The sequence below is a fragment of the Aspergillus chevalieri genome, chromosome 1 (assembly GCF_016861735.1).
Source record: "Aspergillus chevalieri M1 DNA, chromosome 1, nearly complete sequence".
Classification (NCBI taxonomy): domain Eukaryota; kingdom Fungi; phylum Ascomycota; class Eurotiomycetes; order Eurotiales; family Aspergillaceae; genus Aspergillus; species Aspergillus chevalieri.
The window spans coordinates 2,101,347-2,210,126 of record NC_057362.1 but is presented as its reverse complement, the minus strand read 5'-3'; the positions used below and the strand labels follow the sequence as shown (position 1 = coordinate 2,210,126).

At 49.4% G+C, this 108,780-nt stretch overlaps 52 protein-coding genes and 1 non-coding gene across 53 annotated transcripts; 27 read left to right on the top strand and 26 right to left on the bottom strand.

The window, feature by feature from the left end:
* Positions 1 to 282: 282 nt before the first annotated feature.
* Positions 283 to 1,344, top strand: TSC13 (trans-2-enoyl-CoA reductase (NADPH) TSC13; the record flags this gene model as incomplete). The annotated part of the gene is made up of 3 exons (XM_043283409.1): positions 283 to 316; positions 374 to 589; positions 662 to 1,344. The coding sequence occupies 3 exons, from the start codon at positions 283 to 285 to the stop codon at positions 1,342 to 1,344; spliced, it is 933 nt and encodes a 310-aa protein (XP_043131930.1).
* Positions 1,345 to 1,715: 371 nt separating this feature from the next.
* Positions 1,716 to 2,810, bottom strand: ACHE_10809S (putative alpha-1,6-mannosyltransferase subunit; the record flags this gene model as incomplete). The annotated part of the gene is made up of 3 exons (XM_043283397.1): positions 1,716 to 1,946; positions 2,022 to 2,455; positions 2,519 to 2,810. 3 exons carry the CDS (start codon positions 2,808 to 2,810, stop codon positions 1,716 to 1,718), a joined length of 957 nt encoding a protein of 318 aa, XP_043131929.1.
* A 1,048-nt stretch (positions 2,811 to 3,858) lies between these two features.
* On the top strand, positions 3,859 to 4,385 carry ACHE_10808A (uncharacterized protein; the record flags this gene model as incomplete). The annotated part of the gene is made up of 2 exons (XM_043283386.1): positions 3,859 to 4,001; positions 4,064 to 4,385. The coding sequence occupies 2 exons, from the start codon at positions 3,859 to 3,861 to the stop codon at positions 4,383 to 4,385; spliced, it is 465 nt and encodes a 154-aa protein (XP_043131928.1).
* A 526-nt stretch (positions 4,386 to 4,911) lies between these two features.
* On the bottom strand, positions 4,912 to 5,550 carry MRPL24 (mitochondrial 54S ribosomal protein bL28m; the record flags this gene model as incomplete). The annotated part of the gene is made up of 1 exon (XM_043283375.1): positions 4,912 to 5,550. One exon carries the CDS (start codon positions 5,548 to 5,550, stop codon positions 4,912 to 4,914), a length of 639 nt encoding a protein of 212 aa, XP_043131927.1.
* A 371-nt stretch (positions 5,551 to 5,921) lies between these two features.
* Positions 5,922 to 7,480, top strand: rvb1 (RuvB family ATP-dependent DNA helicase pontin; the record flags this gene model as incomplete). Its single annotated transcript, XM_043283364.1, has 4 exons — positions 5,922 to 6,065; positions 6,137 to 6,356; positions 6,412 to 6,959; positions 7,019 to 7,480. 4 exons carry the CDS (start codon positions 5,922 to 5,924, stop codon positions 7,478 to 7,480), a joined length of 1,374 nt encoding a protein of 457 aa, XP_043131926.1.
* Positions 7,481 to 7,719: 239 nt separating this feature from the next.
* ACHE_10805S (uncharacterized protein) lies at positions 7,720 to 9,308 on the bottom strand (the record flags this gene model as incomplete). Its single annotated transcript, XM_043283353.1, has 3 exons — positions 7,720 to 8,253; positions 8,304 to 9,040; positions 9,095 to 9,308. The coding sequence occupies 3 exons, from the start codon at positions 9,306 to 9,308 to the stop codon at positions 7,720 to 7,722; spliced, it is 1,485 nt and encodes a 494-aa protein (XP_043131925.1).
* Positions 9,309 to 10,369: 1,061 nt separating this feature from the next.
* Positions 10,370 to 10,960, top strand: ACHE_10804A (v-SNARE protein VTI1; the record flags this gene model as incomplete). Its single annotated transcript, XM_043283342.1, has 1 exon — positions 10,370 to 10,960. The coding sequence occupies one exon, from the start codon at positions 10,370 to 10,372 to the stop codon at positions 10,958 to 10,960; it is 591 nt and encodes a 196-aa protein (XP_043131924.1).
* Positions 10,961 to 11,331: 371 nt separating this feature from the next.
* Positions 11,332 to 12,294, bottom strand: ACHE_10803S (DSC3 family protein; the record flags this gene model as incomplete). The annotated part of the gene is made up of 1 exon (XM_043283331.1): positions 11,332 to 12,294. The coding sequence occupies one exon, from the start codon at positions 12,292 to 12,294 to the stop codon at positions 11,332 to 11,334; it is 963 nt and encodes a 320-aa protein (XP_043131923.1).
* Positions 12,295 to 13,114: 820 nt separating this feature from the next.
* isa1 (Fe-binding Fe/S cluster assembly protein ISA1) lies at positions 13,115 to 13,882 on the bottom strand (the record flags this gene model as incomplete). Its single annotated transcript, XM_043283320.1, has 2 exons — positions 13,115 to 13,152; positions 13,210 to 13,882. The coding sequence occupies 2 exons, from the start codon at positions 13,880 to 13,882 to the stop codon at positions 13,115 to 13,117; spliced, it is 711 nt and encodes a 236-aa protein (XP_043131922.1).
* A 1,008-nt stretch (positions 13,883 to 14,890) lies between these two features.
* ACHE_10801A (ARMH3 family protein) lies at positions 14,891 to 17,228 on the top strand (the record flags this gene model as incomplete). Its single annotated transcript, XM_043283309.1, has 8 exons — positions 14,891 to 14,974; positions 15,033 to 15,155; positions 15,213 to 15,293; positions 15,354 to 15,507; positions 15,566 to 15,678; positions 15,726 to 16,060; positions 16,107 to 16,517; positions 16,574 to 17,228. The coding sequence occupies 8 exons, from the start codon at positions 14,891 to 14,893 to the stop codon at positions 17,226 to 17,228; spliced, it is 1,956 nt and encodes a 651-aa protein (XP_043131921.1).
* A 337-nt stretch (positions 17,229 to 17,565) lies between these two features.
* Positions 17,566 to 18,900, bottom strand: EAF3 (Esa1p-associated factor; the record flags this gene model as incomplete). The annotated part of the gene is made up of 4 exons (XM_043283298.1): positions 17,566 to 17,777; positions 17,830 to 18,214; positions 18,293 to 18,530; positions 18,740 to 18,900. 4 exons carry the CDS (start codon positions 18,898 to 18,900, stop codon positions 17,566 to 17,568), a joined length of 996 nt encoding a protein of 331 aa, XP_043131920.1.
* An 830-nt stretch (positions 18,901 to 19,730) lies between these two features.
* Positions 19,731 to 20,321, top strand: ACHE_10799A (Cnl2/NKP2 family protein; the record flags this gene model as incomplete). Its single annotated transcript, XM_043283285.1, has 1 exon — positions 19,731 to 20,321. The coding sequence occupies one exon, from the start codon at positions 19,731 to 19,733 to the stop codon at positions 20,319 to 20,321; it is 591 nt and encodes a 196-aa protein (XP_043131919.1).
* Positions 20,322 to 20,487: 166 nt separating this feature from the next.
* On the bottom strand, positions 20,488 to 21,090 carry ACHE_10798S (uncharacterized protein; the record flags this gene model as incomplete). Its single annotated transcript, XM_043283274.1, has 1 exon — positions 20,488 to 21,090. The coding sequence occupies one exon, from the start codon at positions 21,088 to 21,090 to the stop codon at positions 20,488 to 20,490; it is 603 nt and encodes a 200-aa protein (XP_043131918.1).
* Positions 21,091 to 21,865: 775 nt separating this feature from the next.
* ACHE_10797A (Ctf8 family protein) lies at positions 21,866 to 22,339 on the top strand (the record flags this gene model as incomplete). The annotated part of the gene is made up of 1 exon (XM_043283263.1): positions 21,866 to 22,339. The coding sequence occupies one exon, from the start codon at positions 21,866 to 21,868 to the stop codon at positions 22,337 to 22,339; it is 474 nt and encodes a 157-aa protein (XP_043131917.1).
* An 855-nt stretch (positions 22,340 to 23,194) lies between these two features.
* ACHE_10796A (Dabb family protein) lies at positions 23,195 to 23,572 on the top strand (the record flags this gene model as incomplete). Its single annotated transcript, XM_043283252.1, has 2 exons — positions 23,195 to 23,296; positions 23,360 to 23,572. 2 exons carry the CDS (start codon positions 23,195 to 23,197, stop codon positions 23,570 to 23,572), a joined length of 315 nt encoding a protein of 104 aa, XP_043131916.1.
* A 448-nt stretch (positions 23,573 to 24,020) lies between these two features.
* On the bottom strand, positions 24,021 to 26,842 carry GYP5 (putative GTPase activating protein (Gyp5); the record flags this gene model as incomplete). The annotated part of the gene is made up of 4 exons (XM_043283241.1): positions 24,021 to 24,083; positions 24,139 to 25,080; positions 25,151 to 26,743; positions 26,804 to 26,842. 4 exons carry the CDS (start codon positions 26,840 to 26,842, stop codon positions 24,021 to 24,023), a joined length of 2,637 nt encoding a protein of 878 aa, XP_043131915.1.
* Positions 26,843 to 27,579: 737 nt separating this feature from the next.
* Positions 27,580 to 28,843, bottom strand: ACHE_10794S (Rab geranylgeranyltransferase BET4; the record flags this gene model as incomplete). Its single annotated transcript, XM_043283230.1, has 4 exons — positions 27,580 to 27,971; positions 28,028 to 28,616; positions 28,670 to 28,780; positions 28,835 to 28,843. The coding sequence occupies 4 exons, from the start codon at positions 28,841 to 28,843 to the stop codon at positions 27,580 to 27,582; spliced, it is 1,101 nt and encodes a 366-aa protein (XP_043131914.1).
* A 356-nt stretch (positions 28,844 to 29,199) lies between these two features.
* ACHE_10793A (WD40 repeat domain-containing protein) lies at positions 29,200 to 32,114 on the top strand (the record flags this gene model as incomplete). Its single annotated transcript, XM_043283219.1, has 2 exons — positions 29,200 to 30,223; positions 30,469 to 32,114. 2 exons carry the CDS (start codon positions 29,200 to 29,202, stop codon positions 32,112 to 32,114), a joined length of 2,670 nt encoding a protein of 889 aa, XP_043131913.1.
* Positions 32,115 to 32,564: 450 nt separating this feature from the next.
* On the top strand, positions 32,565 to 33,169 carry ACHE_10792A (uncharacterized protein; the record flags this gene model as incomplete). Its single annotated transcript, XM_043283208.1, has 2 exons — positions 32,565 to 32,848; positions 32,920 to 33,169. The coding sequence occupies 2 exons, from the start codon at positions 32,565 to 32,567 to the stop codon at positions 33,167 to 33,169; spliced, it is 534 nt and encodes a 177-aa protein (XP_043131912.1).
* Positions 33,170 to 33,358: 189 nt separating this feature from the next.
* Positions 33,359 to 34,381, bottom strand: ACHE_10791S (ankyrin repeat domain-containing protein; the record flags this gene model as incomplete). Its single annotated transcript, XM_043283197.1, has 1 exon — positions 33,359 to 34,381. One exon carries the CDS (start codon positions 34,379 to 34,381, stop codon positions 33,359 to 33,361), a length of 1,023 nt encoding a protein of 340 aa, XP_043131911.1.
* A 226-nt stretch (positions 34,382 to 34,607) lies between these two features.
* Positions 34,608 to 34,952, bottom strand: ACHE_10790S (uncharacterized protein; the record flags this gene model as incomplete). The annotated part of the gene is made up of 2 exons (XM_043283186.1): positions 34,608 to 34,786; positions 34,838 to 34,952. The coding sequence occupies 2 exons, from the start codon at positions 34,950 to 34,952 to the stop codon at positions 34,608 to 34,610; spliced, it is 294 nt and encodes a 97-aa protein (XP_043131910.1).
* A 395-nt stretch (positions 34,953 to 35,347) lies between these two features.
* Positions 35,348 to 37,935, bottom strand: UTP5 (Utp12 domain-containing protein; the record flags this gene model as incomplete). Its single annotated transcript, XM_043283174.1, has 2 exons — positions 35,348 to 37,322; positions 37,379 to 37,935. The coding sequence occupies 2 exons, from the start codon at positions 37,933 to 37,935 to the stop codon at positions 35,348 to 35,350; spliced, it is 2,532 nt and encodes an 843-aa protein (XP_043131909.1).
* Positions 37,936 to 40,365: 2,430 nt separating this feature from the next.
* ACHE_10788A (putative transcription regulator BDF1) lies at positions 40,366 to 42,991 on the top strand (the record flags this gene model as incomplete). Its single annotated transcript, XM_043283163.1, has 3 exons — positions 40,366 to 40,466; positions 40,533 to 42,588; positions 42,656 to 42,991. 3 exons carry the CDS (start codon positions 40,366 to 40,368, stop codon positions 42,989 to 42,991), a joined length of 2,493 nt encoding a protein of 830 aa, XP_043131908.1.
* An 822-nt stretch (positions 42,992 to 43,813) lies between these two features.
* ACHE_10787A (uncharacterized protein) lies at positions 43,814 to 45,051 on the top strand (the record flags this gene model as incomplete). Its single annotated transcript, XM_043283152.1, has 4 exons — positions 43,814 to 43,957; positions 44,026 to 44,124; positions 44,202 to 44,752; positions 44,811 to 45,051. The coding sequence occupies 4 exons, from the start codon at positions 43,814 to 43,816 to the stop codon at positions 45,049 to 45,051; spliced, it is 1,035 nt and encodes a 344-aa protein (XP_043131907.1).
* Positions 45,052 to 45,288: 237 nt separating this feature from the next.
* On the top strand, positions 45,289 to 45,567 carry dph3 (CSL family zinc fnger-containing protein; the record flags this gene model as incomplete). Its single annotated transcript, XM_043283141.1, has 2 exons — positions 45,289 to 45,483; positions 45,550 to 45,567. The coding sequence occupies 2 exons, from the start codon at positions 45,289 to 45,291 to the stop codon at positions 45,565 to 45,567; spliced, it is 213 nt and encodes a 70-aa protein (XP_043131906.1).
* A 526-nt stretch (positions 45,568 to 46,093) lies between these two features.
* On the bottom strand, positions 46,094 to 46,786 carry FRR4 (frataxin family protein; the record flags this gene model as incomplete). Its single annotated transcript, XM_043283130.1, has 2 exons — positions 46,094 to 46,369; positions 46,427 to 46,786. The coding sequence occupies 2 exons, from the start codon at positions 46,784 to 46,786 to the stop codon at positions 46,094 to 46,096; spliced, it is 636 nt and encodes a 211-aa protein (XP_043131905.1).
* A 250-nt stretch (positions 46,787 to 47,036) lies between these two features.
* ACHE_10784A (uncharacterized protein) lies at positions 47,037 to 48,686 on the top strand (the record flags this gene model as incomplete). The annotated part of the gene is made up of 1 exon (XM_043283119.1): positions 47,037 to 48,686. The coding sequence occupies one exon, from the start codon at positions 47,037 to 47,039 to the stop codon at positions 48,684 to 48,686; it is 1,650 nt and encodes a 549-aa protein (XP_043131904.1).
* Positions 48,687 to 48,913: 227 nt separating this feature from the next.
* SEC6 (SNARE-binding exocyst subunit SEC6) lies at positions 48,914 to 51,193 on the bottom strand (the record flags this gene model as incomplete). The annotated part of the gene is made up of 1 exon (XM_043283108.1): positions 48,914 to 51,193. The coding sequence occupies one exon, from the start codon at positions 51,191 to 51,193 to the stop codon at positions 48,914 to 48,916; it is 2,280 nt and encodes a 759-aa protein (XP_043131903.1).
* Positions 51,194 to 52,001: 808 nt separating this feature from the next.
* On the top strand, positions 52,002 to 52,286 carry MRPL33 (mitochondrial 54S ribosomal protein uL30m; the record flags this gene model as incomplete). The annotated part of the gene is made up of 1 exon (XM_043283097.1): positions 52,002 to 52,286. The coding sequence occupies one exon, from the start codon at positions 52,002 to 52,004 to the stop codon at positions 52,284 to 52,286; it is 285 nt and encodes a 94-aa protein (XP_043131902.1).
* Positions 52,287 to 52,718: 432 nt separating this feature from the next.
* Positions 52,719 to 54,619, bottom strand: ACHE_10781S (sphinganine-1-phosphate aldolase DPL1; the record flags this gene model as incomplete). Its single annotated transcript, XM_043283086.1, has 4 exons — positions 52,719 to 53,730; positions 53,786 to 53,919; positions 53,984 to 54,461; positions 54,531 to 54,619. 4 exons carry the CDS (start codon positions 54,617 to 54,619, stop codon positions 52,719 to 52,721), a joined length of 1,713 nt encoding a protein of 570 aa, XP_043131901.1.
* Positions 54,620 to 55,081: 462 nt separating this feature from the next.
* On the bottom strand, positions 55,082 to 55,426 carry ACHE_10780S (uncharacterized protein; the record flags this gene model as incomplete). The annotated part of the gene is made up of 1 exon (XM_043283075.1): positions 55,082 to 55,426. One exon carries the CDS (start codon positions 55,424 to 55,426, stop codon positions 55,082 to 55,084), a length of 345 nt encoding a protein of 114 aa, XP_043131900.1.
* Positions 55,427 to 55,555: 129 nt separating this feature from the next.
* ACHE_10779S (uncharacterized protein) lies at positions 55,556 to 55,972 on the bottom strand (the record flags this gene model as incomplete). The annotated part of the gene is made up of 1 exon (XM_043283063.1): positions 55,556 to 55,972. One exon carries the CDS (start codon positions 55,970 to 55,972, stop codon positions 55,556 to 55,558), a length of 417 nt encoding a protein of 138 aa, XP_043131899.1.
* A 1,025-nt stretch (positions 55,973 to 56,997) lies between these two features.
* On the bottom strand, positions 56,998 to 58,684 carry hcsA (homocitrate synthase; the record flags this gene model as incomplete). Its single annotated transcript, XM_043283052.1, has 5 exons — positions 56,998 to 57,952; positions 58,004 to 58,071; positions 58,131 to 58,211; positions 58,292 to 58,527; positions 58,594 to 58,684. The coding sequence occupies 5 exons, from the start codon at positions 58,682 to 58,684 to the stop codon at positions 56,998 to 57,000; spliced, it is 1,431 nt and encodes a 476-aa protein (XP_043131898.1).
* A 1,169-nt stretch (positions 58,685 to 59,853) lies between these two features.
* Positions 59,854 to 60,836, bottom strand: ACHE_10777S (DUF4448 domain-containing protein; the record flags this gene model as incomplete). Its single annotated transcript, XM_043283041.1, has 2 exons — positions 59,854 to 60,656; positions 60,716 to 60,836. The coding sequence occupies 2 exons, from the start codon at positions 60,834 to 60,836 to the stop codon at positions 59,854 to 59,856; spliced, it is 924 nt and encodes a 307-aa protein (XP_043131897.1).
* A 742-nt stretch (positions 60,837 to 61,578) lies between these two features.
* ACHE_t10011A lies at positions 61,579 to 61,651 on the top strand. The gene has a single exon. It is a non-coding gene; the product is annotated as a tRNA-Val (tRNA).
* An 815-nt stretch (positions 61,652 to 62,466) lies between these two features.
* ACHE_10776A (uncharacterized protein) lies at positions 62,467 to 63,347 on the top strand (the record flags this gene model as incomplete). Its single annotated transcript, XM_043283030.1, has 3 exons — positions 62,467 to 62,775; positions 62,841 to 63,238; positions 63,293 to 63,347. 3 exons carry the CDS (start codon positions 62,467 to 62,469, stop codon positions 63,345 to 63,347), a joined length of 762 nt encoding a protein of 253 aa, XP_043131896.1.
* A 398-nt stretch (positions 63,348 to 63,745) lies between these two features.
* Positions 63,746 to 64,430, top strand: ACHE_10775A (aminoacyl-tRNA hydrolase PTH2; the record flags this gene model as incomplete). The annotated part of the gene is made up of 2 exons (XM_043283019.1): positions 63,746 to 64,058; positions 64,126 to 64,430. 2 exons carry the CDS (start codon positions 63,746 to 63,748, stop codon positions 64,428 to 64,430), a joined length of 618 nt encoding a protein of 205 aa, XP_043131895.1.
* Positions 64,431 to 65,248: 818 nt separating this feature from the next.
* On the top strand, positions 65,249 to 67,300 carry ACHE_10774A (U4/U6-U5 snRNP complex subunit SNU66; the record flags this gene model as incomplete). Its single annotated transcript, XM_043283008.1, has 1 exon — positions 65,249 to 67,300. One exon carries the CDS (start codon positions 65,249 to 65,251, stop codon positions 67,298 to 67,300), a length of 2,052 nt encoding a protein of 683 aa, XP_043131894.1.
* Positions 67,301 to 68,009: 709 nt separating this feature from the next.
* Positions 68,010 to 69,602, top strand: GOT2 (putative aspartate aminotransferase; the record flags this gene model as incomplete). The annotated part of the gene is made up of 5 exons (XM_043282997.1): positions 68,010 to 68,126; positions 68,204 to 68,282; positions 68,412 to 69,340; positions 69,391 to 69,450; positions 69,501 to 69,602. 5 exons carry the CDS (start codon positions 68,010 to 68,012, stop codon positions 69,600 to 69,602), a joined length of 1,287 nt encoding a protein of 428 aa, XP_043131893.1.
* A 924-nt stretch (positions 69,603 to 70,526) lies between these two features.
* On the bottom strand, positions 70,527 to 73,190 carry ACHE_10772S (uncharacterized protein; the record flags this gene model as incomplete). The annotated part of the gene is made up of 4 exons (XM_043282986.1): positions 70,527 to 70,640; positions 70,700 to 70,804; positions 70,866 to 72,611; positions 72,669 to 73,190. 4 exons carry the CDS (start codon positions 73,188 to 73,190, stop codon positions 70,527 to 70,529), a joined length of 2,487 nt encoding a protein of 828 aa, XP_043131892.1.
* Positions 73,191 to 73,461: 271 nt separating this feature from the next.
* Positions 73,462 to 75,073, bottom strand: ACHE_10771S (cation diffusion facilitator family transporter; the record flags this gene model as incomplete). The annotated part of the gene is made up of 9 exons (XM_043282975.1): positions 73,462 to 73,776; positions 73,841 to 73,920; positions 73,969 to 74,200; positions 74,267 to 74,367; positions 74,424 to 74,504; positions 74,566 to 74,713; positions 74,769 to 74,813; positions 74,883 to 74,932; positions 74,992 to 75,073. 9 exons carry the CDS (start codon positions 75,071 to 75,073, stop codon positions 73,462 to 73,464), a joined length of 1,134 nt encoding a protein of 377 aa, XP_043131891.1.
* An 896-nt stretch (positions 75,074 to 75,969) lies between these two features.
* On the bottom strand, positions 75,970 to 77,916 carry ACHE_10770S (putative acyl-CoA dehydrogenase; the record flags this gene model as incomplete). Its single annotated transcript, XM_043282964.1, has 1 exon — positions 75,970 to 77,916. The coding sequence occupies one exon, from the start codon at positions 77,914 to 77,916 to the stop codon at positions 75,970 to 75,972; it is 1,947 nt and encodes a 648-aa protein (XP_043131890.1).
* A 418-nt stretch (positions 77,917 to 78,334) lies between these two features.
* Positions 78,335 to 78,736, bottom strand: ACHE_10769S (DUF4396 domain-containing protein; the record flags this gene model as incomplete). Its single annotated transcript, XM_043282952.1, has 2 exons — positions 78,335 to 78,627; positions 78,676 to 78,736. The coding sequence occupies 2 exons, from the start codon at positions 78,734 to 78,736 to the stop codon at positions 78,335 to 78,337; spliced, it is 354 nt and encodes a 117-aa protein (XP_043131889.1).
* Positions 78,737 to 79,569: 833 nt separating this feature from the next.
* On the top strand, positions 79,570 to 80,544 carry ACHE_10768A (uncharacterized protein; the record flags this gene model as incomplete). Its single annotated transcript, XM_043282941.1, has 1 exon — positions 79,570 to 80,544. One exon carries the CDS (start codon positions 79,570 to 79,572, stop codon positions 80,542 to 80,544), a length of 975 nt encoding a protein of 324 aa, XP_043131888.1.
* Positions 80,545 to 80,620: 76 nt separating this feature from the next.
* On the top strand, positions 80,621 to 81,085 carry ACHE_10767A (uncharacterized protein; the record flags this gene model as incomplete). Its single annotated transcript, XM_043282930.1, has 1 exon — positions 80,621 to 81,085. One exon carries the CDS (start codon positions 80,621 to 80,623, stop codon positions 81,083 to 81,085), a length of 465 nt encoding a protein of 154 aa, XP_043131887.1.
* A 160-nt stretch (positions 81,086 to 81,245) lies between these two features.
* ACHE_10766A (uncharacterized protein) lies at positions 81,246 to 82,355 on the top strand (the record flags this gene model as incomplete). Its single annotated transcript, XM_043282919.1, has 1 exon — positions 81,246 to 82,355. One exon carries the CDS (start codon positions 81,246 to 81,248, stop codon positions 82,353 to 82,355), a length of 1,110 nt encoding a protein of 369 aa, XP_043131886.1.
* Positions 82,356 to 82,464: 109 nt separating this feature from the next.
* ACHE_10765A (uncharacterized protein) lies at positions 82,465 to 82,905 on the top strand (the record flags this gene model as incomplete). Its single annotated transcript, XM_043282908.1, has 1 exon — positions 82,465 to 82,905. The coding sequence occupies one exon, from the start codon at positions 82,465 to 82,467 to the stop codon at positions 82,903 to 82,905; it is 441 nt and encodes a 146-aa protein (XP_043131885.1).
* A 1,379-nt stretch (positions 82,906 to 84,284) lies between these two features.
* Positions 84,285 to 84,671, bottom strand: ACHE_10764S (uncharacterized protein; the record flags this gene model as incomplete). Its single annotated transcript, XM_043282897.1, has 2 exons — positions 84,285 to 84,562; positions 84,632 to 84,671. The coding sequence occupies 2 exons, from the start codon at positions 84,669 to 84,671 to the stop codon at positions 84,285 to 84,287; spliced, it is 318 nt and encodes a 105-aa protein (XP_043131884.1).
* A 2,142-nt stretch (positions 84,672 to 86,813) lies between these two features.
* On the top strand, positions 86,814 to 88,979 carry ACHE_10763A (uncharacterized protein; the record flags this gene model as incomplete). Its single annotated transcript, XM_043282886.1, has 1 exon — positions 86,814 to 88,979. The coding sequence occupies one exon, from the start codon at positions 86,814 to 86,816 to the stop codon at positions 88,977 to 88,979; it is 2,166 nt and encodes a 721-aa protein (XP_043131883.1).
* A 1,055-nt stretch (positions 88,980 to 90,034) lies between these two features.
* On the top strand, positions 90,035 to 92,297 carry ACHE_10762A (RMD1 family protein; the record flags this gene model as incomplete). Its single annotated transcript, XM_043282875.1, has 3 exons — positions 90,035 to 90,088; positions 90,176 to 91,976; positions 92,062 to 92,297. The coding sequence occupies 3 exons, from the start codon at positions 90,035 to 90,037 to the stop codon at positions 92,295 to 92,297; spliced, it is 2,091 nt and encodes a 696-aa protein (XP_043131882.1).
* An 825-nt stretch (positions 92,298 to 93,122) lies between these two features.
* On the bottom strand, positions 93,123 to 94,562 carry ACHE_10761S (putative C2H2 finger domain protein; the record flags this gene model as incomplete). The annotated part of the gene is made up of 3 exons (XM_043282864.1): positions 93,123 to 93,893; positions 93,954 to 94,093; positions 94,145 to 94,562. 3 exons carry the CDS (start codon positions 94,560 to 94,562, stop codon positions 93,123 to 93,125), a joined length of 1,329 nt encoding a protein of 442 aa, XP_043131881.1.
* An 8,983-nt stretch (positions 94,563 to 103,545) lies between these two features.
* COQ3 (3-demethylubiquinone-9 3-methyltransferase) lies at positions 103,546 to 104,535 on the top strand (the record flags this gene model as incomplete). Its single annotated transcript, XM_043282853.1, has 1 exon — positions 103,546 to 104,535. The coding sequence occupies one exon, from the start codon at positions 103,546 to 103,548 to the stop codon at positions 104,533 to 104,535; it is 990 nt and encodes a 329-aa protein (XP_043131880.1).
* Positions 104,536 to 104,650: 115 nt separating this feature from the next.
* Positions 104,651 to 106,858, bottom strand: ACHE_10759S (putative RING and UBP finger domain protein; the record flags this gene model as incomplete). Its single annotated transcript, XM_043282841.1, has 2 exons — positions 104,651 to 105,874; positions 105,923 to 106,858. The coding sequence occupies 2 exons, from the start codon at positions 106,856 to 106,858 to the stop codon at positions 104,651 to 104,653; spliced, it is 2,160 nt and encodes a 719-aa protein (XP_043131879.1).
* Positions 106,859 to 108,780: the final 1,922 nt, after the last annotated feature.

Here is a 108,780-nt window from a genome sequence, read left to right as displayed (position 1 = left end):
ATTGGCCTATGAACATATCTCAATGGAAAAAAGAAACGATCTGGCATGACAGGAATGGTTGCCTTGCTCTCTTGACTGCAACAACGTTGAAGGAGTGCGTTCTCCGTACATATTGCTATTGTTTCGGCCTGAGGCAAATATATCACGTGGCTCGTTCGGGACCGAGGTGCCTGAGTTAGTCGGTGATGGAACGCCCACGGTGTTGTTTTCATTCGTAGGACGCACCTGGCACGCGGCATTGCTCAATCTGCATCAAGGTGTTAATTTGAGTTCCTATTCCAAATGGCGTCGGTCACACTAAAGGTTGAATCACGGGGTATGAGACCAATTACCTGCACAGTGATCAGAAATTGGGAGTACTAACACCTGGTAGGAAAACCCATCAAGGCGCTGCCCAAGGAAATTCAGGTCAGCCCTGATGCCTTTGCCCAGGAAGTTTATAGCCGGCTCGCGACTGCATCCAAATTTGATATCCATCGTTTGAGAATCACCAAGTCAAGCGACCGTGGTGTGGTGCCCAATGCGAAGGACACTACAGTCAACGATGCCGGACTGCAGGACCAGAGCGTGATCCAGGTCAAAGACCTAGGTACGTGAAATATCGGGACCGGACCCAATGCTCTCCAATGCTTGTTCTAACGATCTCTCTTTCTCCGCACAGGCCCTCAGATCGGGTGGCGGACCGTATTCATCATTGAATATCTCGGTCCTCTTTTGATCCCCGCCCTTTTCCTCTTCCCTCTGCGGCAGAACATCTACTACAACTTCGATCAGCCTCTTCCTAACCCCTCCGATTCCCAGCTCCTGGTCTGCGCCCTTCTGAGTGTCCACTTCTTGAAACGCGAATTTGAAACGATCTTCATCCACCGCTTCAGCAATGCCACCATGCCGGCCCGCAATATTTTCAAGAACAGTGCTCACTACTGGCTCCTGGCAGGCTTCAACATCGCCTACTGGGTCTTCCGTCCGGATGCGGCTGCGGCAACCGACAGCCCCAACGAGAATCTCGTGTATGCGGGCCTGGGTCTCTTTGTCTTTTCGGAGCTGGCCAACTTGAACGCCCACCTGGTCCTGCGCAACCTGCGCCGCGCAGGTACCACCGAGCGGGGTATCCCGTCCGGCTTCGGATTTGGTCTGGTCACTTGCCCTAACTACCTGTTTGAGATCCTCGCGTGGGTTGGTGTCTACCTGGTCAGTGGCTTGAGCTGGAGTGTTCTGTTCTTCATTGCTGTGGGCGGTGGACAAATGGCTATCTGGGCTGCCAAGAAGGAACGCCGCTACCGCAAGGAATTCGGTGACAAGTACAAGCGCAAGAGCTTTGTCATGGTCCCTGGAATCTTTTAAACGTGGAGCAAGTAGGGCGCGATAGCGAAACGTTCCCATCTTTGCGAAACTACCTATATCTTCGTGATCTGACCAGCAGGATGATATTTGAATTCCCCCATTTTTCAGCTCTTGTTGGATTGGGGATTGGCCAAGGGGTTCCAAGGCTGTACGAATGTGATTACTACAGAAAAGACTTATGATATCTAGATATAATTAATGAATGCTGTACTATTTGAAGCTGATAATCAGTCCAATATGTTAAGCTAAGTGCAAATCCCAATGAAACTCCAACGCCCAAGCGCCTGGGATGTCGAAATAAATAAGCAATAACGCGTTATACCCCCGTCCCTTTTCAATGCAAATTCTGGTCTGCCAGATAGCAAAGTCATCTAATCGCCGTCTACTTTCTTTTCCCATAAATCATAGTACAGCTCCATTTCTTTATCACAGCTTCGTGAAGGATCGCTTTCGCATGCGTGAAATCGAATGACAAAGTCCCCATCCCTATAGATTCCATCTGCAGTGACATCAGGGGAATCTTCGCTGTAGGCATTGATAATCCGTTGGGGAACCAACGCCAACCTAGCCAGGATTGTTGGGTGCCACTGAACGATATGGTCCTGTTGGAAACGAGCAATGGGTCAACAATGCATACAGACAAGCATGTCAAGGAAGATTGTCCAAGTGGCACATACCAAGGCGTGCGTCTCTGCCTTTACAAAGTTATAGTTCCGATACAATGGATCGGACCAGACATCGAGGAAGAAATCCGCGAACTCTCCTTGTCGAATCACAAAGCTCCCAGTGCTCAAATCCGCGTCATCAACTGTGAAGACAAGCTCTATATCCTTCGAAGTGAGGTGCGGGAGGGTCTTGACGACGCTGTTTGGCGGCACGACAGGGACGTTCTTGAGCATTAACGACTCGAGGCGGTTTTTACCCAAGAGATGCGACTCCAGTGACTTGGATTGGTCCATGATCAAGGCATGAGGACCCAGGTGGTAGAAGTACGCTGAATGGGGGTAAAGCGTCATGGCATGACGAAGGGCAGGAACCATGGCCCAGCTTCGCGGGGCATTGTCAAGCGTAGATTCGTAGTCAGAGACATCCGCGAAGAAATTCGTATAGCCTATTCGTGAAGCGCATTGTGAGTTAATGGAAGTGCTACAGTATTTGAATGTCAATAGCTTACCGTGTTGTTTGGCATAGTCTTCCCTGTTCTTCTTAATCCGGTGGATGTACTTCTCGCTCAACGCCGCGCGATCCAAAACTGTCACAATAACGATCCCTGAGGTTCCTGCAGGTATGGTCGATATTATACTCGAGGAATGGAGATAAGAGAAGAGAAAAAATAATGAAATGACTGCGAAACCTAATATTGCGGCCACCTTTAGCTGTCTCCGGCGCTGATACGAGAGTCGAGAACGGCCGCTACTTGTATGTAGCGGAAGAGCGCCACCCCGAGGAGGTAACGCGAACTGCATGGCGCAAGATCAATCCCCAGCGATTTGATTCGGGGTGACTGCAAAGATAATTGGAGAATTTTGTTATCTGGCATGGTAATTTGATGCTTCAGGATTGATGTCTGGTGTCGCATCCGAATCGGGCAATGAGCGACGGATTAGAGTCGGCCCGGTTGTGCTCTATGGCATTGTGTGGCTACGCAAGTTGGACATCTCATCTTGAAAATGATCTATACTAAAGAGCGCTACTGAACACAATATTATGGTTTTCAATTGCTGGAAAAGCTTGGGGCTATCAGCTTTGCTATGGAGAAAATGGTGCACCAGCAATTCATTCGGTCTGGAGTATATATATTGAAGTGCCTGGGGTGCTTGATTTTCTTTCATTTAAACATTTTACAGAACATGGCTTCATGGATGAGAACATGTCTCATACTTTCCCAAAATCATAATAACATCAACATGCTTCTCTGGCAACAATAAAAAAGAAAAAAAGACTACAATATGACCCTGAACCGTTCTTTCTTTGACACAGTGCATGCAGCTGATTGGAGAAACCATAGACTATACTCCATTGACATGTCCTTGAGGTTTTGGGCCTTTGTCAGTGGAAGTTAAGTCTCCATTATCCTGCATATATGTTTCATTCAGCTGTGGGGTTTCTGTCACTCCCTGGAAGCTCTAATATAGATATTGACGTTTCTTCAAGTACCATGATGCTCCAAAATGCACGTCTCTGCAACCAAATAGAAGTATGATAACATGGCACAGGAGATCTTACATCAATGAACCCAGCTGAAAACAATAGCGTGTCTCAAGCCTACGCTGAGCTCCCTTGATAGGCTTTCTACGCGATAAGTGGAGAAGAAACTGCATTGCGTCTTCAGATGGGCCATGTCGTGACAGAAGCCGACGCCGAAGAACACTCATCTACACAGCTCTTTTCAGTTGAAAAAGGTTGGACCGTTGAATTTGGCAGCATCCTCACACCGTTTAACGCTGCCAGTCTTGGATCGATCATGAAACAAGTCAAGAATGAATGGGGACACGAAAAGCCGGAATTATCGTCATGAATATCATCACCATGGCGAGTGTTGCCCTGCAGGTGGCAGTGAACATTATTCAGATTGCGCTGATTGGATTTGGCGTTGAGAGTGCCTCGGGAGTCGAGCTTGCTGTCGCCATCGTTGGGATTGTCATGACCGTTCTCGAGTATGCTGTAGACTGCCTGTCTCTGTCCCTGCATCTGGCTAACCATGCTGTTGTTAAATGAGTCATCTTACATACCCTCCGTCCGAGGACTACATGAACAGCAAAGTCAAGACAATGACCAAGGATTTGAACGTGCGACCTCCGGCGCTCCTAACATACGAAGTATACGAAGTCAGTCCCAACATTGCGCTCAATTTCAACTTCTCGCGGATTGAAATCACCATCAGCAGCAAGGCCGAATTCTCCCTCAAGTTCAAGTCTCTCAATGTCCGTCTGGAGGTTGGTGATACTGCGACAGCCATGTTCAAGAAACCCCAAGTTGGCGATGACAAGTCACGGCGAACAAGATCGACTATGTTGCACCGAAGGACAGATTCAACATGAAAGGAGACCCGGCTATCGTCGATTCCAATAATCGAATTTTACCCCAGACGTACATCTCTGGCGACGAAAAGTCCTTGGCGGTTAACGATTCGTTCACGATTACCATCAGCGGTACTACCAATTCAACGGCCGGTTCGGCCGGCGTGCGATTGGACTACCCAGATCGGACATCATGCGATGTTTCTGGGACCTGGAAAGTGACGAGGTCCTGAGAGCTTGGATCCTTTCCTTCCCTTCTACTGCTTGTGATTATGGCCGTATGTCATGGATAAGAACTTCATGGAGATCCAGAAATACCATTGAGAATATAAATACATACATCAAAGGGTCTAATAACATGTAAACCCAAGCAAATTTAACAAATTCCGAGTAAATTTTTTTCACCCTATCCTGCAAAAGCCCAAACACGCTTCATATGGTCGTGGACAGCATTTGTCGAAATAGTAATACAGACGCCCATCCGATTGTCGTCGGAATTCTGAGAACCGTTCGATCATTCACGTTATGACTCCGCCAAGAGAGCCGATTAGTACAGCTTCTCGTTGTAGATTGGCTGTGTTTCGCCCTTGATGTTGGTCTTGTCCTCGCCCTTCGCTTGAGCCTCAGCCTCCTTCTGCTTCACGAACTCCTCAAATGACAGAGGCTCTGGTAGCCCCAGCCGTTTCCTCTCCTCCCGGAATTGTTCTTGGATCTTCGGAGTCTGCATCAACTGCCATCTCAATTGCCATCCAAAAATACCCATCTCCCTCACACGGCCCGGCCGGTCGTCTAGAAGGTAGTTGTCGAGCCCGCCAGACTTTCTGATCGTCCGTAATGCTTTCCGTGTAATCTTTATAAACACGAAATCCTCAAGCGCATCGCTCCAAAGCTTCTTTCGCCGGACGTTCGGTTTCCACATGCGTCGGGTCTTGCCCTCATTTCGCCCTTGCGAGATTTTGTTTCCGAACTGGATCATCGCACCCCCATACAACCCCGTGTTAGATTGCTTGTAGACATAGTTCGGGCCGTAGGGATAAGGAGGAATGTAGTCGGGGAGTGTCTTCGTCTTTTGTGCAGCGGTAGTCGTGGAGAATGAGCGAGTGGAGGATGTTAACGAGATGTTGCGGAAAGCCGCAGAGAGCGAGAATGGGAGGGACATGGTGGGCCGGGTCTGTAATCCTGCCATTATATCGGGTCAACAGCTATGGCATGACAGGAAGCCCAAAGAAACCGGAGAAGGTCGTTCAATTGACGGAGGGAGAGTGGTGGGTTCCGATTATGGCTTGTTCGGGAAAGAATTTGGGTGGGCTCACCGCCTAAAAAATGATGTTATTTGATTCGCCGATCCCGGTTTGCGCGCCGTGAATTTCGGCCAGCAGCATATTGCATTATCACTTTCTCTTAAGCTCGTTGTCTTCTGTTTTGCTCATCTTCTCTTTTCTTTACGGGGTTATATCTCTATCTTGCTCCTCCGCGTCTCTGCTCTCCTACTCTTTTTGTGAACCCTAACCTACGTACCTCTTAGTGGCTCGAGAGCTAGGCCGCAATCCTTTCACAATGGTCCAGATCAGTGAGGTGAAGGGCAATTCGCGCGAGAACCGGACAGCAGCCCATACGCACATCAAGGGTCTTGGGCTACGTTCGGATGGTACACCAGAGCAGTCCGGTGACGGATTCATTGGACAGGCCGCTGCTCGTGAAGTTCGCAACACCGCTCCCTTGAGCTCTGCTCTTCAGGACGATTTCAGCTAACTGGGGATGCTTCCATCTAGGCATGCGGTGTCGTGGTAGACTTGATCAAGGCAAAGAAGATGGCTGGTCGAGCTGTTCTTCTTGCAGGTGGACCTGGAACCGGAAAGACAGCGCTTGCTCTCGCCGTGTCGCAGGAGCTGGGAACCAAGGTCCCGTTTTGTCCGATCGTTGGCAGTGAGATCTATTCTGCTGAGGTCAAGAAGACCGAAGCACTCATGGAGAACTTCCGGAGGGCTATTGGTATGAGTGATAATCAGAACCCGTCGTTTGGGCGGAAAGATTAACGTATCTCTAGGTCTGCGAGTGCGCGAAACCAAGGAAGTATACGAAGGCGAAGTCACAGAACTAACACCCGAGGAAACCGAGAACCCACTTGGAGGATATGGACGGACCATCAGTCATTTGATTATTGGGTTGAAGTCGGCTAAGGGTACCAAAAAACTGCGTCTCGACCCTAGTATCTATGAAGCGATCCAGAAGGAGCGAGTCACCGTTGGAGACGTCATTTACATCGAGGCCAACACCGGAGCTTGCAAGCGAGTTGGGCGATCGGATGCCTATGCGACTGAGTTCGACCTTGAGGCGGAGGAATACGTGCCCGTGCCGAAGGGAGAAGTCCACAAGAAGAAGGAAATCGTACAGGATGTGACGCTACATGACCTGGATATGGCCAACGCTCGGCCACAGGGTGGACAGGATGTTATGAGTATGATGGGTCAGCTTATGAAACCGAAGAAGACGGAGATTACGGACAAACTGCGCCAGGAGATCAACAAGGTGGTCAACCGCTATATCGATCAGGGTGTTGCTGAGCTTGTTCCTGGTGTTCTGTTCATTGATGAGGTATGTGACATGATACCATCCGTGATATGTATCCTTTCTAACGACCATGATCTCTCCAGGTCCACATGCTTGACATCGAATGCTTCACTTACCTGAACCGGGCTCTCGAATCTTCCATCTCCCCCATCGTTATCCTCGCCTCCAACCGTGGAAACACCGTCATCCGTGGCACCGACGACATTACCGCGGCGCACGGCATTCCTCCCGACCTCCTTGCCCGACTCCTCATCGTCCCCACTCAGTCTTACACCCCCGAAGAAATCAAGACCATCATCCGCTTGCGTGCAAAGATCGAAGGCCTCAACATCACCGATCCTGCACTGGATAAGGTTGCAGAGCATGGCAGCAAGGTCAGCATGCGGTATGCTTTACAATTGTTGACCCCTGCTAGCATCCTTGCGCGGGTAAACGGACGGCCAGGAGGAATCGAGGAGGCCGATGTGGCAGAGTGTGAGGATCTGTTCCTTGACGCTAAGCGGAGTGCTTCGATTGTGAACAGGGACAGTGGGAGTTTCCTGTAATTTCGGTGTTGGAAAGTTGTGATGGAAAGCAAATTTGAATCAGTTGTATACCACGTTTGATACGCGAGTTCATTTCAGGGACTGGAAAAGGCGAAGGTTTCGTTAATCTTAGGAGACAGGTTTACGTTAATGTCAGTTATTGTACGGAGTTTCAGCTTTAATATCTTGATATCAGCATAAAATCATATAAATCCTGCTCACTTTTCCAAACATCTATTCTATCTATCTTTCTTACAACTTCAATCTTTCGTAATCCAAACCCAAAAGAGTTCCAGAAGAATCAACGCCAACTCGAAAATCCTCACATACACTCTTAACAGCCCCAAAACAGTAAGAATCAAATGATCTCTAAACCCCATGGCCAACCCAGCCCCCAACCCCTTTCCTTCGCGCAAATCAACCTCAAACGGCACATCTGCGCCTAAATGCTCCACAGCAACCCTCAGACCACCCGTAACTGCATCTTCAAGAAAACCACGTCCTGTCCAAGTACTGCAGTAGCTTAACCCACTTTTGTTCTGGATAGATGGTAGACGACGGAAGGCGTGAAGGCTCGTAGTGCTGATTTCGGTATCGGCGAATTCCCAGACAGCCTGGACAAGGGTCGGATGAGGAGGGTTGAAGGGATTTATGGTAATGGAGATGGGGCCAGCGAGACTGGTGGGTATATTTTGAAGTGTGTTTATGTTGTAGGTAAGACAAGCCATTGGTGGTAGGTGGTTAGGGTTGTGGTCGGGGGATATAATATAGTTATAGGGAGCGTTGGATGTTGACTGTGGAAATCAGCAAAAGTAAGATTGACACTAGGGTCTTCTTTACTTACGGAAGGATTGGAATGCAAAACAGCAATGTTATTGGTCATCCGTATATCTTGCAAGATCTCCCTCTCTTCAGCGTTCTTTGTCGGCTGGAGCAGCCGGAGGATTTCGTCGCTGTCAACAGCGAAAATGACATGATCAAAGTCCATCTCCTCGCCGTCTAAAGCAAAGAGACCGTATTTCCCTTCCCCAGTTCTCTTTACTTGTTGAACCTTCGCCCCAAAATGGACCTTATCAGCAGGAAAGTTGCCTGCCATGCGTTGGACAAACTGACTGGCAGTTACATCCATACGTCGCCAAGGAATTGAGAACTTTTGAATGCAAAGCAGATCACGGTCATGCAGGAACTGGACTAAATCTTTAATCGAGAGACGTGGGAGAAATCGACCAGCGTTTGTACCCCATAGTGTTGAGAGCAGAGGAGTCAGGTACCTATCCCGGAAACTGGATGAGAACCCTTCATTCGATAGATAATTATAAGCATCTGAAGTATGTCGTGAGCGGTGTTGTGAGCTAAACAAATCTCTGTCTATCAGTACGCCCAGAACCAAGTATTTAAGCCAGATGATATCAAACAGGATCCGATAGGTCTCTAAGCTGCAGAGGCACCAGGGACGCAGGAGCACGTTTTCCAAGATGCTGTATCCCCATTGGTATGTATCGAGGCTATCGGACGCACTAAATCTGAGAGAGATCGGGGAAGTAGATATCCAAAGAGACCGTAGAAGCGAAACGAGATTGGCTATACTTTGGTCAGTTGGATTTAAGAGACCCAGTCAAACGGAACAACACTGACGAGATGTCTCTGAATTAAAGCAGGGGGATTCTGTATTCACATTGACTCGAGTCTCGCCGTCCTCAAAGGGCACAGTCTTGATGCGTCTTCCCAATTCTGAAGAAGCCTCGAAGAGATGGACATCATGGACTGAATGTTGCAAAGCCCAAAAGGAGGTAACACCGGCGCAACTGCCTCCTATAACCGCGACCCGCTTAGGCTGAGATTGTGACATGGGAGGTTCTTATTTAAACAGAGTTCGAGAGTATCAATTGGAACTCGTCTAATTGTATACCACCGAGTTAAGCGGGGAAGTCAATAGCCACGAATGTATGTGAATTGGGTTCAAGCTCATGAATCGGGGTTTATTGTATATATAATTCGATCTGAGTAGTTGAATAATCCCCCACCCCCCAAAGAAAAAACAAAAAAAAGGGAAAACTGCTTTATGAAATTGTAGGTCTTGGAATAATGAGTCGAGTGCTCATCGAACCTGTACCGAGGGACTTGGAAGACAACCGCGCTCTTTCATGCCCTCAGTCGACCGAGGTAGAGACTAGAGACACTACAATAATGTGAGTCGAATATTCCAATGTCTCCCAGAATGTACTAAGTACCATCACGAGTTGTCAACTTGCCTCGTGGAAATGATGTCAGGTGACATCCTGAGTAAGCATGGCAGATTAAGTTAACATATGGGGTTAGTTAGCAGTTGTTAGTTCAGGAGCTTCTATATCCATTACAAGCTTCAGGAAAGGGGGGAATGGCCTAGATTATGGAGTGCTAGGGCCTCAGGGTCTATTGATTATTCGGGAATTTCTTCCAAGCACGCCGTACTGGTATACTTGAATAGCAGCTGCACACGCATCTGACATCTGTCTACACTGCATACAATGGTCAGAATCCTGTAATCCTCATAGGACACGACACATAAAATCTTCATAGGACCTTGTTCCACTGAAGTCGGATAGAAAAGACAATCTTCACGATACGACCCCAGAAATCACGTGCCCAATAACTCCATTATCGCCGGTCGGTCTGGGAATCCGCCGGCCTCCTTCCTCTCCTTTTCTACGCTTCCACAACTGATGAATCATTTCAGGGTCTCCTGTTGATATCATCCTTTATCCTACAGTCTGACAGCTGTGATTTTGATGCTGAACCTTTCCTGCATTCTCCGGGATAGACAAACTGCCCGCCCCAGATCGAGTACATAGACCGGCTTATCAGGACCATACTAATCAACCATTTACCTCGAGATCGAATCCAACATCCACCCACAGATAAACCACCAAGATGTCCAACCCACTAGACACCGATGCGGGCTCTGAGCTCTTCAGCAGCTACGAAACCGAACTCAAACTCCTCCAAGCGGACCTAAATCAGAAACTCGACCAGATTGCAGAGGCAAGCGGGGAACAAAGGAAGTCTGCGATCAGCCAAGCCGAGCGCGCAATGGACGAAGCTACAGAACTCCTCGACCAGATGCGAATGGAGAAGCAGAATATCCCCTCCGCCTCGCGCTCAAAAGTCAACATGCGGTTCCGCAACTACGCCACCGAGCTGGACGAGTCGAAGCGCAAGCTCAAGTCGCTGTCGGATGATCGTAAGGCGCTGTTTGGGGATCGGTACACGGATGATCCGCAGGATGAGCATTTGGAGCAGAGACAGCAGTTATTGAGTGGGACGGAGCGGTTGGAGCGCAGTTCGGCGCGGTTGCAGAACAGTCAGCGGCTTGCGTTGGAGACGGAGGATATTGGGCGGAGTACGTTGGCGGATTTGAATCAGCAGCGGGAGATGATTGAGCATACGCGGTCGGGGTTGCAGCAGAGTGAGGGCTATGTTGATACTAGTATCAAGACGTTGAGGGGAATGGCCCGTAGGTAATGATCCCTTTGCTATATATGGAGCTTGCAGGAACTGATCTGCTAACCTGGGTTTAGGATGGCTACAAATCGGCTGATTACGATTGCGATCATCACCGTTCTGGTTCTTTTGATTTTTGCCGTTATCTACAGCAAATTCCATTAGCGTTGGGTCTTTTAAGGCGTTAATACAGTTTCCTTTTTATCGCTCGTGTTATGTGAATCACACTCCGTCCATCTTGTCTGAATTGCAGGCACTCTACGAATCGACTTGTATGATAGCGTTTATCAGCTTAATACTCCGATAATTGCAGTTGAATGGCATTGCTTTATCAATCATTCATCTCTCAACGTAAGAAGGGGTATCATTGCGCAAAGATAATCTAAAGAAATTTAATTCATAATCCTCATAGCCCCAAATGCAGCATTAACAACCACCCCCACAAACACTGCCAACCCCTTCCTCCAACTCCAAACCCCCTCCTCCCTCCTCAACCACATCGCACACCCCATAGGCCAAAAGAATCCCATAACCGCACCCCAGAGCATATCATCAATAGCTCCTCGCGAGCCAGTTCCAAAGCTCCCATCGTCATCCCCATCAACCCCAGTACCGCCATCGCCGCCAACCCCAGGCCCCACAGTGGATCCAGCAGTCGTCCCTTCATCTAGCCATCGATCCTCAAGCTCGCGGAGCTCCGCACCACTAGGCATCGTATCCGGTGTGCGTGATACGGATTGAACGGCCATGAACTGCGAGCGGAGGGCAGTGACTTCCGCTGCGGTGAAGCCCGCTGTGAGCAGACGGTCGAAGCCACGGGGCGCGGGCGTTGTTGTCGAAGCCTGCTGTTTCTGCTTTTCCTGTTGTTGCTTCGCTTCATACTCGTCATCAGAACCATCTGGCCCCTCCCGTAGAAGTGTCGATGCGGCAGCCGCTTCTTCCGCTAGGTCCGTGTCTGAGAGGATGATATCCCCGATCGAGCAGTGTATATATACCCGCGGCTGTTCACGGACTGGCTCCTTGCCCTTATCCTTCTTATCCTTCTTTGCGCTCTCATCTTTATTAGCCTGTGCGGGTGGTGGCGGTGGTAATCTCAATGATATTTTCAGCGCGGTGGCATCTTCGAGACCGCGTCCGGAGTAGATGAGACGGAGGCGATGCGTGGAGAGATCGGAGGGTAGATGTGTGCGAATTAATTGCTTGAGGCCTGCGGCTGTGGTGGTTTCGGGGGCTGGGATGTCGAGGTAGAGGTCTGGGATCGAGGCTGAGAAGCGGATTGTGAGAAGGAGGCTTGTGTTTGTATTTGGTTCGGATTCGGATTCAGTAGTTAGAATATCATATGGGGTGAAGGACATGATTGTTCCCCAGAGTTATATCTGGTCATAGAACCGTTGATGGTTGATGTTATCGCCATTTATCGACGCGGCTAATTACAGCAACAAGTCATGAATGATGACTCAGCTCGTTGAGAGGACTGACTACTGCAGCAACACAGGAACTTTGAACGTTATGCTAAGTCATGCCAAGCGAATGGCTTGCTATTCGTCTTCAGTCATTGTTATTGTCTTCTACGGAGGATGCGATTTTGGCGGGACTTGACGGCCAAAATCTTTAGTTTCAACGCAAAAAGCATTGAAGAACCCAGTGGCATAGTAATTTGGTATCATTCTTCTATATGACTGGTATGCCAATCTTCGTAATGATTAATTTATACAAAGGAAACCGCATAGTCCCGAGGTAAACGCGGCTGTTGCGGAAAGACGACCCGCACATGAACAGACCGACGGTTTTCCTCGGAAAACCCCATGATATCACAAACCACGGGAATTCAGATCCACAATCTCACTACCCAGCAAATCCAACAAATTAAACACGTAAATAATCATGTTTCGTTGGTCTGCGTCTGCACTGGAAATGCGCCATCAATTGTAGGGCATTGCCACTGAGGCCAAGCAACTGACGTAGAATCCGACATGCGGGGGCATGGGGGTGAAGTCAACGAAGGTATATCGCAGAACGGGGAATTGTGCACTCCCAAAATCAATGTGGTATATCGAACAATGTACAGAGAAATATGTAACCCAAAAGGCCTTGCCGTAGAACGCCGTCCGATGCATCCGAAAATGAAAAGATCAAATCAAAAGAAAGCCATCGAGTTGTGTTCCCCCCCCCGGGTTATACCATGAAGGATTCACCACATCCGCATGATTCCTCTGTTATGAGATGTTAGTTATTGTTGGTTAAAACTCCACATTGAAGTAGAGACTTACTGATGTTGGGGTTGCGGAAAACAAATCTCTGGCTCAGTTTATCCTGGTGCCAGTCCATCTCGCTTCCGATTATACTGAACAGCGCCTTACTGTCAATAAGGACCTTGATACCGTCCTGTTCCACAACCTCGTCAAAGGTACCGGGCTTCTCCACATATTCGAGATGGTATGCGAGACCCGAGCAGCCCTTGTTCTTGACGCCGACTCGGATAAATTTGGGATCGGGTTGGGCAACTAGTTTGCGTAGTTGTTCAATCGCTGTGGGCGTGACCTTCATAGCAGCCTTTCGAGGCCGCAACTTTCTCCGAGGCTTCTCGGCGGGCTTCTTAGCGGACGACTCCATAGGCTTAGGTTGCTGTGCCTCCTTCTCTCTCAGGCTCACGTTGGGCGACATGGCTGATTGTTGCTTCTGTTGTGTCATGTTCTCGAGGTTGGGGGGGTAATCGGCTGAGATCGAAGTGTCGGGAACGCCAGCGTTTCGGGGGAAGGGGAATGAAGTCGGTAGCGAGTGAGGACGGTAGGCTGTAGCGGTTTGCATATCACGCTTTGACGAGGTGTATAGGCGTCCACACGACGAGAAAGCCCGAAGACTCTGGTTAGATGGCTTGTTGATGTATTTGAACATGGTGGCGGATGATGTCACCGGAGGGTGAATAGCTCTGCAGAATGACATGGTGTGGGATGGAAAATATATAAAAGTAGCGAAGTAGTGATAAAATGTGTCTTTCAATTGTCAGAATCAAAGAATTATCTTCATAAGAGCGTCGTGGGAGTGTTGATGTAGTGAGTAAGAAGAGAGTTGTTAGGAGATGGAGCCGGACGGACGTTTGAGTCGACGTCCGGTAAAATGTTTTGTAAGGCGGGAGAACGGACGGATGATCAGCCAATCAGCATCGAGGTGTTTCTACACAGGTCTGTGGCGCCACCCCTGCAGGAATGCAATTACTCAAAGATGACCAATTAATGCTGGATATTTCTGTTATTGGATTCAATACAAAATTACAGGAAGAACAGCTCGTCAGTGGGAAGCAGATCGCATGCAGGAGTGGCATCGCTGACAATCATCCAATGCACGCTTCCACGAGATTCTGTCCGGTTATTCCCACCGCAATCACGTGTGCATGACTGCTGAATACACTTTATATGGGCATTGGCCTTACAAGTTACGGGTTTCTTTGGGTTCACATATGATTATCAGAGAATAATCCAGAAAGAGACATATCAATGAAGATTCGCTGCTGTTCGCGTTAGCGCTGCCTTATTCTACAGCGTCTCTTTACTCCGGGAGTATGTATGTGAGTCGAACCCGCGTATGACCGCCTTGCTCCGATAGAAAGATATAGCCCATGACTCAATTTCAACATGCCTATCCTCACATGTACAACTAGTACAGCGCCTACTGACTGTTGGGAGTAAAAGTAATAGTAAGATGTACTCTGAGTAGTGATACATTGTACCTCTGCACGTGCCGTGGCTAGTATGTGTGGCTGAAACGGCATAGCATTACCTAAGGCGCCAACTGTGGCAGTTCCAAAAAAAGAACCCAACTGGAAAGAAGAGAACAGCAATCGTCCAATCTCAACGGAAGAATCCTAAGGAGTCCCTGCTATCCTGATGAAGAGGAGATTATTCTTGTCGCTGTTTAGGAATCTGTAATAAAGGGACTTCATGTTCGCCCAAGATGGAGGCCTCCCCCTTAACCCAACAATATAGACCCGACACCTTCAAGCCCAAGATCGTGCAACTATACGAGGATCTCTTCCGAGTAAGTTAGATAGCGGCGCAACCAACAATGACATATTCGAATACTAACTAATTTGCAGATAGAAGACTATGCTGAACCATCCGAAGGTTTTTGGAGGGAATTCTTCCTGCTTGCGCCAGATCGAGCGCAGCTTCACTCAATCTTGGATCAGCTTGGCCCTGATGACATCCTGAACCTACAGGTACTTGACTTCCTATGAGACAGCCATATGGACCAGCCTTCCTAATTATACAAGCAGGCGCAAACCCAGCAGGTTTTTTCTCGTGCCATCCGGCAGGCTGCCTCTGGAGTCAGTCCCACCGATGCCTTTGCGTTAGAGGTGAGTCGTGATTGACTGTCCAACTTGCGCTTTTTTTCATGCTCTAAAACTCTTAATTAGACCTTGACGGTCTTTCTTGCCTGTGTCTTGAAAAAGAAGTATACCAACCCCAGTTCGGATGTCATTACCGTGCTTGCGGGGCTCGATGAGGTCGACCATGTCATCTCGGAGTTTGTATCTATGTTGGATGGCATTATTCGCAAAGGGAGCAACTGTATGTGCTTGGATGAGACGCTACTTATTACCAGCGCTCTATCTAATCTGTCATCTAGTCGACGTCCGGGCGAAAGCCATTCGAACTGCCATTGCAATGGTTAGTGGGGCATACAAAACAAGTCTCGTATCGTACTTTGCCCATCGTGACCTATTTCCTTCGCTTATGAAGGTCAGGACACCCTGCTTACCTAGTTTGGCCAATACTAACTCGAACAGTTTGTTCATGATTCTGATACCCCGACTCAAGTGTTTGAACCGTTTGTCCTTCTTGGGTTGCTGGCGAACTATAACAAATTCGAATTCCAAAATCCATATCAACTGCGACTCGACGATTTTGTCAACGAGTCGAGCATCCAAAAAATTGTCAAGGGTGTCGGCACTTCGTGCGCTGCCCTACGAAACGGCTATGTAGCTGTCCAAGACGATGCTCCTGAAGGCTGGTCTTTGATCAGCTCTCTGATATACCTTGGTCTGGGAACTCTGAAGCCCGGTTCGAAGGATAAGAAGACTCCTCCAACCGCAGAAGAAGCTAAAGACTTATTCGCGAACCTGTAAGAAACTCACAATCTCCGTTCGTTCCCAAGCTAACGATACCAGACCTGCGCAACAGGCGGCGATCTTCCTATCAACCTATGACTTTACCAACGCCAACAAACTCTTTGCCGTTCATCTAATCAGCGCTGCACCGGAAAGCAGCAACGAGGAGTCACCATTTGCAACCTTTTTGTCTGTAACATCGTACCTATTGCAACATGCGTATCGGTCCGCGAGAGTGTCACACTATGCGGAGCTCAATCTCTTTATTCTCCGCATCCTCACCGAGGATTCCACTCTATGCAAGCTCCTCTGCAGTGAGGACACAAAGAGAACGGTTCGCCTGTGTCGCCAAAGACAACCATATCTCCCATTGGTCGTTGGCGATCGAGTTCTTGTTACGGTCATCTTTGACGTGATGGTCGACGCCATTTCTCACAACCTCCGACGACGCCTCGATACAAAACTGTACAGGTACAGCCACCCCTTCTTATATGCCATTCGCGAAGCTCTGAAGCTAACTAGAACAGTCACACAACCGCAATCCTCCTCCGCCTCCTAACCTACCTCTCCATGAACAAAATCCGCCTAACCTACCACTGGTCCGAACTCTGGCGCACCCTCCTCTCCCTAATGCGCTTTCTAACCACTTACGCATCCGACCTCACCACAAACCCCCATATTACCACCCTCAGTACTTCTCTCGTGGACCTAGTTGCCTTCTGCGTCTCCGCAGGTGACACCTTCCTTCCCGACCCTGCCTCCTACGACGACCTCTTCTACAAACTCGTCGAAACAGGTCCCATAATCTCTAAATTCCGAGACGTCTACTCCCTCAAACCAAGCAACAAGAAATCAGCCGATAAAGACATCCACGTCGGCGCTACTGATACCCTGATCGCTGTGTCTACGCATTTCTACGCCCTACTTTTCCACGAGGATAAGGAGAAGTCAGCCGTTGCAGAAGGGGAGGGTGAGTCTGCGGCACCGATCCCAGCATCTCGGAAGAAAAATTTGAGTCCGAGGGAGGTTCATCGGATTATTTCGCAGGGGTATGATACGTTGAGTATTCAGCCGCCGGAGGGCTTGAGTGCGTGGACGAGGTGGAGAGAGGCAGATTGGAAGACGGAATTGAAGAGGGCGGCGAGGTGTGCAGTTGAGGATGCTAGGGTGTTGGTCGCATAGACTTTATTTCTTTTGCTTCTATCTTTCCCTAGTTCGATTATTGTGAGTGGGATTGCACCTGATGGCCCAGGTTGGTTGATTAGGTGTCCATGTTTACTTTTCTATTATCTTTTAGAACGTGAATAAGATAAGAAATGGATGCATTTTTCCCAGTAAAATAATCTAATGTTACAAAGACAGTTGTATGTGTGAACATCATTAAACTGTTGCTGAATCTTGAACCGTATACAACAACATTATTAGAACCAACACAAATCATACGATATCAAAAATAACCGAAACATCCTCCACAAGTCAAACTCCCATTGCGCAACTCCAACAATAAAAAGAGACCGTCTTAAAGCAAACGCGACGTTGCCGTCCCCGGATTCGGGTTGGGAACGCCTCGCGTCTTTTCAATGTACTCATTGCTCGCGGTCATGTACTTGGTCGCGAAATACTTGTCTGAACTCTTGCTCAGCCAGATTGTGAGCTTGGAGAGCTCTTCCCGTAATCTGTTAGTGGACTGGAGGTCCATGTTCGTTTGTGCCAGGAGCTCTGGCATAGTAGCTGGTTACTGTCAGTGCAATGATTCGAGTGAAACAAGGACAAAGGAACTCACCAAAAAGGCGCGTCAAATGCTCTGCACCGTAAATATCTAGAGGGCCCTTATCGGCAAAGTTGCCCGACCCATTCTCCCACTTACTGCGGAGAGAACGATACTGTTCACGCTCGAATCTGTAGAGCAGGATCTTGTCGAGAGATTTATCGAAGTACTCCCTGATACCCGTGATGACTTCCTCGAGGACGTCCAGATCAGCCGAGGTAGCCCGTTTCGGCTTCTCTTCATTGAAATAATCGTCAAGGATCTGGTTGACTGAGGCCTTGGCTGGCAATGCAACCACTTGCTGATTCTTGGTCACATTTTCCCAGTCATCCACAAGGAGAGACTTGAGGTTATCTGGCATGACAATCCTCACTGAAGGCCGACTATAGAAACTGTCCTCCTGTTTCGGTGTCAGTAAAAATGTACATTCTTCAAACCACAGACCCCTACAATCGCGGGTCAAAAGAAAAATACACACTTTTTCAATCTCATTCTCTCGCCCCCTCTTGGTCCCGCGGGCAGGAACAGACATCTGCCGTTCTTCGCTCCCCCGGGCGGAGCTGCGGTCGGAACCTCCACGTCTCTTGGAAGAGGCAGGCTTTGCGTTTCTCTGACGGAAGGCCGACTCCGCTTCACGACGAAGAGTCGTGGCTAATTCCCTATTCTCGTCTGTGAATTTTCGGAGACGATCTTGGGGTACCCAGTCATCCCATCTACTTGCAAAACCGATTAGCTCGAGCTCAAGAGCACCGCCACGATGGCAAAATTTTGCTTCCAATTCATGGGAGGAAAAAGAGGAATAAACAATGCAAATGGAGTAGTTCCAAGTTCGAATTCACGCCAATAAAGCCCAAAAGAATATCAAGCATAGGGGAATAAAGAACAGTCTGGCATAAGGAGAACTTGCAAGGACCATAATACTTACGTGCTCTTCCAGCCCTTATAGTGCACTGCGTACTCCAGCGGGCTCTTCTTGTCCTCTGGATCAGTGTGCCTAATATCTAGGATCTTGGCCTCGTATAGTATCTCGTGGTGAAAACACAGAACTTTCTCGTCTTTGTGGTAAACCAGTTGGGCTGGAGCCATTATGATTTTGAGAAAGAGATACTCTATATGTAATCAACAAGAGGTCCTTGCTTTTTTCAACAGCTCTGAATGCTGATTTGATGATGAAGCCGGGTGGCAACGGTTTGCGAGATCAAACGCTGAAGTTGGAAAGCAGGGGATGCCGGAGTGTCCAGCTGCTCACCACGGCAAGAAAACAGTAATCGCCAGTAGGGGATCACAACAAGCAAAAATGTTGAGATACAAGGCGCTTAAATGAGCCAAACAAGCAGAAAGAGAATAGCTGGTTATTCTCTTACTCGACGTGCTCTGTTATCAGACGGGTACGCCCTTGATACCGGAAGAGACACGGAGCAATGGAAGTCGATAATAGTAGATGTTGTAATGAACTCGAATAGCACAAGCAGACGATATCAGACAATGTAAATATTTATTCCGATATTACTTCTGTGAATCAGCACCGAGGTCGTAGAGATGAAGCCGAAGAAGAGGAAAGAAGTGGTGATGGCGGTGGAACAAGATTTCTACTTTCGGAGGGCAGAAAAAGACGCGTCGTCTCCTATTCCAGTCATGCTTCATTGCTTCTTCCCCAACACAATAATAAGATCAACATTTCAGAGTTCTTCTTGTGCTAGTCAATTGATATTTGTTTCATTGAAATACATCTGTTCATACACTTGAGCACGTCTATCTCCATCAGTCCGTTCGAAATCTTGCCCCACACTCGTGCTCATTGGTGGCGAATATCTATCAATCTACTTGAAGAAGAAAAAGCAAAGGACATCTGCTTGTTGCATAGCGTCCATTCCGTCATCTCTATTTGGCGCGTCGGGAACGGAATACACCCTACCATGGCTCCTTCAGAAGCATACATTTTGAGCAGTTTCCTTCTGTCTCCCGGTTCCTTACCGACGGTCATCTCGTTGCAGCAGTTTACGGAATTATTCCCCAAAAGACTGCGCTCTCACCCGCATGTCAAAACGCTCTATCGAGAACTGCAGGAGATCCGAGACCAGGATCTGAACGTAGTCAACGGGAACATTGACCAAGAAACCAAGAATGGCGAGAAGCAAAAAGAGGAACTTCGAAAGGCCATCGTGAAGACCGGCATCGAGGACATGAACGAGCATGACCGACGAGAAATGGATATGGATGTTCAACTGTTCGGACAGAAGACAGATTTTGCGTCTTCCTCTGAGGAATATCATTCCGTGTCGAGCCTTTTGTCGGAAATGGAATTGGCTTGTACGAACATTGAGCATGACATTTCTAGAATTGACCAGGACGCAGTTGCGATTACGTCCGAACTCAACACGACCGTGAGTGATTTGAGTGACCTGCGATACGGCAAAATGCAAGGTCCCGGTAGTGCAGATCATGTCGTGGACCAGGCAATACAGGGCCTTGCTAACTTGGAAGATGCCTGTTATCGCACGGCGTGATGATAAATTACGATGGACACGAAGATGACTTTGATGACAAGAAACGGCATATTATTATTAGCAAAGCTCTTCCCATCATGAGAGATACCAGTTGCCAGCAACATAACACTCTCCCGCCAGAACCCTTTTCTTTTCTATCTTCCCTCTCTTTCTGCCACCGAGCCACTTAACATTCCAGTTCCTTAAGCAAAAAGTTGCCAACGAGAAGAAGCATGTTCTCATCGGTCTCATGCTCAGAACTGCCCTCTTCCTCCTCCGCATTGAGATGACCAACTTCGTCAAACTGGAAAGGCACAATAGGAGAGCACTGTTTCCAATTTGATGTGATTTCTCCCGGAGTACGAGGCAAGGGAAGGAAACGGCAATACCCCGACTTGCCCCTCTGGTTTCCTTCGTGCTTCATCTCGTCGTGAGTCGGCCACGGAGCCTGTTCCCTATCCGGAGGAGCAGTGTATGAAGGAAGCCAAATGGACTCCCGGGCCAGCACCGATGAGAGATGGTCTTCGAACGTCTTATCCGCAAACGGAGGCTGATATTCCTCGATGGTTTCCTGAATCCTGCTCACCAGCGTCTTAATTGCCAAACGTCGCAGCTCTTGAGATTGCGCTTCTTCTTGGATCAACAGACGGTGTTTGATCCACTCGGGCCAGGTGCGGGGAACGACTGGTGAGAGCGGCGCGATGTGGGTATAGTTGCAGCGAGCTCGTGCGAATGCTTCGTATTCCTTGGATTGGTCCGAACGCCACATCCTGGAGGTCGTGTAGGACATTTTCGACGGATGTGTTGGTCTTCTTCCCGCGGATCGTGGTCTGTCGACGCCTGGTGCCATATGGTCAGCTTCTTCGGATCCCTGATAACTGCGAAAGTTCGTCTATCGAAACCTTTGCAGTGATGCAGATAACACGACGGGATTTGGCACGTATAGGGTCGAAATTGATATCAGGTCACTATATACAAGATTATGGGAGAGTTCGGATACAGATTAATAGGAGAGATGGATGACTATGTAAAGGAGGGGCTGGAGGAAGATGCCAGACTACTAAGGGCAGTGAATGATGGGGTTTGGTTGTTTTTCATGATTTGCATTCACGGCTGAGTGTTGAGCGCTGGTCATTTTACCAGGACAAGTCTATCTTTTATCTACATCAATCAAAGCTCTCTTCCTAAGTCGCCAAATGCCAAGGAGAATCCCATGGTTATACTTCGTTGTTTGGTGGCCAAGAAATCCGTTTGTTTCTGGTATCTCCAAAAAGAGAGAACGGAGAATGTGTACGGTTAATCCAAAATGCGCGGAATCGGCTTAGACATTCTACCGAGCAAAAAGAATAAATATTTTAGAATTACATGTAGAGGTAAGAAAAATTTCCCAAACAGACTTCATACTGGGAGCCGATATCTTATCAATCCTTATCACCGCCGACGCGATGCGACGCGTTTCTTTTTCCATCTTCCCCATCTTCCACGTCGCAAAGGCTCTCAGAACCGACCTCCCCCTACGTTCTCATATCTCCCTCGATATAACAAGAAGCGAATATCGAACCAAAATGCCATCCATCCCCCTCCACCCACGCGCAATCTCTCCCTCAAAACCCCACGACAACCCCCTCCCAAACACCCTCCAAACACCCTCCGGTCTAGCCCTCCTCGAACTCCAAGGCACAATCAACTTCCCATCGACAGAAGAACAGCAACCAGACAAGCAACAATCCCAGGACCAAGACCAAGCCGAAAATGGAGCTGCTCCTACCGCTACAGACACCACCTACGAAACGCCCCTCGGCAAGCTGATGTTTCCCGATTACTCACCGCAAACTACAAGCAATGACGACACCAGTTGGATGAAACGGGTTTATTTGTACGTTGGACGGTATCAGAGGATGACGGGGGAAGTCAAGAAACTACCGCAGCCGATTGCAGTTGTGCAGCGGCGAGGTGAAACGGATGAGTTGGAGATTCTGGAGGTTGTGAAGTTTAAGATGATATTCAAGAGTCGTCCGGAGCCGGTGAATGATAGCTGAGTTGCTTGTTCGCTCTACTTGGGCCTGGGTGTGAAGGTTCGGTTCTAGGAGCAATTACTTCGCGGGCCTAACTCCGAGGAACACTGACTACCATCACACATGTACCCCTGGGGTACGCTTGGAAATAAACGGACGGTCACCGGTGACGAAATATATGAGCAGCAAGGCTATGAAATCAGAACGACGACCTTTGCAGCTACGCAGACAACAGCTCAACTCAACCTAAATTTCCTCAGCATGTGCTCCCACCTGATGCTCATTCCTAGCATCAATCAGTTCCAGCTTAGGATCCTTCAACGATCACGAATGGCACTCTGCGGCGACCAATGGCGATAACGCGGCAGAATGTGAGATGTCAATGCCAGCACCTACGCAGTCGACCAGGAGCGGGTGATTTTGTACTCCGTATTGCACGGATGCTTCATCTAGGGCATCTCATATTCTGCCATTGACACGACGTGCTGATCAAGTGCCTCTCAACATTCCGCGACAAAAGAACTACCCGCGCGGAATTTTGCGCATCCGTGAGCACTTGTTCCGCACTCCAATACAGCCTCGAGATGACGCCTGCTGGAATACGAGGGAAGAACAAAGCGCGATACCCGTATAAATAGACAAATAAATGACAATTCCCACTATCAATCCTCTAGTTCTCTACCCTTACATTCATAATCGAATTGTTGCGTCGTGACTTCCGAGACAAACCGCCGGACGAACATCCGGCCTCCGTCGGAATTAAATTTATAGAGTACTCCACGGGGTGGTACATATAAGAGCTCCCCCGCAGTTTACAGTTTACAGAGCACAATAAACCCCCTTTTCAATTCCAGGAAAATACTTATAACCAAATTCAAAATGGCCCCTATCGAACGAATCACCCTCTTCAAAATTCCCGACGAAGATGACCTAAACCGCGTCCTCGAACAATACAAAACCCTCGCAAAGACTGCTGTCAAGGTACCCCTCCCCTCCGTCTTACTCTTCATCTTACTTGAAATCGATGGTTCTGACATAATGCAGGACGGCAAGCCATATATCCTCAGCAGCGCCGTTGGCAAGTCGTTTCCCGATCCTCGGAATAAGGGATTCAACCTTTCGGTTAAGGCGACATTCGCCTCGTTGGATGATATGAAGTACTACGATTCGGAGTGTGAGGCACACAAGGCACTCAAGGCTGTTGCTGGGCCTGTGAGGGAGGATTTCCTTATGACTTATTATGAGAGCGTACTGTGAATATCGGGCATGTTTGGAGATATGTGACATAACAATTCTATTTCATCTCATGATGTACATTTGCATACCGCAGGTATGCTCGTTTCACTCGTCCAGGTAACTAAATAACATCCCGTAACGAAACATTGACAACAGTGCTCGCAAAACGAAAAAAAAAAAAATAACATGACAGACATGACAATAAACTCCCCGTGTGTCGTCCAAAAAAAAAAGAGAGGCAAAAGGTGATACAATACATGATACCAGCACATGCATGAGCTATCATAATCGAAATAAAAGAATTCAGGACCAAGAGGAAGCTAAATACCGAGTGGTACCGGTAGTACTAATGAGCTCCAAGAAATATGTTAATAGCAGGTCGTCAGGTTTTAGATGTACATGGGAAGGAACGGAAGTCGTAACAGAAGGGCGACAATAGGGAGAAGAGACGAGCAGCCTGGGTAACCCGTTAATCGAGGGCTTTGCGGAGGTCACTCCACTTCTGCTTCAGGCTTTCATGGTTCTCATGGATCTAGAGAGCAACGCATTAGATCGTATCGTGCGTCGCTTGAGACGCTTTGACTTACCTCGGCATATTTCATCTTCGCCTCCACGAGTTCCTTCTCCATCTCTGCCATCTGTTCAACCATAGATCGGTTCTCGTTCTGGACCTCGAGGTTACGTTTCATAATGCGGTCCATCTCAGTCTGAAGCTTCTCCTCAACCTCAGACGGCTGCTTGTCAAGCACAACCTTGAGCTCGCCAACTTGCATCTTCAAGGCATCAGTCAAGTCGCTCAGCTCCTCGTTCTCTACCTTGACATGAACAAGCTCCGACGCCAGTTGCACATGCTCCTTGTCAGACGTCTCAGCTTGTTCTTCGAGCACTCGGATTCGAGCGCTCTGGATGGAGACGGTGTGCTTTAGTCCTTCGAGCTCCGCTTCACGCTCCTTTTCAGTTTGAACCTTTTCTTCCCATTCGGCCGTGTATTCTTTGATCATTTCGGACGTGAGTGGTACATCGCAGGCATCCTGGACGAGGATATCTGCGCGATAAACCTCTTTGTCGGCGGCACCGGAGCTTCCAAAAAAACCAGATTCCAATATCGAGGTTGCTGAAGGCTGCTTGTCAATGTACACATCAAACAATCGTTCTTTCAAGAAGAGCGACAAGGAGCTCATGTCCTTCTGTTCAAGAAGACTGGGGGCATTTCGACGCATGATGGCGACACCAAACTTCAGGATCGTGGTTTCAAGCCCTTCTTCAAAAATAAGGTCATAGATTCGCAAAACTAGTTGCAATGGGAAACGATAGGCAAAAAGCGTCAAAAACCATTGCGTCGCGTAGAGCTGCGGAGGGACACCACGCCTGCGTAGGTGACAGTAAACAGCCGGCTCCACATCCTCTAGCAGACGCTCGTACAGGAAAAGGCTGCGATGGAGACCTGGCATGTCATGAATGAACATCTCTCGCAAACCGTACTTGTTCATAAGTTTGACGAGTAGCGAAAATGCATCAACCTCGTCCATCTGTGGTACTTGCTTAGCTTCCTTTGAAAGTCAAAGATGACTTGGTGGCACAACGCTTGCGAGAACTTACATTGAATAACAATGGCATGGCAATAAAATTCATCCCTTGAGCGTATCCAACTTGGTCATCATATAGGGCATACGCCTTGCAAAGACCAAACAACCCCTCCTGGTTTCCTTGGGAGACGAAGTACCGGGAATAGCTGGTACGCGCACCAAGGTCTCTTCGAATAGTCTTCTCCAACTTCTGGAGAGCAAGAGCATCATCCTTTGCTTTCTTCTTCTTGGCAGCGTCAATGACTGCTTGGTCCTTGACCTGCTTCTCAGCATCGGGGTCATGGGTGGGACTGGACGACGATCCGTTATTGGAATGAGCGCCTGACGCGGAGTTGTCTGATCGGACAGAAGAACGCGACGAGGATAGAGATTCCTTCTCGCCGTTGACCTGACCGTTGGAGTTACGATGGCGCTCCTTTTCTTTTTCAGTTCCCCGGGCGACAAGATCTTTGTATACTTCCTCAAGTTCAGGATTCTTGCTGTCAGCCAGAACTTGCCAGATCACCCCTCGGATGGTCTGTGGGATACCACGCTTAATAGCAGCATTCAGCGCCTCAGAGCTACTTAATGCCTGTGGCCCATGGTTCACCAGCTGTTGCCATAACTCCCAGTCGACTGGGGCAGACGCATCACTAGCGGAGGCAGAGTATCCCGAGACTGTTCCTGGAGCGAGGTTGGGGTTTACTGTGGGCGGCACATTTGGCGGGGTTGTAGCAGGCGCCGCTGACTGTGGTGAAGTGATGGCGTCGTTTTCGCTCTGTTCTGGGATGCTGGGAGGACCATCAGATTGCCCCGAGGTGCCGTTCATCTCCCCATTCTCCGAAACGGCAGCGGCTTCCTCTCGCAATCTTAGCAATCTGAATTGGTCTTTCAGGCTGTTGCTTCTAGGTTTTGAAGCACGCGTATCATCCCATTCTCCGAATCGGCCGGCCAGTTCCGGGTTACTGTTGACAGTAGACACCGAGGCAGCGGTGTTCCTGCGGCTGCCATCCGTGGACTGCGGGGGAGACTTGGTTTCTTTTGACGTGGAGCTCCGCGAAAGCCATGCGAATGGACTGGTTAACTTTCTAGTCGGAGGCGGCGGCGGCACAGCAGCAGCAGCGGGAGGAGGGTTCTTATTGACTGGAGGAGGTCCCCAAGGGACCGACGGGAGAGTTCCAGACAAGCCCTGAAGACGCGAGCCCTGGACTGGGGAGTCTGTCGACTTCTCAGGCGGAGAGTTCGCCTTGGATTCCTGGCTCATTCCGTCAACCATGGCCTCGTCCTCTTTGTTACCGGTCAAGTTCACATCGTCGAGGGAGGTAGTAGATAGGCGATGTGCGGTCAACAAGGGGGATTTCTGGGACTTTTTCTTCCGAGGGGTTTCCTCCGAATCTGATACCGCATTTCCTAAACCCGTCTCATCCATGTTTTCATCGCTTGTTTTATCGTCGACCTCGTTCTGATGGGGAGCCGGCGGGAAAGAAGGGGCTTCGCTGAATTGCGGTGTTGCTCCCGTTCCACTCGGAGGGCTATCTGTCAAGGAACGTGTCGAATTAGATTGAGGAATGGTAACCGTGAGTTCATTTTGAGGGTGATGTGAATCCGGAGCGTCATCGTAGGATTCCTGAAGGATGAGAAAGTTATAAGCTTTTCCATTTCCCAGTATTTCTCGCTTAGCGCTTACCCCTTCATATTCCCTGCTGTTGCGTCTGGATGAAGACATGCTGAACCCGACCAGCTGGAGCAGCGGAGATCTCAATCAAACGACGACAGAAGAAAGTGTGATGAGTTCAATTCCAGAGACCGAATAATGCCTACGTATCGCAACAGTCATCCATAGGAAGGGGGACCAGGGGAAACCCCGGAGAACGAAGGAACAAACCCGGCGGAAGCAGCAACTCCGCAGGGGGAGGGAAGAAGAAAATAACTGAGAAAATGGCACCGGTCGCAACAAGGGATGGAAATATCAAACAATCCAATACTTCGGCGACACACACAAAACAATTCGGATGACTCGAATCGATTGAAGGGATCGGTTTATTGTTGTGATTGTTTTTATGGTCGGCGGTTGTCGTTTTGTTTCATGGCGGACCATGGAGGACGGCAGAAACGGGAATTATGCATGTTGATTGGACGGGATGGGCCCACCGCCCACTTCAACAGCGGTTCAGGGACAAGCTTACTTTACGGTCTACACTTATCGGTGTGCAGAGGGGATACTAGGGACAAAGGGAATTAAGAGATTTAGAGAGAGGATACAGTACAAAAAGAACCAATTGGCTCATGCGAGAGTCTCCATGTCCAGGAATCACCATAACCATTGTATCCCGCCACTTAACGGATCCTTGAAAGAATTTCCCATATGCATGGAGCCTGCAGCACATGTACAGGATACGGCGTCAATGTGCGACCGTCCTGCATTCCATTCCTAATTAAATGATTGAGAGGGGGGGGGCTGCATTAAGTGCCTTTGCTGGTCTCTTCCTCCAGTGACTTTTCGAAATCCAGCCATCGTCCTTGCCGTAGTGGATCCAACTTTTTCAGTTCCGAGAGCCAGCTCAGAATATCCTTCTTTTGCTCTCCACTAGGCAAAGTCCCTTGGATCTTGCATACCAGTAGGGTACAATCAATCAACGCCTGGTAAATGTATTTGCAGTCCTCCGCTCCGTCTGACAGCTCTTGGATTTCGTCGATCTCCCGCTGCACATATTCTAGTCGCTCCGAGTTGCTTAAGTTGGGCGCCATGGTCGATCCCGCTAGCGACGGATCAAAAGTACACATTAGGTTCTGGTGATAGAACCAAAGAGACTGGTCGTATGGGTCGCATAAAGCGCGATGAATTAGGTCCAACTCTGTCGCCATGATATTAGCATATAGAAAAACTTCTTTCGAGAAACGATTAACAAACCATCGTTGAGCATCTTTTTCCGCTCCTCTTCATTGGCAGAGTTCTCATTCAGAAGCCGTTGGATCAGCTTCGTCCGATAGTGCCATGCCGAAAAGTTAGAGAGATTAGTACTTATCATCTTCTTTGCGTATTCAAATTCCTCTGACACCATGGTCTTCTTTGTCGTTCCATCTGAGGGCAGCGTCTCCAATGTTTCGACCACGAAGCGCCTATACCCCCAACCGTGAAAATTTCTGCTGTCTAGGTTCAGCATCTTACCAACAAGCGCCAACTCTTCTTGCCATAACCTCCGTGCGAGCGGGAGAGGGAGAAGACGCTTGGCTTCATCCAGTAGCCATAAACGATAGTTCCAGATCCAATAACACTTGGGAAAACTGCGAAGAAGGGGGATCAGAAACAGCAAATCGCTCTTAATGAGATCCGCTATTCGATCAACGCCAGCGTTTTCTGAGCCAGGTGATGCTGCTTGCGAGAATTCATGTCGCAGAACTTGGCGTCGATAGTTCCATACGCTATAATACTCAGGGTTGCTGCTCAGCAATTCGGAGATGTTTTGAAGGGTTTCTGGTGTATACTGGTGCTGATCAATCTGGTCACGAAATTAGTACCTCTGTAAGACCACGTAAAAACAAACTCAGTTACCTTTTCATGGACTAACCGGTCCAGCTCCTGATATTTTTCGATCTTGCAAATCTCTTGCTGACGGGCTTCTTGGGATCGCTCTTCTACGGAGCGTTGGCGGGGAATACCATGCTGCCGCAACAATCGTTAAGTCCGGAAACACAACAAGGATATGTGAGTCCTTACACTAGTCATCGTGATTTGATATTCTGTATATTCTCCGGGGAAACAACACGGGTTTTTCTCTGGTCCTTCTATGACATGGAAGAGTTGCCGAGACGAGGGACGTGACTGCCTTCCCCCGCGGTCACGTGTCTTCTGTCTACAACGCTTTCCTATTTAGGCTATCTTCCTTTTCTTTTCCATCCCACGGTCTTTCTGAGAGTCTGCAGGGGGGTCTTCTATTCTCTCTACGCTCGCAACTTTATAGCATTCTTTTCATGGCCCGGAGTGCTGCCGATTAGCCCAGTTAACGCTCTTTTTTCCATTGCTCAGGGCTTTTGCCGGCTGTTACTACATAGTACTATCCCGTCTATCTACAGCAAACTCCAATGCCTTCCTTTGCGGGAGCAAGACACTCGAGAGATTATTCCTGGGAAGATCTTGCTTTCGATACGCCAATCAGTCCCTCAACTCCTCCCGAGCTTACATTTGACAGCTCAAGCGACGATGAATCCGGGCCTGCGACCCCGATACCCGAAGCAGGGCTCTCTCGTCCAGTTGGCAGCGTGTACTCGTGTCGACCATTCTGGAAGGCACATGTGGATACTGGGGACGTCTTTGAGACGCCGCTGAGCAAAAACAACAGACGCCAAACGGGTCGCATCCCTAGCAATCTACCGTCGATAGAGCACGTGCTGCGCGACGCAGGTATTCCCAAAGGTAGAGGTCGCCGCAAAATAAGACGCTATCCAAATGCACACCCTGCAAAGCAGTCGAGAAGCCCAACGTCCCTAGACCGGTTCATTCCCCAACGAGAATTCACAAACCCTCCTTCGACTTCGTTTCGGGTGTCTAAGAATCCTCGCGAGCTATCACCAGACGAAAAGCTTTTACGACGACGCTCAAAAAGGGTAGATCCATTCCGACCTACTCGCACAGTGAGATCCATAAGCCCGAGACGAGGCGCTCAGCACATACGCAGCCCTCACTACAGTCCTCATCTGGTTAATGACTCGGCCATCGCAGGGTCGATCAATATACAAGGGACAAGGGGTGCTGGTAGACAAGTCAGCTTCGGGGCTGTCTGGAACGTTGGGGGCAGATCAGCAGCGCAGGGTAACCAACCAACTGTGGCAGTACCTGATGGCAATGGTGGCCTCCTTAGCAGTGGGACGACAGCTCCTATGCATATTGCCGAATTCTTCTCGAGACCTACATCACCCGAAGTGCCTGAGAGACACGAGTCACGTCTAGCCGTTGCGCTTGAAATTGACCCTGCATCTCGACTGCTGAACACATGCAACTTGAGCCCGCCATCCGAGTCCACATCAAGCCCATCCTCCCCTGGCCACGACCAATTTTCACCTTCTGTTTGGAAAGACGGTGCTTGGATAAGAACAGATGGAGATCAGGGTAAGTTTGAATATTCCACTTCTGCCCAGCATCGTAAACAATGGTATCTACGTGAAGAGCACCACAATCTGCAACTTAGCAAAACGGCTTACCTGGGAGGGGAGCCTGTGATTATGTCCTGCTATACATTTGCATTGAGACCTGGGTAAGAAGGTGTTGGTGGCGGAGAAAGAAACATGATGTCTTGCTTTATTATCTATGTTGCAGCGCAAACTCAAATAACTGACCATTATTGAAACGCATAGGATCAAAGGCAGCAACAAGAGATCACAGTGAGAAAGCCGTACCGACTCAGCCTTTCCGGATATTAGATGCTCCTGATCTTCGCGATGATTTTTATTGCTCACTCTTGGCATATTCAGCCACCACAGGATACCTAGCAGTCGGCCTTGGTCATCATGTCTTTCTTTGGAACGAAGCTCTGGCAAAGCTGCGTGCACCACTCCGAGAACAACACCCCTCGAATCATGTGACATCTCTGTCCTTTTCCTCCGAAGATGGTGAGAAAAGCATCTTGGCTGTTGGCAGACGAGGAGGCACATTGACCTTGTGGAGTCCATTGGACACTGCCAACGTGCGGTTTGAAATCGAGCATCGGTACCCGATTACGTGTGTATCTTTCAAATCAACCCATTCGCGCAGGTCTTCTCAGAAATTTGACTTCGAGGTTGATGTCGAGGATCTTGTTGTTGGTGACGAGTTCGGTAATGTTTGGTACTACTCGGTGGAATGGCCGGATAATAGCGTACGGGACAGATACTACTGGAACGGAGCCTTGACCTTGCTTGCTAAGATATCTGCCCATACTCAGTCGATCTGTGGTTTTTCGTGGTCTCCCGACGACATCTATCTTGCGACTGGTGGAAACGACAACTCCTGCTTGCTCTTTGACCTCCGCGAGATTATCCCATCACAGGAACCTCAGGAAGTCCGATGTGAATCACGGTCTTCCTACCATTCCCAGTTGTCTCATGGTACGACGCGATGCCAGAGTGCTTTGTCTTGTGACAGTTCGCAAACCACTGTGCGACATATATTCAGCGGACGGCACCTCATCAGTCATTTGATTCCCTCCTGGATTCAAGCTCGATTCAGTCCCTTAGCATCACCCATTCTCAACTATACCACTAACGTAATTTCGGGAGACCAAACGGCTTTTGTGCCGCTTAACAGCCACAAACGTCGATTCTTTCATTCTGCAGCAGTCAAGGCCATCGCATTTGCTCCCTGGCAGCCATCTCTCCTCGCGACGGGAGGTGGTACGAATGATCGAACAATTCGTTTCTTCCACACGCCGTCTGGGTCCTGCTTGGCCACGATCGATGTTCACTCTCAAGTGACCAGTTTAATTTGGAGCAATACCCACCGAGAGATTGTTGCGACCTTTGGCTTTGCACGACCCGAACATCCAATCCGAATTGCTGTCTTCGCGTGGCCCAGCTGTGAGCAAATTGCAGCAATACCATGGGGCCCCGGCGGGACTAGTTGGGACGGCGTGACGAACAATGAATTTGTTGAATGCGGACGGGCCCTCTATGCGATTCGTTACCCCGGGTGCCCGCGATATTTAACAACGGAGGAACAAGAGAGGTGCTCGCTCGACACTTCGAGACCAGTTACTCCGAACGTGATGAGCCGAGATGGGTCGACTGTGCTTTGTCCACGTCTCAGAACACCGGTAGAACCGAAGGCCAAAGAGGGAGGGTTATGGTGTTCACGGACATTGAAGGAGGGCTGCATTATCGTCGCATCTACCGATAAAACGGTCAAATTTCACGAGGTATGGGGTGCAACCGGCAAGACGACAGATGATTCTAGCCCTCTTGGAGGGAGTCCGCTTCTGGAAGAGTTTGAGGGTGTTGAAACGCTTGGAGACGAGGTTATTCACTGATTGGATGCACCGATAAATGTTTTGTTTTCCTCTCCTTTTCCTAATGTTCTTCCCGTGCATGTACAAAGACATTGATCGATTATCGATAGATATTTTTCCAGATACCCAACAGTTTATCATTAACAATGCAATTAAATTAATCTTGTACAGTATAACTTTCGTTGTCATGCTTTGTAGTAGCGAACCGTGGTTCATGCCAGGGAATATCGATCGCCCAGTTGATGGATCTCGCGCCGATCAAAACAAGCTTTGCAGAATCCTGAATACGGCTCGGATATCCAATCGAGACTCCCTCAACAATAATACCGAGTGTCGTACTAGTGATTTAGTACATAGCTCAGCTAGCTAAATATTCCATAGACCCTCCAGCTCGTCCTCCTTCCTTACGGACACTTCCATCACATTTCTACTACTCAATACCACTGGCACTACAACACATACACACACAAAATGATCTCACTCAAACTCCTCACAACCCTCCTCACAAGTACCGCAGCCATAGCTGCAACCGCAACAGCACCAGACCTTAACACCCTCAACGTGACCGTCATCGGCGCGCGCAACAACAAATCCATCCTGGAATGCTGGGCCCTGGACCCCGGTTTCACCGAGTCCTCCCAAGCCGGCACCGCAGGCTCTGAAATACTAAATCTGGGCTCCGTGAGCGGAAATGCATCGTATTCAGTCATTCCTGCGAAGTTTGATGGTGGGAGACATAATGCCCCTGCTATGCAGTACGCGCCCCCCCCCCCCCTCCCCTCCCTAAACCTCCTATCGTGGTATTCGGGGTTAACAATAGATTTAGATGGGTAGTCTTTCTCTCCGGCCTGGCGCACATCAGCCTCCCGCACTCTGATAAAGAGGCCTGGATCCGGGGTGGTAAAGGGGGCGCGATTCTGGCGCTGGATACGGCCAAGGTTAGTGGCGATGGGCACGTTACCAAGTATCCGTCGGATGAAGTTACAGTTGCGCTCCAGGTGCCGCTGAAGGAGAAGGTGCCGGGGCATCATGTTTTGCATGGCGGTGCGTGTGAGGGGAAGGAGGTTTCCTTGTAGATGGGTTCTGATGGGAATATGGGTCGTGCGTATATAGGCGGGGTTTATTGGAGAATCCCTCTCAGGATTTTCCCTTTCTTTATCTAAACAGTAGCCTGTTAGCTCATGTCCAGACACAATGGAAGTGTTGTTCATCTTACTATTTCCTTATTCAATTGAGATGGCAGGCTCTAGGGACAAGGAGGAGAATCAAGCTTTATATGGTAAGGGGCATGTCGATAATGGCTTGGGCTCAGCAGGAAACTCGCCATTCCTGAAACCATCTGCTATGCAGGTATCAAGCGGGTTTATGTCCTTGACTCCGATGCTCAACAGATATTCTACCACCTTGTTTTGGCTCCACGCCTTTGCGACGATAATCGGGGGTGGGAATTCAAACCGTGAGTACAGTGAGCCATCATCTAGATCGACTCCATACTCACGCAAAATTCGCAGGCACTCCACATGACCGTGCCCGGCAGCATATATCACTACTTCAGCAAGGTTTTTCTCTGCCTCGACTGGGTCCTCGTCAAGGTGGTGGATATCAATCAATCCGTTCTCTTGAAAAAAGCGTAGGAATTCCGCTGCCTCCGGCTTCATGCTGCACATTGCCCTAGTGAGCAATCCATATGCATCGATTTGTGCGTTAGAGAGTCCAGCATCAATAAGTATCCTTGCGGCATTTATTTGACCACCCCATGCTGCTGCGAATATGCTTTTGCTCCCATGGGACTTGACATCTGCTCCACGCTCAATTAAAAGATGCATGACCTCTTTCTGGCCAGTCCACGCAGCCTGGACAAGAGGCGGCACATGTGGACTTGCACCTTCATAGGCTTTAGTCACATCTGGGTCGCCTCCGTTGTCAAGTAATCGATTCACGATATCCATCATGCCCAGTCGGCAAGCCGCACAGAGACCCTCGGAAAGCAAATACCAAAATCCTGATATTGGAGCAATTAGTCGGTCTAAGAGTGTCCAGGCCAATTTGTGATAGTTCTGTTGTATTGAAAATATTATTGCCCACTCGAAGTCACGATCCGATGTATTGATTCCGTATTGTGGTTGCACTAGAAGGTAGGCAACGTCCTCACGGCCATCAGAGATGGCCCATCGCAAGATACTACTTCCATTGGGATCGGCTCCATGCTGCAGAAGCTCATAGACAAGGTCATAATGTCTGCGTTTGCTGACAGCATGAAAGGGTGTATTAAAATATTCATGCTTCATTGTCCCGAGATTTAGTTGAGAATTCTGAAGCATACTCTGAACAAGATCTCGCTTATTGAAATAAACTGCCGCAAGGAAGACAGCGTCTTGTTTGTCCCTGAAAGACGGGAGGGCAAGGTATTGCTGCAACAGTGGCAATGTCGGGGTGCTCCATTTGCAGAGCATGCATATACTCGTACCGTAGCTTTTCGTTGCTTGCAGAGTCGCCAGTGTCATATTTCACCAGTTAAACCACAACGTAATTGACCAGGCATGCGAAATTCGCCCTTCGGTCTAGTGCTGAATGTGGCCTTTGTAGAAGGTATCTTGTAGTGAAAGCCAGCATAGCTTCGTAGCGGGGGTTCACAAGCACCCTCGAGCATCGATAGGAGAAATTTCGTGCTGGAACTTGAATGTCAAAGAAGTCTTGCTAATGCATTAGTAGGGATTGCATTGCGAACCACTGGAAATACTTACGGTTAACGAGACGGAGATTGACTGTGCTACGCTCATAAAGGCCACCATAACCTTCAGACACGGCAAGGTCGATAAACTGGCAGAGCAGTTCGGCGGGAAGATCCATCAAGTCCATGATTGATGTCGAAAAGAGATAATACGAGATCACTGAACGTGCAGCGGGCTTTATATGTTGAGGAGGATCGGCCGTCACAGCCTTCCAAGCCTTGCCGCATATACTAGGCTAAGGCTCTGCCATCCTTCCTCGAAATAGGTGTGGACGACTTTGAATGTAGCAATTGAATTCATATTCTATACAGCTGAACTGGGATGCATGGCTAAATGTAAATAGACACAAAAAGAAATAGGCATCACTTTTGATAAACAAAACCCTCCCTCTTTCTCCCTGTAAACTAACCAAACAAAAGAATTACATATGTGAAAAGAGAAGAACAAGGTATAGGTAGGTAGGTAGTAAGTTGCTTGGCAGATACACACAAGTTATATATCCATTCATGCTCAAGGAATCTTTTACTTCCTTCCACCCTTGTTCTTCAACTTTGCACCACCCTGGACCTTAGCCTTTTTCGACGGCGGGGGTTGAGCGGGCATCTCAGCATCAGACTCCCCTTCATCTTCGGAGTCAGCAACAAAGTCTGCAATCGAGCCTTCGCTCTCAGCACTGTCGTCTTCCTCATCCTCGTCCTCCTCGAGTGACTCTTCAGCGTCTGAAGAGCCGGCGGATTCCTCTGCCTCGACGTCGAGAATATTCTCGTCCTCGTCCTCTTCCTCCTCGCTTCCCTCCTCATCGTTCTCCGAGTCATCAAAGCCGGATTGCACACCGTTGATCATCGATTCGTCCTCGTCCATTGCCTGGTCGCGTATCGACTTAGTTCGGGGAGTTGTCGGGTTCTTGGCTTCCGCATCGCTGTCTTCATCATCCTCATCCTCTTGCCCCTCAACGTAGATGATGTTGTCTTCATCCTCGCTGTCCATGCCCTCCGCGTTGCTGCGGATCGACTGTCTCAGGCTCAGCTGCGCATCGAGCATGTCGAGTTTGCCCTTAAGTAGGAGCAACGAGGACAGACTCGAGGAGCGCTGGTCCATCACCTTAAACAGCGTAGTCATGCGTTTCAGGAGCTCGGGCTTGCCGGCCAGGGCACCGCCGTGTGCTACGCATGTCCACTGTACCCACACGAGAAGGTGGCCATACCGGCCGGGGCGCGAAGAAAGACGTTCAGCGAGTTTTTGGAGAAGGGTAGCTGCCAGGGAGGAGTCGAGACGCTGGATAGTGATCCGGATGATGGAGAGGTCGCCAGTGTGGAAGCACGACTCGAGCATGCCGCTGTCATTGGTCTTGAGGGCCTGAGTGAGAACGGTTGAGAGGGAGACGCCAGTGGGAATTTGTTGGACAGCCGCGTTAGGTTTACCGGGCACCAAAGCGCCCATTCCAACTTCATCATCGAGTTCGGCCTCGACGTCGACTTCTTCCGATGCGTTCGCCCGCATAAGCTCACCGAAGGACGGCTCTCCTGTCTCTTCTTCCTCTCCTTCTCCATCCTCTGCATCTGAGCCAGATGCATTCTGCATCTCGACGTCGTTCTCGGTCTCCTTCTTTTGGGCATCCTTCTTTTCATCCGACTTCTTGGGTTCTTGTTCCTCATCCGAATTTTCCTCCTCACTGTCGGCTTCCGATGCATCGCCCTGCTTGGTGTCTTGCATCTCAACATCATCATCACCTGCAATGTTTCCTTGCTCAACAATGGCCCGAGACTCATCGACCTGGCTTTCACCCGCGTTCTTCGCCTTGTTCGTAGATACCGAAGAGAGGACGGAGTTACTGGATTTAATCTTCGGTACCTTCTTCGTACCAGTAAATGAAAGCTCGTCAGTCTCTTCGTTTTGCCACCTGACCCGCTCAAACACTGGAATAACACCACCCTCAGCATAAGCAACAACCACATCCGACCCCTGGATGGACGCAGCCACCACAGAGACAAGAGCGTCGGAGTTTTCTGAGCGGGTGATTTGAATTGAAGCATCGGCTCTTCGAGTCATCTGTCTTCCCTTGGCCTTAAGGCTAGTAGTTTCTTTCGATCCTTGAGCCTGAACAAAAGGCTTCGTGAAAAGCTCAATTGTGCCATCCTCCGTCACGGCTGCGAGAACCTGTTTTTCCAAAGAAGCAGCCTGCTTGTCCGAACCGGCGTACAACGATAACGAAGAGACCTCTTTTTCTGCGACAAGGTTAAGAACAAGCTTTTGGGTCTTGGGATCGAAGACGTTGATGTAACGATCGTTGTCGGAGGCGAGGAAGAGCCCTGCAGATGAGTCTGTCGAAGACGAGATAATCGTCTGGATCGTATTGCGCATGGCAGGGAATGCAAGCGGAGCTTCGTCGTCGACATTGATCATGTGCGGTGTCTGAGAGGCGCAGATGACGGGGGGGTTCGAAGGGAATGGGCGGCAAAGAGAGGTAAATGTCGACGAGGTTGGGAGGTTAATTGTTCTGAATGAAACTATTAGGTGACGGTTGCTTTTAAGAAAGGACCATGTCATGCCTACCTTTGAACTTGACTGGTGCGCAGGTCCCACTGCACGAGCTTGTTGTCACCTCCGATACTCCAGCCTTCCTGGCCCGACCGGCCCGCAGTAAACTTGAAATCCTTAACACCCTTCTCGTGTCCATTCGCAAGCGATCCCACAATCTTGTCCTCAGCAGGCGAATACATCCGAATGTCGGAGGAACTTGTACTAAAAGCAACAACCACATCACCCAGTTCGGATCCACCGGCTCCATTGACGTCGGAAGGGCGCTTCCTCTTCTTCTTTGATTGCTGGTCCTTCTGCTGGCGGCCCGGGTAGTAGCCCCAGTCCAGCGATGTGATTGTTTCCTTCGGAGCTAGTACATGTTCGCACTGCAATCGTCCCGTGATTGTGTCATGGATGCGGAGGTGTTGAGCGTCGAGACCCTGAATAACGGACGCAAAAAGAGCCAATTGGTACTCCGATGGCGCAAAAGCAGCTCGCAATATCGATGACTTATTCCCCGTATATGTTTGACCGGCAGTGGCGGCCGAAGAAGTCTTCGAGGCCGGCGCCCGAGAGGCTTTCTTGCCCATCTTTCTCTGTAAGAAATCCGTGAAAACAGGCGATCAAGTTGAATTAAAATGAGTCGCAAAGATGGACGCCACACAGTGAGACAAGTCTAGCCCTCTTTCGACCAGAAATGCTGAATATTATGGGTGTAAGAGCTGCAGACCGTCGTCGGTGTTGAGGACGAAACAAAAAAAAAAAAGTTCTGTAAAAGGCTGTAGATACGCTTATCCCGATACGGTTTAGCGGCCTGGGGAGCTCCGTTGCTGCTTAAGTAATCCTAATGTCTCTTCTCTCCGCCTGGACTGGGAAGCATCATTTTCTAGAACAAAGCGTTCATTTCAAATTGTTATGTGCACTACTCTGCTATTTTGGTCAATACAAACTGATTCCTAGTGCCAGTGGTACTCAGTTACCAATACCCCTTGTCTAAACAACAGCAGCCTGCCTGCTGATTTCGACATCCTGCTCACTGCACCCGTTGTCAAAGTACAGGTAACTTGGACGCCCGTGGCTATTGTCGTTAAGATGCCACAATAGTAGTGCGCCAACTTGACAAATCCTCCAACGCCAACCGCGGGTTTGGAGCATTGCTCTACGATGATGGTTTCCCTCGGTTTCCCTCGATATCCTTCGATATGACATCTATGCACATCGTCTATCACCTTACCTCAGTTCCCCGATGTGGCGTCTTTGCAATCAACTCAATAAGAAACGGCAGGGCTCGTTTGGTTGATTAACAAGCAAGGTGTATCTGAGGTAAACGGGGTTGTCTACAACATTATTGCATCGGAGTGTCACGAAGAGCTATTGACAAGCAGTCGCCACCGTTACTCTACAGCAGCAACTAGCGAATTCGCTGAAGACAACCTATCGGATAACTAGGGAATGCGCCGTACTTCGTACATGCAGGCCGCTTGACGAGAATATCCAACGGAGATAACTAGTGGAACCTAGCATCCCTTATCAACGAAGACCGACGGATACCACTTGATGTGATGTTTACATTTTTATGTTTCTGGGAATCCTAATCGCGTGGCATGACCCAATTCTGGTTTATGCCTTGGCGGGTGGAGCGTCCAAGGGTGGTTGCATCAGTGTGACAGGCTCTACGGAGTACCCTAGACCCGATCGGAAGCAAGGAGAAGGGCTTGGGGCTCAACCCTGGGGTTGTGGTGGTCAGGAGTGCATTTGGGTCACCACTCGTACATGAATGTCTGGTATCCATTTTTTTGGGTATGTCATTTTGATCTCCCTCACCCGTTGGTCGGTGATACATGGGGCGCTCTTTGGTGTGATGCAATTGTTTTCTTTTGCAACTATTTTTACACACTGTCCATACCTAGCTGAAAGGAAGAAGCTACGGAGACGAAAGAACTTTACAGAGTAAGAAAAAAAAAAAACGATGACTACCGCTCCCGACCATGAAAGATTCCGGTATCCGCCAGTGGGTCAATAATCAACCAATCAGTAACGCGTACCGGTAGAACGCGTCATCTTGTAACCAATCAGAGGCTGTAAAATGGCCTGAACTAGAACAATCGGGCATAGCGCGACTGATGGGGCTAGCGGCAGAGGGCGGACGAGCGCGACGCGGGCGCTCGTACTTAAGCATTCTCGCACCCCCTCCGATTTTTCTCTTGTCTTGAGAGTGTTTTTTTTATTTGTTCCCCTTCCCCTCCTATCCTGGTATCCTCGGTTACCCTTTTTTTTTTTTTACCGATTACATAACAACGGCGCGTCGCGTCGCGCTCTCTTGTCTGTGCCCCCCTGATCTGCTGGGGACTTTCTCTTATCAACGTCGTCATCTTCCCTAATCTTTTTCCAGCCACAGTGCGTGCAGGAGTGGCTGATCTTGTTTTTCTTTTCCCTCTTTTCATATTGACAGCCTGAGGCATACACTTTTCTTGTGGTCGCTGCTGCATCCTTGCCTGACGATCATCTGACCTTGCTCTCTCTCTTCTCTCTTATTTCCTCTTCCGGCAAATCGTCGAGCTTGCCACTGTCGCCGCCCACGTGACTCATCTTTGACCGCCTCTTGGCAATATAAATTCGCTTTCTTGTCGCATTCTCCACTCTGCGACTCTTTCTTCTCTTTTTGTATCTCTTCGGGCTCTGGCGACACTCAAAAGAAAATCACAACAACCAGCGCTGGAGACCTTGGTTTCTGTCATCTAAACAGGTTTCTTTTTTTTATTCCGTTTATTATTTTCGCTCGACGGAGAATTCGATTCCATTAGTCTGTGATAATAGCGCAGAGTACCTATTCCAGTTCAGTCTTGCTGCTGTCACTTCCTAATCTCTCTCTCTCTCCTTCTCTCTTCGATAACTGAGTCGAGCTTATCGCTTGTGTCGCTGTGTTCCACTAGAGTCCTTGTATTCGGCTGCCTTTCCCACTTCACGCTTTCTACTGGAGGGGTTTTCTTAAGATCTCTCATACACACCCAGAGCTCTCAATGGCGACGCCGCCTGCCGAGGCTCCCTCCATTCACAAGGAGGAGAAGCCTCAACTGCCGCCGTCGCCAAATGGAATTTCCTCTCCCGATATTGTCACAAGGTATGTATTCACATTACCATTGTGTGTTACCAGTCCGCGAGGGATATTCACTGACATTGCTTTCAGCGCGCAAGCTCATCCAGTGACTGATTCCAAGCCCGACGTCCCCAACGGTCCGACTGAGAATGGTGTCGCCAATTTCGCCACAACGAACGGCGCCAACTCCGAGTCTTCCACTCAGCCCGCTACTGATACAGCTGCCCGGCCAGTCGCTCCCCAAGCAACTCCTCCAGCCGAAGACGCAAAACCTTCGAATATGGAACAGACAACAGATGAGACCAAGAAGGAGCCTGCTGAGGAGAAACCTGTCATCGAACAGCCCGCTTCTCAAGATTCATCTAATAATGTTGGCGCGGACAGCACGGCCCCGAAGGAAATTCCAGCACCACGAGATGCTCCAAAGCCTGCCGCGGAGCCTTCGTCGGAAGTCAAAGTGGAAGATAACCCACAGACACCCCAAAACCAGCAGGATTCGACCATAGTAAAGGCTGAACTTCCTCATCACCCTTCGGTCGATACCAAGCTGGACAGTGCGCCTAGCCAGGATGTCACTAGCAACCAACCACAGACCAACGATCAAGAGATGCGGGACGCACCGGAACCCCCAGCTTCTCCGACCAAGATTTCCAGGGAACGTGAACCGGAAAACGGTGATGAACCAGCTGCGAAGCGTACAAAGATTGACTTTGAAGGTGCAGCACCAGCACCGGCTCCCGCTCCCGCTTCGACTGATACAGGTGCCGCGAACTTGCCTACGCCTGCCACAGATGTCTCTGCCGCGCCGCCAGCCAACGAAAACAGGACCATGACCAAGATGCAACACAAGTTTCTCTTGAAAGGAATCCAGAGTTTAAAGCGTATGAACGATGCGCGATTCTACCGGGAGCCTGTTGATCCGATCAAAATGAACATTCCTCACTACCCTCAATTCATTACACGCCCTATGGACCTCGGGACCATTGAGCGCAAATTGAAGGCCAATGAGTATCCCACCGCACAGAACGTCATTGACGACTTCTACCTGATGGTCCAGAACGCAATGACCTTCAACGGTCCTGATCACTTGGTTGCCCAAGAAGGTCAGAAGCTCAAGGCCACTTTTGATAAGCAAATGGTCAACCTCCCTCGGCCGGACCAGGTCGAAGAGAAGAAGTCCAAGAAGGGATCTCCCAAGACCACAGCTGCTCGACCGCAGGCACGCGCCAGTCAGTCTGGTCCCCGTGCGGCCGGGTCCCCCCAAGCCACGACTTTTGCTCTGGGCCCTGAAGGGCTGCCTCTTATTCGCCGCGACTCGACCACTGCCGATGGACGTCCTAAGCGCTCCATCCATCCCCCCAAACGGGACCTTCCTTACTCTACAAAGCCTAAAAAGAAGAAGTTCCAGTGGGAATTGAGATTCTGTCAAGAAGTTCTCGATGAACTCTACAAAACTAAGCACTACAATTACGCCATGCCTTTCTACTACCCGGTTGACCCTGTCGCGCTCAATATTCCGACTTATCACAGCATCATTAAGAAGCCGATGGATCTCGGAACCATGTCGAATAAGCTCAAGGCTGGTGAATATGAAAATGCGAAGGATTTCGAAACCGATATGCGTCAGATCTTCAAGAACTGCTTCAAGTTCAACATTCCTGGCGACCCAACTTTCATGGCCGGAAAAACACTTGAGGAGGTCTTCAACAGCAAGTGGGCACAGAAGAACCGCTATCTTGAAGCTCATGAGCCCCAGCACGAGCAACAGAGTCTCGACTCTTCCGACGAGGACAGTGATGAAGATGTGGAAGAAAGTGATGAAGACACCGAAAAGCTCACCCTGCTGCAGAAGCAAATTGCAGAGATGTCCCGTCAGGTTGAAGCGATTACCCAGAAGAAAAAGAAGACGCCGCCTGGATCGAAGAAGGTTGGCAAGTCAAAGTCAGTTGGCAAGAAGGATTCGAAGAAGAGCGGGTCCATCTCCATTGGCAAGAAGGACAAAAAGACCTCCAAGTCCAAGCCTGAGAAGCAGCGTTTCGTCACCTACCATGAGAAGCAGCTCATCTCCAATGGCATCAGTAGCCTTCCCGACAAGAAAATGCAGGAAGCTCTTAAGATCATTCAAAGCAACGTTCCGGCTCTCAAGGTATGTCTCGCCTCTTTCCCTTCTTTTTTTTTTTTTTGTGGACAGCGTTCTAACTTTCTTATCATAGGGCACCCAAGAGACTGAGATCGAGCTGGATATTGATGAGCTCCCCAATGATGTCCTACTGATGCTGCTCAAGTTCGTTAGGAAGAACGCTCCGCATGTCATGGAAGATGACGACGAGCCCGCGCCCGTTGTTTCGAACAACTCTGCCGCCCCGAAGCCCAAGAAGAATAAGCCGATGAGCAAGTACGAACAAGAAGCCCAAATTAACATGCTTGCCAACAACCTGTCGCGCTTTGAGGGTGGCGGCGGTCAGTCGCCGGACCCGGTTCCTTCTGTCGAACCGAACGAGAGTAGTGATGATTCAGATGATGATTCCGAAGAGAGCGAGGAAGAATAAATGCAGTGCACCTTTCTGTTTGAAGATGCTATGTATCCTCTATTCCGACTTCTCTCTCTTACTCTCGAGTGATTCGAGTCAATTAGAAACCTTCATCTTGTGTCTATGTCTCCTTTTAACACTAATAACGGTCTGCATATCTCTTGCCGCCACGCAATACCTTTGTCACAGTGTGCTGCGTACCCAAGCGGATTTCCCTACACCGGGCCTGAACCCCTTGTACATATATCATCATTTTTGTGTTCTTTTCTTTTTCCCGCGACCAACCTATCTCCACTTCTTTTAGTTCTCTTGCGAGTTCGTGGATCCTTCGCCAACCAGCAAATGGCTTGGCTAATTTTTTTTTTTTTTTGAGAAGCGTTCTTCAGCTTTCAGATTCGTCTTATTTCCTTTTCATTTATTGCGTGTGGATGTTCGATACGAAGTGAGGGAGAATAATGTTAGACTATCTGAGGATGTCGTTTGGGGACGTTCGAGGGGCTGGGGTATTGTGAGGTATTTGGGGTTGTGGAAGAGCAGTGATGGATTCATTAGAACCGCTGTCTTTTTGTCCTTTGTCGCCATGCCCATGAGATGAATGGTCGCTAAGGTTATTTTCTTGCGCTGTGGGCTTTGAATGGCACTGGATGTATGTATGATTACGATGTGAATGTGAAATGGAAGTGAAGAATCTCAAATCACTGTACACTACTGTATTCTGAAGTTCTGTAGACACCGAAAACGGTAAGAGTAGATAGAGAAAGTCTAGGCGGTGTGCGCAGTCACAACGGTAACCTCCAACCTCTGCATCGACAACCCCATCTTCAACCAAACATTACGACAATGATTCCCCCCTGCGATCCCACGATCCTCGAAAGCAATCCCCAATTCAAAAGATTATACCACCAGCTGACAACCACTGTCCTTAATCCCGATGGGTCCACACGCGCAAATGATACGCAACCGGCCAGACAAGAAGCCCTGGAAGTACGCAGCAGCAAGCCATGATGATTGCGACTTACTGATGCAGAATCTTTTATTGCGGTGTTAAACAGGACCTGAACAATTGTCGCGTACGGCATGCAAAGAGGCAGATTGAGAAACAGACGTTGAGGCGGTTGGCGTTTGATCCGGAGAGTGGGTTGGCGGATGAGGTCAGTGGCCCATTGATTGAGTATCCTTTGTGAGATATGGGGATTCACCTTTGATGGAAATTGGGGGGATGGTATAGTACCGAGACATCGTCGCTATTATTGTACTTTACTTGGAGACTCCACGAGGCCAAATCGGTAAAGACATCGACGACCCCGGTAACAGCATAGAAAGCAGCGAAGCATCCTCCCTCCTCGCTCCGGACATCGAAGCATTCTATGTTAACATCCCATCCCTCATCCCCTTCTTCTCCAACGCCCTTGCCTCCGCCATCGATGACCTCCGAGCCATAGCGGACACCGACTCGTCCACCACAGAATCCAAAGAACCCCCGCGGACCCCTCGAGTCCGTACACGGCAAGCCACAACTAGATCAACACAACAGGCTTTTCTGAACCCACGATTTGGTGAGCGATTGCGGCAGCTACGGCAGGCTCAATTGTCAGAGTTACCCACGGCCCGGAGGAAGATGGCTGCGACCGCTGCCGAGGTACTCGCGGCGAGGGCGCAGGTGTTGGAACGGACAGTTGTGCTGTTGGAGCGTGCGAAACATGGGGCGTTGTCTAGAGCTACAAAGGCTAAGGCTGAACATTTGGCTACGGTGGCGCAGGGCATTGAGGCGAAGTTGGGGTTAGTTCATACACTACTCCGGACATTGTCTTGAATAGGCAAGGCTAACTCTGAACAGCGTGATAAAACTAGATATCGGGTCTACTGTTTATACACCCGAGACGATCTCCGCTCTTACTCGATACAAACAACATCTCCAGGTGACGTGCGAGCGGTTAGAAGAGAGACGAGAGCTTGCTATTGAGAAATTGAACAAGGAATCTGGATCTGGTCCGCTTGGAGATATCACACGACAGTATGCTGATACGATCAAAAAGATGGATGCGGTGGAGACAGAGATTAAGGGTTTAGAGAAGTAAATACTGTCCTCTGGTGTTTTAATTTCTTCGATACCCTCAACGAGATGTATATGCATCCTCGGGCACACAATCCAAATGATATGCAGATCTGATAAGGCACCTCCGCAGTCACATGACCGCCCCAAAATTTTTGCGACAGCGCCACCAAGATATCTAAATCAGTGACCAGACAGGCACCAACTCGGACAACCTCTTGAAAAGAACAATCAAGATCAGAAAAGAAGAAAATCAAGCAAAATGGCCGACGAATCCCTCTCCATCTACGACGAAATCGAAATCGAAGACATGACTTTCGACCCCAACCTCCAAATCTACCATTACCCATGTCCCTGTGGCGATCGGTTCGAGATTTGCATTGACGATTTGAGAGATGGAGAGGAGATTGCTGTGTGTCCGAGTTGTAGTTTGATGATTAGGGTTATTTTTGATGAGGTGAGTTTCTTCTTTTCTCCGGGTTAAGTGGAATGTGTGAAGCTAATGGGTGATTTGATGTGACAGGCCGATCTTCCCAAATGATAACCAACAAGGTCCCGGTGCTGTTCCGGTTCAGGTGTAAATCCGCGAATATATATGAGAAACTAAATTTGACGACGGTCCGATGAAATAGCAAGTCTGATCTACTGAACTCGATTCGAAGACGAAACGCAACCATTCTTGCTTGAAAATACAAGTTCGGGATTGGTTCGCTTGGAATGAAAAGAACTGCAAGAGCTACGTTTGCGATAGCCACAGGGATGGGTATACCGCCTGGCTATCCTCCACTGCGCCTCGCATCTCGTGAGATACTGAAGATATTGCTTGGTGGGACTTGGCCACAACCTGCCTGCCATCGCGCAGGTTGCTGGGATAAAGATGGATTCGTTTTGTGGTCATGGTCACGAATGGCGGACGAAGCCAGTCACACCGTCTAGTCATTCATCTCTACGAGAAGGATTTAGCCCATATTGATATATCTGTCATAACTCGGGTTCGAAGTCAATAACCACTATACATAGGATCGTGTTCCTCTTCCTGCGTAGATGATACAATCCATCCCCTCTGCCTAATATAACTTCTCGCTATAGATATCCTTAGGCAAATTCAAACCCAGCTCCGAATTCAACAAATCCGTCAAATTCGACCCATCGCGCAGGTAAATCCACTGCCCACTGACATTAGTCCGAGTTTCCTGCTTCTCATTCTGCCCCTCGCCCTCAACAACCCAGTCATACCGCTTGGGTCCGGAAATTGGGGAGCTAAGCCAGATCTGCTTATTCGGGGGCTGCTTGTTCAAAACGAAGGTGCCGATATCCGGGGCAATGATGTTCAATACACCGGCCTGCAATAACATAACCCGTTAGCATGTCACTCACAGATGGGATGGGACTTGACGCACATTATATTCCCCCTCCAAATCCGACGCATCCTCCTGCGCCGTCCTTTCTACCTCATTCAGCAGCGACTCGAGATAATGCTCCGAGTACTCATAGTACTGCACATCCGTCAATGGCGTCGGCTCTGTGATGTGGACTGCTGCGCCGGCGACGTTGTGAGACTGCGGTTTGGGAGCGGGCGGGTCGGAAGACTCGGGATGGATGCCTTTACGGGCGATGGGAGAAAAGTGGAAGCTCCGGCGAAGAGCTGGTTGGGGTTGTTGAGGAACTTGAGGGTGGATGGCAGCTGGTGCTGCGATCCGGCTGATGCGGAGGGATGGGCGGATGGCGGAGAGGATTGCTCGGGGGGCCCGGGGGAGCATACTGAATTAATAAAAAATGGTTATTTAGAGGGTTTTGTTGGAGAGATAGAGTAGAATGGTGGCAGTTGGCAATGCGCAGTGAAGGAAGCAGGACGAAAAGCTGCGGAGGAAGAAGTGCGGATCACAAATGTCATTGCTCAAGTAACATCATCGCTTCCTCCTTTGCTCCATACACCCTAACTCTTAATCTTATTTACATCGGTTATTATCCGTCCATAAACATTCCTTCTAATCATACAAAATTCATTAAATGCTGAGGTCCTTCAGGCCTCAAAGGCCTATTTTCTCATTGCAAGTCGCACTCTGCAACAGCCGATTTCATCATCGTCATCACCAACTATTCCACACCATGTCCGAACAAGAAAAGCTAAAGACAAACAACAAGCCCCGAGGGAAATTCCGACGTCCTCCACGAAAAGAAAAGAACCCTCAGCTTACTCATTTCCTCTGTCTACCGCTCGTGAACTCCATCTCTCTCCCGCAGCTCGAATCATCTCTTGCGACATTCAAAGCAGCTATTCCCGCATCACCAGTGCAGCAAGAACAAAGTCAAAATGGTCCCCAAGAAGCCATCGTCCAGCAAGGAAGGCCGCTCATTCCTGACGGCGCATTGCGACCTGTGGGGACTCTTCACCTTACCTTGGGCGTCATGAGTCTTCCAACCAAGGAACGATTTGAGGAAGCTTTGGAGTTCTTCCAGTCGCTGGATCTAGTCGCAATGATACACGAAGCAGAGGAGAAGGCAGAAAGGATCAAATCAAGAAAGGGAAGGACAGAACAACCGTTGCATCCATCTCTTCCTGATTCTCGTGGCGAGGGCGAGTTTGACGCTGTGCAGGAGACTAACACGGTCTCACAGACCATGCCTCGGCCATTCAATGTCTCTCTTGAATCTCTGCATGCGCTTCCGCGAGCACGTTCTGCTACAGTGCTTCATGCTGCGCCGGTGGATCCTACGTCACGGTTGTATCCTTTTTGCGAAATGCTGCGGGATAAGTTCCTCGAGGCTGGGTTCTTGCAAGGCGAATATAAAGAGTCCCCTCAGAAGCAGGTAGGACAAAGCTATGAAGGAATAGCAACAGAGGGAACTTCCCAGCAGGACAAGGCAAATAAAAAGGAAGAAGGCAAGATCGACGGAGATGGCTCTACTGCCGCAACAGAAGAACAACCCGTAATAGATAAACCATTATGCATCAACGATACCGCATCATCCTCCCTCCTTGAAGAGTTACCAGTCACTCTCGCAGAGGAACAATCAGCTCTATGTCAATCCCAACCTCCCAAACTTACTACCAAACCGATCCACATCCCTCCAAAACCCAAACTAAAACCCAGACCACTTTTCCTACACGCTACCGTCGTGAACACAATATACATTAAAGGACGACAACGTGGAGGCGACGGTAATGGCAAGGGTGGCCCCAAGGGCAAGAACGGGAACAAAAACAGTCGGTATACATTCGACGCCAGAGATATCCTTGATCACTATCGGGATTACTACCTCGACAACCATAGGACGACACCTCGATCTGCGGCTATAACAGTTGCAGGTAATACAACACCTAGCAACGAAGCCTTACCTGCAGAATACATAAGTAGCTTGCGACGCGCTGGCAACCCGGAAGAACTAGACGATGACCCGGAACAAAAGAAGAGGAAGAGATCACCTTCTAAATCTGACGGATCAGGATCAGGCGACGCCGTTAAACATCCATTCGTCTGGGCAAAGGATTTCCCCTTGGAATCCGTGTGCATTTGTGAAATGGGCGCAAAAAAGCTGAATCCTGATGAGGACGGGTTGAATGCTCGTTTGGGAGAAAAATACAAGGTTGTTGCGGAGAGGAGTTTGAGTTGGGACCCTAATGTTCAGCCTGCTACTGAGGCTGTTAACCGATACTGAAATAATCATGGATGATTACAGTGATGGGAGCTCGGACGGTGGTGTCAGGGTCGCGGAGTAGCTGTCTTAAGGGATGCATGTATATCACAGACAAATTGGATACATAACGAGGTATATAGAGCTATATACAAACATCTAAATGCTACAACGTGAGAAATAGAATGAAAAGAAAGTCCCAAACGCCTCGCTGATGGAATAACCCTCACACGATACCAAGGGAAGCAACCTCATCTCACCCGACTCATCAACGTCTCAATGCCTACCTCCACAGACAGCTCCGCAGCCTTCGCCTTCGTAGCACTAACCATACTCCTCTCAAAGTCATCCCTAGTCCTCAACACAGCTTCAACCCAGGTAAGCTGCAAATCCCAATACTCCGTCTTGAAGTTCTCATAAACGGCCACGAGTGCGGGTCCCTTATCCGCTTCCAGCAACCGCACAAGCCAATCAACGAGCCTCCACTTCATCTTGATAGTGGCAGCAAAGGAATCCGGGTATTTCTGGAAGAAGGCAAAGACGGTAAGAACGTCGTCCTTGAACTTGTCCGTGTAGGGGTCTTGGGACCGTCGGAACTTGACGCTCTTGTTGCGCACGGAGGACAGGTAGCCGACGAGGAGTTCGTCGGATAACTCCTCGACAAGGATGTCGGTTAGAGAGGGATGCAGGACGGGTGAGTAGTCGACCATGTAGTCTTCGAAAGTGGAGGTGATGCGCTTCATGGCGAAATCGCCGTACCACTTCTGCGTGAAGAACTCGGGGATCGTGCCGCGGAGGTCGACGGCGAAGACCACTTGCACGAACTGGTTCAGGCAGTGGGTACTCAGATCCACATAGCCGTCGCGCAGGGCGTCGAGTTCTGGCATGGCGCGCGAGGCCATGTATTTCGGATCCACATAGGGCTCGAAGTCGTTCTTGAAGCGGGTCAGGTAGCCCAGTTGGCCTGTTTCGTCGTTGTCGTCGATACAGGCAATTTGGTCGTTGGCTACGGCGATTAACCAGTCCTGCAGCAATTGCAGGCCGTCGAGCAGGTCGCCGCCTGGGGCCTTGTATTTGGCACATTCCTCGTCAATGAGTGTCTGCCAGGCTGACTGGCGGCCCTTGAGAACTTGGAACATGGCATCGATGATACCCTCGACGAGATCTGTCCGCGAAGAAGCTCCAGCGGCCATGATCTGCTCATTAAGCATGCGCCACATGTCTGGGAGAGTCCGAGTCCGGAAGTATCCTTCCATATTCGTGTCCAGGGAATCTGGAATCCGCTCGACAAGTCCCTTCGTGTCTGTCGCCTTGATCCGGTCCATCCATTCCCCAACGGCCTTGATGATGACGTTCTGCCATTGTCGAATAAGCTCAGGCTCACGGTCATCGAGAATATTGGGCTGGAGTTCCGTCTGTGCCCAGCCTAACTTCTTCATCTTCTTGTAGTACTTCTCAGACCAATGGATGATCGACAGCAAATTGTCCGCTGGTAGCTCCGGATCATCGATCAGACCAACCAGGAAATCGTGCATCATCCGATGGTAGATATTGGTATAAGTCTCATAGATCCTCCACTTCTTAGGCATAAGTTGCTGCATGCCCTGTTTAACGGTGAAAAGATCGTTGAAGTACCACCGGAAGCTCTTCTCTAAGTTCTCAGGATCATCGAGGAAGCCCTCCTTGGTCGACTCGAATTGGGTCTGCGCATAGAATTCGATGGCCTTGATGAACTTCTCCTTGTAGCCGCGAACGGTCTTGGGACCGATGTTCATGGATTTGAACCGATTTGCCAGATCTTTATGGTCCTTCTGTGCTTCTTGCAATGCGCGCACCGTCTCATCGTTCTTTTCTTCATTTGCAACGACCACTGCTAACCGAACCACCATGCTGTTGTTATCCGACTGCACGAGCGGAATCAAATTCATACACGCGGTTCCCAAATGATCATCAAACCACTCAATAACAGAATCCAGCCCCTGAAAATAATCAATCAGAGTCTCCTCATTACTAGGATCCCCCGCCTTGCGAATCTGATCCATCGCCTCATCACGGAAATCCCTCAGCCGCGAAATCTGCATATGCGCCCGTAACATATTCGGCTGATTCTCCAAATCATCATCATCCTCCGTAAGCAGATTCTCAATCTCAGCAAGATCCGCACTGAAATTCTCCAACCCCTTTTTAATCATCAGTGTGGCCTCGAAATGCCTCTGCATCTTAGCCAGCTTATCGATCTGCGAGAAATCCTCAACGCTCGTCTGCGACTCCGCGCATAGCTTGTCTATCCCCTGCAGTTCATCTTTTGTTTTCACAACCTGTCGCTGGCCCTCTGTTAGGGCGTTGATGCTGCGTTGTACCGTTTCTAGTTGGTCCCGAAGACCCTCGCGGAGGTGTGCGTCGACGGCGGCTTTCTTGCGCGAGTACTCTGCTTTTAGGCCGGTGATTTTGTCGAGGTCTTCTGGGTGCCGTAGGATATCGTCAAGCCGGGGCATGGCCAGCGTGCCATCGGATCCGGCTTCTTGCGCCATTTTGGCAGGTGGTGAAGGGAGGGATCGCGTCAGGGATGGTTATCGACGGCGAGCACGCACGAGTGGCACCAGTGTAAATCCGTAGGTACCACAATGCCATTCAATAATGTAAACAATGCCAAATGATACTAGTGATCAATCGTAAGCTCTCCGACCTTGGGGCAAGACGTCAGTATACACCAGATAACAGTAACCCCAATTCCATAATAGATCCACCTCGCTCCAATTCCAGCAATAATCAAGTCACACAAAGAAAGCACAAATCCAACAAGCAAGGTACCTTCAAAAGAAACTGAGGAGTTCCCTCGTCAGTTGCATACTTTCATTCCTGCAACGTCGAGCGTCCCTCCCGCAAAGACGCCGGCAGAATGGTTTCCACGTGACTTTCCGCCTGCCTGACCGACTGACGATTTTCCGGCTGGAGATCGATTGGTATACACTTCCAGAACCTCCGTACTCCGGCACGATAACGAGTTGCGATCATTGGACGGGCGAAAGAATTGAGAACATCCAAGTCTCTTGTGTATAGCGAATTGCGTTCTTTACAGGCCAGAGGACAGACATTGAACCCACCCGTATCCTTGAATCCTCCCGCATTGCGCTTCCACCGAATAACGAAACCTCGAATCCAAGAGAATCTGCGAAAGAAAAGACCAGGACTACACTACATCAACTCGCAATCTCGCATCATCCCTCTCAAACCGGGTCCAAAAGCCAATCCTTAAGATCCACCTCCCGCAGCCCACAACAACCAATATCCCACCACCACTACTCTATACCAATCTTTCAATAAACCAAACAAACCAAAATGGCCTTCTTCCGCATAACACTCCTCCGCTCCGCAATCGGTCTCCCCCGCCGAACAACAGACGTCCTCAAAGCCCTTGGCCTCAAAAAGCGCATGGCAACCGTCTTCCACCCCGTCTCGCAGTCCGTCGCAGGTCAGGTCATGAAGGTCAAGGAGCTCGTTGACGTGCAGGAGGTCGACAGGCGCTTAACCAAGCAGGAAGTGCATCTGGAGCGGAAACCGGATCCGGGTTATTATGTTGAGAAGAGAGGGAATGCGGAGTTTGTGGAGCAGACGAGGGAGTAGAGAAGTACGAGGCAGCAGGATCTTGCTTTCTTCCTCTACTTGATTGTTGCTGTTTTTGGTTGTTTTTGATACCTGATACGTTGCAGTCTAAAGACAGACTCGGACAATGACATGGGCATTTCGATCACGCCTATTGTCGACGGATTTCTTACCAGGCACTGTATTATACATATTGCATTTGCGCATGTTTTATTAGTACGAAGAATGTTTAAGTTGACATGGTTTATATCATGAAAAAAATTAAATGAATTTTGGCAGACGTACTATATACTAAAGCTGTGCCCGCACCCATGCCATTAACGCCCGCGAGTATGTGTTCAGTCTGGACCCTCTCGCAAAAAGCTTTAAGCCCATTATGGACAAATTCTTATACACAAGAAAGAAGAGGTAAACAATAAAAGTACAGTTTCTTTCAACAAGATAAGACCACGCTTAGACCTTGTACAACGTGTCGAGGAAGCCTTCAGCAAGGCGGTTGACGATGCTCTTGTCTGGCATACTGCCAGCCACTCCGTACAGGGCAGCAGTGTCTCCACGTTGGATGGCATAGGACTTCCCTTGTCTCTTCCGCTCCTCAGCCTTCTCCAGTTCTTTCTCGACAACCTCAACCACATCGGTGATGAGTTGGTCAACAGCAGACGCCGTGGGAACAGTGAAGGCCACGTGGATTGCCGCAGGCGTTTGGAGAGCATTGAGATGCCATCCCTTGGAGGATAAGTCATCTGCAATGTCGTAGATATCAATGCCTCCGTTCTTGCTTTGGAAGGCGACGACGCTAACCATGGGATCACCAACAACCTCGATGTTTTGGGACAGAACTGGGTGCTCCTTGATAGTCAATTCAAACTTCTTTGCGGCTCCGACGATGTCGAGGCAGCTCTTGATGTACCCGGACTCGCCAACGTTCACCAAACTAGCCCAGCAACCTGCAATGAGAGCACCGGGTCGGGATCCCGCCACGGAGGGAGAGGCGTAGACACCACCGGACCAATCAGGGTAGATGAAATACTGGTGGCTGCGATAGGTGCGGTTCTTGTACAAAAGCACAGAGTTTCCTTTTGGCGCGAACCCGTATTTGTGAGTGTCCACACTGATGCTGGTAACACCGGGTTGGCGGAAGTCAAATCCTCCTTCCTCTTCGTAAGGCTCCGGGAAGCCAGCCCTCTTCAGGAATGCGATGACAAAGGAGCCCAAGCAACAGTCCACATGGAGCGGGATCTCATATGAGTTGGCGAGGCGAGACAGTGCAGGAATATCATCGACAATACCATGAGGAAAGTTAGGAGCAGAACCAACAAGCAAGACAGTGTTCGGGTTGATCAGCCGGCGAACGGCAGCAATGTCAACCTTGTAGTCAGGAGCCGGGCATGGAACACGGTGGAGCTTGATTCCAAAGTAATGGGAGGCCTTGATAAACGCAGCGTGAGCAGTATCGGGGATAATCCTATTAGTTGTCAGTAACCCTTTTTGGTTTAATTATATCAAGAACTAGAACTCACATCTCAGGCTCTCTGATACCGCGTTCAGTGTACCCCTTTTGCCGAGCTGCCAAGCAGGCCATAATAATGGATTCCGTGCCGCCACTGGTAGTGACACCGGCACCGTCTGAAGGAGCATTAAACAGAGACAAGACCTAAAGGGGCAAAATATGAGTTCGTATCCGTTTCCCCTGATAATAGAATGAGCCATGCACGTACCATAGAAACAACCTCTGCTTCCATCTTACGAACACCAGGGAACACATCAGGATGAATCGGGTTCGCGACACCAAACCGGCCAAAGGCATCAGCCTGGAGCTTCAACAGATCATCACCACCGTGATACACGGCACCACTGACACGGCCATCTTCCCAGCGTGTATGTTCCAAGTTTGCGAGTTTCTCGAGTTCTGCGCGAACCTGCTCGGCTGACCATCCTTCCTTGGGCAAAGCTAGGTACCGTGTGACGTCGGGGCCGCTCGCAACGAGTTTCTTTTCCAGACCTTCGATAGCCGTGGTCACCTGCTTGTCGACCTGACCTTTGACGCCGGGAGAGCGGAGGAAAATGGAGTAACAGAAGAGACGGACTGCGGCGTAGACGTTGCGGATGCTGCCAAAGATGCCGTAGCCGCGTACCGAGTAGAAAGTCTTGCGGGCATATCGGAAAACGAAAAGGATGAAAATGATGTTCCGGATACTGCGTACAGGCTCAGAGTTAGTAAAGGCCACAGCGAGGATCGTAATATGTGGAGTGTGAGTCATGTACAGATCCAAGTTCAACAGTTGCACGTTGGAAACCCGGGTGAAGCCAAGCAGTCTATTCTGCAAGCCCACCGGGAAAACCGACGAAGCCATCACGGTGTATTAACCGATCGCAGGGTATTACCAATAGAGGAATGATAGAGTAAAAAATGCGAAAATCAAAGTAGGGTCGATTCCTAGGGAAAAGCGAGTGGTGGAGAGAAGAGGAGAGAGGAGAGTCGGGAGTTCGCAGGAGGTCGACTTACACTTGAGGGATGCGCCTGCCTCGGTTGCAATCACCGAATCGAGTAATAGAATTTGATGCCTCATTATTGAGGCTACATTTCTATCAATAACGTAACTAAGTTAACTAACTACTGTAATTAACTACAAGCACGTAGATCATGCTCAACCACGTAGTCCCGTAGATGTGTACTATGAACATGTATTTTCTAGCTACATCTGAAATTTGATATTCATGCTTGGACCCCACAGGGACCGTACACCCGATCAACCGACAATCCATCCAGCTTGTGAGTAACCACTCTTCCATTTTTCAGAAGACCAACCATACTATCATGAATGCGATCCAAGATGGCAATCAAGCGGATTAGCATTCAGAACAAGCAAGTCTGCGATGCTCACCGTCTTGACGCAACCCAATTTGCCCTCCATTCCGATGTACTTGGCTGCGTTGACAGTGGCCGACTTCAAAACTTCTCCGGCGCTCAGCACCTGTGCCCGGATGGGGAACTCCCCGTTCTGCATGATACGAAAGCCAGCTAGCAGATCTGACCCATAACACATAGTCACACCAGCGTCACTGAGGATTTCCAACGCACCAAGACTACCTTTGAGAATCACCTGGTTCTTTCTTTGGCTGAACTCGTCGAGGAAATGGGAAGAAGCAGGCTGTATCATGGCATTGTAGGTCACTAACGTGGGAGTGAAAACAACACCTCTTTCTTTGCAGTACTCGGCTGTCTCGCGTCAATGAAATTTCCGTGTTCGATGCCACGAACCCCGTTGTCGACAGCGTGTCGGATGGATTCAACAGTGTAGACATCCGCTGTGACATGTCTTGGAATACGCCGCTGTCGTGGTGGTAGCTCGAATCTCCTCCGCCGTGAACTGTAACATATCAAGGCCAGCTGTCGGTGTAGCAACACCCCCGCCACACATGATCTTGATGAAATCTGCTCCCTGGTGCAGTTCATCGCGAACGGCATTCAAACATTCGGGAACCCCAACACACACTCGAGCTAAGGATGGAGAATGTCCTCCGCAGCGTTTGTGCTCACTTTCCGGGTAACTTCCACGGAAATCACCATGTCCACCGGTCTGTGAGAGAGCCTTTCCCGCGATGAAGAGGCGAGGGCCCGGGATGAGTCCCTCCGCGATAGCTTCACGGAGAGCGGTATCAGCGCCTCCAGTATCGCGTACGATGGTGAAGCCGTGCAGAAGCATTTCCCGTACAATATATGTAACTTATACGTACCTGTTTTTCTAGAGCGACCGAACTTTCCCCTTCTGGACGCCGCCGCTTTAACGAGGGTACTCAAGGGCTTGCTCAGTGAGTATTTCACATCACGGATGGCCGCTCACTGAGTGCTCAGTGCCACCGTCAACACGCTCTACTTCATAGGCTACTGCGTTGGATGCATCGCAGCGCCTCAACTCTGGAAATCGAACGCAGCTCCTCGGTATTTTGAGGGTGTTGTTACTGCCATTATGACTTCGTGTCTTCTCGTCCCTGTGATGGGATTGTATTGGTTTCTGTGCTGGAGAGAGAATCGACGGCGGGATAAAGGGAGACATCTGTCTGCTGGTAGAGAGTATAGGGATGGGGAGGATATTACGGATATCCAGGATTCGCTTTCTAGGTACAGTTACTAGGTAGCAGATACGGGGTGTAATTAATTCTGGTAGTCTCTTTGGTCCCGTATCGGTACCCTAATTTCGATGGAATCCGCCGCTTCTCGTGATAGGCATGAGCTATTCTACCTTCTATCTCAATAGAGCCTTGAATTTAAAAGAAGTAACGATTATATGAGGCCATCTTGACTTTAAAACCCAGCCCCTGGTTCTACGAGTATTAGAGTATCCATAAAACATGATATTGAAAATGCTATATAGCCACTCAAAACCTGCTATATACAGGATAGATAAGAGCCTCTTTGAACATCAGTCTCTCTTGTGTGGTTTGTCGTTTTGAATTCCTTTGTCTCATTCTTTTATGACCATCTTGAAGACTTTTATAACTCCCCATCCCCGTTAAATACACAATGGAATATACCCAGAACACATAAAGCATCAAATCATCAGAAATCACATCTCTCCCTAGACGGAGAGTCGCTGGGAGCGCAATACATGTCCAAAAAAAAAAAAAAAGGCAAAAGGAAATGAAACCAGACATGAAAATGGATATGACAAATGAAAAAGAAAAAAAAATGCAATATAAAGAAAAAGAAAATGGTGTTGACTTTACCACTTTAGGCGGTATTACCTTGCGCGGCCAATTCCTTCTCCTTGGCAGCAAGCTGAGCCTGCTCCTCAGCAGTCAGGTCCAGGAGAGGGTTGTTCTCACCCGACTTGATGTTGCGGTAGTACGCACGGATGATGCTGTCAGCATCATCGACAGCGATGGGCCGGATGTCAGCAAGGGCCTTGATCTTGAAGGTGCATTCCTTGTACTGGTTGTCGGTCATCTCGATGTTGAGCTGCTGGGCACGCGACTTGATGGCGTTCCAGCCGGTCAGACGAGAAGCGAAGTGAACGTAGCGGGACATGCCAAAGTCGGCGGGGTTGATGATCTCGTAGGTGCTGGGGTTGTTCAGGATGGCCTTGGCGTGGATACCAGCCTTGTGGGTGAAGGCACAGAAACCAGTGATGTAGTTGTTGAAGGGGATGTTGACCTCAACGGCCTCAGCAACGAGGTCCTCGATGTCCTTGAGCTTCTCGAGCTTGTACTTGCTCTTGACGTAGTCGCGGTCGGCAACCATCATACGGGCCATCAGACCACCGAGAGGGGTGATACCGTTACGCTCACCAATACCGAGGACCGAGGTGTCAATGTGAGTGGCACCGGCCTCGAGAGCGCAGTAGGCGTTGGCGATAGCGCATCCAGTGTCATTGTGGAAGTGAGTTTCAATGTCACAACTGACAACACCTCTCAGAACACGGACAAGCTCGTAGACCTGGCGGGGAGACGCGCAACCGACGGTGTCGGCAATACCGACACGGTTGACACCAACCTTGTCGACAGCAGAGTAGATGGAGAGGAGGTCAACGAGGTCCGAACGGAACGAGTCCTCAGAGGAGAAACGGATCTCAATGCCCTTGGACTTGACGAACTCGATGACTTCGATGGCGGCGTTCTTGATGTAGGTCATGTCCTTACCGTGAGAGTGCTCACGGAGGTAGGACGAAGTACCAATAACGACGTCACTGAACATCATTAACTATCAATGTCTAAGCGGCTAGTGTACCAAGACTTACACTCCGTCAACGCCAGTCTCGACAGCGATCCTAGCATCATCCATGTGGCAACGGATGTGGGTGAGAATCTGCATCACCGTTAAGACACGTCTCAAACGACATTGAATGCCAGACTGTAAAAGCATACCTTGGCCTTCAAACCGAGCTTGCAAATAGCCTCGCAGTCAAGTCTCGACTGCTCCGAAGCACAAGGGCTGGTAAGCTCGATCTACAGAGTAACAGGTCAGCTCAATCCATCTCAAGCCACTCGCGCCGCATATCTCCCAAAAAAAAAAAAAAAAAACTCACGTAGTCAACACCAAAGTCATCGAGAGCCTTGGCGATCTGAATCTTCTTCTCTGTATCAAAGAAGGCGTTGGCAAACTGCTCACCCTCACGGAGGGTGCTCTCAATGATCTGGAACCGCGAGACGTTGCTCAGGAAGTCGGTAACAGCAGCATTGTGGCCGTAGGGATTACGAGCGCTGGAGGGGTGAGGGTTTTGGCGAGTCTCAACGCCGGTGAAGCCGGGGTGCGAGGAGGCATCTAAATTTTTTCGGCGCATCGGTTAGCTGAAGTACCACACCTCCAAAGATAGGAGTCTATCCATACCACCGTTGACGCGCTCGTTCACACCAATAGCACCGGGACCATTGGCACCATTGGCGTGCCCATTGGGCTCGTGGTCTGCACCGGGACACATTGTGTTGTAGAAGTGTAGTGGGTAGGGGAAGTATAGGGTGGGAGAGATCAACGTTCTGGGTAGAGAAAAGAAACAACGGAGAAGTCGAAATGAATCACAATCGACGACTTTCGAAATAGTTTAAATAATAGAAATGGTAATCGCAACTCGCTAGCGACGAGGAAGAGTCACCGGCCGGACGAGAAGAAAAAGAGGGTCAAGTTTAAAAAAGGCGGGCGGTCTGAGTGCGGCAAATGCGAAAATTTCAGCGCCGTGTGGGGAGTCTCTAATTCTGCGCTTCAGCTCAGTGAGTCATTGCTCTCTTTGGTTTACGTTCTTAAACACAGTAGTGTACGTACTCCGTACTTTTATTTCTCTACTGCTACTACGTCTGCTCAGTATGTCCGAAAAGTACAATTCTATCGAGTCATGTGGCTGCACGTGATTTTCACCTGAAAAGTATTGCCACTCGAGATGTCCTAAAACCCCGTACATCTTTAATCTTCTAGTCTCCTCCTGAATAAAATAAATAGTATAGCAGCACGTAGTATAGTATCGGCATCAGTATTCATTGTATTGCATTGACATATCACAGCGCCGTATATACTAATAAATGGCCAGCCCTCATTCGGACAACCGAAAACGATGACCGACATCGGCCTCGGGGTTGCTTATATACCAATTGTGTCCACCGCGAGATGAACGCAGCACAGCACTTGGGCTGTTCTGGAACATAGCCTCAGTTATCCTGTGGCCGAGCAGCGGTCTCGCCTTCAAAACATTGGTAATCGATCAACAGGCAGATGCCCATGGTTATTCTTCATTTCTCCTCAGAAAATCACAGTAACCCCGCTATTGCACCCAAGACCGACGTCATGGCTTGCCCACCGCCCGCACGGTAATGGCATTTTCCGCGTCTCTTGTTGGTCAACTATCACAGCGGAGGTACGGAATACTATATGTAGAAAGGAGTCAATTCTGCTTCATTCGCTAGGAATATTCTCTCGCAATGTTGAGACTTCGATACCGTACAATCACAAAGATCACAAACGAAAACAGGGCTATCAGAAAAAGAGCGCTCAAGTCGTCTCGACAACAACCTGATCGTCAAACCATCAATCATCCAACCCGTTCAAACCATACTCAACATTCGTCTTTCTGAGCATATCAAACCCAAGGGCCCTAGGATCTCAAGATTTACTCCAGCTCTTGAGCTTTGCAACTCGCGAGCCGAACCCATAGTTTCCAGACCGGTACAGGTCGTGATATAGATCAGAGTCTGCAATCTCCGACATGTCTTCGTCAGCGTCAGAATACTTCTTCAGGGCAGCGTCCGCATCGCCGTCCATCGACTGTCTGCTTCGTCCTAGACGCTCATTCCGCGATTTTCCAATTCCATAGCCTTTGCCTCTAGACCCCTTGGCATGTGCGACTCCGATCTGTCTGCTTCTCCGCATTCCAAAGAACAGGCCAGCGACGATGAGGACCACCACTCCCACGCTGACCGGCAAGCCGATGATCAATGCCAGCCTATTGAACGGCAGGGGAGGCGGGGGCTTGTAATGTTCCTTTGGTTTCGGATGGAGCACAACAGTCGGCCCTTGTCGAGCACGAGCTCTCCGGTCCGAGGTTGAATCCAGCTCGATGATGTAGAGGGTCAATTCGTTGTGTGGCTTACCCTGGAGCCATTCTTTGCGCATGCGAAGGGGGATGTATCCATAACTGTTGTCTGTTCTCTCCGAAGTGAAAGCCGAATCTCCTTCGGTGGAATTGGGGTATCGCAATTCGATCGTGATCGTAGCGTTCAACGGGTAGAAGTCGGCGTTCCAGGTGACATAGTAAGTCGCATCCACTATGACATCCGCTCCATTGTGTGGTAGACAGAAGGGCGAGAACGTGCCATTATGATAAGTACAGACGGGAAAGTCGCCGGCAGAAGTGATGTTGCGTGTGGCTGTATCGTTCAATACCATCTTGTTCGTATACTTGATCTCTGCTCAGGGTGTCAGCTATACGTTCACGTGAAGCTGGTGGGCAAATCCAGCTGCTGACCACCAAGGGATTCATCCACGACGTTCTTCTTCAAAGCAGCACCAAAGCTGGTCTGTATCATCGCTGCAACAACGAGAGCAACCGGTAGCCATCTAGCGGGCAGGAACCGGGACAACCGCATTTTGGCGTGACGTTCGCAGCGGGGAATCCGAAGGGACAACTTGCTGATGCTGAGTAAATGCGTGTGCTAATAGCAATGCCAGTTAAAAGATGGATGCTAATGAGCAGGGGATATTCGGATGAGGAAAGTTAGGTAGACGAAGAAAAATGAAACAGATAGATTGGTTTTTGAGGGGTGACAGTCCTCGATAGGAAGGTGCAAGGAAGTTACGTTGGACATTGTCGAAACGGGAAGCTCCCACCCTGATGGGGAAATCACATATTGAACAGCCTTCTCAAGTCGTGCCTTCCTTGCAATACATCTTGGTCCGGGTTAAGTTATGGCACGGAATAGAGGACATATATCCGGTACGTATTGTTCTAAAGATCTGGCGCCAAGAATAGGGCTTCGATGGCGGGTGTGATCCACAGGTTATTGGTGCAAATCGAGCTCTACAGCAATCCTCCATGTCTTCCGGTCTGTATGAGTTTAGAAAGCAAGATAACCTCCTTTTCTCGTAGCCTCGCGCAGTCAGTACTCGAGTTCACGTATATATTTTGGTTCGTTGGAAAAAGGCCTGTGACATGACCAACACCCGTGCTCTTTTTGTTTTATATTTCCCCCCTGTTATTCGTCTTATTGTCTTTTTGCCTGTTGGTACAAATAAATTACCAACGGTCTGGTTTCTGTTTCTTTTCTTTGCTCCGGTTGTTTCGGTATTAACCTCTTAGAATAAATATTGCAACAATATACTCCGACTTTCGGTCGATTGGCCCAGTGGTTAAGGCGCCCGTCTTACACACGGGAGATCATGGGTTCGATCCCCATATTGGCCATAACGAGATTTTTTATTTTTTTTATTTTTATTTTTGTCGTTTGCTCCATTTAGCTTCAGGTTTCTTTTATAGTCCTTTTTACAATCGCACTCACTAGTTGGTTCTAGTCTCTATCCAGTGACTTAGATATGCTACAATGGTTTCTGTCTTCATCCAGCGCAGATACACAGAGTTGACGGCCATGCAAGGAATGATGCCGTTTCAACATTGTACGTAGGAGACAGCCAATCTGACGTTTGACTTTTACCGGTTCTTCTCTACATCGTATCACTAGAATAATTCTGGCAACAAGTTGGCGTGAAATTCGAAGAGTGTCTCATAAGGAATGGCCACCGGAATCGCGATTAGCAGCCTAGGGCACCAATGGAAACACTCAACAGGACCCCGAATATTATGGAAAGCACACGTTCCAGAAAAGAGAAAGAAAAGAGCGTTATCGATAAAAACAAGCCTGCAGAGCATAGGCGCATACCTGATTGAGTAGGAGTAAATAATCACCACCGGACACGTGCCCGAATCTCCTTGCCGGCGCTTCGGCCAAGTGTCGTCAACTGTCGACAACAGAAACATACATATTCTCTCCGTCCTACCTCTACCTCGCTCCGCACCTGCTGTCCGTACTTTGGCCCTTTTTCAACTTGTTTAGCCCTCTTCAAAGTGCGCATATTTAATCCAATCCAGGTAAGTGCTGTTTTTATTAATTTTGGTGATGGAAATCGATGTTCCCCCCCCCTTTATTTCCCCCCTTTATTTTCCCCCGGAGAATATCATTGTTGGTCTGTGGCTGACCCGGACGCGTCGCTTTTACTAGCACCATGCGCTTCACTCCGTTAATTGCTATCCTCCCCGCGCTTGCTGCGGCGCAAGAGCAGGTCCCTCTGGGAGATCGTGTGCAGGGTTGGTTCAACAAGGCCAAGAATTACCTCCCTACCGCGACTCCCGTGGTGCCCGTTGAGAAGGTGGTCGAGCAGAAGGTCCAGGAGAAGGCTGTCACCACGGTCAACCTTACAAACTGGCAAGCCACCCTTGAACCGTCGGGGGCAGCTCAGGAATGGCTTGTATTCGTGACTGGAGGAAACAAGACTTGCTTTGGCCGTTGTGAGCGCGCCAACAAGGCGTTCAACGTGAGTGACATTGCAGAAAATCAAGGGGTGCGACAATAAAGATCGCTGACTCTTTCGGCTATTAGGAATCCGTCCTCTTGTTTTCCGCTGACCCTACCGCGCCCAATCTCGGTTATTTGGACTGCGAGGCCAACCAGGTTCTCTGCTCTGCCTGGGTCGCCGGCGCACCTAGCCTTTGGCACTTCCAGGTCCCCCAGGCTCAGGAGGGACCCGAGCGCCCCAACACTCCTCTTCACATCGTCCGCCTGAACTCTACTACCGTTACCGCCGACACCATCTACGAAGTCCACTCCAAGAAGACTTACCAGGATGTTCCCGCTTACGAGGGTGCTATGCACCCGACGGACGGCTGGGTTGCCCAGAATGGACTCATCGTTCCACTAGGCTACGGTATCTACGCTTTCAGCTTGATTCCTCAATGGCTTTTCATGGTCCTCATCAGTTTCGTCAGCCGCTCTATGATGTAAGTTTGGTTGTCATTGCTTACTCTGTTCGTGGTGCTAACTTTTAGTTCTAGGAGCCGTCGACTTGGAAACCAAAACCAGGCACCCGCCCCCGCCCAAGCGAACTAGGCGCATTCTGAATAGGTGTTGAAGTTTTGTTGCTTTTTGCTTTACAGTTTTAGGGATGTATATAACGAACAGCAATAACACGCTTGGTCATGCCTATTTTTTAGCGGTCGTGGGAAATACGGAATACGTTATAATAATCATTGGATAATAATAAAAGAGCGCATTATATTGTTGCTCGTATCAATCCCATCAAAAATTGCCATAGAGCATGTAAATCAGCGGCGTTTTGAGTTCTAGCAGTGGTGCAGATCTGCCAGAGAACATTCGGCGGAGAACAGCTCCCGCAGCTGCAGGAAAAAAAAAAAAAGCAGCTCCTCACGTCTATCACACGCTCTACGCCCTTCCACACACATCCCTACCCTCCACGAACCCAATCGAGAACAAAATAACAGGAAAAAATGGCCGAACTCGAACGCCTCCCTCCCTCCACAACCGCGTACGTGATTGCAACCGCCATCCTCGCCGGCGTGACAGGCTACTTCGTCGGGCAAGGGTCCTCGCTCCGACTCTTCTCGGGTGAAAAAGAAGGATGGCCGAATAGCTACAATGTGAAGGTTCATAAGGATTCGTCGGATGAAGACTACGAGGACAACGAAGAAGAAGATGAAGAGGATAGTGAGGAAGAAGAGCAGGGCGAATTGGGCAATTTCGGCGACGAGGAAGAGGTTAAGCTGGTTCTTGTTGTCCGGACGGATTTGGGTATGACCAAGGGTATGTTCCTTCCCCCCCTTACTACTTAATGTGAAGATTCAATACTGATAATTGGCAAATGCTACAGGTAAAATCGCCGCCCAATGTTCCCACGCAACCCTCGCCTGCTACAAATACTTCCTCTCGCATGCCCCTGAATCCCCCATCTTGCGCCGCTGGGAACGCGAAGGACAAGCCAAGATTGCCTTACAGATTAAAGGAGAGGATGAGTTGCAGCTGCTCCAGGCGCAGGCGATTAGCCTTGGTCTCTGTGCGCGTGTGATCCAGGATGCTGGACGGACGCAGATTGCGAGTGGGAGTCGGACAGTGTTAGGTGTTCTGGGGCCGAAGAGTGTGGTTGATAATGTGACGGGGCATTTGAAGTTGTTGTAAATACTTCTTGATGGGCTTAATGAGTGATGAGAGACGATACTCATGGCATGTATAGGATTATGTTGGTACGATCCTGATGTTGGTACGATCAGTCTTGTTTATTATTGAGCGCGAATCAAAGTACTTTTATTGTACAGAAAGAGACGCAACACAAGAGCTTCCTAGAATCTCCAACATGAGTTCCCGTTTCTACTACAAGACAACACGAGGTGTTCTACAAACAACATCATAAGAAAAAAAAGCAGGTATGTTGGCTTGTCATGGTTTTTCCCTAACTTCACCAGCCGACGGCCTCAGCGAAGGGATCAGGAATATGACGCCGCCAGCACGCAGGCTCTCCAGCCGAGTTCACCAAAAGGGAGCTCAAGACCAGAGTGAACACCTGAAGCTGGCATTTAATCTGAGATCTGTCGACCGGATTGCCAAAAAACCATCCACACAAAATGTGATGGCTCCGAATAACGCCGAACTGCCCAGTGATCAACCGAAACACAGATAAATCTGTGAACGGGATCGCTGGACACAGATCCGTGTGTGTTGAAGAAGAAGAAGAAAAAGAAAAAAGGCCGAGGAAGAAAAATTTTGGCTTTTATTTTGCGGCGCTAAGGTTGGTGGAGCCGCTAAGCGCGGTGGCTAGCCGCTTTACTATATTGGGGATAATGTGCTGAGGTAATCAAAACCTGTCTTGGCGCTTTGATGCGCTGCGCTGCATCCAACTTCATAACTGTTTCTGTCAGACCAACTTCTACGGCACACCTTGCACATCTGACCTCCGTTTCTTCTGAGCGCTTGACCAGTCTCACTTCCGACTCTTCAAAATGTCGGATGCGCTCTCCGTTGAACAGAACAACAAAATCCGAGCCGCGCTCGGCCTCAAACCTCTCCCCGTCCCCGGTGCCGACGCCACCGCCGGTCCAGAACACGATGATTCCGACTCGGACATCTCTTCAGACGAAGAAGACCCAGCAAGTACATTAGAATCCCGTCAAGCGCAAGCCGGTGAGAACTGGAAGAAACTCCAAGACGAAGCCGAGGCGAAGCGGAAACGGGAGGAAAGGAACGCGGCGATTAGAAAGGCGCGCGAGCAGGCACAGAAAAATGCTAAGCTCGAGGGGCCGACACTAGGTGAAACGGGTGGCGTGGAGGATACAAAGACTTGGTTGCAACAGGCGAAGAAGCGGCAGAAGAAGATTGAGAAGGAGCGGGCGCGTAAACTCGAGGAAGAACTAGAGGAGCGGGAACGGGCTGCGGCGGCGGAGTATACCTCGGCGGATTTGGCTGGTTTAAAGGTCGGGCATGAAGCTGGTGAATTCGGAGAAGGGGAAGAACATATCCTTACTCTTAAAGATACTGCTGTTGATCAGGAAGATGAGGATGATGAACTTGAGAACCAACATCTGAAAGAAAGCGAAAAAACGGCTGAGAAATTGGAACTGAAGAAGCGCAAACCTGCTTACGATCCGACCGAGGAAAACGCTGGAATTCTAGCACAATATGACGAGGAAATTGAAGGCAAAAAGCGAAAACGTTTCACCCTTGATGCCACCGGTTCGACTGCCGAAGAACGGGATGTCAAACGACAGGAAGTTTCCGAAAAGTTGAAGAAGAATGCCATCAGCCTTGACTTAGATCCTGAGCCCCAGGCCGCCCCCGTGTCCGATTACATGGACATTAGCGAAGTCAAGATCAAGAAGCCGAAAAAGAAGAAGTCGAAGACTACTAAGCAGCGCGCTGTATTGGATGACGAGGATATCTTCCCGGCTACCGAGTCGGGCAACGCGCCGGACGGGACATTGATGGAAGTTGACAACAACAATAACAACGGAACACCGGCCCCTGCCCCTGCTCCGCGAAAGCGGGTAAGCGAAGATGTTTCGTTTGCTGATGATGACGATCTACAAGCATCCCTCACACGGCAAAGACGTGCTGCTTTCAAGAAGCGTCAGAAGGTCAAGCCAGAAGATCTTGCGCGACAGCTCCGGGAAGAAGAATCGCAGACGCCGATGGAAGTTGAAAATGCAGAGAACGAAGAGGAGCCCGGTCTAGTCATCGACGAGACCTCCGAATTCGTCTCTAATTTACAGCGACCTACGCTCCCTGACCGCCGCGAAAGCCAGAAGACGGCTACACCTGCACCAGCTAAGGCGCCATCATCCCCCGTGGAAGAGCCTCACGTCGAGCCAGAAGCCGATGTGGACATGGACCGCACTTACAGTGGCATCGAGGACGAGGAGGAAGTCAAGGAGCGCTTCAAGCAGGACCAGGCCCAGGCGCAGCAGGAGATTAGCGGCACCGGATTGGAAGAGGAAACTACATTAGACCAAGGACTGGGAGCTACATTGTCTATGCTTAAGCAACGTGGTCTCGTGAAACAGACCGACAGTGCTCAGCACAATGCACTCTTCCGGGAGCGCCAGCGCTTCTTACATGAAAAGCAACACCTCGAAAGCGAAGCTGAAAAGCGTGCTCGCCAACAGAGAGAGCGCGATCGTGCCTCGGGCAAGCTGGATCGCATGTCTGCTCGCGAACGAGAAGAGCACGCCCGTTGGGAGAACAAGCAGCGTGACCAGCAGGAGGCACGCCACATGGCCGATGTGTTCAACCGCGAATACAAGCCGGACGTACAGCTCAAGTACGTGGATGAATATGGTCGTCTCATGAACCAGAAGGAAGCGTTTAAGCATCTGAGCCACCAGTTCCACGGCAAGGGCAGTGGCAAGATGAAGACCGAGAAGCGTTTGAAAAAGATCGACGAAGAGAAGCAGCGCGAGGCAATGAGTACATTGGACAGCAGTCAGCATACGGGTATGAACAATGCGATGGGGGCGACGGCACGAAAGAACCGGCAAGCGGGTGTGCGATTGGGTTGATCTCTTCTTACTATTTTTGTCTATATATGAGAGGTAGAGGCTATTGCATAGGCAATGGATGATGGATTTTCCGGGGGCATTAAATGATACTCCGGAGGAGCAACGAACTAAGCGAGGATTGACCACTTGGCATGTGGAGATACATTACTGTACCTTTTTTTATTACTACCCCGGCGCACCTTGTCGATTGTACTATCCCGAATAGGCAAGCGTGAGGTTCTCCAACGTGTGAGGGGAAAAAACAGTGGATCCTGTCTGAATCAGTTCACCGAAAACGGCGTCACATGATAGTTAAGTCACATGATTTTTGGAGATTGATAACTGAATATCTGGGGTTTTACGATTGTTTATGTGCGTCAGTGAGTATGACATGGACAATGCATAGAACCGGGTCCTTTAGAGTATATAACGTAGCAATTGTATAGAAATAACGAAAAATTCCAAGAAAAATCAAGAAAAACTCCGTCGGAACTCTCCTCCATCACATGAGCCTAAAAAAGTCCAGAATCCACACAACAACATCGCAACATCTCCGACAGCGGATCGCTTCTTATTTACCCGCACAGCTCGAACTCTTCTTTTCTCCCCTCTTCCTCTCTTTTAACCACCTCCCCATCTTTCTTCGTTTGGGCCTACACTCGTCTCATTCTCTTGGTTCTTACCTCCAGAGGATTCACTCTAGTGACCTTCACCTTAGCTAGTCGTCACAATGTTGTCCACCCTCCGAATTGCCCGCACCGCTGGCTCGCGCCAGGCCAACTTGCGTACCAGCATCGTTGGTGCCAGATTCGCGTCCGCTTGGTCCAACGTTCCTCAGGGTCCTCCGGTATGCTCGATACAATGCTGATTGGATTGATTGAGGTTGTTGGTTTGGAATGCAATTGCTGACGGAAGGGGTGGTAGGACGCTATCCTGGGTATCACCGAAGCCTTCAAGGCCGACTCATTCAAGGAGAAGATTAACCTGGGTGTTGGTGCTTACCGTATGTTTTTTTCTTTTCTCCTTCATCTTCCTTTCAGTCTGCCCTTTCGGAGTTTTTCTCCGCGTGGATTGATCGCTAGCTGTGACGTGAGTCATTGGATGGACGTTGATCTTTGTTCTACTTGAACAGGTGACGACCAAGGCAAGCCCTACGTTCTGCCCTCCGTTCGCGCTGCTGAGGACAAGGTTGTTGCCTCTCGTTTCGACAAGGAGTACGCCGGCATCACTGGTATTCCTTCTTTCACTAAGGCTGCTGCGGAACTCGCCTACGGTGCCGATTCTGCCGTCCTCAAGGACGACCGTCTCGTTATCACCCAGTCCATCTCGGGTACCGGTGCCCTGAGAATCGGTGGTGCTTTCCTGCAGCGCTTCTACCCTCACGCAAAGAAAATCTACCTCCCCACCCCCAGCTGGGCCAACCACAACGCTGTCTTCAAGGACTCTGGTCTCGAGGTGGAGAAGTACCGCTACTACAACAAGGACACCATCGGTCTCGACTTCGAGGGTCTGCTTGCCGACATCAAGGCTGCTCCTGAGAATAGCATCATCCTGCTCCACGCCTGCGCTCACAACCCTACCGGTGTTGACCCGACTCAGGACCAATGGCGCAAGATTAGCGACGTCATGAAGCAGAAGGGCCACTTTGCCTTCTTCGACATGGCCTACCAGGGTTTTGCCAGCGGTAACGCTGACCAGGATGCTTTCGCTCCTCGTCACTTTGTGAAGGAGGGCCACAACATTGCTCTGTGCCAGAGTTTCGCTAAGAATATGGGCCTCTACGGTGAGCGTGTTGGTGCTTTCTCCCTCGTCTGTGAGTCCGCCGAGGAGAAGAAGCGCGTGGACTCCCAGATTAAGATTCTCATCCGTCCCTTCTACTCGAACCCCCCTGTTCACGGTGCTCGCGTTGCCTCGACCATCATGAACGACCCCGCCTTGAATCAGCAGTGGCTGGGGGAAGTCAAGGGCATGGCTGACCGTATTATTGAGATGCGTGCTCTTCTCAAGAAGAACCTGGAGGACCTTGGCAGCAAGCACGACTGGTCGCACATCACTAGCCAGGTAAGTACAGTTTGGATTGCTTTCCACTTCATCACTAACTAATTGATTAGATCGGTATGTTCGCGTACACCGGTCTCAAGCCCGAGCAGATGGATGCTCTCGCCAAGGAGGTACGTTAATCATACCCTCAATAAATGTATTTTAAGCTAATGACTTCCAGCACTCCGTCTACGCCACCAAGGACGGCCGTATCTCCGTTGCTGGTATCACTTCCGGCAACGTCCGTCGCCTGGCCGAGTCCATCTTCAAGGTGACTGGCTAAATTTAATTTGATCACGAGATGAAAGTGATGAGTTGAACGAAGTCAAGAGCAGGAGGTGGTCATGGTTGAATCGATCTCATTGTACTGATATCCCACTTGTCTGTTAGATTAGCAATTTATGATGCATGGCTTGGTTATGTTTTGATGGATGTAATGGCTGAATGACTGATATTGAATAATGCTTTGGAAGTTGTCATCCAAGAGATGCCTATATGCTAATATCTTGATGCATACAGGACAGCAGTCGAAAATTCCATTGAACCAGGGAAAAAGAACCCCAACCCTGGTTTCCATGGTTTTAACCAAGCCATCGAAACCTTTCAAACTCCCCTCGCAACCCCCTCCACCTCCCCACTGCGAACAGTCTTCCCCGTTCCCTTAATCCTATCCAACACGGTGTCATACGAAACCTCCGGCCCAACGACAATGGAAACGGTTTGTTCGGCGACGCTCGTATCAACAGATTTCAGGCCTATGTTATCCGCCTATATGAGCAACTAAACCTGTAGCTCTAGAAGGGAAAGGAAGAGAAAAGCATGCCTTCGAGGTCTTTGAGAGCGTCACGGATAGCATTGGCGCAGCCGTCGCAGCCCATTTGGACGTTGAACTTGTACGAGGACTCGTGGATGGACATAGTGTCTGTTTGACTCGAAGTAGATATGATGATTGAGAAAAAACTGGATTCTGAAATGCTAGCATGGTTACTTGCTATATGTACTACCGTCGGGATGTATGGCCTAGCATTCAGATTGCGCTGTTTTCGCGCTTTCTTGTAAGATTGGAGGGTACCTCGGAAATAAAAAGTTACCGTATATAGCTTAGTATGTAATTAGTGGTAGGGTTTGCCACTTAGAACCGGTTATAATTGGAAAAATGAAAGGTAGTGAGATATTAAAGCATAATTCTATTAAGCATTACGTACAACTAGTCAGCATGATCAGAGCTCTGCATCAAGAGATCAGGCGGTATCGGCCAAGAATCAATTAAATATAGAGACATCGGATCGAGCGACATATCCCAGTCAGAGAGCAGTTGCTCCTATCATAGAGCGTGATTAGCTTGAGTTGGTTAGTGTATGTGGCTGTGAGGTCACCTACGAAAGAATCCCCTGCAGCGCCTTCCACGAATGCTGGATTTGAGTTTTGTTCAGGTGATTCTGTTTGTTGTGATGGTCGAGTCTTGTTTGTTTGAGGTCGCCCGTACTTGAAAAAATAATTGCTTAGTGTCTTGTGTGTCTCGTTTAGCATAGGGAAGAAGCCTCACAGGAACATGCAACCCCATATTATCTCCATCTCCACCAGCCTCAGAGCTTGATGTCGCGAAGTTCGTCTCACCTGCAAGTAGCAAATCTCGACATCGACGAGCTGCGCGTGGACAGGCATCATCCAAAGTCATGGTATCCTCGTTATCAATACTACCGCTGAGCTGCGGAAGGACGTTGAAAGCTCGGCCTTGTCTTTTTGCAGAAGCAAGGAGCATGCGAAGTAGCATGTATGCTTTGCAGGTTCGTTTTTCCGTGCGGACTTTGAATTCAAAATATCTTATAGCACTTTCGATATTCTGGAATAGCACTATGCGTTGGTAGTATGACGGGTTTGGTTCGATGGAATCAGAAGGTGGGAATAAGGTATTGGGGTTATCTTTGGCTTGTAGTCTGAGCTCGAAGCATAGTGATGCCGTGGCGTGGAACACATCATCGCGAAACATTCCACCTCTCAATCGGAGGAGGTAAGGGTAATTGCTCGTACTGTAGTCGATTGGCATATTCTGTACAGTGTGCGTAGAGGGCTTGAGCTGAGATAGCACGGCTAAGCTAGCCTGTACACACAAGTGTCGCGAGACGACATATTGCTCATTGTGGTTCTCAGCTAGACTGAGGAAAAACGGCCTGTGGAGTGCAAGAAGACATCGATATACGAGAAAAAGATAGAGTGACCGTCGGAAGATAAGGCCCTGGTTTGGATTTCCAGAGTGCTCATCTATGGCAGACGTATTGGCTTGTAATTCAACTGGGGCTTCTGCAAGTCCAGCTGTGAGAGTTTCGCTTAGTTGGTTGACATCATCGTAACTCATGTTGAATCGGACACTGTTAATTGATTTGGCGATCCGGAGCCTTGCTTGTAATGTTTGAGCAAGCGCAATCTGGAACGAGGTTCTGGTATGGACATTGATCGGTTTGGACGGCGGCAGCTGGGTTGATTCCACCAACAGATCCTCATCTTCCACATTAGATGGTGGATTGCAATCAAAATCTTCCCATGATATTGCAACTGGCACTCCGCTATAAAGTGCAGTCTGTAACTCCAGTTCAATAATAGTCAACCAGAGTCGCTTCCGAATCTCAGCCCAAAACGGTGCTCTATTGGGAAAGTTGACAGGATCTCTATGGAGACCCATCATAACGGCTTCTCGCACGAGAAAGCCTGAGCTCATTCCAGTCAGATCGCCCTCCCAAGCAATAGCTTGCCGCGCGATGAGCAGTAAACATTTGACCTGGATCATGTCCAGACTGAGCTGAGCATGGTTTGTCCCGGATCCTACCCATGATGCAACTGTTCGAATCCAAATTTGGGAGTTTCTTTTCAACCAATCTGGATCAGTCTCTGCTAATGCGAGTGCTTCATTATCAGCAAAGCAACTTGCACAGGTCATCGAGGCCAGTAGCTTTGCAGCAAAGACATCCGTGCATGACTTGCACCCAGAGCGTTCTCCACAGGAAATCCAAAAGGCGTTATACTCTATCATGAATGAAGGAACATGTAATATCCGAAGAGTGTTCTCAAAAGTAGAGAAATAGAGATCGATAAGATAGTCAGCAAGGGCACGACTGGGTATTAAACTCTCCAGCTCCGCGGACCGGGGACCACGATCAACCCGAGCCTGCTGATTTTCATGCAGTCTCATCTCATGCTTTAGCCGCTTTAGTGAAAGGTACTCCGCGAAAGGTGAATTGGTGGGATTTTGCTTCTCCCGGTGATAGTCGCGCAAGTGTGCGTTTAGATCAGGGAACTTCCCGATTTGGAATCAGTATCTAGGTAAACGTAAGGATGGAGGGTGGCATCCTACCAAGCTTAGTGTCATTGCCCAATGACTTCGCCCAAAGAACCTGGTTTTCTGATCCTTGCCACGAAATGAAAGAGAAGGGAGTGATTGGATGGGATCGATCGAGGAAGGCCATGGCAGCGAGGCGTTGGGTAAGTTGGAAGAGCTCGGCATCTCATCTAAAACCTGGCCCTGACTCTCTAAATGCTCAAGATGATGTGTAGCGCATCTTCCTTCTGCAGTAGGTGTAGATGGTATAGCAATGTACTGCCTGGAGGGTTGCACTCGCACTGGGACACGCGGCCGCGGCGCTGCGGAAACTGGGGCAGAGGATGTCGTAGATGCCGCAGGATAATAACATGATTCGACAATCTTGGACCTCACACACTGACTACAAGGCGTGAGTCGATCACATCTAATCTTGCGCTTTCTGCACGTAGCACATGAGAGGATGGCCCGATGCCTCCGAGGAGAGCTGACGTTACTTTGCCGGTTCACCCTCATGATGCTCCGTCTGGAGTTCTGTAACTGTTGCGAGAGCTCCATAGCAGCGGCCCTATTTTAGAGATTGTTCTAAGCAAGCCATAAGCTGTTACAAATATCAAGAGTGAGCGATACGATGTCGATGTTTGTATCTTTTGTTCGCGATTTCGGATTTTGCACCGGATCGGAGATAAATTTCATTCGTACACAGCCAAATCTTCAATCCACACGCACATAATCTACGACTATATATATCTTTGAATTCACAGGGCAACCACCTCACAGACTGATCATAATCGAGCGCATGGCCTCCATACAACCGACCGGTCCTCCCCTAGTCACAACAAATTAGATTTTGACATAAGCTTCCACAAACAACTTGGCATTGCTTTGCGGTCTTCGCGATGCTCGTTTCACTCATAGCAGATTCACTGGCCACGGTGGACAAATTTTTCAGGTTCGCCAGAATCTCAGGCTGAAGGGTGACTGAGTGTATTCCATATGCATGGAAGCACTCATTGATGGTTCTAGCAGCAGTGGTGAATGTGGACATATCATCGTCGGACAAAGTGACATGGACGGATGCCAATGACTTAGCCTGATTCAACCGCCAGACATGGAGTTCATGAACGGCGAGAACCCCTGGTACCTATAGCCAGAAGAGGTATCAAGATTAGACGAATTCGGGAACGTGTAAAGAGAATGGCGCTTACCTTTTCCAGGTCATGCTTCACATCGTCGTGGTCTACCCCACTCGGAGCACTCTGCAACAGGATGAGGCCAGCTTTTTTGACTATATATTGTTAGTGCTATATTGGTTGTGAGAAGGCATAATGCTCACTTAAGGGAATAGAAGAGGCCAAAATCATCAATGCGATTCCCATGCTCGCCGCCGGATCTGCATAATACCTTCCACCGTAGTGAGCCAGCCAGATCACCAATGCTGCGGCCATAACTCCCAGGTTATTTCCAGCATCTCCAAGTACATGGATCAAGACACCCATCATAGCTAGGTCACGCTTAGGACAGTGGGGGCCGGTCTTGGACGCATCGTAGTGTTTATGGTGAAGGTGCTGGTGGGTATCAGTCTTTTTTTACTGACATTGAAGCAATGAAGAAATAGATCTAAGAACGCCAACCTTTTCGTCGAATAACCCTACCGAATCAAAATTCTCAGGGGGGGCAACTTCGTGTTCCACGCCATGGTGATCATGACTATGATCATGGCCATGATCATGATCTGCACCAAGCTCAGCCAGGTCGAACTAAATCGCAGAAGCCACAAGAAGAAGTCACCATGCAAGAACAGAATGCTTATTATGTTGAGACCAAAGCCAATGGCTCCCATGATGAAAACCAACTTCGGTTTCTCAACCTCTGTTTATTCAGACACATTAGACTGGGGCTCAAAAGACGGCTTCGTAAATTCCGAACGAACCTTGTAATGACACAAACCGCTCAATTGACTGAAGAAATACGCTGATTCCTAGCCCGAACAACAGGACTCCGTTGAAGAAGGCGCCCAGCAGTTGTGCCCGTTGCCATCCATATGTCAGAGTTTTTGGAGGGTTATGCTTCCCGGAAATCTAATGCGGAATGAGATGAAACAGTTTGTTTTCAAGTAATAGGGAGAAGACATACAATTGCAGCCACGAGTGCAATAACGAACCCAACCAAATCATTCAACTAGGTGCGACAACTAGTTAGCGTCTAGGCTTGGCGACCAGGCGTTTGACCAGAGGTTGATTAATATACGTAGTGAAATGCATCCGCTATCAAAGCTAGAGAATGCGTATAGAAGCCGACTGATATACAATATCAGCGAAGTTTGCTCAACAATGGCCATAGTCCAAGATTCGCTTACCGGATATCTCTGCCACAAAGAAGCTGAGGGAGATCCCGATCACAGCACTCAGTCGTTGAACTCGAGAGATTTTGAACGCCATTCGTATGGTTTTTGTTTCTGACAGATGTAGATAAGCATGTCTTTTTGCGCAGGGAACATTTCATCCTATAAGTACTTCGTGGAATTTTTGTATGTTTTTATCGCCGCTCCGAGAAACACAAGACCGGAAATATACCTTCCCTCTAAGGAAAGCACAAGAACCGTCTCGGGACCGCTTTTCGGAGCACGGAAGTACTTGCAATAGCGCCCCGACAAGTTGTAAACACAACATAGCACGTATAGAGGATGCTCGAGGACGGGCACGCAAATACAATTCTGTTGGTACAATCAGATATCGAGAAGGTATATTCATGGCTCTCTCAGTTGTCGATAAGATATATCAATGGCACTCGAATACATTCCAGATGGATCCATCGCCAAAGAGCAATGCGACGGAAACTGTCAATGAACCAGCTATATCCAGGACGCTAGGAAGACACTCTGCACAGGGAATGGTGGAGCAACGGATTTGGATCGTGTTGGTGTTGCTCAGGATAGTCAAGATTGCGTACCATAATGGACATTGGGGCTGAAATCGATGAGCCTGTATGGGTGTTAGAAATAAAGGGTAAAAGAACCATGTACATACACACTTACTGTTTTTATTTACAGCCATCCTGGACGATAACTCGTAAGGACTGGAGAATGAGATAGGCCGATGTTGTGCTTGAGGAAGAGTTAGACATTGAAAGAAAGGAAGCCAACGCCAGTGACATGATGCACTTTATTTCTTCCGCCATCCAAATACATCAGCACAATATTGAACATCTAATTACTAAGAACCGAATTCCTTTCGAGTATATGCTGTTGTCCTATATAATGTGCTTCTTTATTACGCTTTTCCGGCATATATCTCTTATGTATAGATCCTGAAATTGAGAATTATGATTGACCATTTCAGATCTTCGAGAGCAGCGTGGTCTCGCCCATGAATATTTTCTTGTCAATGGCAGATTCGTGAAGCCAATTTGTGCCCTTGGAAGCGATTCGGGTACCCTGAAGGGCTTTGGAACGCGTCCACCTAGAGGCAACTTCTGTCGCAATGCCGTCGCCATCAGAAGATGCATCATACATGAGCAGACAGGAGCACACGATTGCGGCCACATGCTCAAGAAGTTCCCTTCCACGCCACAAGAGTTCTTCCTTGCTGAGTTTACCTGTTATTTCCCGCAAAGCATCAAGTATCTGCTGCACAACAGCGCACTCCTCTCCGAACTTAGACTGGCAGACATTGAGAACATCCTTCACCCATTCCGCAAAAACCGTGTCGACCACCTTCCCCCCTCCAAGACGTTTATCAGTAACGACTCGAACCACATCTTCCGCCATCACGCTAATTGTTCCTTCCCAGATAGGATTAACGGCGGTATCACGAAATATCTTCGCAATGTTCAGTAGGCCACCGTCTTCGTTGTTTTCGCAGTAGCCAACCCCCCCAAGACACTCCATACAAGCACGTAGTCCGTGTACCGCATTGACACTGACCACAGCTTTCATGACTGGGGTGATAAGTCGAAGAAGGGTTGCCGCCTTGGTGCTATCCTGTGGAATTAGGTTGGCGGCCTTTGTGTTGCGAACCATCGATTCCCAGTCTTGCTCTACAGTGCCTTGCAATGCAACACTAAAGAACGTGAAATGCATTGCCGCCCAATACTTCATGGTTTCGCTTGCCATCCATCGAGTGTGTTGCGCGTTTTCTTGAAGGAGGGCCCCTCGCACCTTGCGGACCCGAGTGTACGCCCGGCATATTGCGAGACCACGGCCCCAACCCGCAGCAGACCCGCCTGCGGTATACAGTCGAGTGATGTTAAGGACCGTAGCAATTTCTTTCACACCTTTGCCCTTTTGGCCTATTAGCCAGCCCCGGACTCCCTTCAATTCCAGCTCAGCTGTAGGCAGAGACTTGGTACCGAGTTTATTCTTAAGGCGCTGAATTCGAATTCCATTTAGCTCGCCCGCATCGTTCTGCTTACCGGAGCGGCGTCGCGTGGGTGTGTAGAACAGACTAAGCCCCTCGTCCGTTTGGGCTAGCATAAGAGTCATGTCCGAGTCTGTTGCACTGCTGAACCACTTGAAGCCATCAATACGCCATGGGCCCAACGGCATACCGTGAGCGTCAAGCTCTCGCCCAGACTCCATGTCTCGGGACAATTCTTCCGCAGTCAGCCGTCGCGCAACTGTTTCTGTCTCTCGTACATCGCTCCCGCCGGTACGCTCGGTCATCCACTGCCCAGTCGTCCAGGCCTCGTTAGGGTTACTCGATATCAGTCGCCGGTATGCCTCACGAAGCACCCCGCTGCGCCCGGGTTGGTCACCGTCAGGGTCATCCAAGCGCCCCGCCAGCAACTTCGCCGCTCCATCCGTCATCGACGCGGGACAGCCAGTCATGGCAGCACTACTACTCCAAACATGGTTCAGCGCGAACTGATGAACCCGTCGATTCCATGTATGGTTATCCTTTTGATACGCCACAGCGACCAATCCCTCTTCTTGTCCGATCGCTTTAAGTTCTCTCCAGCCTTCGCCTGTCCATAGAGGATCGATCCGATTTTCTTCACCGAACGTGGTGAGTGGCCGGAGAACGGGTTGATTTATCTCGGCATCGGTGGCCAGACGTAGGGTTGACGGATGGAGGGCGCGTCGACCAAGCTTGTGAATAGAGGTACCCACTTGATCAGATTTCCTTGGAAGATATAAGCCCAGTATTCTCGCAAAGACTGTATCATCTGATACAGCATGGGAACCTTGCTGCTGAATATCGGCGTGTGTATACGCAGGGGGCACATCGGGTAAAACTTGAAAGAACCCGTCCGTGGATGACGAGGGTTTTTTCTGAGTTTCCATGATTCCGCTGAGCTGCAAAATGCGAAATAATATGCGACAATGAAAAATGGCAGCTCTATGCCAGCATTCGGCGAGCTTCATTTATGTCTCCGCAACCGAGGTTTGCCTTTTACGGCCGAGGTTATTATGCAACAGAACGACATCGGTGGGGTGTCCACCAGAGATTTGGCCTCTCGGATAAAAACATGGAAATTCTAATGGACGCGACGTGAAGATCCACGGATTATCCAATGCAGGGAGCAGTATGTCCATTTGGCACATGGCTGAACATCCTCAAACCCGAAGTTGAGGCGAATGCAGAATTTCAAGTATTTGTCTTTTTACTAGCACTCCTATGACAGTCCCAAAAAGCCGCTTGTCGGGCCCCTTCAGATATAGCTGGTGGTCTTCTATGAAAAACATTTCATGACCCAAGTGCTCAGTGGCAAGCCTTCCCATACTTCCGCAACCGCAGATAATTATACGGCAACGGAGCCAAATACCCAGCTCCCATCGATACCACAGCTGCGAGCCAAAACTGCAAATGTCCAAAGTCTACCACGCCACCAGTGAGATGGTAGTCAACCACGTTCTCTGCTACTTCCATCGCCAACATTGACACCATACTCATCCCCATCGCGGTACGAGCGGCAGTCGGCCACGAGAGCCGATCAGCTCCTAGCCGGAGAAGGGACGTCTCGAGGATGATCGAGGTGGTGATGCCGGATGCCACTACAACAGTTAATAATGTGGGGGGATGTTAGAGGCGAGGGAAGGTACTTGATGCAGCCATGATAGCCCCCATCCCAAGCTCCGGATAAACCGTTTGAAGCAGCCACATGGTGGAAAAGTCACCAGCTGTACAACCAACCAGGCAGCGCAATGTATTGATACCAGCTCGTTTCCATGTGGAGCGATGGGCCCAGAACTGGGGTTGCCAAGGAGAAGATGCTGCAGTTTTCTGGCTATGGCAACTTACACCTTGGGTTGCAGGGGACTCTTTGTGCTGATTTAAGGAGTAAACTTGGAGTTGAGACGAGGAACAGAGAAGCCGCGAGTGAAGAGAGGTAGGACGTAGGGGAACACCCTTTTGGGGGCAAATTAAACGACACGTTCGATACATGTTGGTAGAGATTGGGGAATCTAGTCCCTGTGTCTTTCCAATATCTTACTTTCTACTGATATATAATAAGCACACCTTGGCTAAAGAAGCAGTAGTAGGAAGGGCGGCGAAGAAAAGAGGCAAAAACCGCGCAAACGGCGATTCGGGCTTCTGATATCGATAATCTCTCCATAGCGTTAGACCGAATGACATCCATTGACCCACAGCGGAAACTAACTTGAAACAGAAAATATAATTTCCGTCGCATACTGCAGAACCATCTTGGATGTCCCTAAGGATACAAAACGCACAAATGGCGCATTCCGTTCCCGGGTATGTGTCAAGTGGCAAGGGACAAAATGGTGCAAAGAGGGATCAGAAAGAAGAAAAGAAGAGTCATTTATGCCAGGGAGGCTTCTCGTCAAAGCTAGAAGAGAGGCCTTGGTTAGCCGAGGGAATTATTAAACCCTCCTCTTCCATACGTCCCTCTCTGTTGGTCTCATCTCATATACTTGTCTTATTTACCTTCATCTACTGGCTTGGACTTTACTTCAAAGCTATCCTGGCACAGTATGGTACCAAATGCACATAAACGCCCGCCTGGATCGAGGCAAACGACCATCCTGGTGAACAACCTGCACTGCCCGTCCTGTATCGTTAATATCGAAGAAACGCTCTCCGTTCTTTATCCACCTCCACTTTCTATATCGACCTCGATTGTGCTGCGTAAGATCAAGATCGTCCACCTCGATACGCTCAGTCCCTCCCGGATAGTCCGTGCTCTCGCAGATGCCGCTTTCGAGATCGACAGCGTGCTGCCTCCCAGCGACTCCGAAGATTTGGAACTCTACGACGCTTCGCGCTTGAACCCCCCCAAAACGGATTTACAGAAGCTGCATGCTCAAAAATGCGATGAATGTGCTTTGCGCCAGGAAGGACCACCCTCTGGCGTTTCGAGCTCTACTGAAGTCGAGGCTCTGCCCAAAAAGGATAGCTCAGAGACCACTATATCCGCTAGCTCTAGTGATGTCGACCTCACATCCATCAACACCGACCACTGCACCGGCTCACTAACTCGAATCATGCTGGCTATCAACGGCATGTCATGCAGCTCATGCGTGAGCAAGATCGCCGCTGCGATACAGGAAAAGCCTTGGGTCCGAACTGCAGATGTCAACCTGCTAACCAGCAGCGTTTCTGTTGTCCTGTTGGATGGGTTTCGCGTGGATGAGGTTCTCAGGACTGTCAAAGACGCTGGATACAATGCAGAACTGATTGACAGGGAAGAGGTCCAGCCCCCGGAACAGAGCAAGCCAACATTCGCTTCAGCGGATATCTGGCGGGACACGTACGCCATCGGTGGCATGTCTTGCAGTTCCTGTGTTGGGAAGGTTACGGGCACGTTGAACCATCATGACTGGATCACAAAGGTTGATGTAAACCTTAACCTTATATCCAGCAGCGGGATGGTGGAGTTTCAAGGAGAGGGCCATCTGGAGCAGATTGTCAACACCATACAGTCTCGGTTATTCTGCGACGCTCAGTGATATCGAAAACATCGCTTCCTCTGTCGATGAGGGCGAATGCAACCCCAGGCAATTGGTTACCCTTCAGATAGACGGTATGCACTGTACACACTGTCCGAAAAGAGTTCTAGAAGCCGTGGAAACTTATTCAGACCGGCTCGAGGTGACCGACCCTCCAACCGAGAAAACTTATAAGCTCACGGTGAGCTACATTCCAGAAGCTCCCCATTTTACCGTTCGGCACATCCTTTGCACCATTTCCGACATCGACAAAGCTTTTACGGTGTCCATCTACCATCCACCGACCCTGGAAGAGCGGTCGCACGCGATGCATCGCCGACAGCAGTGGCAGATTGCGAGTCGCCTAATCTTGGCTGTGCTTTCAGCCATCCCAACATTTATCATCGGTGTAGTGTACACGTCTCTGGTCTCCAAGGATAGTCCGGCCGAAAATATTTCGAAGAGCCTATGTGGTCTGGCCAGGCTACCCGAATCGAGTGGGCTCTGCTACTCACCTCTACGCCAGTCTACTTCGCTGCGGACATCTTCCACCGTCGCATGATCAGAGCTCAAGGCACTATAGCGAATTGGTAGCCAGACGCCAATTCTCCGCCGATTCTACCGTTTCGGAAGCATGGATATGCTCATGTCTCTCGGAACCTCGATCGCGTATCTCTCCTCGATTGCGTTTCTGGCTATCAATGCCTCTCGACCTGTCGATAATGGCCATTCGACACAGAAAAAACTCGTTTTTCGATGCTATCGTCTTCTTGACCATGTTCCTGATGGTTGGACGGCTTCTCGAGGCATACAGCAAAGCCAAGGCGGGTGACGCGGTGAGCTTGCTCAGCAAGCTGCGACCCACAGAAGCTATCCTCGTCGACCGCGACGCAAAGAACGGCAATGTTATAATCCCGATTGACCAGCTCGAACCTGGGGATGTGGTCCGGGTTGCGAATGGGGCCTCTCCACCCTACGACGGGATCGTGGTAGAGGGCGAATCTCGATTCGACGAGTCCAGTCTGACGGGAGAGTCGAAGCCCGTTGCCAAAAAAGCCGGCGACGAAATTTTCTCGGGAACGATCAACCAGGCGAACGTCATCACCATGAAAATCACCCGGCGGTCCGGGGACTCGATGCTTGACCAGATCATCGACGCCGTTCGCCAAGGACAAATCCGGAGAGCTCCCATTGAGCGCGTTGCAGATGCGATTACTGGGGTCTTTGTACCTGCAATAACCCTAATTTCTATCCTGGATTGGATCATTTGGTTGAGTCTTGGGGTCTCAGGCAGGCTGCCAGAAGACTGGATGGACAATAACGTCGGGGGCTGGCCATTTTTGTGGCTGCAGTTCGCAATCTCTGTCTTCGTGGTGGCATGTCCCTGTGGTATCGGCCTCGCTGCTCCGACTGCTCTGTTTGTTGGTAGTGGTCTCGCGGCCAAACATGGTATCCTGGTCAAGGGCGGTGGTGAGGCTTTTCAAGAAGCGAGCCATCTCGACTGCATCGTTTTCGACAAAACAGGGACAATCACTGAGGGTGGGGAGCAGGCAGTTACTGGTTACCAGATGCCATATGGCGGAGAAATCGACAGAGTCTGGGGTGCGTTGTTGGATCTCGAGCAAAACAGTAGCCATCCTATTGCGCGAGCGATGGTTTCCTTTGCCACATCAATGAACCCGCCTGCCCTCCGGGCTACTGCGGTGGTCGAAAATCCGGGAAAGGGGATGAAGGGCTCATTTCCAGTCACTGCTGGCACGAACTCAATGCGACTCGATGTCATTGTAGGAAATGAGACCTTGATGCATGGTCACAGCGTATCAATTTCTTAATGCTGCAACACTGGACACTTGGAAGCGCGAAGCCAAATCCGTCGTCCTCGTTGCTGCAAGAACCCGTCCTGACTCAACCACGAGCACAGCACCATGGGAACTTGCCATAATGCTGGCCGTCGCCGACCCCGTCCGATTAGAAGCCAAAAATATACTTCAAGCCCTACGGGATCGAAAGATTGCGGTATGGATGATCTCCGGCGACAACCCAACGACTGCACACGCAATAGGCAAGACCGTCGGAATTCCACCTGAGAACATCATCGCTGGCGTCCTACCCGAGCAACAAAAAACCGACAAGATCCAATACCTCCAGAAGACCCTCCATGGAACAGGAACGACCTCCAAACGCGCGCTCATAGCCATGGTTGGCGATGGAATCAACGACTCCCCGGCGCTGACAGTCGCCGACGTGGGCATTGCCATTGGATCCGGCTCCGACATTGCTATCTCCTCTGCCGAATTTGTCTCGGTTACTTCGTGTCTTGGGTCTTTGCTTACATTATCGATCTCAGTCGGGTTGTGTTCCGACGGATCAAGTTTAACTTGATGGGCGTTGGTGTATAACTGCCTTGCTGTGCCGGTGGCTGCGGGCGTTTTCTATCCTATTGTCAGCAATGGGAGCCATGTGCGGCTGGATCCGGTCTGGTCTATTTTGGCTATGGCGTTGAGCAGCGTTAGTGTGGTTTGTAGTAGTTTATTGATGAGAACTCGGATTCCGTTGGTGGGTTTCCAGTCGAAGAAACCGTCAGCTTAACTGAATCGTCTTAGCAGTCACATGGCAGCATATTTTGAAAAGAAGATAGTTTTTGGTTAGGTGGGTTTATATGTCAATGATACTTGTTTTGCTGCGATTACTCTTTTAACTAGTAAAATATTGCACAAGAAGGCTCTGTTACCGAAGCCACAGTACCGCCAGCTGACCGACATGGTTCAAGATGCCGCGGTAGCCAAATCACAGTGGTCATACAGCGGCGGTACTGCCGCTATGATTTGAACACTTTCCATTCTTGAAGCGGAATTCCAGTGGCCAAGCATGGCTGAATATCTTGATCTTTGAAGCCTGGGTGCCTGTGGACACTTAAAGTGACAACATCTATCAGTTTAGTTCTTCTTTCCAATCAATGCATTTGATCCTGTATGAATCATAAAAGACAGGCTTTTGAACTTCCCTGATAGTGATAACCACTATGCATTTCAACACTGGTGTCCAGATTCTATTTCTGGTTGGTGTTTTGGCCATTTTCACGGGCTCAGCTAGGATAATGGAACATCCAGCTCATGGTTTCTACCTGGGTAGCTATCGACGAGAATAATTGACATGAGGAAGGAAGAAAGAAGGTAGCGCTGCAAACTATCAATAAAGCAAACAACACTGCATCACATGACACTCTGCTTCACATGATAGTCAACCAACGTGACCAGGCCATCACAAAGTATGGCATGCTCCTTACATGTAATGGGCTATTGGATGGTTTCCTGCGAGTAATGCTGTGTAGCTGTTAGAGGAGAGTACTCGTCCATTTGTTCTTGGGTGTGAATTGGGTTTGATACACATGATTTGGATAGCACACTGCAAGAAGCTTGTTGTGTTTGTCTCAAGTCACCTTTGACCAGCCTGTATCTTTGACAGGCTATCAATGTGAAAAGTCTCATGATCACTGACTTGAGGGTATCCAAAGCATCCAGATGCATGTTTGTGAAGCCCCTCATTATAGCTCAACTTTATTATCCATCAAGTAATGTTCTTGTACAAAGTACGGATTGTAAGATACATCCATGTAATTTGTTTCAACCCGGCCGACTTGACTGCATGATTCAAAGTCCAAACGCGCGAGCGTTGATTGGCCTATCAAGGCAACGGAATCACTGACCGATGCGTACCTTGAAAATGTGCTTCGGTCACATGAGGGAAATGCTGACTGATTTTCAGCACAAAAGCATTCCTACTTGTACAAATAGCTGTTGGTAGAGATGCGAAACAGCGGACATATCTACATATGCACAGTAATCACCGCGGTCCACTCCGATGCAGCTCGCATTGAGAGACTCATTGAGACGGATATTGTCCCCGCGAGAATTCGGATTTTGTCTTAACGTTCTCTGGGATAATATTGGACCTCCAGCACTTTGCTGTCCGCGATTTTGTGCAGCAACAAGCGGTATTTCCCGATCCCGCTCGTCAAGATTCCCGACTGCCGATTGTTCTTCTGTCGGTATTAGCCATGTTCATGCAGGGTATTTATTCCTATTGTTCATGACTCTCGGATGCATGCCTGACCAACACACGAGCATACTATTTTCGATGTATTGCATGGAATTGACTACTTGTAGACACAGTAGTATGTACTCTTAGTGTTACCCGGGCGATGTTGACCTCCATTTGATCGAAGTGGAATACCGATCATACGGTCGGTATCCAGTATCATAATCGAGCTCTCAGTAACCGCGGAAAGTAACCCGCCATAAGGTTAAGCCGTGGAGCGTGCAAATTCAGGCGTAGCGCGGCTGTTTCGATATCCCGTAGCACTAGTGAGGTTTGTTGGTTGTCATCCGCCCTTAACTAGCTGTACCTGTATGTACGTGGCTCAGCATGGATTGAAACGGCATCTTACCAGTATTTCAAGTAGGTACTGATCAGCAGGGAGTCTGGAACTAGACCGGACTAGTGTCTGAATTAATATAGCATGGAAGTCGGTATGTTCTTGATTTTTTCCACAGTACTCTGTGCTCTGTACTCCATACTAAAATAAAAGTGGCAGGGAACCTTGCGCATTTCAGCCAGCCATCGGAAGTACATGGGTCATGTGTGCATATTCCGTACAGTACAATAGATCGAGTTACATGCAGAGTATATCCTCGAGATCAGTAACCTTAAGTCGGTAAATATTGAATGTAAAGTGACCGGGGAGATCCTCATACAACTAGCATTTTATGGCCTGTTTTTCTTCAGCTCTGCTTCAGCTCTGGGGATGTGACCGATCTGAGTGTGGACGGAGTATTCCGTCAATAGCAGCAGCTCTTGTGAAACTGGACAGAACGGGATGATCTTCCGCCCACGATAAGGTGATCTATTTGATGCTGATCTCGCTTCAACAGTCCTCACCTGCAAGGTATGACTTATATCAGTTTGTGCTCGTCTTTTCTCTAACATATAATTATATACATAGTTACAGGAATATTCCATAACTACTCTGCTCAGCCTCTACTGCGCCCCTAAATAGAATACGTACGGTAATACGCCAAGAAGGATTATTCCTTACCCAGACGCCGATCTTATCCCAATTATGGGGTGTCAAGACTTCGGAAAAAGGCTCGGATGACCCACCAGACTCTAATCTCTGTTTCCTACTGGCCAGCCCAGCGGGGGAGGTGGTTTAGCGTCCGTCGCAGTGTTGTACGGTATTATTACCAGAGGTTACAGTACTGAATTAATGAAGAGAAGAAAAGAAATAAGACAAAATGGGCGTTTCCAGTTGTTTATACAGACTTGTACAGAGCGCTCAGTACACAGTAGAGGGGCGCACACAAATGAAGTCAGATTGATGGCAGGGGTCTCCCAGAACCAGAGCCAATCATCCCATGGGCGAATGTAACAGCCCAGACGACGGTCTCGAACTAGTATCAGGTATTACAAGTAGGTACAAGTACTCTGTCCAGTGGGCTGAGGAACAACCGTACATACATACTTGCTGGGATAATGATGTTGCTGCATCGCCACTACTGCGCCCAGAATAGCATGATACATTGTGGCCAATCTATTGTATCAGCAGGATTAGTATGAATTGTACAGAGTAGAATAGCGCTACTTATATACAAGTACACTGTAGTAGTGTATTGTAGAGTAGGTCTGTATTGTGCGACGTACGGTAATACCATACATACGGCTCTCCGCTTTGAAGCCGCCTTGCTCTCAGTCTTGCCGTTCCTTTTGGCAATCATCTCTCATTCTCTCATTCTCTCGCCTCTCTCTCTTTTCTTTTTCTCTTTCTTTTCCCTCTTCCCCTCATTCTCTCTCCCATCTTCTCTCTCCTCCCTTATCTCTATCACCACTCTTCTTTCTCGTCCTTTTCTCACTCTCTTTCTTTGTTCTCTCTTTCTCCCATTGTTCTGCATGTCTCCCTCCCTACTACTTCCTCTGCTCTCGTCCACCACTTGTTGACCTTGTTCTGCAATGGGACTTGGTGGCACTCAAAACTTTTCTGCTTGCCATTCCGCATGCAATTCTCATAATTTCATTTTCATTGCTTGATCGCCGATTTTATATGGCAGACGGTCCTCGCTCCTTCCGTGCATTCACCCGGTGAACCTGCAGCGGTCACGCTGCCATCCGTTCCTACCCCGGTTCTCGAACTCTTCCTCTCCTACCTCAACCGTCAATTCTCCTTTCCTGTATCCACCTCAGGAACACCCCTCCGACGAATTCCCACGAGAAAACGATCACCTCCTGTCCTTGTCATGTCGGCCCTAGATGTCCCCGAGACCGGGTTGTCTCTCTGCAGACAGGCCCCAGGTACCGACGCTGCAACCAGACCAACCAATGTCATGCGGTTAAATCTGGCTCAGAACACCGTCGATGAGTTAATACAGTCGCTGCGCGAGAATAAATCGGCTCGAATACGTTTTGGAAAACACCAAACCCTCTACTACGGCTCCAAATCCCAGCACTTCCATTCCACTCCCGAGGCTCACCGATCCGAGATCTACACTTGTGGATCCGCCTCCGACAAAGAGAACGCATATTTCACTGGTGTTTTGAGCCATAGGTTAGAGGTCCAGAAGGCCCGGGAGGCCACTGCGGCCACCGATCAGGCATTGGCCAACCTCGAGCAGAGTTTAAATGCTTACGAGCAAGGAAAAGAGTCCAAGAAGACGCACATTATTGATGACATCAATCAAGTCAAGTCTCTTCGGGGGAAGCCTTCTGGTCTTTTACGCACTCCTGCCAGCAAGGTCGAACGGGAAAAGGACCGCCTCCTCAAAACATCATCTGCCAATCGTTCTCTCTCCTCTAGTCCTGGCCTGGGCGTCTCCCGTTCCCCGGCCTCTATCCCTACCCTCACACCTACTTCCGCCCCCGCGACTCAAAATAAAGATCGAATTCGCCTCGATGCCCTCAAGGTCCCCTTCATTCACCTCCTCGCCGTCCGCGCCGTCTCCGTTAAGTTCCTCGCCGGCGTGACCCGCGCCTCCCTCGATGATTGCACGGTCCTGACTCAGAAGTATGGTGTTGAGAACCGACTCAACCGGGACAAATTCGACCTCAAAGACAAAGCCTACAAGGATCTTGATGTGTGGAACTTCCCCTACCCGTCTCAGGAAGACCGGCAGGAAGCCATTGAGAATGCCATCTCCGCCTTCGATCGGATGCGCATCTCTCGCTCTGACAAACAATGGCAGATGCTGTTACCCAGGGAAGAACGGGGCAAAGGCAAGTGTCTGTCGCGACTCAACTTGTCGACGGGGCCTATCAAGAAGCCTGCCACATCCCGAGTCCAAGCAGACGACAAGGATGGTGATATGACGGGCCATGAGACCGACAGGGCCAGTACTAGCGGCGCGAAGACCGCAACTACACAGAAAAAACGGACAGGCGAGAAGGACTCGGCAGCTGCCAAGAAGGCTCCCGCGAAAGGCAAGACTGCTACAAACAGCACGTTGACCGGCCGTGTTACCAAGAAGGCTGAGCGCAAGCCCGCCGCGAAGTCGGATGCCAAGGTCAAATCGGCAGAATATGTCCACGAATCAGATGAGGACGAAGACACAGAAATGCCGGATGTCCCAGCGATGACCGATAAGACGCGGGAGAAGACGGATGCCACGGAGAGGACACAACCGAAGCCTGCTGCCAAACGAGACGTATCTCATGCTCCGGAAACCAAACATCCGGCGCCTTCTAAAGCAGAAAAGTCGGAGCGTCCTCTACCTAAGGCTGATACCACAACAAACCCTCACCCGCATCCCGCTAAACAGACTACCGCATTAAAGAAGCCGCCATCGTCTCGGGCATCCAACTCTCCCCAAAAGCCGTCACCCCTTGGTTCATCGCCCCCGACCAATGCATCTGAGATTCGTACCCATAGTCGTTCTTCCAGTCAAAATCATCCACCTTCCGGCACATCCTCTTCTTCTTCCTCGCCTCTGATTTCGCAAATCTCGCGACCGAAACAACAACAACACCAACAACAACAACAACCCAAGGCTACCGCCACCAGCGCCCCCAAAGCTGCTCAAACTAATGGTGCTGTCAAGTCGACGCCGGTGACAAATCCGTTGAAGCGCAAGGCGGAAGCGGAACGGCCTTCAATTCGTCAAACTCATACCATTACAAACGGGAGCTTGGAGCATAAACGCCGGCGAGCCCCAAGTACTTCCAGCGGCAGTACAGGTAGCGCCTCACCGCCCATGAGCTATGAGCTGCTTCGCCGACAACTGCGTGAGAAGTCGCAAAGATTCAAGCAACGTTATGCTAAATACCGTACGTTGTACGAGGCGATGGCAAGACATCCAGACCCTCCGCGGGCGGAACTGGATAATTTACAACGACAGCACGCATCCCTTCAACGAACCAAGAAAGAAATCTGGGACGAGGATCGACGGCTCCGGGAAGAGCTACGAAGATAACAATGCCGTTACTGATTTTCATGCACCCAATATTTTTCATCGTGGACGGGACATGACCCATGTTCTGAGTTATTGCATTCATATCATAACACCTTTTTGTTTTCAGCTTATTGGATTGCATCACAGCATGAGGAAACAACAGACCCAATTACCGTTGGCGTTCCTTTTTTTTTTTTTCCCTGGAAATTGGCTTCTGTCCTTTTATTGAGTTCTTAATTTTTTTTTGGTTTATTCGGATTATTTTCTTGCATATTGACCCCCCTCGTGCTACAGCAGAGCATTTGCATAATTATTTGCATAGATATCTAGCATCTGTCATTACTGCTAGGACATAGAAACTCGAAATTTTACTGAATCTAATTGCATTTATGATCAATTCCGGCTTGGAAGGTGATTGGAATATGCTCGTACTGTTACGAATTATTACCCCGGATTAACCCAGATACCACTCACTAAGCCATTTTGGGACTAGTCCGGTATGTGCACGTGGCTCCCGAGTGTCCGGGATTGGAAATAGTGCCGTCATTGTCATTACATACGCGTATTGTATCATTACCAAGCCCTTACGCCGCGGCTTTGCGTCCGACTGCTGGGCGACGTCATTCCTCGTTATGGCGCTAGACCGCAGCAGGCTTAGTGCCGTTATCTTGATAGCGGTAACAAAGGCGGTAAGCCCAGTGCTGACCTAATCCGTTTTGGAAGCGTAGCACATCCAGACCAGACCAGCAACTTGATGCGAGGGACCACCAACTCCGCTCGGTGGCATTTCTGACACTCAGCTGCATCATCTCATACTGATTGGCCGTCATTGCTTCTTTCCGCCAGTGACAATTGAACAGGGGGGGGGGAAAGAACAAGCGGTGTTTTGATTCAATTCCGTTGCGTCCCGGACGATTTTCCATTCGACGAGCCCGTCATAAGTGGTTGCCATTTGGACTGGGATTGCAGTTGAGGGGCGAAGCAATCATAGCAATCGGGTCTCGGTTTGGCAAGCAGTATTATAATTCGTTTTTGTTTAGTCGAGGGGTATCCCGGTAGACTTGACGTCAAGGCCCATGTCGTCTTCTCGTCCTCGCGGCCGGGTTGGCCAGAGAAGTCCTACGGTGTTGGTATGTGATTTTCTTTTTTTTCTTTTTTCTTCTTCATTTCTACGCAATGGTTCTGTGCAATATGGCTTATCGTGCGTTTGGGTATAGGTTACCGACTCGCGCGAACAACACCCGCTAAATCCACAGCGCCGTCGTCGTTCCCCATCAACCCGCTTCATCACCGTTGATAATGTCCTCCAATATGCTTCCGATGTCCCCTCCATGCAACAGCGCCATCCACTCCCGAACACGCGCTCTCGTCCCCGTTCGCGTCTTGCCTCAGCCGCCGGGGGGTTAATTGGAAGTTCAGGTAGTGCAGGAATCCATGGCGGAACGGCCAGTTCGTCGGGGACGGTCGGTCGACTCGCGGCGCAACCGCGTCTTCCTCCGCGCAGTACGAAACTCAGCGAGAAACTGGTCCTTCTTCCGGAGACGTCGCAGATGGAAGAAGAAGGTGATGTTGATGAAGAAGAAGACGAATACGACGACGAAGCGGTGGATGAGGAATTGGTCGAGCGACTTGCGAAAGACAAGGGCTGGGATCCGGAGCGGATACGGCAGCAATTATTGACGCAGAAGAAACTTGGTGGTGACTTTGGGGTGGATAATGATATTGCGCCGTTGCTGGCTGAAGAGGAATTACTGCGTCGTCGCAAGGTTGGGCCGGAGAGGGCGAAGAGCTATGCGGAGCGGTTGCCCAAGGCTCGTCGCGCAGAGAAGCTGGCGCGTGTTACGGCTTATTGTACGGCACAGGCATATAAGATGAGCTCGCTGGCGTCGTTTGTCAAGGAGCAGCATGGAGGACGGACAAAGCTGTACGACGACTGTTTGTACACGGCGTACCATTTGCCACTTTTGCCGGGGAATGATGGGTATCGACTGCGGAGTAGTCCGATGGTGAAGAAACCGGGAGGCAAGTCTCTGCTTGATGAGGAGATCGAGCGGAATGAGCTGCGCGATTATCATGATGAATTTAACATGGAGGCGGAAGAGCATTCAGTTGGGGGTCGCATGCGCCATGTGGAGGATGATTTGCATCAACATGAACAGGAAACTCCTGATAGTGTTGACAGATTGATCCATAATGTCAACCAGGAGAGTCACCGGATGGAAGAAGGAACGGATACGCCAGAGCGGCCATCGAGTGCACCGGGTAGCACCAGCCACGAACACCATTCCCCCAGCGACATTCAAGATAGACCAACAGCCACAACAGAAGCAAGAACAACAAGCACACCCTCAATGACCGCTGCCGCCGCCCGTCTCGCATACGACGTAGCAGAAATGTTCGTCTTCAGCTACGGCGTAGTCGTCTTCTGGAACCTAACGGAGAAGCAAGAAAAAGACATTCTAGCCGATCTTGCCTTCGCCACATCCTCTGTGACAGGCAGCCCAATCCCACTAGCCACCATGCCCCTACAGGAAGAAGACTTCGAGACGGAAGAGTTCCACTTTGAATACTCAACTGAGATCTCGCGGCCGCGCGTGTACAACGACATGATCACCCTACGAAACGGCGACCACATGATCAAACTCGCAATCAGCCACGGCATCGCCCAAAGCACCAAACTGTGCTTCTTCGAAGAAGTCATGGCACGACAAATGGCCGAAGCCAAAGACGTGCCCCGCCGTCTAGCCATCACGGGAAAACTAGGCCTGAAACGAGAAGAAGTCTTCAGAATCCTCGGACGACTATTCAAGAGTCGAGTAGAAGTCAACCTGTCTTCGAATATGCTCGACGTGCCCAATTTCTTCTGGGAAAGCGAACCAACACTATACCCACTGTACATTGCTGTTCGGGAGTATCTGGAGATCAAGCCACGGATTCAGGTCCTCAATGAACGCTGCCGCGTGTTTCTGGATTTGGCAGAGATTCTGTCCGACTCGATTGCTGACAATAGAACCTCTCGTATGTCGCTTCCTCTCCCCCTCCCTTCCCTTATCACCCATTCATTTCACATAAAAGGGAAAGAATCAAGCTAATAACGAGTCAGACCAAACCTGGATCATCATCGTCCTGATCATAATCTCCATCCTCGTCACAACGTCAGAAGTCTTTTTGCGTTTCGGTATGATTTCATCCTCGTCGTCCTCGTCCGCTGGTATGGTTGTCGCGCGTGCTTTCGGGCTAGGGTCAAATTCGGATTTGTCAACAGGTGCAGGCGCGGGCGCATGTAATTGTCCTGCGATTCCGGATTCGAATTCTACGGGGTTGAGGGTGAATTATTAGTTTTTTTCTTCGTCTGGTCTAGTTAGGTGTTCAAGGGTGGTTTGTTGTCTTTAGTATCAGGGTAGTTATGTACATATATTAACTTGACACTATATTACCAGAATACCTTTTCTATGGTTTTATCAAGTACAGGTATAGCAGGATGGCAACTGCATCAATATGTGTAAATGATTATCAATTCTATCTATCATACAGAGGGAGGATGCATGAATGTACAAGACGTGGTATTAATATAGAGAGCAGCAACAGCAACGAAAGCAAAAAAAAAACCAGAAAAATATTAGGTATAGATAATAATGACAAAAGCAAAGAAACAAAAGCAGTAATCAACAAAAAAGCAAGTCTATAATATACTAAGCACAAACACAGCAACACCAGACCAGACCAGACCAAAACCCCTGACGACCAAGCCAAGCAAACAACCATATCCAGAAACCACAGAAACCCATTCCCACCTTCTATCTATGTTTGTGTATGTATGTGTTATGTATGCTTCATTCTGGTCATGTCTCGCATCGCATCAAGGGGAGTGAATGAGTATGAGTATGAGTATTTGGGGGGGAATGACAGGGCAACAAAGGAGAAGCAAAAGGCAAAAAAAAAAAAAAAGATAACAGAAACAACACCCATATGCTACCGGGACTCCTTTCCCAGTGTCTTTCCTTGATATGCTGGATAGACACGGGAAACCAATGCTAGTACAGAGGGGAAGTGCAAGAAACTCGTGAAACCGGCAATATTCGACAAATATGCTTGGTTAACAAAGAAAAGAACAAAGGAAATGGAATAGATAATACAGGTCAATGCGGTCAAGCCGATATTGAATTAAACCGCAGTAGACCACGCAGTCTCGCCAAGCCTCGGCTTCATTTCGTAATTCTCAGGCTCCGTACTGGCGGGCCGTCGAATCGTGGAATTGGGAAAGTACATGTGAGGAGGCATGGAGGTGGGGTATGCTGGGGCACTGGGCTCGGGGTAGTAGTCATTAACAGAGCCGGGAGACGGGATGCTAGTATGCGACGGAGATGCCCAGCCCAGACTGGTCATGTGGGGACTTCCGCTAACGCTGTTTGGCCGGTGGTCGTTGTTGGCAGGAGGCTCCAGAGGCTGAGGGGGGCCGTAGCCGGTGGGATGTGATGTCATAGAGGGACGGATAGGTGGTGCGCTGCCGTAGCTTGACAGAGACGGTGATGTGGCAGTCGGAGAGGCACGGGGACTGGGTTGCGAAAAGTCTCCCCGCATGTGAGGGGGAATCGATCCGCTTCCGTAGTAATCGCTGACAGAACGGGGCATATGCAAGGGTGGGAGATCACCAGCCGGGGAGATGGGGTGGTGTGCGGGAGACGGTGTGGAGTGAACAGAGCCGTGATCCGAAAACATGTCACCCGGCATCCTTGCCCTGTCCTTATTCTGTCTCAGATTGGCTTCTGTCTCCGCGGCAGCCTCCTCAATTGTTCCAGTGTGGTGGTTCTGATGGCGGGTCAAGGTGGTACGGCGGGTGAAGGTCTTTTGGCAGTTCGCATACGGACACTTGTAGGGGCGCTTTCCGGAGTGGATTCGGCGATGTCTTGCGAGCGACGACGAATCACTAAAAGGCTGTACGGAGAAGTTTGTTAGAATATCTCAATTGACACCAACGAAAGATTAGCGATATACCTTGCCACATCGCTCGCACATATGAGGCTTCTCTCCAGTATGAACACGAGAATGCACAGTCAAGGCTGAACGCTGGATGAACTGCTTTCCGCAACCCGGCCAGTCACAAGCGTGAGGCCTGATGCCTGTGTGGATCCGTTCTGATGACAGGTTAGCTGTTGATGCAAGAAAAAGCGCATGGAGAAACGTACCATGACGCGCGAGATCACTGCGCCGGGCGAAGCCCTTGTTGCAAGTCGAGCAGTAAAAGGTCTTCGGTGGTGGGTCAGCTCTCCCTGTAGGTGCAGCAGCGATGCCATTCGGCATTGGACTTGTGCTTGCATATCCTCCGGGGTAGTAAGCATTCGGCATCAGCGGCATGCTGGTATTCGGCTGCGTGCGAGGAGCGTATTGCAGGCCTTGGTGCAGGTTCATCTGGCCAAGCGGGGGAGCATGGGTAGGATATGTTAGGACTTGGTGGTCACCAGCGTCCGAGACACCCGGTTCCGGCTTCATTCTTGGCGACGAGGGAGAACCGAAAGGTGAAGGTACGAATTGTTGTTGGAACGGTCCTTCTGCAGCAACCAGAGCAGCAGATTGTTTTCTGTTCAAAATAGTCGTGATGTCCATGACCCGGCCCAGCGGTGAGCTGAGAAGCGGTGGCCAAGGACAGCAAACAGAAAATAATTTGATTTACACGTAGAGTGTAAGATTGTCTCCACAGCGTTTCCCTGTGAAGTTATCGAATACGCGAATCCGACGAGATAGCGCTGGTACTTTTCGCTGACACGAGCAAAGACGGAGACCGCTAGTTGTAAGGACAATAACAAAAAACTGCACACGAAAAAGTACTGGTTAGCATCCGAAGGCCCAAAAAAAAAAAAAAAAAACCGTGGCAGACCGATTCGCCAACTCCACTGTTGGATGCCCGATGCACAAGCGGTGGAGCTATCGCAGTCGCAGCTCAAGTCGAGTCGACTCACTTTGTTTTTTTTTTTTTTTTTTGGCAAACACTGCCAGAGACTATCCGTCGAGATGGCCAAATAAACCTGGAAGACGCGAACAGTGTGGGTGAAAGACAAAAGTCACACCACGGAAAAGGGGCACAAAGCAAACGGCACCAGGCCAAAATGACTCTGCTGTGCTCAGAAACGTTCGGATCCCCTGACTCTTGACAGTTCGACAAGCCTGCTTTGCGAACTGCGAAATCCTAAGAACCGGATAGCTGCAGGATATGCGTGTTCGGAATGGGAATCGCGAAGGTGATCGAGGGCTTCACGCTTGTCGCGACAGGTATGCGCAGGATCTTTTCGGTTCAGGCACGAGACGGTCGAATCGGCAAAGGAGTGGAGGAGTCGCGTGGAAAAGGATTGAATCTGTTCTACCGGCAGATGATGGTCAGCAAGCTATCAATTATGATCTATGCATGAAACCTCGAGCAGGAGCCAGAATGCGCACTGTCTCAAGGGATGGCAGAGACGAGGATCCTGTAGGCGCATGCACCTGCCACATCGACGCAGGAACAGAATAATAGAACGTACAGTTCACAAGAACAATAGGTAGAAATAGGTGTGTAGAGAGAAGGGGGGGTTCTGAAGAGCGCTGGTAAATAGAGTAAAAAAAAGTGATGATGGAGTGATGGAAAAAGGTCTGAGAGACAGGTGAGTGAACCAAGGATCGGATTCGGAGGGAAGAAAAGAAAAAAGGATCACAACGGTTGGGCAGAGAGAGAATATGTAAGAAGAAGAAGAAGAAAAGGAAAAGAAAAAGACTCCACGATCGAGGTTTAATGTATTTGATTATTATATTTCTAGATTATTTCCTGTACTGGTATTTTACAGGTTTCTACCGCCGGGCTTTCTTCACATACTTCTTTCTACTAGTGTACTCCGTACTATGCTTTCGCTCTTTCAACTCTCGCCCTCTTTTAGTTCGGCTCCACCATGTCGTCTTCCCCGTCTCTTTTGACTGTGCGAGAATAATCGGTCTGTGGATCCTCCTGATGCCGATCTGAATATCTGCTAGACTACGGAATCTAGTGCCCAGTACGGTAGCATTAGTGTCCTTCATCCAGACGGACATGACGCAACGGGCTTCTCCGGTCGATTCATACGGAGCACATAGCACATACTTACGGAGTACACATACTGCTGCTATGCTACGCGGGGAGTTTGAAGGCTGCACTTCCCCCTGGTCAAAGGGAGGGATGGACATCTTCGTACAGCACGTTGGCTCACGGAGCAGCAACAGTACATACCTCTCTTAATCATCGTGCGACATGTTGTACAAGCTCCAAGGTCTCTTCCAATCCGCTCATGCCCCCGGTGGTTTCTCATTATCACTCTGCTACGACCACCTGCTAAACGATCCACAAGGATCTTCCCGGTGTGGCAGTGCTGGAGATGGCATGTCTCTGTTACAGGAGCTCATAGTGTACGGAGTAGGAATTTACGGAGTGGTGGTGACGGGGTGAGAAGGGAGCCCAGTTGGGAAAGTGACTATGGGTACCTGATTATCCTGGCCCGTCGCCTGGCGTAACGACTATCTCCTCCGAAGTGGCTGGAGATTAGCGAAGGACGACAGTGCGAAGCTAATTTCATTCTACTACTTCTAGAAGGTTTCGAGAGCGCCGGAGATGAAGCAAGACCGTGATCCCTGGCCGTTCTCCGCCCACCAGATTTCTTCGTTCGACGGACCAGGACCTGGTCAATTCTTCCCGTTATTTGACTCACGTTGGACCGCATGCTGACTGAAGCCTTGTTGAAGCCTTGTTGAAGCCTTGTAGAGGCCAGAATCTGAAAAAGAAAAGAAACAGAAAAAAAAAAAACTAATTAAACATAATACAGTGATACAGTATGGAAATTATACCCAGTGAGTGGATCTTCCAAGACTCTACTTGATGGTGCTAGTTTCGCGACTAACTGGATTTTAGTGTAGGAAAATGCGGGTTTACGACGGGGAATAAAAGAAGCCGCATAAGCCTATACTACCTTTGTACACGTCCAAATGCCCAATGACGAAGACGAGGCTGATAATGATGTCTGTTTTTTTTTTTTTTTTTCCCTCTCTCTCTCATCGTCTCCTTTTCTGCCCTTCCAGAAGGACCCGATAATCCCCACTTTCCGTGGCACTTACCACACACTAATTATTGACTCCTGCAGCTCCCCCCCCCCCTCCCCTGACCGGGTACGGAACAGTGCAGCCTTCGGAAAGCCTTCCAGAAGCATTTCGGAACAACTACAGGGGTTCCACTCTATGTGCCGTGGCAGAAGCGTCGCTCTCATCCACTCACCGCTAGGATTGATTTATTTACTCGCCTAGAAAATCGCCTAGAAGGAAAATCAGGCACGGATCACGAGTCAGGTCAAGCACTAGTCCCGGAAGTGTCTCGAATACAATATCCGGCCCCGTTCCCTGGATGATCCTGTTGGCTGTTGCTGTTGCTGGTCTTGAGATCAACCCGGACTGCAGAGTTATGCTATGCAGGAGGAAAAAAAAAAAAAAAGGACATGATGCAGCCGTGATTTCATGAGGCATCCGTTTTAATCTCTTTGTTCTTTTTCAGGAGAAACCTTAGTATGATACACTGACTGATAATTGATAATGGTGATTGGGCATTGGTGATGTTTCAAAGTAATAATCCTGACGAGCTATTAAGGGGAGAGTCAGCCAGAGGTAAGAGGAGTCTCGCACAACACCAGCGAAGCCACATGATGGATACCTGGTAATACAGAGTCGTAATAATAATCCTTAATAGTGGCCTTCTAAGAATAATCCTTCTGGAAAACTTCCACCGCTGGTCCCAGCGCCCCTTTTCTGGTCTTTTCTATGATTACGCTACGCGCAACTAGTGTAATTTTGTGTCGCCCGAAATGTCGTTACGCGCCGGATGTCCTCACGCTGGAGTACGAGGTACTTTGTACTTTGTGGTAGTCAGAGCCTCGAATAATATCTGGAATATGGAATAAACATCTCAATTCTATCCTCACAGTCTACTCGTGCTTCGAATTTGTCCCTAACACCGGCATTGCGCACCAGATCTCCCACCGACCACACGGGAGATCGCACGGCAAGGATCACACCAAACTCCTTCCTCCCATACTGATACTCTCAGAGACCCTTCGGTTAATACTCCGGAGTACTCCGTATACCGTACTCCATGCTCAGCGAAAGATTTACACACCTAACCAGAAGATCCTCCTCAAACCCATAACTAAAACCCCCGAAATGCAAAAAGTAGCAATACGTAGCAGGGAAAGGAAAGGGATTGAATTGATCGCCTATTCGCGGTCACTCCGCTTCTTCATCGCTTTCTGTCTTTCATCTTCCTCTGCTAACCGCCATGCTACCACAGTAGCACAAGGTGAAATAACTCTGTGCTACGCTACGGCACCCCCGGTCATCTGATCATCACGACACTCACTGTGCCAGCCGAGCGAGCTGATCTTCATGAGAAAATACAAAATATGTACCCTGATTCAGGCTATTCCCCGTGCCAAATCCTAGCGCAACTGTAATGTAGTAAGTAATATGGAGCACAGCGCCACATCGCAGCACGGAGGACAGATTCCACACGGGACAGGGACACGGAAATTCCCCTGAAGGCTTCTGGAAGGCGCGTAGAAGGTCTGGAAGGTTTTAACATGGTCCACTTGGTGGCTGGACTAGAATCTTCTGGCGTTTTTCCCGTTCGAGGTGCGGGTGTGGGTGAATATTCCGATGGGTAGAGCGGGATATAGCAGCTCTGCTATTATGTACTTGGTGGAAAGGGGTCGCTAGACAAAGATACTAGCATACGAGTACGAGTATGGAGGGGTATGCATACTGGTACAGCAGCGAGTCCTGTCCCTAAACCAGATAAGCTTCTCTACCGAAATCAACATATCTCATGACCTCAAGCGATCGCGAACCATGGCTCGACCGATTATCGCAAGGCTAATAATCCCCGACGAAATCATTGCGATTCATGACAGAATGGCATCCTTTCTGTTAGACCATATGGAGTCCGTAGAACACATGATTCGCTTTAACTTTTCGCACCGACAAGGCGAGTTCTCCGGCCTCGGGCCTGGGGCGATATGATATGGAGAATGGGGCATTAACTTTTGGCCGTTTCGCGCGTTGATAGACTTAAGCTTCTATGATGTACTTATCGCTGCTGGTGTTGCACATATGGTAAGTTGTTGTCCGAATAACTCGTACAATATTCATCGTTGCAATTATGCGAATCATGTTATATCCTTCTGGATCTGTCAATTGCGAATGTGACAGATCTCCTGATCGGTTGTTCCTGGCCACTCCCAGTACTGAAATGAAAACAAAATGAATCCCATATCTTGGAACACACCATCCTCATAGACCTTGTGTTCATTTCCGAGTAACGTACAGCTCCGCCCTCCGTACCACAACGACAACGGTGGCCACCGATTGACTCGAGAAGCCTTCGTTCCTAGTTCTTTCATTCAACCGAGTCAGTCAAGATTGCTGCTCCGCTCTACAGGAATACGACGCGCAAGACCCTGCGGGTGACTAGTAACGTACGCACAAGTACTCTGACCTCTTGATCAACCGGAACGGTTCAAAATGTTCCGTTCCCAACTGACTCGACACTGTATTGCACTGCACAGTAATATGAGCAGCGTTGTGGCGGGGATTACCCCGACATATATCATAATCATACGGTGTGCATAGCGCATAGCGCATAGCAACAGAATGCAAGTACGCTCACCGAAAGGCTTCCAGAAGACGCGTAGAAAGATAAACAGACCCACAGTGGACCCCACTAGAAGTTTTCTAGCGTCCTTCCTAGTTTGGATAGTGGCCGGGTCTCTGCAGAAGCGGGATACGGGGGTTAGATTCTTGCCGAGTCTGCATGGCCTGTGCGGAACGGCATACATATTACATGGTAAGCGATATTATTAGTTGGTGATAATTTGAACGGTATACAGTGATATCATGGTCCAGACCCTGATGTACTTTGTACTGCGCGGCACAGATATAACGCAGTGGGGATAGGCGGGGGTAGGAAGTGAGGTTCTTGCCTTGGTTTTGCTTTATGGTAGGGTAAAGGGAGGCATGGAAATCTGCTTCTTTTGTGTTCATGTAGAATGTATAAAATATTGGTATCCGCACCGGTGCATAAAGCAGCACTTTTCAAAGCCTATGAGCATTTGTTGTCGAGTCTTCTGGATATATAAAAAGCATGGGGCGCATAAGTGTTTGCATTGAGTCCCAGATGATCAGTCATAGAGCTAATACAAGGAGGAATGAGGGCATGTTCCGTGAGTAACATTGCTTATGTACAGAGAACACTGATTTGATATTGGATGGCAACGACATACCAGCTGGTCCAATGACTGTGGACAAGACAGCGGACTGCATGATGGTGCACTTTATTGCGGGGTCAGTCAAGCCAGTATATGGTCAACTTGCTCAATTTTCTTTTTGGTTATATACCTACAGTGTTTCGGCAACTGAAAGGATATCCGAGCCAGATAAAGAGTAATATTATAAGATGTTCGTGGCTCGTGGAATTGCCTTACAATTGATACCAGCTGGATTGGGCGAAAATCAGCCTTGCGATGATCCCACGCGGGGTACTTGCTAGTCTAACCTCCATTACAACTATCTACACGAAACTGGCTCTGCAATAATTGACAATTCTGCAAGAAAATTTATACGCGAGGGCGTGCTAGAAATCTTTTGCAACAAACATGAGCTTTGGCTTCGGTGATGGGGACTTCTTGGCTGTCTTCAGACTCTCGAATGAGATCAGGAAGAGACTGGTAGCTGCTCCCGGTGAATTCAGGGCCATGTAACGGATTGAAGAGCAAACATCTAATCAAACTCTGCTTGCAAAGCAAGTCTTATCCTGGATAATCTGCGCGAGGTGGTCGATGACTATCGTACAACTTTAACATGCTCTGGCCATCAAACTTGGCGACTTCGATGTAGACAATATCCCTGAGATAGTCTCTGTCTGTGCCGTCCTTATCACAATCCAGGGGGAAATTCATGTCGTCCGGCTTGTCGATTACACAACGCAGCAGTACTTCGAAAGGACCTGGAATTCGTGGTTCCCTAATGCACATTGCAAAATAGGTCAAATCTGTCTTACATATTTATTATTAGATGCTTTTGGAAGCGGAATATGCGAAACCCAAGATACTTATATCTCGCGATTGGATCGGTTCCCACTTTACGAATACGCGTCGAGAAATTGGACTCATTATATCCAACAACAGTGTGGCACGAGAGAAAACGATTTGATCCTTGAGCTCTTCGCCGACATACCAGAGACAGCTGCGTGTTCTCAGCCATTGATGATAGGTCGTTATTACTCATGGGCCTCTAGGACAAGAAACCAAACACCAGCACAAATGACGCGGATGCATCTGGCAGCTTACTGGGGACTGTGCGAAATATTGAAACTGCTGATTGACAATGGAAATACAATTAATGTCAAGGAAGCTTCTAAAAGAATACCACTGTCTTTGGCGTCGAAGAATGGCCATGAACAAGTGATAAGAGTGCTCCTTGAAAACGGAGCCAACATCGAATACAAAGACAAATACGGCAAACTCCATTATTCCACGCGGTTCATAATGGACAGGAAGGTGCTGCCGATGCATTATTGAAATACGGCGCAAATCCTCGAGTAAAGAATGACAACGGCTAGAACCTATTATCACGTGCTACTGAATATGGTCATACATCAATTGTCCACAAATTGCTGAGAGCCAAGTTTGACGATACGGATCTCAACTCCAAGGACAATAGCGGACAAATGGCATTAGCTCGAGCAGTACAGAGCGGGCAGGACGAAGTGGTCAAGCTCCAAAGATAGCAAGGGCCAAACTCCCCTTGCAGGAGCTGCGCAGAATGGTCTCACGCCAATAGTGAGATTTTTACTTCGCAAAAGGACAGATGCAAACTTCCCAGACAATCATGGACACACGCCGCTCATATGGGCTGCGCTAGGAGGGCATTAAGAAGTGGCAAGATTGCTTCCTTCTGGGGTTGCTGAGATAAATTCAAATGCACAGTGTTTTCGGCCGAACTGCCCTGATGAACGCTGTTTCTGCAGGACATCAAGCGGTTGTTGAGGTTCTGCTGAACACGCCAGATGTTGATCTTAATGTGAGAGGTAAATATGGCCGTACAGCGCTATCTGAAGCGCAAAAGAGGGGCTACACTGAGATATTCTATCTTCTGTTAAGCAAAATCAGTGTTAGTGACTGCGTGGACTCTGCCATCACTGCTAATGAGGATCCCTCCAACGCGCAACATCCCAGGCCTTCTCGGCCAATTGCCTATGATATCCTCAAGTCCTCTCAGGCATACTGTGACATATTCCAGGTTCAGGTCCTGGGTAATATGCCTGGATACCATTGCGAGATTTGTGAGAATGGGAATTTCGATATGTGCGGATTATGTAGAAGCAGCGGAGCCTCTTGTTTGGGGGGATAATCATGAGTTGACTGAGCAGTGACTGCTGCCGGAGTATATGAGCAAAAAGTCCACATAAAAAGATTGAAATATCGGGCTTGTGGGACCCCATGAAACTCAAGTACTCGTCCGAAGAGATACAGGACTTTACTAGGCGCGAAGATAAAATGAATACATGATGAATTGATATATAGATCGCCCCGTACTAGCTTGGTCCTAACAGTTTATATATAGATAGCATCACATTCATATCCTTATTGTAGATCCTAATATCTTATTCTCCGACTTTTTAATCTTCAAATTCAATATCAGTTAATGTGGCCCAATACCATCTCAGAGTCCATCGTCCCGAAATTCCAGTTCGATGTCCTCGGCAGATTGACTGAATCCGCTGACCTCGCGGCTGAATCAGCCTGGTGCTTAATTAGCGATATCCATTTGGGAAGTTGAGAGATATCTAGGGAGAGTATGGCTTAGCATTGTCATTGCCAATGACTTCATCGAACTCGATGCTGGATTCATTCCAGTCATCATCGCCGTTTGGGCGGTGGCGTAGAGAATTGTTCGAGAGATTCCAATTCTGATGTTGTCGAAAGAGTTGGACAAGGGCATTCTGGTTGATTTGGGGAAGAGGGGGGGGGGGGGGAGGGCGCTAGTATTGCAAATGGAGGGAACTGAAAATAAGGAGACTGAATGAGTTGGTTGAGACCACGATCAGAGGGAAGTCTCGATGTTTATAGTCTTTACCCGGCCCATGTTGTCGTTAGCGCGCATTGCAGAGAGCCCACAAATTGCTATAACTGGAGTTGATAAACCATTTCAGCTGAGTCACTGCTGTTGGTGATTATATTGAGGCCATCGACAACCACTCATTCCATGCAGAGGCCCGCTGCGGCTGAGGAACGACAGTTGTCAAACACTACAACATTGCAGAGTATCAATTGGCTGCCAGACTGGTGAGGGGTACTGCAGCTTGGCGTTTTCTTGTATGAGAAAGCATGTCCATTGAATTACCAGATGGGCAGATTGCGTGGAGAATTGAAATGTATGTATATTCCGTAGATATATACCAGTCTTGGCATGTTTGTCCCAGACCCACAATTGAATAACTTCGTCTCTTCCCAGAACAGCCAACTCCCAGCAAATTCCAACCTGACAATCGAACATGCCACCCCTCCGACGAGCAACACTCACGACTCGCATCCTGACCTCCTTCCTCCGAAACACAACCCCCCACCGCCTCCATTCCACCGGAACCGCACCCTCCTCCGTCTCCGCCGATGAACTCTCCCACTTCTCCGCGCTCGCCAGCAGCTGGTGGGATCCAATGGGTCCTTCGCGGGTGTTGCATTTGATGAATCCGCTTCGCCATGAATTCATTGCATCTTGTCTAGCTGAAGGGCCGCCGACGTATGATCATCAACAACAACAAGCAGAACAAGCACAGGCGCACCTGCATTATCTAGACGTAGGCTGCGGGGGCGGAATCTTCGCAGAGTCGCTCGCGCGGACAATCCCATCAACAGAGAATAAGACGGTAACGCCTACCCGCGCCGCTTCAATCACAGCACTTGATCCTTCCTCCACGCTTATCCAAATCGCCCGCGAGCACGCCCGCACCGATCCTACGGTCGAGGCGCACCTCCGTACCGGCCGGTTTAGCTACCAGAACCGAACACTCGAAGATCTAATCGAATCTACCGCTACCGGTGAAAAGAAGCAATTTGACATCGTCACCCTCTTCGAGGTCCTCGAGCACATCGACCCGTCTACCTCTTCGCCTCTTGCCTTCCTCACGAACTGTCTGCGTCTCGTGAAACCTGGTGGTTGGCTTGTTGGTTCGACGATCGCGCGCTCATTTCCGTCGTTCCTTGTTAATCAGGTTATCGCTGAAGCGCCGTGGCCTATTGGTGTTGTGCCAAGGGGGACGCATGAGTGGAGCAAGTTCGTGAACCCCGATGAGGTGAAGGTGTGGGTGCAGGAGGGGTTGATGAGGGGGAGAGATGGAGCTTCTGAGAAGGCTGGGAGTGAGGCGTTGCAGGGATCGCAATGGAAGTGTGAGGGTGTGATGTATTTCCCAGGATTAGGGTGGAAGATTGTGAAGGGGTCGGAGGATTGGGGGAATTACTTCTGGGCTGTTCGGAAGGGTGTTTAATGTAGTTCACGGGTGTATACTATGCATGTAATGTTGTACGATAAAAAAGAGAAGCGTGCTTTTATCATCCGTGACTTTCGTAGCCATCCAGGCGCCGCCTACATGTCATGGATCATCAACCACGGCCCTTCCCCTTCCCTTTCTTTTTTTTACCCTTCACCTCAGGCTCTGGAACACTAACTGTCCCCTGCTGCACATCCTCCCCCTGATCCATCAATCGCTGCGACCCGCTAATAAAAAACGTAAGATCCCGATTCTGCTCACTCAAATCCGTATTCATCTCTTTAAGCTCCCCCACCTCCGTCGACAGAAACTCAATCCTCTTCAAAAGACTCTCATTCATCGTCTTCTCCTCCCGCCACTCCTTCTCCAACTTCCGCGCCATGCCCTCGAATTTCTCAGCCCGTTTCTCGGCACGGGCTTTATCGCGCTCCATACCGGGGAGTGTCTCGTGGTTTAGCTTGTCGTATTGGGATTGAAGGTTTGTGAGGGCTAAGGTGGTTTTTTCAGCGGCTTCTTGGGCGGACGAGGCGGCGGCAGATGCTTGGGATGCTTTGTCTGCGGCTCGTTCGACGACTTCCTCGAAATAGGCGCGTTGGCTTTCGAGTTGGGAGGTTAGGAGGTGTGTGTATTCGACGGACATGTTTTCGAGTTTCTCGCGAGGCACGGCGTCGGTCCAGTCCGGCGGATCGAGAGCGCTGTTATCTGCTGCTGGTAGTTCCACGAGTTTGCCATCGCCTTTGTTTTGGATGATGCGGTGGACGTAGGCATCTCCGACGTAGTCCCAGACTCGCTGTGTGGAAAGGTCCATTGCAAATGCGTGGGTGCTTTCTTTGAAGTGCTCGTAGGCGTGTGCGCCGTCGTACCGGCCGCAGCCTACCGTTCCGCAGATCAGACATACCCAGAGGTTGATGTCCGAGTGACAGACGTGGCACTCTGCTGGCTCATCTTCAAGGGATAGGCTCTGGCTGGTTCTGCGGAAGTCGTCTTGCGTGTAGCGACATACCGGACAGCCGCTGCCTTTCCATTTCTGTAAACATGTACAATGGAAGACGTGCTGGCAGATGATAGTCAATAGGCCGGTGGTCTCGTCCATACGCTCGAGACAGACTGGACATGTGGGCAACTCTATGAGTGAAGGTGTTCGCGGTGCGAGTGGTTTAGTGGATAGAGTTGCAGAGGGTATAGTGTTCGATTGGCTTTGGGAAGAGATACTTCCTCTCTTGGGGCTGTTTGTGGCAAGGGTATTCTGAAATGAGCTACCAAGCCCTGATGGTGTTCCAGATTCTACAGCCTGGATTTCGACCGTGTTCACGAATACAACATGGCACGTTTCGGGCTAGACAGTTAGCATAGATCAACAAAGCCGGGAGTGCAAAAATCTCACCTCCATACTGTTGAAAACCTTCCCATTCCACACCCTCTGCCATTCCTTCGCCTTATTTCCACTCCGAAATTTCATCAAAACCATATATCGATTCGCCCTCGCCGTCCTAATCATCCGAAAATGACTAACGTCATCCATAGTCGTTTCCCCCACAAACCCCAGGAAATCCGACGGCGACAAATACGACGGCACAGCCAGAATACACAATGTCGTGCACTCCTCATCCGACGAATCCCCCTCCACACGAGTATTCCCATTATGCCCAACCTGATCCCCCGGCTGCCTCGCCGCAGCCGACGACCCTTTCAACTCCGCCGGATAGTCATCATCAATCAAATATGGAGTCTCCTGCGCATCTCGATACAAATGTACTATACCCCAGACACTATCCGTCGTTTCCTGGTCAAGCGGTATGTATCGCCCCTTCGTCCGGAGTCCACCGAGGATATCCGTCCCGATTCCCGTCGTGACGGGGTTATCCGTGAAATGGACTTTTCGTTTCGAAGAGGGCTTTGTAGAGGTGTCTTCTCTCTCCGCTAGGGAGACCATGTCAATGCACTCGATGGAGACTTTGTCCAGTCGCTGGTCGTGTTGGATATCGGTAGCACTGCTATGCGATTTCGTGTAAGGATGAGGGGTAGTGGTATTATTACTGGTCGTAGGGATGGCGTTATCGAAGACGCGGGTGTTGCTAAGAGAGCTCGACGCTGATCTGATAGGTAGATTGGGAGGGCAGAGACATTTGCTCTTATCGCTAGGAGAGGCGCGTGAGCGTCGACTTGAAGGCCGGATTGGCTTCTGAAACGGGCGTAGTGCTTCGCATGCGGAGTCAAACGATAATGAGGTCGACTGATCGTCCAAACAGGAAGCAGCTCCAAGGTCAGTTAGAGGACGGGCGAATAACTCGATGGCGAGATGATAAAAGTATGAGGGCATCCCGGCCAAGGCTCACATTCTGAAGCTCTGCAATGATTACTCCATGAAATTTAAGCGGTTCAGAAAATGGCTAGTTATGCAACAATTATGCTTAGATGATATCTTAGTCAGCCGCATTGTGGGGAATGCGACGTGGCAAAACAGCGACATTGTGGCATACAAGGCGGATAGGAAGGTGGATAACTACGGGTACCTACTGTCAGAAGATGATCGAGAAATGTCACAAAGAGATTACCCATGTCTGGGCTCAATTCCAAGAATAGAAACTATATAAGCACCATGTCTATGGCGAATAGAAGAGAAAGGTATGCCCGTTAAGCCGTATCAAAAAGAGCCATGTAGAAAGAAAAGAAAGCCATCCAAACGCCATGCAGGTCATTCAACCCATAGACGGATCATTAGAACAAGTCAAAAAAGAGGGAATCTAAAACAAATGGTCGTCGATCATTCAGTTTCCGCCACGGAGACGAAGGACCAGGTGGAGCGTGCTCTCCTTCTGGATGTTGTAATCGGAGAGAGTGCGCCCATCTTCCAACTGCTTACCAGCGAAGATGAGACGCTGCTGGTCCGGCGGGATACCCTCTTTGTCCTGAATCTTGCTCTTGACGTTGTCGATTGTGTCGGAACTTTCGACTTCCAATGTGATTGTCTTTCCAGTAAGGGTCTTGACGAAGATCTGCATACCACCACGGAGACGAAGGACAAGGTGAAGTGTGGATTCTTTCTGGATGTTGTAGTCCGACAGTGTACGACCATCCTCAAGCTGCTTTCCGGCAAAAATGAGACGCTGTTGGTCGGGAGGGATCCCTTCCTTATCTTGGATCTTTGATTTGACGTTATCGATCGTGTCCGACGACTCCACTTCCAGAGTGATAGTCTTTCCGGTCAGGGTCTTAACGAAAATCTGCATACCACCACGCAGACGCAACACCAAGTGCAAGGTGGACTCCTTCTGAATGTTGTAGTCGGACAGCGTACGACCATCCTCGAGTTGCTTGCCGGCAAAGATCAAACGCTGTTGGTCAGGAGGAATGCCTTCCTTATCCTGGATCTTCGACTTGACATTATCGATCGTATCGCTTGACTCAACTTCGAGGGTGATGGTCTTGCCAGTAAGGGTCTTGACGACTGAAAAAAGGGAAGTTAGCAATGAGTCATATCGATGACTGGTTCATAGTTGCCTGAGGACTTACAAATCTGCATGCCACCACGGAGACGGAGAACCAGGTGGAGGGTAGACTCCTTCTGGATGTTGTAGTCGGAAAGGGTACGGCCGTCCTCAAGTTGCTTTCCAGCGAAGATCAGACGCTGCTGGTCAGGGGGGATTCCCTCCTTGTCTTGGATCTTGCTCTTGACGTTGTCGATGGTGTCGCTCGACTCGACCTCAAGAGTGATGGTCTTGCCGGTAACTATAGCGAAAGCAAGTTAGTGAAGTGTTCAAGTGGCGGTGGCGTTGTACCACCAGAGAAAGGGTGGAAGGGACGGGGATAACTCACGAGTCTTAACGAAGATCTGCATAGTGACGGCGAAAGGAAGAGAAACAGGTTACGCAGGACTTGCAGATGATGGTAGTTATTCAAAGAAGTAAAGAGGAGAGACAGATGATAGGAAGAGGTAAGAGTGGGAAAGAAAGTAGAAGATAAGCGATAGAAGGAAGGAAAGAAAAAGAAGAGAAGATCAACGTGGCAGACGGGCGAGCTTTAAGTACCTGGGAGGTGAGGGGAAGAAAGGACAGAGAGCGAGAAAGAGGCGGAGGCGAAGCGCCTTAGTCAGAGAGTCCGACGAACGAGAGCGACGGCGCCTGTCGTCACGGGGGCGGATAACGTGATGCAAGCGCCATTTTCCCCGAATAGGAAGGCAGAATGACTCTGGGGGAAACTGCTAGAAAGGTCCTGGTCGATGACTCAGGCAGGCAAAGTCAG